The following is a 144,179-nucleotide window of genomic DNA, read 5'->3' as shown; positions in this document are numbered from 1 at the left end:
TTCATTTCTTGCGTACTGCAGAGAGATAGAATATCTGAAACTCAGTGCTTATTTTTCAAAATTAATGTGTGTCTTCTACAATGACATCACAGCCCAATATCAGGCCTTAGCCTCCTGATTACAATACAATATACTTAATTAAATAATATATCTTATGAGTTGATTCCTGCTTGAGTTTGTAATACTGTAGTTCTACCTCTATAAAGTTTATGGTTTTAAGAAATCTGAAAATGAATGTTTGAATGTAGGTAAGTATCATGAAGTTTCTGTATTGTCATAAAGGCAATTTATTCCACTGCAAAGCATTAAATATTATTAAGCACATTTAAGACATAATTTGTTATGTGTAGAGTATGAAATAATACAAACATATTTCATTTTTAATTTAAAACATACTTAATGGACTTTATTATTGTAAATTTGCAAGGACAAAAATCCAAACTATGTTGTACAGATGTCTCAAAATTTATTCCTGTTTGCACACAATGTTATCAGGTTCCCCCTTTTCCCAGTGATAAGTGCTTTCACAGTACATGATACTGTGTTAATCTCTAAAACTTATATTTACACAATAGGCTATTTTGATGTAATTTATCTAATGGTCAAAATAAGTTTCCTTAAATTTCAGGAACCTTTATGCAAATATGCTAATATAATATAAATAAATTCGACAGAAGTTCGACACTAAAGTATTTTGAAGAAATGTCTTATGTTCAATTATTCAGTTTCTTTAACGGTTTTTGTGTAGGTAAGACAGGAAAAACCAGTACAGAGTATATGTATATACTGGTACATAAAATGAGGTTAACACATACAGGTGCTGTACAGGGACAAGACAGTTTTGCATTAATATGCAGGAATGTTATGTGAAACTATTTTTATCTTCTATTCACTAGATGAAATTGTCATTGGAATAATCAGTGCATTATTATTAAATACATGCCATGTAATGACTTCTAGGTAATTACTTATTGTTACCATTTATGTAGTTGTGATTTTTTATTTAGTATTTTCTCTTCAGCAAATACAAATTCTTCATTTTCTGTAACTTCAAGGTTTCCATGGTGCTTGAACTTCGAAGATTATGAACTGGGTGCTAAAATAAACACACTTGAACTCTTCATGTTCTTACCTATGTATTTTATGCATATGTATTTGTTTCAAAATTGTATGCTTCAAATCTTGGTGGTAGAGTTGATTTTCTTTATTTTTCTTTTTCAAAAGACAATTCCGTTTCTGGATAACGAAATTCAGGTGAGTAGCCAATAGCCTATGTTACAGTAAGTGGAACTGTTGCAATTACTGGTGAAGGTGCTTTTAAACTATTCTAAAATGTATACAGTAAGAAGCTTTTTCTGCACTATTTACATCTCTATCACATAATTAGTTTCAACTTCTTCAGTTATGATATTATCAATATCATCCTTAGTAGTAGAATTAATAGTTCTTGATGCATATTTCATTGTTATGTTCTTACTACGAGCAGTGAGATTAACTTTTTTTCTCCAGAACACTAAAAAGTTCGATGAAATCATATGTTATTCATTACTGCGAAGAATAACAAATAAGTGATTATATCAGACTTAAAATAATGTCATTTATTAAACAACTATAAAAAAAACCAAGTTTAAAAGGCACACATTATTAAATAATATACTTACGTTTTGATGAAATGAATGCTTTTCCATTCTTCTGATCATTGTGGTTAATAATAAAAATTATTATTATTATTATTATTATTATTATTATTATTATTATTATTATTATTATTATTATTTTCAAGCATACCACAAAAAAATCTTGTGAACCGTGAGGAGATTGTGAGCCAAAGTTCCTCAATTCCTATTTTATTGAAAGGAGGCGATAATCTTGATGACAAAAAGACACATCATTTAAAAGTGTTTCCAACCTTGTTATCATGAGAGGAGGAGGCAAATTGCATTTGGAATCAGTGACTGTTAGTTTATATGTAAAATCCGATTACAATTTCTTTACAAGTAACACAGGTCATATAACTGTATTCCAGAAATTACTAGTTCCATAACATGGGATAATGGCAATATCCAAAACTATGTAAGCTGTTTCGACTCTTCCTCCTGCAGCAGTTTAAGTAATTAAATAATATTACTTAAGAATATAGTTAATTACAATAACGATTTTCTAGTGTTAATTTCAAAGTTATGTGCGTAGTATTAAGTGGTTTTCATATTAAGACTAGAAAATCATTATTATAATTAGGTATAATCTTAAGTGATACACAGTATTAAAAGTGTGTAATCAAGATGTGTAAAGAATATTACCTGATAATGATGAGCCACTACTGTATTGTCCCTTCAAAAGGCATTTTAATGTTTTTTTCTGTTCAAGTATATGATGACAGACTTTTATTGAATATTCCAGAATTCTTATGCACCACTTGTGAATAGAACTAGTTTTGACTTTACCTTTCACATTATAAACATATTATGTTTCATCAAAATCCACAGTTAATTCCCGATTTACCACGAAAATCGTCTGTAGCTGCATTTAGATTGGCAACAGGTCATGATTGTTTGGCCAAACACCTGCATAGAATTGGAATATATCAGTCCCCTAACTGTCCATTGTGCAACTCAAACCAAGAAATGGATTCGGAACACCTCAAAATCTGTGCTTCAGTGGCTGGTCATGATAATATCTTTGAAAAATATTGGAGTGCAAGAGGTCAAATGACTTTATTGTCAACCGCCTGGCATTAGAAAACAACAACAACATATTATGTTTTGAAAATTATTTTGATAATTTTATGGCCTTAAAATACTGCTTGTTAGACATAAAAGAAATTCATAACTACATTAATTTAATGAAATATTTTTAGATTATTTGTGTGTTTGTAATAACCTTTTGTCTAAACCAATATTTAATTTTGCTATTTATTTGTTTTCCATTGTTCAATCATCAGCAGCGCAGATCATTATGCTATGATTCTAAATTCATGTTTTTTGAAGTACTTTTTTCTCTTCCTTGCATTACTTTAATAAAATTGTAGTCAGAAAATCACTGTATACCTCTGGCAATTGCAGCTCCAATTCGTGTATTCAGATTATTCATTGGGACAAGAAATTGTGTAACAGGGACAGCTTCCTCATAGCTTATAGAAATAATTTATTCCGAAACTTCTCAAAAATCACATGTACGAAATTTTCATTTATGTGAAGGTATTTGCAAATCCAAAAAATTTGAACAAAATTGCAACCACAATCTGAATTAGATAGTTCTACATGTTAAACACATAAATTGTTTTTGAAAAGTCTTGAACATTTGTTCATGTGGAGTGAATTTAAATTGTTTGTTTAGGTCTCTGACTGATCTGTATTCATTTATGACACTGATCACTATCTAATGTAATCTATTCAATATTTTCAAATCTATGTATCATTCAGTGACTGAATAATAATTGTAAATATTTGTGTGAATCTATTGTCCTGTACTATTACTAAAGATGTGGCATGTCTAGCTACAAATCTAGCATCTTTTGTTCCTAGTAGGGCAGTGGAAATTGAACTCGGAGGAACTGGATTCCGTCTTGCCCCACAGATTCTTATTTCTATTGGTATTTAGGCCACCCCATCATACGTGATGGGATCCCCCATCTGCAAATATCCCTCGATGATCTAGTGACTACCATAGTTGTCATTCGATATGAAGCTTCTGAGTTCAGACTTTTTCCAGGATGATGGATATTTAAGGACAATAAATGCTTAGTGTGATTTCCTTCAGGAGGGAAAGCACAGAGATCAGTGTCTTAGATTTTCAGCACTTAAAGGAACTCTATCCCAGAATGAGAGTCTCTACACAAAATTAACTGGCTATTTCTAACCCATCTCAAGATTTGGGGTAGCTAGGTCCTTGCGAATGGCTCTGAGTGCATGTGGGGTTGTTCCACACTGCAAATGTAATTCATATCATACTGTACCCCATACATGGGCATCATGCCTCACTTGAGAATTTGTGCCGCACTGACCTTCACAGAGCTTATCGCTCTGAGTGACATCATCTTCACAGTTCCCGTTCCTCCCTCATGTAGCTCTAGGCGTCGGCAGGTTCTCTATCAGTTTCATAAGCAATATCAGTGGTGGCATAATGGCATTATCAAAGCATTGTGTACGCGTTAGAAAATGATTATTTCTTGAGAAATGGGAGGAAGAGTTTTTTTGCTGTTTAGAAGAGGAGAACATACAATGTATGTTATGCTCGAAAATCCTATTAGGCATTAATAAATTTAATATACAAGACATTACTCCTTATGTCATAAAGAACATGCTGAATTAGAAGGTAAGACAAATTAAATGTTATTTTTCGTACTATTCCGAAGAAAATTTATAATCTTAACATTTGCATAGTATACTAAATACGACATTATGCCTTAAACACACTGCATTAAAAGTTACGAGGAATTAAATGTTGTTTGTACATATTATTTCCAAAAGAAATTTATAAAAAAATATATCAAATGTGCGTAGAAAACGAAATATGATTTTCTGAATCTATTAAGTAATCTTGAGAAACGCCACAATATTCAAGAAAATAAATGTAGACAACGTGATGGAATATTATTGGCTAGTTGCGCAATTTCTCGCCTGTGAATTTAAATCAATTCAATGATGGAGAAATAGTAAAGAAGTTTATGATTGAAGCTGCCGAATTAATTTGCCATATTGAATAAAAGTTTCCGAGTCTCTCACGTTAACCAAATGCTTTCCTAATAATTCGCCACTGACCGCCTTAGCGATTACGATAAGGTGACGCAGGTCACAGCAGTTTATATTTCCCATCCTACTCTGCAGTCTCTTCTCCTAGTAAATAAGCTATTTGAAATAGAGTGCCTCACGTAACCGAAAATTGTGCCCATGTATGCTGCACCCTATCTAAAACCCTAGGGATATGCCCAATATAGGCCTCTACTTCTACATAGGCTGTATTTAAAAATAATACGACATTGTACAAGCAGTTGTAAATCAATAATTATAAAGAGTAATGATATCCACATTGTTTTGTGTTTCTTTTCACCTTAAATTTTATGTTGAGATACGCCTACTACATTGTGAAATCTTTGGACGTGAAGTTCATCTGACATTTTTATCTTGTCTGTGATCATATGTATATAAACATGTCATCATTATCGTGAACAATTCCGTGTTAGGCTATCCAATCTGTTATGTAATTATATAAACATATGCATAGAAAGTGTTACTTTGTATTCTCCCATCTACATTTATCAGAGATTTTAAGACGGCAGAATTCGTCTGCTACAGAAGAAATTTATACCTGAAGTGGATTATATGCAGAAAACTTAACACACACACGAACTCTGTCCGTACTCAGTGTATTTTTATATTCTATCCAGAATGATTAAAACATTTGTTCCCCATTAGTAACAATTATCCATGTTGAATCTTTCGTACACTACTTTTAACACTTGAATATAAATAATTGATTAAATGGCGATCTTACTCGTGTTAATTGTGTAAGCCGCACATGCTTACACAATTAACACGAGTAAGATCGCCATTTAATCAATTATTTATTAACAATTATAATTTAATACCGGTATGTACAGTACCAGAAAAAAAGCAATGGTCCAAGTCTTAATGTCCTCCTGTATGTAGGCAGCAAGTTTCGCAAGACTGTCTACAAGTGGCATATATACAGACGTTCTTGTTTACTGCACATGTGCAATGCGTTGTATCTGGAACTTAGTAAAATTAGGCAACCCATTTCTTTTTTCTGGAACTGTACCTAAAAGTATTCTTTAAATAATAATATAAGCATATTAGATGCAGAGAAATTATAAACACATTGGTTAGAAAAAGACTAAACAGTATTTAACATTCTTACAACTGGTATATTTGAGCAAGAAACTGATTTTATCTAAAAGGAGTGTGCTTTTGATGTCAGATTTCAATTGCTTTCTGTCGATAATAGAAAAGTGATTAAAAATGCAGAATATGTATGTTTCCTTGCATTGTGTTAATTTAAAGGTCATTAATATCTTACCACGTTGTCTTTTACTTATTTTATTTTACCAGTTGAATATGTTGCTTTTTCCATTATTTTAATGTCACTTTTGTGTTAATGTATTGCTCCACATTTCTGGGCTTTCTTCTTCTGTTTGGTTACATTATTAGTTAGAGTAGAAATAAACCTGCAATGATAGTGTATAAATTTATATTCGTTATTAAAGAAGTGTCTGATTTAATTTTGGATGCAGAATTTTAAATTATTTTTTTTATAAAATGAATTTAAGTACATACAAAATGGAGGCTGTAATGATTACCTCTCATGTGGCTGCTTCACGTAGTTACAGTGAATTACTGCCTTAAAAGTTTCTTGCTTACATTTCATGTTGAATGTAAGTAACGGTAATATGCTGTACTAGTGAAACAATATAGACTTTGGAATTAAATATTTCAAGAACGTAAACAAGATAACATCTTTGATATAACCTTGAGTCCCCTTCAAATATGTATGAGGTGTTTGGAGTGTCTTCAGAAACTTTGTACTCTTTTCTTCATATATAGGAAGTTATTGAATATGCTTAAATGGAAATAACATGTTTACAATAATCGTTATTCTTTCATTTTCCCAGTAAAGTTTAAAGTGGATATGCCATACTGTGTCATAACAAGTAATCATTATGAGAGTTGTGGCAGGTCACAATAAACAGTACCCCAACAGTGTGAAATTTTGACAACTTTTTATGCCTCACCATTATTACTACCACCCTCGTGTCCTGTTACTATTTCAGACCATCGATTTTTGGGACATTACGAACTTCTCTTAACTTTCGAAATATATATTAAAAAGTTATTTTGAAATTCTGTCGTTATCCATCCTGTTGACATGAAGTTTCCAATTCAGTCTGTAATTTTGAATAAATTCTAGATCTTTTTATATATATATATAATTCTTCTGGAATACCCAAATTCATTTTATAGTGAATATCTATGAGTCTTTTTCATTTTGTTTCATCTTTGCCACTGCTAGTCTTTCCTGATAAAATTGTCTACATATTGTTTAGGTCTACGAATTATTTTGGGAGAAACAGACTATGTAGAATTTCCTCTTTATTTCTTTCTTTCTTTCTTTCTCGTTATAATATATGATTTTAAGGTTGATCTGTAATGTTTCAGATCAGAGTTTTGTAATATCTCGGTTTATTCCCTAACTCATAAAGAAATTCTTAGCTTCAATATAATCTTATTAAAAATAAGTTATTTTAAATAATTTATAAATTTCATTGGAAATAAATTTAATGTGAATTTCCAAGACGTCTGTAAACTAATTTACTTGTAATATGTTAATGTATAAGACTATGACGATAGTACGTAGTACATATTTGAGCTTGTTTTGCTGGAATGCGAGTAAAATAACAGCATGAAGCTTATATGTTATAAATAGTAACAGCATTTACCTGCTTGAGTTAGAGTTGCTTAGTTTAATATTTCTGTGTTAGAATAAGAGCAGTTTCGAAGAATGGATTAGCATAAGATATGAAAGAGAAATTGTTTTTTGTGAGTGGTATAGCATCTGTTGTGTTTCAGGATGCCTGGAGAGCCTGCAGTGGAAAGAAGGAGCAGACTCGTCAGGCAGTGAAACGGGCAAACCAGAACTGGATGATGAGTTCCCTGCAGAAACTCACAGTGTGAGCAGTAATGTTCACTTTACTGTTGGAGATAGGTATGTTCAACACTCACAAATTATTATGTATAATTAATTTTTGTAACTTAGTCAGCTGATGAAATTCTTGCTGTCGTCCTAATTCCATAATATATTGTTCAATTAATACACAGTCTCACTGACTTTGAGTGGCTAGTGCAGTTCGAAAATCATGAAGTGAATTACCAATATATGAGAAGCACAAAAAAGGGAAAAGGAAATCTTTGGAAGTTAAGGAATATGTTTACTACATTAATAATTTGTTTTCTTGAATTCTTACTATGATCCCATTGATTAGCCTGCAAAATGTGCAAATGTTTAAACAGAAAATAAGTAAATGGAAGCTCAAAATAAACTGATAAAGAATTCAGGCATTGATTCAACAAATTAAGTAAAATAAACTTGTAAATAAAATTCTGTACTCTATTCACCAAAATAAGATTACTTACTTACTTACTTACTTACTGGCTTTTATGGAACCCGGAGGTTCATTGCCGCCCTCACATAAGCCCGCCATTGGTCCCTATCCTGAGCAAGATTAATCCAGTCTCTACCATCATATCCCACCTCCCTCAAATCCATTTTAATATTGTCTTCCCATCTACGTCTCGGCCTCCCCAAAGGTCTTTTTCCCTCTGGCCTCCCAACTAACACTCTATATGCATTTCTGGATTCGCCCATACGTGCTACATGTCCTGCCCATCTCAAACGTCTGGATTTTATGTTCCTAATTATGTCAGGTGAAGAATACAATGCGTGCAGCTCTGCGTTGTGTAACTTTCTCCATTCTCATGTAACTTCATCCCTCTTAGCCCCAAATATTTTCCTAAGAACCTTATTCTCAAACATCCTTAATCTCTGTTCCTCTCTCAAAGTGAGAGTCCAAGTTTCACAACCATACAGAACAACCGGTAATATAACTGTTTTATAAATTCTAACTTTCAGATTTTTTGACAGAAGACTAGATGACAAAATCTTCTCAACTGAATAATAACATGCATTTCCCATATTTATTCTGCGTTTAATTTCCTCCCGAATATCATTTATATTTGTTACTGTTGCTTCAAGATATTTGAATTTTTCCACCTCTTCGAAAGATAAATCTCCAATTTTTATATTTCTATTTCGTACAATATTCTGGTCACGAGACATAATCATATACTTAGTCTTTTCGAGATTTACTTCCAACCCTATCGCTTTACTTGCTTCAACTAGAATTTCTGCGTTTTCCCTAATCGTTTGTGGATTTTCTCCTAGCATATTCACGTCATCCACATAGACAAGAAGCTGATGTAACCCATTCAACTCCAAACCCTGTCTATTATCCTGAACTTTCCTAATGGCATATTCTAGAGCGAAGTTAAAAAGTAAAAGTGATAGTGCATCTCCCTGCTTTAGCCCGCAGTGAATTGGAAAAGCATCAGATAGAAACTGGCCTATACGGACTCTGCTGTAAGTTTCACTAAGACACATTTTAATTAATCGAACTAGTTTCTTGGGAGTACCAAATTCAGTAAGAATATTATATAAAACTTCTTTCTTAACCGAGTCATACGCCTTTTTGAAATCTATGAATAACTGATGTACTGTACCCTTATACTCCCATTTTTTCTCCAATATCTGTCGAATACAAAAAATCTGATCAATAGTCGATCTATTACGGCTAAAACCACACTGATGATCCCCAATAATTTCATCTACATATGGAGTTAATCTTCTCAAAAGGATTCAAAATAAGATTATAATAAAAAAATTATCCGTTTGTACTTATTTGTTCATTCATTCATTTTTATTTTCTCTTTTTGAAACATTTTCTCTATACGAATCTTTTCCGAATTCTGTCTCTTTGTTTTGCTTTATTATATTTCTCTTTGTCTCTTTTAAGCTTTTCCCTGTAAACTCTCATTTTTTCTTTTGGTGTTAGAGGCATTTTTAACATCAATCTTTAAAGAACATGAGCATGAAAGAGACACATAAGTTTCTTTGCATGAAGTTGAAATTATCCTATTCAGGCCTGCAATTTGTTAACTTACCTGTAATTGAAATGATTCTTATATTGCAATGTCTTCACTCAAAGCAAGATCTAAAAATTACACATTTGTTGTAACTATCTGCAAGATACCATCAAGATAATATGTGATCCCATGAGAGACAAGAACTACATTAATAAAGCCTAATGAATTTGAATATTAAGGAATGCTGCCAACTTGGAAAATAAAGAGCATGGTAATCATGTAAGAAAAATGTGTTGTCTATGGATTTGAATAAGGAGAAAGATTTGAGAACCTCATGTAATGTTTTCTCTGTGGATTTGATTCATGAGAAAGTTTTGAGAAGCCTGATGTAATTCTGTTATTATGATTTGTAATTCCGTTACTGTTGACTGTAATTCTGTTACTACCATTAACCTAATAAAAAATAAAAATAAAATTCTAATAAAAATCCTACACGTTTGTCCCATAATATTATTAGAAAATCCTGCAGTTCATTATTCTTACTTTTCTTGTTAAGCTAATAAAGAGAAAAAACATATTTTTGGTAACAGAATTACTTTTCACACAGCATCTTATCGAAAAGTCATAATATAAAATATATGTTCTGCAGTGAAAAAAATACGTTATTCTTTTCTAATCTCTTTAATGTCTAAGGGTGGAATTCATAGTCGTCACTTAAAAAATGAGTGAACCCTTAAGTAATAAGTGTTTGCTTATAATAAGGGAACCCTTAAGTCAATTCCGAATTCATAGACAACACTTATTTTCACGTAATGAGTGCTCACTTACAGCTGCCGGACATGACGTCATAACAAAAGCTGACTCTCATTGAACTAATCGAAAGCAGCTCTACATGTGGAGTTGCTATAATAACGAGTTATCAATATTATTGTACTGAATAAGTTATATACAGCAATAGTTTCATGATGTTTTAAATTCTAATTGCATGTTAGTTATAGTTATAATCAGATATCCTACTAATTGGAACACATGTTCTGTAGTAGTGAATTTCTTAAATAAATTAATTAAGCCTATTAGGCCTACTATATAATACTGTATATTGAATTTATTAACATAGTGTTATATTTACTCTATAATTTGCCAATTATAGCTACATTTTACATTTTTGGCTATGATACCTATACTTAACCCCTTTTAATTTATTTTTATTTAGTATTTTTCATTTATATCTAGATCTGTGTCTTTTATTTAGGTAGTATCTACTTGTTTTTTTTTTTTTTTTAATTTGTAATTACACTTGTATCTGCTTTATCTCTTCCTTTCATGTTAATTGTAATTCTATGTTTTTTTAACAAATATCTATACTGTCTATTTAATTGGGGCTTTGCCCTGTTAAATAAATAAATAAATAAGCAAGCAAGCATGTGAGCAAGCAAGAAAATAAATAAATAACGATCAATTTGGCTAGAGAAACAACTTCGAATTGATCTGAAAACGATATCGCTTCTTAAATTTCAGTTCACTATACATTTCCAGAGGATTCTCCATGTCTCTAATATACCTTTTTGGGACACGTATATTTTCCTCATTTCGTTCAACAGACTCCACAAAATCCTCAAAATCATTCTCAGTATCCATTTTGAAAATGAGCGGTCACTTAAGGGTACAGATCAGCTCACTTAAGTAATCACTCATTATGTGAATGAGGGACAACTATGAATTAGAAATGAGTATAAGTAACCACTTAAGGGTTCACTCATTTATAAGTGACGACTATGAATTCCACCCATAAACAAAAAAATAAACATTTTCTGTCAATTCTTATGTAATGAACATCTATTAAAATGTTGTTTTCTAATGCCAGGTGTTTGACAATAAAGTCATTTGACCTCTTGCACTCCAATATTTTTCAAAGATATTATCATGGCCAGCCATGAAGCACAGATTTTGAGATGTTCATACCTATTAAAATACATATATGTATGCAATGAGGAAACAGGCTACTAGTGACATGGGTGAACATTTTCGTGAAAAATACAAAAAGCTGATAAATAATTGTTAATCCCACCTGTGAACATGTGACTACATACATTTACCTACAATTTGGTATATTTTACATAGAGATTGTATGTATTTTAAATTTTCATGTGCTTATCCACTTTCTCGTGGAATTGCCCACATAAGAAAATTTTGGATATTTATTGTCTAATTATATTGTTTCTGACTTTTGTCCCTTGCAGATTATAATCAGTATCTGTTTAAAAGTATTGAAATATCACTGTCTTACCGAGAGAAATAGTTTTGAATTCTTCATCAGTTACATTGTAGAAAGTACAGGAGAAACATGATGCCTTAAGTAGTTTTGGCAAGATAATATTGAGATGTGTTAGAATATGAAGTGTCTGCTTGCTTCACTATCAAATCTGTATGAGGATAGTGCTGAACCCCACTTTTTTTATAATTCTAGAAACATGTGTAGTTAATAAATAAATAAAATAAATCCGTGGTGCTAGACAACCCTTAGAGCCAAGGCCTACGTCTACACGTCTGAGTAGAAGTGAACGATCATCCAACTAATATGGGAGTATGGTTGGCACAATGATCTACCCAGCCATTGTAGATGGCTTTCAAAACTGGATTCTGGTCTGACTGTAGCACCCTACATTCATCACAATGATAGATGGACACCAGTCCATATGTTGGCCAAAATTTCATAAGGAAATTTCTTCCCTCATAAGGACTCAAACCAGCACTTATTCCGTATTAGTCTAAGGCACGATGAACTAATTCATGCGGCTATAGTGCAAAACCATTAGTTAATAAATGTCACTTAGAAAGTTAGCCATATGTTGAGTGTTCACTTTCGTTAAAATGCACATACATCATTATATATATATATTCTGATTGCTGTGTGACAGAAAGATGTTGTATCAAATAAAATAAGAAAAGAAGAATGAATTATAAATATATTTTTACAGCTGGGGAGAAGAAAATGGACCAAAATCTCAACATCATCCACACCATCAGTCACACTATCAATCACACCAACACCACCAACAACAACAGCAGCAGCAACAACAGTCACAACAGCAGATGGTCCGATCTTACAGTCATGATACTAATATGATGGTCGTCGAGAGAGATGTAAGTGACATTGTGTTGTATTATACGTATATTATTGACTTTATTACGTAAGATATTCTTCCTCATTTCTGCTACTAATCTTCACTGTTGTCTTTTTGTCATTTGCTGTCTCTTCCCCTTTCCATTTTTCCTCTTCCAAGTCTTTTGATCTTTTCTTCCTTTCTTTCTGGGTTTTTAAGTCACATAATTTGTTCGACCTTAGATTTAAGTGTCAGACTCTTTGTTCATGGGAAGGGATAGGGGTTTTTTTTTTTCCTAAAAAATGTTTAATATGTAAAAAAAAAAAAAAAAAAAAAGAATGAAAGAAAAACACGAAAAAATCATATTTATGGTAGAAAATGTGACGGTAATTTCGTGATAATTTTTTTTACCATGTAATGTCAGACACTCATACACAGTCTTAATTAGCAATAATCTTAAACATGACATTACATTTGCAATATTCATGGCACATTAAAGATGCTTCTAAATAATAATAATAATAATAATAATAATAATAATTGTGTCCTTTATAAATCAGTCTCATTCCTACTTAATTCAGTTTTATACTGAAACCCAATTATCTATGGCCCTGTAGACCAGTCTTCCCTAGGACATTGGCCACTACAAGAGGGTTGTGGTGAGCAGAGCAATTTCCGGGTGATGTCGTTGCCTACCCTACGGTTCAGGTTCGATGTAGGCACATACCTACCTATAAAAATAAACTAGTACGAACTATGCCCTTGGGATAGTTACAAATGTTACAATATTCTTACGTTCAATTTATGATATTATACATAAAGTTCAGAACTCTGCACAATAGGTCCATTCATATTTAAATAGATTCACACAAGTGGTTTACTCGAAAACTAATATTATATGCTTATTGTGAAATATCGTAGTAGTTAATTACATAATATATTATTTCTCTCCTCACATAATGAACAACACATTCTAAATCTATACTAATAATAAATCTGTAGCCGAAATTTTTCTGGTAATTTTCGATTTTCCAAAAATAATTGGTCCTAACATATATAATTAACCACCCTGAAACCGAAAATCGCATTTTTGAAATTTTTGTTTGTATGTCTGTCTGTATGTTTGTTACCTTTTCACGCGATAATGGCTGAACTGATTTATATGAAAATTTGAATATAAATTAAGTTCGTTGTAACTTAGATTTTAGGCTATATGGCATTCAAAATACTTTATTTAAAAGGAGGGTTATAAGGGGACCTGAATTAAATAAATCGAAATATCTCGCTTATTATTGATTTTTGTCAAAAATTTACATAACAAAAGTTTCTTTAAAAATGATTTCCGATAAGTTTTATTCTTTACAAAATTTTGATAGGACTGATATTTAATGAGATAAATGAGTTTTAAAATTAAAATAACTGCCATCTAAGGCCGTGTAATGAATTAAAAAACAAATGACTTCGTCTATAAGGGGCCTTGGACAGCAACAATCGAAAGCTATGAAAGATAGCCTACAGATAATGTTTCTGCGTTTCTATGAAGTAATATCGGAAGCTAAATTAACCGATTTGTATATTTAATTATTATTTCACCATTGGAAAGTGTAGTTTCTCTAGATGGACATAATGCTATAATGTTATCACAGTAACTTCTGAGCGAATCGAGGACAGGTAAGATTAAAATAGATTCTTATGCACAGAAAACTTGATAGGCTATTCTGTATATTTGTTTCCTGTATTTCCTAACCTAATTTTTATGACCAAATGAGTGGTCTCTGAATCAAAATGATCGCATTTTAATTTTTTAATTCAATTTAAATTAAGTAACATAATAAACGATTTATCCTTCTATCAAACACGAATGTTCCCTGGATCAAATGTCCTATTTTAATTATGTAATTACTTTATATTTATTTCTAACGGGTGCAGCGGAGCACACGGGTACGGCTAGTTGTTAATATTTTGGTAATTAATTTGAAATATGGAAAATATGTTTATAAATATTCGCTTTTTGAAATCATTAAAATTACATTGATCTTACAATTCAAATGTTGTACAAAAATATATCTATGTTCATAAGTATTGTACAGTACGGAATTATACTTGAAAATTGAAAAAGAAAAAAAAAAAACTTCCAGTATTCGCAAATTATCAGAGTTGTACTTTTTGCTTCCACTGGAAAAACTGTACTATAATATTACTATAATAGCATTTTTAGTTAAAAAAAAAAAAACTTGTGTCTTCTGTGCTGCTCATTCGGTCCTCAAATTTTGTTAATATTACTGTATCTCCTCTTTTATATTGATTGTATTATTTTATTTCTATTTCTATAGTTGTAATTATATTCTGTATTCTGTATATTTAAATTTAAATAAATAATAAATAATAAAGCTAATTAAATACGCTAAATCATAACTAGCCTTAAGTAGGGCCTCCGACATGTTCATTTCACTGCAGTTATGCTCTGTAAAGTTTGATCAGTCTTCCTCGATTGTCTTCACGAGCATTTCCATATTCTCCCATATGCTTAAATTCGTAGTATTTCGAAATATTATAATAGGGCATATATATATATTCCTCTCATTTTCAAAAATTGTGTACAGATTAAATATTGAATATGATCCCCTGCACTTCGGCACAAAAATTCTTTTTCTCAATTTGTGTCAAAATAATGTCTTGAAGATGAAGAGATCAATTCTCCTGCTTTGCACGCAGCCATCACAACCTAGACTCCAAGCTATCTCCCACTTTGAATGTACACTGACATGAGGCAAGCGGTCTTTAATGTCTGTCAATTGTCTGGCCACTGTAGAGAGTCAAACCACGGTTATTGGAGGGAGGGGGGGGAATAACAACAACTCGGCCCTGTTCATGGGCAATCTAGATTTCTCTTTCTTTCATGCCATATATGAGCCATTTAGAGCAGAAGTGGTGTAAGTCAAAATTGGGTAATGAGGTTTAAAGTAAAAATTCTGTAAAATACAGCGCAAAGTAGCAATTAATATGTCCTTCATGCTATTCACTGACTACTAATAGTTTAAATAAATTGAATATTAATTGCTACTTTGCACTGTATTTTACAGAATGTTTACTTTAAGCCTCATTACTCATTTTTTTACTTACAATGCTTCTGCTTTGAATGGCTCATATGTTCTTGTTGCTAACTTTTACTACACAAAGTGAGTTTTATGCAAAAATTTTCCTCAAGTTATGTAGTTCTTGGAAGCAGGAAATATCACTTACTACTCAATGTTTATCGTATGTTCAGGCTTCTCCACCGAAGTTGTCTCAGTCAGAAACCTGTCTAGATACTCCACGCTCACCAGTAGCAAGAACAACCCCAACTAAGAAGATTTCAGTGGCAAGCTCACCACCGCGAGATCAGCCACCAGCGGATGACGAGACTTACTCAACTGACTCAAACTCAACAGTGGATGAAGAGATCCGTCGAAAGAAACGCAAATTGTTTCCAAATTTTCCTCGTAAGCACAAAACCAAGACCTCATGATGACTGCAGTAACCACAGAGGAGGTAAAGGAAACCGAGCAATAGGAAGAAAAGAACATACGACTGGGGTACACAGTTTCACTTCTGGCAAAGGCTTCTTATTGTATTATATTCAGTTTGTTTTTCTCTCCTTTCCATTTCATTGTTTTGCACGCATTGTTTTGTTAGTATAGACAGACCTATCCATACCTGAGTTCTGTTATGTCTTGAAACAGTATATAAAGCTAGGAAACTTCCTTCCCATTTCTTGTTCCTCATTTGGGAGTCAAGGCTGGAAGTGGTGTATAGACTTTGCTAAAAACGATAGTGCTATATATTTATAAAAATTCAGGAGCTTTAAGGTTTTTTTGAAATAGTTATGCTTTACTTGCATGATTTTTTTGGTACTATTGTATGCATAAGCTACCTTTTATGAAGTTCCTTCAATATGCAGTTATTTCCCTTGGCTTCCTGCTCTGCTTCCTGCCTCTCTTCCGTTACTTCCTTTGTGAGTGACTGTCCGTGAAAGAGTGTATCATGATGGCAAAGCTGAGAAAACCCTGGTGGTTTAAACTCATCAAAATGGCATTCTAAATCATCATTCCCATATACATTCTGTAAGCAAGACACCTTTAGTGTAAGATATTAAGGATTATGTCACTCTTGGTGAAAATATAATGTGTTTGTATTTCAGTTATCCCCTTTCTGTGATTCTTTATGTTGGCTTTGTGCATGAATTCATTGTTCAGCACGGTGTAACTGAACCTTGCTTCTGTGCAATCAGAGCTTACGCTTCCCCTGTCCATGCTATGTATGTGAAATTAATCGAAGTGGTACTGTGTGTTCCGTTCTTTCTGGGACAAATTGTACAAACCCTAAGTAGAAGTTATTTTTATTACTATTTTAAAATATTTCTTTTCTCTACTACTGCCACTCATTTCTTCCCTCTGATACTATGTTTTATTTATATAAATAATAAATCTCTGTTTAGTTTGTAATATCCAGATAATTAATTACAATGCAAGAATTAATAGTTAATTAAGTGTTATCAGCCTGTGCAAACTAATGCATTGCGCTATTATCTGGGATCCTGTATTCTGTTTTGTTCTTGTTTGTAGTACTTCATATTGGAGAAAGAATTTCAATGTTCCTTTCTGTTCCTTGTCTTTGATACCAGGGTTTAAACCGATGTTGTTATTGATCGTACCTCAGTTTATATCACAACATTCTGGATTTGCATCGTGGTGAAAGAAATTGTCTAAAATTGTATTTATTGATAAGTAACATAAAAATCGATAATTTAAAATGTTGGTGTTCAAAGCTGAACCATGGAGCGTTGACCTTCCATCCCTACTTAATAGTATGTGTACAAAGTTCAGATCACGCATATTTAGTATCTCTATAATGGCAAATGCATAGAATTTAATGAAAGTATTTATGATTTTAAATGAAAACTAATTAATTATTGCATAAACGTATTCCTGAAACTTTATTTGATGATTGTGGGGTTAAGCCCATGATATTGAAATAAATCAGTATTTTTTCATAAGAAGGGTAAAAACTTTCACGCACCCCTAACTCATCTGCGATATATAATAAATAATTGCAGTGTCTTGATTTTGGGAAAGTTTGGTTTGGCCCTAGTTCTGGATGATGACTAACCCAAAGATATTTTATTTAAATCGTGAGCTCTTACCAGTGTGACCATATCTAGTAAGGTGACAGCTCTCTCATAATCTTATGTTCGGCTTATCCATCACTTAACAATTTAAAATAGGGGCCTTAGATACCTTAATAAGTTACTGAAGTAGGATGACAGCTCGGGATGCATTAATAAAAGGTTATTTCTGCTTCATTTGCTGTCACCCTGCAAGATTCGGTCAGTGTAATAACATACTCTTGTTAAAGCAATCGTGTAAAGTTGATTCTACATGAAATTGTGATAACCTACTGATAGTGCACTTCACTCATGTTTGAAAGTAAATAGAAGTTTAATAAATAATTTGACAACAAGAATGCTTCCATTAAGATGTATAGAGTTTTTTATGATTTATGTGAGTTACTTTTAAAATTGGCTCACATTTTTCACAGGTTTTGTGAGTAAAAATCCAAGAGGATGGCTGTGTTTTTATGATGACTTCTTGGAAGAAAGGAAGCAGATGTACTTAGTTCAAAAATATGATCAGAGTGGGAAACCATTTCTCCACTTTTTTATGTTTGTGGGCAAGATTTTTACTGGATAAACAAGATTAGAATAGGCGTATTGCTTTGTTTTATACCTGAGCATACTATTATTTGTTACAAAGACGTAAATGTTGAAGTAGTATCTTCTTGTCGACTTAAAGGAATGAAAACCATCATTATAGCATCTGTTATTTGGATGCATAGCTTTGGTTCCACAAGTTTATTGTAGTATTACTTGAGAAAGATGTGAGTTATGGATAAAATAATATTGTACAATACTTGTGTTTTAATACCACTATAATATTCCTATAAAGTTATTTTATAAAAGATTCTGGAGCTTAGCTGGAGGGAATCTGAAAGTGATACCTCTATCTTTGTGTTCGTAAAATTAAATGTTTGATATAAAATTTGTCCATTTCCAGAACACCAAATACTAAATTGTGAACTGTTATAGGCCTACATGTAGAACTCTCAAGGAAAATTAAAGTAAGAAGACATTTTATAGCCTAATTATCTAATTTGTGGACAATAAATTAATTTTATTTCATTAAAAGTTTTTAACTTTCGTATGCCCTCATTGTGTGTATGTGTGTGTTTTAAGTGTCTGGAACATAACATGAACAGATGAAGTATTCAGAAAAAATGGTACAGTATCGTCTTATGCAAGTAATATGGTATGAAAGATAAGACTAATTATCATGTTTGATAACACCATGCCTTGGTGGCCGTTGGGTTTATAATAACGAATGTGTTTTATTAATTAGTCTGAATTCATCTCTTCATTGTGTTCTCTGCATTTTAACTAGAGGACTAGATTTTGTAGAAAAGGGTGTCTACATGCAATTCGCTTCTCATTTATTGATTTTTCTTTTTATATCATTATGTATGGACTATGGTGTCACAGATACAGATGATGATGATGACGTTGATATCATGAAATTATTGTTTACTAATGCTCTGGATTTTGGATTTCTTCCATTTTCCATTCAATCAATATTCCCATCATTCCTAGGTGGAACATAGGGCTCTCAGAAAACTTCTCCATCTGACTCTATTCCTGGCCAACGCCTTAATCTCACTCCATGTCTTCCCCATCGTTTTATTTTTGCTTCTGTGAGAACAGTTCGTTTCCATGTTATCTTGAGTCTGCCAATTCCTCTGCTGCCCTGCGGATTCCAATCCAATGCCTTCCTGGCGGGGTCATCTGGAGGTCGGCGAAGTGTATGTCCCAGCCATCCCCACTTCCTATGCCGAATTTCAAGTTCAACTGGTTTTTGTTTAGTTTTTAACCATAGGTTTTCGTTGGATATCTGGACCGGCCAGAATATTTTTAATATGTTTCTCAAACATCTATTAATAAAAACTTGTAGTTGATTGATAATAGTTTTAGTTATTTTCCAGGTTTCACAGCCATGTAATAGCACGGATTTGACATTTGTGTTAAAAATTCTCAGTTTAGTATTTATTGTATAGGCAGCACTCTTCCATATAGGCTTTAGCAACCAAAGGCATATCTTGCCTTCTTTATTCTTACTCTCACATCGCTATCTGTACCACCATTCTGGGAGACTATACTGCCTAGATATGAGAATTCCTTCACATTTTCAATTACGCCGCTGCTTAGAATTAGAAGAGTAGGTTGGTTGGTACCTTGGTTTTATTAATATTGATTTGAAGACCCACCTTCTGTGCTTCCTTTTCCAATTGTTGCAGTTTGGCTTTCATATCTTTAAAGGAATGAGCTAAGAGATAGATATCATCCGCATAGTCTAGATCTTCTAGTCTACCGGAGAGCCCCCAACGGATTCCATTTTCCATTAGCGTCTTAATAGTACTTCATTAGCTGTGTTGTTATATCTCCTTGGATTTTGGTTATTCCTTGACACTATAGTAGATGTTCTCTATTCATTATAGTATCTGTTTGCAGTGGTGCATAGATATCATAAAGTATAACGGAATACTTTAAAACCTTCAGATGTAGGCAGTTTATATACTTATTTTATTTATTTATGCGATTGCTCATGCTTCATCTACAATTACTAACATTAGAATCGTAATTTTTTTTCCTCAGAGGAGGGCCCGCAGGCAAGCACTGCAGCCTTAGGCTTATTGTGCAACCTCCTCATGTTGGAATGATTGTTAAAGTCCATTAGAATCACTCTTCAAGCGCATGATTTACTGCATGGTGTCATCGTATCGATTCAGCCACAGCATCCAGTCCTGACTGGAGACATGATCCTCCGCCTTCCTGTGATGTTATTGAGCAAATGATAATAATAATAATAATAATAATAATAATAATATTAATAATAATAATCCGTGGTGCTACAGCCTGTGAAGGGCCTAGACCGACCAGCCGGCTGCTGACCTCACGCCCACATGTCGAAGCAGAGGTGGACAATCATCCAACCAGAATGGAGGTATCGTGTGGTTAGCACGATGATCCCCCCAGCCGTTATAGCTGGCATTCACAACCGGATTTCGCTACCTATCTTAGCTCCCCAAGTGCATCACGATGCTGGGTGGGCACCGGTCCCATACACTTACCGAAATTTCATGAGAAAATTTCTTCCCGCATGAGGACTCGAACCAGCACGCATTCCGTAACGCAAGTCCTAGACAGGATGCCTTAGACCACGACGCCATGACGCGGACTTCAGCAAATGAATGGAGACAAAATAGAAATTCTCAATTGTCATGTTATAAGAAATATCCTTGGCTATCAGGTGCTCTGAGACAAATAAATTACATTGTTTTACCTGTATTCTGTTTGGGGATGAAAATGAGTGTCATTGTCATCTTGTGGGGTCTTTGTCACAAAAAATGTTGATATAAAAGCTGATAAACATAGATACAAGGTAAGTAGATTTTTTTCAGCCTACCCAGTATTTACACCTTAGCTTTGCCACTGCCAATTAGTGAAACTATGAACAAAAATACCATCATAGAACCCCTTAGAATGTGCTGGGAATTTTCCATCTTTGAAAGAAGAGTCTTGTTATTGTTTCAATTACTCTTGTTTTGCATGTCTTAGTAGCTGTGTGTTGTGGTATTGTACGAGCTATTCTATCTCAAATCGACCGAAATATAGAGAAAATTGACCTTACAATTTCTAAATACAATGAAATTTTTTTTGTACGTAGAGAACTGTGATACAATGCTTTGTGCAAAGTTTGAGGCATCAGAACTTCATAGTATTTAAATTAAAAATATTTAAATTTATCGTATTTTCATAAAATTAGCAACTTTGAACTGTTGTAGCTCCGAAACCCTTTCACCCAATGATCAAAATCATAGTTTATTTTGATGCTGAGAAATTAAAGTTTATATTGACATATAAACAGATTTTCTTACTTTTTATGGAAATGGAGAAATTTAGATTTTTCCTCATTAAGACGGCTTTGCCATCGAAAAAATATTTTAAAAATATATAGTTACAGTAGATTCCGCATTGAAAGTACAAATAAACACGTATTTTTTTACTGATGGTATGTTGATAAGAAAGTATTGAAAATATCAAATAAAGAAAATAAATAGTACGTGCGTGAACTAACCAGCTGACTGTAGGTAGTCGAGACTGGAGCCAGGAGACAAACATGTGATGTTTCGTCTAGTAGGGCATAGCTGGGCTAGCTTTATCACAAGTTTTCATAAACACAGGAGTAAAATGACGCCCAACGCTCGCTTATCTTCAGCTCTCGGCCAGTGCGTGCAGTACTGCGCCATTCAAGTCCAGGTGTGTGAAAATAATCTATTTAATACCCTCGAAACTTATTGCCATACCACTAGGCAAACAATGCCGAATCCCTCTTAATAATGCAAGGTTTTTTCTCAATATTTTTTTTACATTTTTACAAATTAGCAAAAAGCCTAAAAGTAAGTAAAATCAGATTATCTGTCTCTCTGTGTACAATAAAAATAAGGATTACGGTACTTCTTAACATAACCTATGAAATGTCGCTTCAAAATGAGCTCCCATTCAATGTTCTGCAGTAAATGGTTCCAGAGTTCTGAGCGCTGAAAGAGGCTTGTTTTTATAAAATACGCTTAATTTGTCGCTCAACAATACGAAAACCGTTTGACTTTCGATAGTATATTTTTGAAAATGCACTCTCCTCAACACCTTGTATAAATAGGGAAAAAATTAGAGTATAAAAAAATGCGAGGTTTTTTACTGATCGATTTCATATGGAATAGCCCGTACAATGTAGTAGTGAAATTTACAATGTTGAATTTATTTCGGCTATAGATAATAGTGGAGTGCTGGCAAATGCAGTGCTTTCACAGCCACAAAATGACCACAGCTGTGAGTTGTAACAAGATATCGCCTTTAAATGACATGTCAATCTTTGTAAACTTTGTAGAAGCAGTGTGGGAGCAGGCTTCTTTAATCATGGAACTGAGAGTACTGTTATAACAACTTACGAAGTTCAGTAGGCAAATACTGGGTGAACAGTATACAGAGCAGAACAGAAGCCTGCGTGGCCTTGAGTCCCTCACTTTCGCGCGCATAGCCGGCCTGCCAGCTGTGAAACCTGTTCTGCTCTATATTGTTCACCCAATAAAAGAGTAAATAATATACAACTTCCAGAACCCTCAACAATTTAATGGTGATATGTGCTCATTTACAGCCTTCAGCCTTCCTCAGTTTTAAAACAGAGTTGCGATCTGTCCCAACCAACTGTTCACGTAGTCCACATTCAGAATCATTTTCGTCATCTTGGAAAAGCTATGTATTCTTTAGGTGTTTACTGAATAGGCCCATGTCCGGTAATTATTCTGATAACTTTTCAAACTTGCTCTCTCTCTCTCTCTCTCTCTCTCTCTCTCAATAGGATCACGAGTTTAATGAAGAAATTATTAATTCCTTTAACTAGAAACTTGCCTAATTGTAGCCCAAGAAAGTTTCACCACCTTATTTGCTGTTTCTTCTTGGTCTATTTGCTAACTGCAGTTATGTCGGATAGGTTGTGGTCTTACATATATATATATATATATATATACACAAGGTGTTTAAAAAATACGGGGCATAATTTCAGGTATGTATTTCCCACATGTAGACAATCAAAATAGTTCATTACAACATGTGTCCGGAAAAGCTTTATTTCCGAGTTATGGCCTTCACAACATTGAAATTCACTGGAACGTTTTTTTTTTCCGCAGGTCGTTGCCGTCAAAGGAGACATTAAGAGGGCACTCTGACAGTTCATTCCGAGGCAAAGGTTACATTCAGTGTTGTGTAGGTGTTAGACTGTGCGACATGTCTTCAAATCAAGAGCTGGCAGAGATACACTTCATGTACGGTAAGGCGGACGGCAATGCTGCGCTGGCTCTTCGTTTGTACCAGGAGAGGTACCCACAGCGACAATGTCCAGATCGGAAGACATTTGTACATCTCCATTACCGTCTGTGCGAGTATGGAAAATTTAACTCTCCTGGTTTGGGAAGGGGACGACCAAGATCTACAACTCCAGAAGTACAGGAGGAGATTCTGGAGGCTGTGAACATGATTCCTTCTATCAGCACACGAAGGGTAGCGTTGCAAGTCAATGTTCCTCATACGACTGTCTGGAGACTGTTGAAAGAGTATCAATTGTATCCTTATCATTTGCAACGTGTACAGGCCCTGTCACCAGCAGATTACCCTGCACGAGTTAGGTTCTGTCAGTGGTTCTTGCAGCAGTGTGGTGTAAATCCGAACTTTCCTGCCTTAGTATTATTTACAGATGAAGCACAGTTCACACGAGATGACATAACAAATTTCCACAATCAGCATGTATGGGCATATGAAAACCCATGTTCAACTGTTCCATCTCATCACCCAGTGCGCTTCTCCCTCAACATGTGGGCCGGTATCATTGGTGATCGATTAGTTGGACCCCATGTACTTGTAAACAGACTTACGGGGCAGGCGTACACAAACTTCCTGGAAAACACCATACCTCCTCATGTTTTAGAAGACACTCCACTGATCAATCGTCAACACATTCACTTCTTGCATGATGGCGCTCCTGCACACTTCAGTCGTACGGCTCGCCGATACTTGGATCAAAGGTTTCCTGATCGATGGATAGGTAGAGGTGGCCCAATTGCTTGGCCTCCACGCTCACCTGATCTGAACCCTCTCGATTTCTACTTGTGGGGCCATTTAAAATCATTGGTATTTTTGAAACACCCTGTATATATCAACTTCATTGTCTTTTATTTACTGTTGTCCAAACATCCAGTGCAGCTCTGAGCTTTCGAGAGCTTGTGTTGAAACAAGCATGTAGTTAATTAAATTTTTTGGAATTTATGTGCTGCCTGGCTATCTGTAAGAAAGATAATATGCTGATAAGTGCAACTTTTTTCTTACAGTTTTATGCAATTCTCTGTTCTTCAGAAAGGATTTGTTGGTTTAAATCTTCGCCAGTTAAAGCCAGACAATATCTGAGACATGCTGGTTTAATAAATGTTGAAGTTTCTGCAAAATACCTCGACATTTTGATAGCTGCATCCTAATCGAAAAACAACATGAAGTGTACTTCATAGTCTCTATTATATTAAGAGGCAAGGTAAGACGCTTTTTACACTTTAAATTATGCTTTTCATTGTATTTTTTGATGGTTGTAAATTTCTTAAAGTTAAAAATCTCAAAAAAAAACTACGTAATATCACTCTCAAAGGAACTGTTAATGAGCTCATGTTGAAACCTTCTCTCAGTGCGCTCACAGATTTCTACAGTAGATAGACAAATGGAAAAAAATGAGGTGTCTATCAGTGGTGGCGGCTGGATATACAGACTGGCGCATGTGCACACTCTGTAATAAATTGTTTTCACTTTGTTTTGTATTTGTTTCTTACTGCTTAATTTGTCAACATTTTCTTTCTTTAAACCTGTGTTGTTTCACGTGGTCACTTAAGTTTCTGCACACTCTACATCAACTGTCTACTTTGGTTTCTATTCCCAGTATACACCTTTGCATGGTGAGTATCTGCATACGAGTATAGGCGTGTGTACACAAAATAGTCTTACAGAAGCATCATTTCTGAGCTGCTACTGTGCGCACATATTTCATATTTGCTTGTCAACGTCCAGCGAGCTTCCTAATCAATGTTCTCACATAAACAGAGTGCTTCCATCTATTGACTAAGAAACAGTTCAGAACAAAACTCATGCCATTGCTTAAAAACACAATCCAGAAATAAAATATTTAATATTTATACAAATTATGTTCACTTAATTGATTTAAATTTGAGACATTATACAGTATATTGTGTGATTTTATTTATAACATCTTTGCATGTTATTTTTTAAATAAAATTAAAGTTGTCAATCCTGTCCGCTGTTTTGAGAGGGGATGTCAATTTTATTAATTTTGTTATCCTCACACCACACTGGAATATGCAGATTTAGTACAGTAGTTTTTTTTTCTTCTGCAGAAGAGCGAGGAAAGAATGAATAATTGTGTGGTAGTGGTGAAGTGCTTTATAAGTTTCTAAAATGAATACTGTTGTGAAACTGAAAAATGCAAACTTCTCTGTGTTAACTATAGAAGGATAGTTGATTATTACAATAATGGAAGACCTACGCAATCAATAAAAAAAGTACAGAGTAGTAATTTGAATGGAAAGGAAGTGAGTCGAAAATTTAATGTGGGTTTTTATGAAGAAAACTCTTGGATTTGTGGAAGCGAAATGACAGATTATTTTGTACGATGTCTGAGGGTTGCCTTGGTGTGTTGGCCATGCTGTCTATTGAAAAGAAGTTCTTGAGAGACATCCCGATCTTAAACAAAGGCCAAAAAGAAGGAAGGATTGATAAACTTTTCATACAGGCATCTACACTATCAGTTTTTTGCTTTGTGAAATATTTAATACCCAATAATATAGTAATTTTTAGGTATGCTTATTTAAATGTTTAATAATCTATAAAAATTACGACTGCACACTCAAAACAAAATGGCAAGAGTCGCTACTGTCCTATTCTACTGGTAACTATAAGGGTGTGAAAACTTGTTTGCAGAATTACCTTAAAAACGGCAAATCCTGTACATGGAAACAGTAGTTGAATTGCCATTCTATATTAATGCTTACTCAATCATATGACATGTGAGATAAGAGTATGCACTTCCTTTGTCAGTACAATTCAATGATAATTTGTAGAAACAAAAGCCGCCCTAAATAAGGGTTCGATAGATCGGCCTACTAATCAATTCATAAAGAATAATAAGTAAACAAAACAATTTTGTGACACTTGGAAAGAAAAAGAAAAAAAACATTAACATAAGAAAACGTAGGAAATCATTTACATTAAAAATGTTGTTGGGTACAAATGATTACTAATTATAGCTAAGGATGATTTTAACACGTGAGATCCTATGGCATCAATCGTTGCATCAGAAATTTTATATTGTTTAAGGTGATTTAAAGTTTCACGTGGGATCGTGCCACGGGCACCGAACATGAGCCCAAAAACTGTCCAATGTGTAATGTGGTATTGTGCTCCAAGATGCTGACAACAAGGCTCATATATGACTTGTTTTTCACGACACACCTCTTGTGGCTGTTGCTCATGCATCTCAAAACGGATTGTGGGATCAAGAATGACACCCTTATCAATCTGCTGATCAATTATGATGATATCAACCCGTCTAGTAGAGCCATCAGAAGAGACGCAACCAACCTCCTCATAAACCTCATAGGAAGCATTCTGACGGATTGAAGCTGCGATGAGAGAACGAACCGTATTATGTCTGTTGATTAAAATAATTTTGTAGCACTTTCTAATATTTTAGTCTAACCTGTGAACTTTCTTGAACTTATTCTGCTATTATTATTCTTTTTTAGTATTAAGTCTATTTCGCTTAATGTATATTTGTACAATCTATTCCATTAATGTCGTCTCGTTTTGAAGTTTGTTTACAGCCAGGATTTCATATCCCTTCCACTGTTTGGCTAGTAAGTTGCATACAACAGACACAGATAGCCATTCCTCCGAGCAGTGGTGTGCCGCTGCACTTCAGAAATGTTGACATACATCGTAAATCAGTTCTAATTATGTAGCTACTACTGTAACATGAACACCACTGAAAACTGGAATACAAAATACAGATGGGTCACCCTACATACGTACAATAGGGATGGAGGTAGAAGACAAGTTTTCATTGCAGCAAGACTAAACGTGATAAGTTTGTCTTTCTCCCAAAAGATCTGTTTAAAAGCACATAGTGGATTTTAGTTGTGCAGCGACAATATTCTACTTTCTTCATTACATCATATGAATAGAAGTGGCATTTTGAAAAATTGATGGTATCTCGCAGTCTTGCTGAGAACTGAGCTGCAAGAAGATACAGAATCGGCATCTCATATTATATTATCAATTTTGCCTCAAAATTCCTAACTTAATTACACATGTATGCATATGTGTGTGTGTCCATGTGTGCATGCGTGTTATATGTATTAATATGTGTGATATAAAGAAGAGGTAACTTAAAAGATATGGCTGTTAGTGGGAGAGAGGAATTCCAGAATTTTTTATATGCCTCTGATTATAATGCATTAGGCCTAAGTTTGATGTCAGTATAAAAATGACGAGGGGTGATTGGAAGCTCAATTGATTTTTCTTTAATAAAGTTTTTCTATATGAAATCTAGATTTGTGCATGTTAATTTGCACAATTCTGTATGTATTTCATAATTTTATTTTCACAAGCATAATTAAATTAAATGAATTTTTGGTGAGTTTTTTTAGAAGGGTCAAAGATTAACGATAAACCACCAAACAAATGTTAATGCGACCAGTATCTCTATTATCAGGCAGTATTGGTACATCTCACTTGACGTACAGTATGTATCAGAGGAAAAACAATTGTTTGTATGCTTCTGAAGTCTGATAAGTGTAATATGTAGCTAATCGGTGATGTTTGCAATGGAGGGGGAAGGAACTGGCTATCCTACTCCATTATCTCCTGGCCTAGTTTCCTCATAAGTGGTGCCATGTTGGTATCAGTTGAGAGATTCAGACCTGTCTTTGGGCAGTTGACTAAACAACAACAATGAGATTAGGTACCTATTGATGATAAGATGCATTGTGGCTTGGGTATGTTCAGGGAATGGAAGAGGACAGGATACCAAAAGAAGTTACTATCGTATCCACCAGAAAGAAGGAAATGAGACAAGTCTAAAATTACCTGAAAACAAGCGATTATCGAACTGAAGGGAGAAAAGGATTAACAAAGGGAGACTGGGAAAGTAGCAACACCGAGAGAATGAAATAAATTGATAACAAAATAGGCGCAGGGAGATATGAAAACATTGTGCAACCTGCAAATGCTTTCAAAATAAATGGGAAGGAACTTTTTAATGTAAACCTCGAGCACCACGTGATTAGATGAGAGACGTCATAACCATAGACAAATAATTAACTTATCTAGGAAACTTGTGTTAAACTTTTCGCCTCGTGTAGGCCTATAATTTTGTGTTATATTCTCAAACAGTTTCATACAGTACTTTTATTTTCCTAATGCAACGACATAATATTCACAGTCTACTATATAGTCACGAAGCTTGAGTTTTGAGGGTGCTAGAAACAATAGACTGTGCAGGTACTATTTTGCATTGCCTGTAATGAGGCGATGTTAGGATCCTAGTGGTGAGTAACTAGCTAATGTTTGCATATTTACTATGTATTGAACTTCGTGACTATATAGTAGACTGTGATAGTATTTCGGAAAATCTGCTATTTCTATGTTATTTTATAAGGTGTCGAATGAGTGGAGGGAAACTGGTAGCAACAGTTTTATTTTAGCCTTAATTTTCATTACGTACTAAATTCGATCTCATCTGTTGCAGACATAGAATTTATATTTACTTATTGGAAATTAGATGGATTACCCACTTTTATCATTCATACTGTATTGTACCGCATCGATGCTCTGATAGATACGCGTCTGTAATCTCAATTTCCCACGATTTCCCGTAATTTTCCCATTCCTTGGTACATAAAATAAATAGAATCATGATCAAAAATCTATTAACCGAATACAAGAAGCATTGCTATAGATTCATTTTTGTTACCATTTCTATCTATCGGAATTTTTAGTAATATGAATTATGGTAAAACATCAAAAGTTGGTGGTAATGAGACAGCTGCAATATGAATGGTGGTTGGTCCTCTTTTGTAAACTGTTGCTGGGCAGCGAGTGACGTCATTAGAGAATAGTAAATTATATTATTAATTCAACGATATTGTAACCATGGATTTCATCAAAACAATTCATTTAATGAACATTTATTTTATTTTGACAAATCAAAGTTTGTAATATTAGAGAAATAGTTCCTTGATGTTTGATATTTGTTTCCGAAGTACTATTCTACTTGTAAAGTTGGATACACTGACTCCTGTATATTCACCTTCACCCATCTTTTCCGAAAGAGTGTGAGCGGTAAAAAGGTAGGGTAGACAAAGAAGGAGCGTAAATTTAGATTTTGGTTAGAAACTTTCGTCTGTAGTCCATTAATTGTGCTATTCTTGAACGTGAGGTATAACTGTAATAGAGTATTGTGTTCTTTTCTTATACTGTAGAGTAATTTCAGTAGCAGATCGAGATAAAATAGGAATGGTTTCCATGTGCAAGCGAAGACGGCCGACATTCATATTGTTATTTCATTTTGACGTGATAGTGCAGTGTTAGATTCCTATCACATTGTACCTCCGAAGCAAGTGTAATATTCGTTAATATATGCATTTAACATAAATAAATGTTGTAATTTAACAAATCAATAATGCGTTAAGGAATGTTTGAATTTGGAATTGACCGTGACCCTTGAAATAAAGACGTAGTAAAGCCTTTCGAAGTCTATTTTTATTTTGTGTGTATAGTGGAGCATTGGAAGGCATTTCGATGATAAAAACGAATTGTTGTGAACATGTTTTATGTCATAAGTGTATAATTACAAAGATCTGCCTTCCTGTATTTCTAAAAGCACATGCCATTTTGTCGGCTATGTGACATAAGGAGAATCTATTTATGTTCCAGTCCGGTAAGAAAGCATGGCAGATCCAGAACGAGTTGGGGATGCAGCAGATGAAGTAGAGGAAATGGAAGAAGAGGAGGAACAGACAGGAGTGGATGGTTTCACAAACCAAGTTCTACGTCGTCCAGATGTACTGGCTGCTCTTCAAGGGCGGTTGCATGCAGAAATGCTTGAGGTAATGCAGTGTTAGACCTATTTCAGTGGTTTGCTATAGAAATTGGCCAGATTTTGGAAGTGTGACTGCCTGTATGTAACTTGTTATTGAAGCGTTATCATAGGTGTAAACTTTGCAATATAAAACTTTCTATGCCGGCTAGAAGTGTAAATTCTCCACTCATTGCAGGGCCTCATATTGCTTGTATTCTTTTAAAGTAAATGTGTCTCACATAATTAATTTAGTCTTTCAGCCAAAAGCGTTATTACCGGTATTTTTTTCTTACCATAATTGAAATAGGTTCAGTGATAACCTTTTTCAGTCATAGGCCTACATTACATTTCATTCTAGGTCTATAGCCGATCTTGTGGACACTTGTTTTTTTTTTCTTTCCTCCATATTTTTACCAAGTTCGATTTATTTTTTTTTTTTCGATAAGATAATTTGTTCAATTTTTAAAAATTAAATTATCTTTAAGTTGGACTTGGTATCTAAAGAATTGCATCTATTTACGGTGCTGAGGAAACTGGGTATGAACATAATTCACTGCAGCTTGTTGAAGGTAGGCTACTACATAGCGTTAATCTTATACTTTAAGGGCGCTTATGATTGCTGCGAAATCAGCTACGGTGAAATTAGCGCTGAGATAGTTTCGGCGATTTCGAAAGTAGCCGAAAATCGTTTAATTTATAAGCGATTTTGGCGAAATTAGCGCTAAGGTAGTTCCATTGATTTTGGAAGTGAAAATGGTTGAATTTTTTTTTATGGGAGATGCGGTTGATTGCATATTATGCAAGGCATAACAAAAGCCTGAACTAACCAAACCTAACCTTTCACAGATTCGTATATGCAAGGTGTATAAGCGAAGTACGAAGGGAACTATCTCAGCGCTAGTTTAGCTCATTAACAGTATATAATTATAATATTAATCTGTAATTATTTATTTTAGCGATACTGTTTGTATCCCCTATTTCTCTACTTCCTGTGTGATTTCCATTCAACTATACTTTAAACTACCCCTCACTTTCCGGAAGTCAGGTTAGATTAGTTAGGTTATCTTAGAAAGCATGTTGTAAATATTCAGATTGTCAATGTTAATACAGATAATACAATATATATTTGTTTCATTCAGTCTTATGACAAATCAATTATTAAAACAATGACATATATTTCATAACATGTAGTCATTGAGTTTTATACAAAGTAAGTTACGAACGTTTTCGCCTATTCAGGCATCTTCAACCTGAACATTGCAAATAGATGTGTCTTATGATTGAAATGGATAAACTCCAGAACACGGACTGCACCCTTTCCCTCTTACTTCAAAATTCCAACCTTGTGCGCACAAAATAAATTATTGGCACTGAAGAGTGCCTTTTCGTAAATATAATGATGCACATTCGACAAACGCAGACAAATCTGCTCTTTTTAGTATTCTAAGACATAATTTGGTAGGTGCAGTCCGTGTTCTAAAATTTTTCCATTGAAATTTATATATACTTATTCTATTACATTCTTTTCTTCTTTTTCACAATAGCTATAATACTTAAATGCCCATGAAGTCTGAGATTACGCATAACTGCCCACACACACACACACACACACACACACATATATATATATATATATATATATATATAGTGCATGATATACTTACCTATGTTATCGCCATTATTCTTATATGCATGGTAACAGTGAGGACGTAAAACTGTTAAATTAAAAGGGTTTAACATGCACGATGACGAGAAATTACCAATAACTTTGCATGAAAATCTGTCATTCTACTGGATACTTTAATATGCTGTATATTTATCGTTCATTTTACATAATATATTTGATATAAAATTATAGTGGCAAAAATGGTAAAAAGAAAGGAAAGTTTGCCTAAAATTCAATGCAGTTGTAAGTTTTAACTGCATTTGAACATAATTGAATGTGTCATTTCCTACTTCATATCACATTCTTTCTCGACAGTGAGTCTAGACAGAAATTTGTGCATATTTTATGGCACATACAACAGCAGTAGTAGTGTAATGGAGGCTGCAGCCAATAAACTGTGTTACTGTGTATTTGATGCATAAAAAGATAATTCTAAATTGAATTCATTGTTGAATAATAATTGCTGAAGCTTAACTCTTCAGAAGAAAGAGAAAGAATGTGATAAAGAATTACATATGAAAATATTTTAATTGGCCGGTTGATTGGATTGGATTGACATATCCTACATGAAAATCACAAAATACACACCAATTTGTGTCTATGCCCATTGTCAGGAAAGTGCCTTGTTGCTTTGTCCAATAAAACATGTATCATATTTTACAAGTCAGAGATGTGTGTTCAAATTAACATTTAGAATTGAAATTGTACAATTCTTAAGTGATTCCTCACCCCTCCATTCCTTGTAAATCTTCCTTTGATTTGTGCAATTACAGGTTATAAGTTCCAATTTTTTCTTTATGGCGGGTACTTGACTTCATCCAAGGATCCCCTCTAGGATGAACACATCACAATTGTAGATTCTTTGTTGCATAGCATTACCCTTGGTGTACAATGGGAGGTGATTTACAGCCCACCAGTATGATGATTAATGAAGTATGGTAGATTGCTGGTAGGGGAAATGGGATTACCCTGCAAAACTTACCACCACGCACCATCTTTATCCATCACAAATTTCACTTGCACCCATCAGGATTTGTACTTGGATTACCAGCATGGAAAGCCAATGTTCCAGCTGTTGGCTAACAGTGTGCCATAAGTTTCAAATATCGTTATAGTTAGGCCCGTTACACAGTCATCCGTATGCTACGCAGTACGCACTACGGATCCGTAGGCAGTTTGCTTTCACAGTCACGCGTAGCAAATCCGTAGCAGCAGATTAATTATATCAGTCGGCTTGTTTGTTTCAAGATGAGCGAGCTTCAAAGAAAGCTTTTCGCTGCACATTATTTGTATTAAAAACAGTGCATAATAGACAATATTGTGTTCACCCGCTACTAATTCTAAATATTCTGAAGGAATCTTTTATAAATCTACATAGTGACTTGCGCGAGATCGAAAGAAAGTTCCTTTAACTAATTTCGCAAGTTTATTCAATCGTTTGATGAACAATTGGAAAAATTACAATAAATGCAGCTTGAACTGGATCTACATAATTATGTTCTACCGAGTGGTTTGCTGTTAACATAAGATGATAAAAATTACTCAGATGAATAAATTATTTATAATCGACATTTTATTATTTCTTGTTCATTATAACAAATTACAAAACCATCAATTATTTTTTGTTATCTATATAGATCAGAGTTTCTCAACCTTCCTCATTTCCTCACTTTATTTTAGTGCGGGCCTCTAAGTCTAAGGTGTAGATTGTGTAGAATGTACTGTAGTGTTTTTTCTTTCTCTTGTACGGGGGAGGGACCCGAAGGCTTACACTGCAGCCTGAGGCTTATTGTGCTTATCACCCTATTCTTGTGAATGATAGGGTAGCCGAACTGCCGCGCTCTTGTACAAGTACAGCACGCTGCACCGTGTATGGATGATGATGATATGTGAATTAATAATGGCGAAATGAGCCCGAGGTCCAATACTGAAAGTTACCTAGCAATTCTGCTTCAATTAGTTGAGGGAAAATCCCGGAAAAACCCCAAACAGATAACTTGTTCCAACCAGGATTTGAACCCGGGCCCGCTCGTTTCATAGCCAGATGTGCTGACCATTACTCCACAGCGGTGGACTACTGTAGTGTTACTCAACCTTTTTGATTTTGAGGCTCCTTGTTTCCTCACATTACTTCAGTGCGGCTCCCTGGCCTGACGTGTAGAGTAGAATGTAGAACATACAAAGTAGTAATATGAAATTTGGTATCAATTCAAAAAGAAAAAACTTAATTAGCTTGTTTTAATTTAATGTAAAATTGTCAGATAATAAAATTTTCAAAGAAAAACTTTTAAAATTATGTTGTTGTTATTATTATTATTATTAATATTATTATTATTACCACCATTATTTTTTCATTGCACCCCACTACCAGTTGGTCGGTAACCCTCACGGCTGCAGCCCCCCCCCCCCCGTTCCTGTTGAGAATCACTTATTTAGATTAAATCTATTTTAAATACACTGAGGAAATATTTATATTGACTAGGTACACCTAATTAAATATTCCTTTACTTATTTTATAGATAAGAGGTTTTATATATACTATATACCATAGTATGTTGCCCATAATGCTTTGGTAAATCCCTGTGAGTGAAAGAGTATTGTTGGAGGTTGATGTAGATTGGAGAATTGACATCAAGGAAGACTATTGTTCTGTTTGGGAAATGTTTCCAATGTGACAATGTGAACTGATATTTGTGTATTTTGATGTACGATTTTTCTGAATATTAGCCCCCGAAAAATGGCAAATGAACAGACTAAGTAGGCCTAAGTGATGTGAATGGGAAGGACGGAATAAAAGGGGGATGGTTCATGTTTTGTATTCGCAAGACTGTGTTTAGCACTTCCATACAATAATGTAGTTTCTACTTCTGAAAAATGTCCTAACAGCGGGTAATATTGAAATTAGGAAAGAACGAGCCTCATCCTCTTTCATCTCTTTGGTTTTGTTTAGCATAACTAAATTATCCTCAACGGAAGATTTTTTTTTCTGGAACTTCTGCTATGTCTTCTCTCATCTTCATCACTCACCTGCATTTCATTGTGTGTTATTGTCCATTTCTGCAAAATGTTTCAATATAATGTCACACATATCACGCCACAACTTCTACCTGATGCCTCTATTTTTGTATTATTCACAAAAGAATCCCAGAAACATTGTCTTCTATCTAATTGACTGATAACAGCTGCGTATCCAAAATCATAATGCTTTCAAACATGAATTTTACTCCTTATTATGCCGCTACGCTATGCGTAGTACGCATGACTGTGTAAGCCCACATTTGTCCAAGGTATTCAACTCTTCTCCGTAGTCTGTAGCGCATAGCGGGACGTCCGTATGGATCCTACGGATGCGTACAGTACGCAGAACTGTGTAAGCTCCCATATATGTAAGGTATTTTGCTACTGATCTGTAGTCCGTAGCGCGTAGCATACGGATGACTGTGTAACGGGCCTTAGAGACAGAGTATGTAATTCATTATAAACGTTCTTGTGTTTTAATGTAAACTAGCAGCAAATTTGTTTTAGTAATAGTATTATGAAATCTTTTTCATTGGGCTAGTGGTTAACATACTTCCAGTCTGCTGTCAAAAAATCTGAAAGTTAGAATTTGTAAAACAGTTATATTACCAGTGTTTTTTATGATTGTGAAACTTTGGACTCTCACTTTGAGAGAGAAACAGAGGTTAAATGTGTTTGAGAATAAGGTGCTTAAGAAAATATTTGGGACTAAGAGGAATGAAGTTAAAGGAGAATAGAGAAAGTTACACAACACAGAATTGTACGCATTGTATTCTTCACCTGACATAATTAGGAACATTAAATCCAGACGTTTGAGATGGACAGGGCATGTAGCATGTATGGGCGGATCCAGAAATGCATATAGAGTGTTAGTTGGGAGGCCAGAGGGAAAAAGACCTTTAGGGAGGCCGAGACTTAAATGGGAAGATAATATTAAAATGGATTTGAGGGAAGTGGGATATGATGGTAGAGACTGGATTAATCTTGCTCAGGATAGGGACTAATGGCAGGCTTATGTGAAGGCGGCAATGTACCTCCGGGTTCCTTAAAAGCCAGTAAGTAAGTAAGTATATACTCGTTGGTTTATGGCATTTGAAAGAACTCTTGTTCCTGCACGAAGGCAGGGGAGAGGTAAGAGGGGAGGGGGAAGAGCAAGGTGGCTCGTTGGCAAGACATTGTACTCACGTTTGGGAGGTCCCAGGTTCAAACCATGTGGTCAGGGGTTTTTAATGATTTCCTCGATCATATAACAACTAGAAAATGAGTTTAAAAGTATGCCAGATTTGTTCTCACTTTCGCAATGAAAATATAGATACTGTTTTGCAGAATCTTACTGTGGACTTTCTGAAGTCTGATTAGTGTAATATGCAACTAGTCAGCAATGTGTGCAATGGAGAGGGAAAGGAACTGGCAACCCTACCCCATTATCTTCTGGCCCACTTGTCTCATGAGTGATGCCTTGTTGGTGGCACTTGTAGGGTCCAGACCTGTTTTCGGACAGTTGACTAAACAACTGTGGACATGTCTCAGAATGACCATTAGATAGCAATACACAAAATAGAAATTGAATGTGCCATCATTTCCGACAGACAGTCACAGTATGATCTTGGAGTTAGAGAGAGACTAAGTAAAAAAAAATAAAATAAAAAAATAATAATTAATACTGGTCATCGAACTCAATCACGTAAACATAACCAGATAATGCCCTTGAAAATTCCATCCTGGCATCTGCGTATGATTGTTTGTAAAGTAGAGTGCTAATGTCTGTAGTAGAACTTCAGTCCCCAAAACAGAACAAAGGAGCTGCTTTTTCTATTTTTCAATTTTGGTGTGTTTCTGAAGACTTCGAAATAAAGGAATGTTTTTAAAAAGTGAATAGGGGAGATAATTCGTAATTCCATAGCATGTCTGCAAGTGTAAAATAAGTTAATTATACTGGTAAATACTGTGCATAAAATCTACAAGTGTAATATTCTGACGTGGTTTTCATCAGGAAGTGCACCACTTACATTGCAGTATTCATTCAACAGCCTTAGGAAGGGTAAAATGTTTTTCCTATCGTTTATGACTAAAATGTCACAGAACGAAAGACTGATAGTAAAACCATTCTTTAGTTGAGGGAAATGGCGTTGATGGGAATTGTCAGAGTGAAGAAGAGAGAGAGAATGTTAAATACTGTGCATCAGCTTCAGGAGTGCTACTTTCTGACAAAAGGGAGTTGCAACAGGCAACATATTTTAATGATGTCTATACAAAGTTATAGTTTTGAAGAAAAGGTTCCAGTACGTCTAGGAATTCCTATTCCTTTAGGAATAGTCAGAAAGCAATGTGATATAAATTAAAGGATCAATTTCTATATAATATGTCCATGCATATGCATGTACAGTAGTGGCAAAAAAACCGGACCAACCCTTGTAGCTGATTTCAAAGCCTTATTCACTCCAGAGCATGATAGACTGGTAATTAAGACTTTCGTGGTTCGAATCCTGTCTGGGAAGGAAACCTTTTTTTTTTTTTTTTCCTTATTCAAATTTATTCCCAATAGTTTTCGATTGCTGGTAAAATTCATATTCTGGGAATAATAAGTTAATTAAATAGTAAAATATCGCTGCAATCGAAAAGTATTGGAAATAAATTTGAATAAGGAACAAAAAAAATTTCTTTCCCAGGCAGGATTCGAACCACGAAAGTCTTAGTTACCAGTCTATCGTGCTCTGGAGTGAACAAAGCTCTGAAATCACCTCCGGTTTTTTTGCCACTGCTACACATATCTAGCCATATTATTGGAATGAAGGAAATGTTTTAACATATCTGTTTTTACAAGAGTTGAACTCAGAATGGGTCCATGTATCTAAGCTTACATTAACTCATTGTGCGTCCTATTTGCGATTATTGTTCAATCTGACCAGTGACTTGAATGGCATTCGTGAATCTGTTGCTGACAGGTGGGCCACATTACCTCAGCCTTGACCAGTGGCGAAGTGTCAGGGTAGGCAGGGTAAGCTGAGCTTTCCCAAACATTGTTGAAAAAGGGACAAGATCAATTTAGAATTTAGTTAATTAAAAACAGGAGCGTTTCCGCGTTTCGTTTATCTTCTAGCGATGTAAAGCACAGACTAGATCACTATTTCCTAACCCATGCTTACCCAAAAATTGTGTCACGCTTTGCTACTGGCCCTGACAGAACCAGGTGCCATGTCCAGATAAGGAGCAACAACTCCTTCCGATGTCAACATCAAAAACCCATACTACTCCCAAGATTTCATTCCAGTCTATTTTTAACTATTGCAGATAGGTAAACTGGGAGGGAGGTGGAGAGTGAGTGTGTTGATGGTATGCATACAGTAAAACAGATGTAACCTAAGAAAAACCCTGTTACATCTGCTTTGAAGTGGGATCTTGACTTGACCAGGGATTGAAACCAGGTCACCTGGATGAAAAGCCAGCACTGAGTCACAGACATGAAGTTAACATGTCATATGTGTGTGCTATTTCTTTACTATTTTATAAATTTTTAATGTTCAGTCTGGAAGAAATCTTACATATGAAATACCATGAACTTTCCACTCAAAACTAGTTTCTAACGATTGTCTTTATTATTTTACATAAAAAATGTCGAATAGGACACTATACAATTTCCCAAAAATGTTTAGTTTCATAATTATTACCGAAATGTTCCATAAACTGGAAAGTTGTTTACATCAAGTTTGAAGGGATGAAAGATTCTTGAAAATTTGTTATGTTGATGAGAGAAGAATAATCATGATTTTCTTAGTAAACTTTTAATATGTCTATCCAGGTACAACTATACTTCAGTATCCCTCCAAGTAACTTATATATACACAAATGGTTCACTCAGAATGACTAATCATTCCATAGTACTATACCTGGTGACTCATTTTCACTGTCGATTTTAGGGATTATCGATTTTAGGGATTATCATGGTTACTTCCATGACTTGTTCATACGAATTCTGTGGAGTTGGTTTCAGAAGGTGATACAGTGATATTTCAGTTTTCTCACCAGTGGTTATGAATTATGGACAAATTGTCAAATGATGGCAGTACTTTAAGCACACCTCCAATCACTGTCCTTATTGACCATAAAGTTCACTTGGACTCACTAGAGCTCAAACTATTAGCTTCAGTGTGAAAATTAGACGAAGACTACTAAAATACTGTCAGTGTATTAATATGTTGTTATCCAATGCTAGGCTATCTTACCAATGAAGCCATCAGCTGTCTTGCAGTCCAATATTTTTTCATAGAAGTTAGGAGTGGTCGGGAGAGACTTGCAGTTAACTAGACTAGACGTCATTTCGGAAGGCGGTTAGCTTCTATATGCGCTGTAGCATTTCTGGTATGTGACGTCACAAGCTTGTACAGTAGAACCAATCAGAATCAGTCTATAACAAGCACTTCCTGAGTTCGTTTGTTCACGTGTGAGTGTTTCAATACATTGAATAAGTAAAACTAACATTTACTATGTGTATGTAATGTAAATAAATGGAAGAAGAGACTGTAAAAACATAAGTATTACACAAGCAGGCGCGGAAAATAGTGTTTAAGGTGTATAATTATTATAAAAACGTTAACGAGCAGAACGCTGCCGGCCATCTTGATGCTGGCAGCAACGTTGCTAACGTGCAAGAAACGACTGCAGATGCATGTGGTGTGGGATTGGGAACCGTGCAAAGAATATTGTTAGTGAAGGAAAGAGGGTTTGTTTGGTGTCATGCTTACAGTAATCAATGGCTAAGGTCATTATTGTCTTTTGATAATTTAAATTCTCTCCTGCACTATTTGTATTGCATGTGCGTGAAGTACGATGTGGCAATGTTGTACGCTGCCTTGCGCTTTCTCTCTATCTGTCTCTCTCGACGCAAACGCTAGCAGACAACCCGCCTTCCGAATTGCCGTGGACTCCAGAGGTTTCAGTTCATGGCTTCCTCTCTTCCACACAGAACACAATTTGGTGATGAAGTAATGCCAATCTTATGCAGGTGTTATGTCCAGTTAGGAGACGAAAAGCTGCTACAGCAGAATTCTGTGGATTGTCTGAGATTGGGGTATGAGATTGGGGTTAAGTAAAAGTTGTCTCTGTGCATGATCTTTAGATGATTCCTGTGTTGTATCCATAAACCTTTATACAATGAATGTATATTTGATTCTACAAAAATGAAAGGTTGGGATTGTGATATATGTTGTAGCTGGGAACATTATTTCTTGGCAATTATGTAATTTTTATTGTGCCATGTTTCTCAATTTTTTTTAGCATAATTACAGAAATGTTACCATGGGTCCATCTCAAGTTTGTTACTAGATATCAGTCGTGTAATGTCTGTAATGTTGAATGATGTCTGGTACTGAAAAGTCTCTCTACTACAAGTAAATAGAATCCGATATATGTAATCATTGCCAGTTTATTTCGGTGATAAAAAATGGACTTGTATTCTTATTTCACCTGTTTAATTTTCTCTCTTACAGCATTTGCCCGCCTCTGTGAAACGTAGAATTAAAGCTCTTAAAAAAATTCAGCTGGAGGCAACAAACATTGAAGCTAAATTCTATGAAGAAGTTCACCTATTGGAATGCAAGTACCAAAAACTGTATGTGCCCTTGTACGAAAAGGTATGTTCATAGAAAATTGTAGTTACAATACACTTCAATCCTGTTAACTTTTTGTAGAATATTAAAGATAATGGAAAATGTGTCTATATTTTATCACCAGGCTTCGCATATTTGTCACGCTGAATTTATCGAGGAATATAGCTTTGTAAAGTAGGATTTTTCAAAGGATCCCCAGTCGGTCTCTTTTGTTGCTAGAAGAACTTAGCCGCACGGTCCACCCCGGTCATTAAGGGACGCGTGCGGAAATTTCTAGGCGCGCAGTTGTCACGTTTTACATTGACTTCCCCACGTGGGTATGAAACAATCGTGTATTTATTTCTATACAACAAATTGTACTTTAATTCAATCAATCACGAATTAATGAATGGTTAATTTTGAGTTACTGTGTGCATAAATCCGTTATAGAATCATTGTACGGTCAACTTCTTCAAACTAATATATTTTCATACTTAGACTATATCAATAATAATAATAATAATAATAATAATAACACCGAAAGAATATTGTCAATTTGTGTTTCGTGTCTAAATTCACAGCGAAATCTGAAATGTTATGTAATAAACAGACATCGGATTCTAGGGCAAATGCCTATTTTGTTTCTTTAGGAGAAAAGTAAAAATAATTATTAATATTTGTGTTTCATGGAAATTGAAAGGTATTCAAAGAGTTTTATAGTGCCCTAAAATGCCCTAAAACGGTTATTAGAGCCTAATTTGTTAATATTCGCCTAAAAATGCCTAACTCACTGTAAAGTTTCGCATTTTACTCTTACTTTTTATAATTTATACATGCATTCACTGCGAAATTTAAGGCATTTAAAAAGTGGAAAGTTTGCTTCACACCGGCCATGAAACCATTGATAAAGGAAACAAAATGTTTTGAATCTCACGACACTCGCAATAGATTTCACCGAATTTAACATGTTTGGAGGCATAAATGCCGACAAAGAACCAACCTTAGTTTTGAAGCAGGCAACAATCACAACATGTGCTGCTACCGATTCAGAGATATACAATACTATAAAAATGACTGTTTTCTGTCTGAAACCGATTAGCTGTACTGCCCTTCAGAGTGTCATAAAATCACAATTTTTGGAGAAAGAGTGTTTTTGAAATATTTATGAAAAGTCGTAAAACTGCAAATTAGTAGGGTAAACCGTTACAAAATATTTAAAAGAATGGCCCTCCTAGTGTTAACACTACCAGGAAATGCAACAATAAGTGGAACTTTGTATTTTTGTCCAATTGAATCTCAATAACAACGGTTCATTTGAATGCTCGTTAACAGTTGCTCTTTCCCTCACCTTATTTGTGTTGAGAAGTTTTGAGCGGTAGGACGTTTTCCTGTGAAGTTTAACGCGATAATGCCGAAAAATATAAGTGCAAAATCTACATTGATCCGGCAATGGCTAACAGAATATTCAGAATTCACTTATGATGGAAAAATAATATTCTGCAAGATTTGTAGCAAACAGGTATGTAACAATAGTTGAAATATATAAATTCTATTAATTTTAATGAGTAGGCCTATAATATTTATACATTGACTGAGCTATCCTGAGGTATAATTCTTTTTAAGACCACTACACTTTAACCTTTTAAATTTCGATAGGTGATAGAAATACGGCAATACAACAATTAGGATTTTATTTTAATTCAGTTTACTTTACATTTTTATATTTCGCAAGAAAAGAAGTGCCACCTAAAGCAGCATGTGCAAGGAGCGGCTCATAAGGCTAAAGCTCAGCAGAAAAATCAACTGCAACAAACTTTACTAACACAGCCTACTTCATCCAATCTTTACAGCAATTTCTATGCTGATTTAACCAGAGCGTTTGTTGCTGTTAACATTCCCTGGAATGCAATTGAAAATCCGGTTTTAAGACAGTTTTTACAAAAATACTGCAAACAAAATATCCCATCTGAGTCGACCCTAAGAAAAAATTACTTAGACAGAATATACAATGAAACTTTAGCTTCCATTCGGGAGGATATAGGTGATTCTTACATATGGGTCTCTGTGGATGAAACCTCAGATCCTATGAATAGGTATATAGCAAATATGGTAGTAGGAAAACTTAGTCCTGATGGACCTTCGATTCCACACCTCGTATGTGTTAAGGAACTTTCGAAAGTGAATAGCCAAGCCATTGCTTATTTTGTAAATAAAGGCCTACAGTCTTTATACTCAGGTAATATAGACGATTCTAAAGTTCTGTTGTTTTGTACTGATGCTGCCTCATACATGGTTGCTGCAGCTCCACTTCTTAAAACATTTTATCCTAACCTCACGCATGTAACCTGTCTAGCACATGGCCTTCACAGGGTTTCTGAAACAATCCGGAATGAATTTCCTCTTGTCAATTCGTTTATTTCTAACACAAAAAAATGTTTTTGTAAAGCCCCATCCAGGATTTCAATATTCAGAGAGAACTTTCCAGATATCCCACTCCCACCTCAGCCGGTTGTTACACGATGGGGAACCTGGATTCAGTCAGTGGTGTATTATTCTAAGTATTTTAAAGAAGTGGTCACAGTTATTGATAAATTACCTGAAACTGATAGTGCAGCGTGTGTGAAAGCAGTGAAAGATTGTCTGAATGACTCACGAGTGAAAAACGATATTGCCTACATAACATCAAACTTTTCTTTCATACCTGCAAGCTTTGAACAATTAGAACGTGAAAAACAATCTATTTGTAGCCAAATAGCAATAGTAAAGGAAGCTCAAGTGAACATACATTCTGCTTTGGGCGAAGCTGGGAAAAAAAGTTAAAAATAAGTGGGACAACGTATTAAATAAGAATGTAGGATTTTCATTGTTGGAAAAAGTATCAAGAGTGATATCGGGGGAAAGTGTAAATGTTCCAGTAAGTATTGATGTTTCTATTGTACCTAATTTAAAATTTGCGCCTCTCACATCAGTTTCGGTTGAAAGAAGTTTTTCTGCTTTCAAAATGATTCTCAGTGACAAAAGGCAAAGGTTAACTGTGGAGAATTTAGAAAAAATTCTGGTGGTGTACTGTGCAGATAATTATAATAAAGTCTGAGCATGGAACTGAATTTCAATAACTTAAAATGAGTAATCTTGATATCAATAATCATTATTTCATTAGTTTCAATATATTAAATTTGTGCAGCTCTGTTTATAAATATAATACGAGGCCTGTCTAAAAAGTATCCGACCTTAATTTTTCCCGCGTAAAGTTGTGATTCTAAGGCGGCACCACTGTGCATGGTGGAAGGAGGAACTGTAATGCACATGCTTGAATTTTTTCACCGCATTCGCTTGTGCCAGTCACTGGCTGGTGGTCGCCAAGTAAGGTGCTGTTCTAGGTGTTTGTCGGATTTAGTTTTCTCGCAAGATGACTGAACGAATTGAGCAAAGATACTGCATCAAATTTTGTCAAAAGCTTGGTGATTCTCAAAGTCAAACAATTCGTAAGATTCAGCAGGTGTTTGGGGAAGATGCGATGGGTGTAACACAAATTAAGGAGTGGTTCAACCGATTCAAAGATGGCCGCACATCAGCGGAGAGTGAGCAGCGTTGTGGCAGGCCCCAAACTGCTCGGAGTGCAGCTGTTGTTGAGAGGGTGCGAAATTTGGTGATGGCAGATCGTCGTTTGACCGTGCGGGAGATTGCCGAAGAGGTTGGAGTGAGTAAAGATTCTGCACATGCAATTTTGCGTGATGATTTGAACATGAACCGAGTGGCTGCGAAATTCTTGCCCAAGTTGTTGTCCCCGGAACAAAAGGACCTCCGTCGTGACGTTGCACAGGACCTTCTGGACACCGCCAACACTGATCCTGGGTTTCTGAACACCGTGATAACTGGAGATGAGTCATGGGTGTACGGGTACGACCCAGGAACAAAAAGACAGTTGTCGCAATGGAAGCATCCCGAGTCTCCAAGGCCGAAGAAAGCGCGGCAGGTGCGAAGCAAAATCAAGGTGATGCTGACTGTTTTCTTTGATGTCCGTGGAATTGTGCATCACGAATACGCACCGGAAGGACAAATGGTGACAAAGGAGTACTATCACGATGTTCTCCGGCGACTCCGTGATGCAGTTCGGCGCAAAAGACCAGACATGTGGACGGCGAACAACTGGCACTTGCATCACGACAACGCCCCCGCACATTCATCCCTATTGATACACACTTTCTTGGCCGAACATGGAATTACAACCGTTCACCAACCTCCCTACTCTCCAGACCTGGCTCCTTGCGACTTCTGGTTGTTTCCAAAATTGAAGACACCACTGAAAGGATCCCATTTTGAGAGTAGAGAAGAGATAATGCGGAATGCGACGACGGAGCTGAACACCATTCCAAAAGAAGACTTCCAGAGGTGTTTCCGGCAGTGGAAGGATCGGTGGGCTAAGTGTGTGCAAGCACAAGGGGCCTACTTTGAAGGGGATTAGGGTCCCAACCCCGTCAGGTATTTGAAATATTTTTTTCTGGCTAAAGGTCGGATACTTTTTAGACAGACCTCGTATAGTATTCTTTTTTAATGTTTAAACATACTTTTTGTGCGTATTTTAGTGTATAACTAAAAATTTCAGTGAAAGAAATAAGTATGTGCCTAAAATGCCTATTTTCATTAAAATAGAGCCTAATTTTACAAATTTTGAGCTTATTTTAGGCGCCTAAAACTGCAATTTTTAGTGCCTAAAAATCCGATGTCTAGTAATAAAATATGACATTTTTCTTCTCTTACCTCTATTCGTCGTCACTCTCTCCTTAATGAATCACAAATCTCTCTTGGTTATTGTCCCTGTCGTGCTTCATATAATTGCCTTCCGTTTTAATTTCATGTTGAACACAGGAGGACCAATTATGAGTACCAATTGTTGCAGCTCCATCACGCAGAAGTTAACACACTAGACTCAAGTCGCGATAATATTGTTTTTCCTAACATTAGACTTCAGTTGATACCAGATCATTTCCAAAGTTCGACCTGGTTGGCGCAGTTGGTATAGCGCTGACATTCTATGCCCGAGGTTGCGGGTTCGATCCCGGGCTAGGTCGATGGCGTTTGTGTGCTTAAATGCGACAGGCTCATGTTAGTGGATTTACTGGCATGTAAAAGAACTCCTGCGGGATAAAATTCCAGCACACCGGCGACGCTGATATAACCTCGGCAGTTGCGAGCGTCGTTAAATAAAACCTAACATTTAACATTCCCAAAGGATTTAGAACACAGTGGTACGGAGGAAATCGTAACACAACGTGTCCATATGAGGCTGCGAGCTCCTCCACTGCATGTTTCTTTCTGCATGGCTGATTTGATATCCTGCAACATAACTCCCTTGATGGCTATGGGGTTGGGTAGGGTTATATTATTGTCCTAATAAAGTTAATTATGTCTTTAAAATTGCTGTTCATCTATCATTGCTATCTTGGGTTTGTAAACAACTAAGTAATTTACAATAGGCCTATACTCCACGAAATAATAATAATAATAATAATAATAATAATAATAATAATAATAATAAAATTACAGAAGACTTTCAAACAGTGAAGAAAAACACTTGTGAATTGTTTGAACATATTAAGAAAGACTGCAGTTAGTTTTAGCATTCAGGGGAGAATTGGCAACATTTATGTTTGCCTCAGAACGCGGAAACAGAGATTACCCCATCCCCCGAGTGGGTAGAAAAGGTCTTACTTCAAAAGACAACCGCTCAGCGTGCGGTAGCCTCTGTCTTTAACTAGGGATGCATAGAGCGAGCCTACTATACAGAGAGAGTTCAAATGTCTGGCGATCACTGTGTAAATGACATTACAGTAGGCCTACGACGAATGTAAAATATAATGGAGCATATCATGACAACACTGCAATTTAATTTTAATGGTTTGCACAATCAAAAAGTTTCGAACAAATATGTTTGCCACGCCATTGATTACAATTGCATTTCAAAATTAATAATCTGATAGTAAATATACAACAGAAGTTTTATACATATATACAAACAATCTTCCAGTGTTTTGGTACCTGATCCTGAAGAATTAGGCATAATTGTTTCTTTAGCTAAGTCTATTGATCCCAGTATGCTGTTGGGCAATGTAGCAATGTTAAAAATAATCAGAAGTCAGAATACTTCATAAATAATTACTAACACGCAATTGAAGGGATGAGAACATGACAGTCCAAAGCCACAATTTTTACAGGAATAGTTTTTGTGCGAGTTTCTTTCTTACACGTAATTATGAGGTTGCTACTAGTAAAATATTATAAAATTTACTCAACAAACGACTCTTAACTTTATTGATGGAATTTTTAAATGTTGTAGAAATTCAGTGTGAACAGAGTTGAAAACCTAAAATCTTATTCACGTGTTACAGCTGTTTTTCTGTGAATGACTGCATAAATGCGAGTTACTCCTTACATCCAGTAAGTAATATTTCTTTACTCTTTCAGAGAGGAGACGTAATCTCAGGCTTATATGAGCCAACAGACTTGGAATGTGAGTGGGAATCTGATGATGAAAAGGAGGAAGAACTTCGTGCTGATATGAAAAATAAAGTTAAAATTGAAGATGTTGATGCAAAGAAAGAAGACAATGAGTAAGTTTCACACATGATCATGCAATTTATTGTAGACACTCATCATTTGTAATTTATACTGGATTTTTTAATTTTATTTTATTTTTCAGGATAAATAAGAATGACGAAACGAAGGGTATACCAAATTTCTGGTTGACAATCTTCAAAAACGTACAGATGTTGTCAGAAATGGTTCAAGAACATGATGAACCTATCCTCAAACATTTGTATGATATCAAAGTTATATTCCTGGAATCGAATCCTATGGTGAGTTAAGTTCATTCACTCTCTCCGACATTTGAAATACAGGATAAAACAATACTGATTGTGTATGGTGGGATGAAGCATATACATAAAGGTCAGCTGGTCAGAGAATATCGCCAATATTTTGTGATGCCAGTCTTTAACTTCTATTCCATCTTAACTGCGTAATAATTGTAGTCATACTCTGAAGTTAATTGGTTTAGATTGCCAGTGCAGGTTACAGTGTTCCTGGTGAACAAATAGCTACAAACTTAATTTAGTTAGCTTGCGGAAGTGGACAAAATTTCTGTTAAATTGTAAAATGTAAGTGGGAGTACATACTGTGTTGCAAATATTATTTCCTTGTTATTGTATGTCACTTGATAGGAAACTGGAAATACATTATTGCACTATTCTTCGGTGTATTTTATATTCATATATTCGATTGTGTGTGTTTCTTTGGCTTAATCATTACCCGAAATAATTGGAAGTCAACTGTAATATATAAATTCTGTTTAGTTAACAAAGCTCTTCTTCACAGGACCAGAAAATTTATCTTGGAAACACTTTTATTCGGTGGCCGGGTAGCTCAGTTGGTAGAGCAGCTGGCTACGGACTGGAAGGTCTGGGGTTCGATCCCAGGTGGTGACAGGTTTTTTTCTCATTGCCAAACTTCCAGAACGGCCCCGAGGTTCACTCAGCCTCCTATAAAATTGAGTACCAGGTCTTTCCCGGGGGTAAAAGGCGGTAGAGTGTGGTGCCGACCACACCACCTCATTCTAGTGCCGAGGTCATGGAAAGCATGGGGCTCTACCTCTATGCCCCCCAAGTGCCTTCATGGCATGTTACGGGGATACCTTTTACCCTTTTTTTTTACCTTTTAACACTTTTATTCGCGAATTTTTCATGGATAGAAGTATGACTTGTTTTGTATATTAACTTTTGTTATGCACACACAATTTGCGCTGCTGGTTTGGCTTTGTGAATTAGATTATTCATGTTAGGTAAGACGTTCAGTGTTGAACATTTTTTGTGTTGCAGGGTTTTGTTTTGGAGTTCCATTTTTCTCCAAATGAGTACTTTTCAAATTCAGTGCTCACAAAAGAGTATGAAATGAAATGTACACCTGATGAAGGTGATCCTTTTAGTTTCGAGGGACCTGAGATCTACAAGTGCAAAGTAAGTACATTTTAATTAACTTTTGTCTAAAAAAGAACAACTCCACGTGTCACTTCCTCTTTCACCTTCCACAAAATCTAATCTAAACTGTGATTTCGCATTTAAAAGCATATATATATATATATATATATATATATATATATATATATATATATAGTTCCAAACAACACTCATGTTTTTTAGATACCTACTTTGTAGGGTCATGGATCCGACATGTACAGGTTCAAATGAAGGTGATTTATTTTAAAGAATGACATTAAATTCTTAGTAATGTCTTAACTCTGGGAACAAAGTCAAGCTGGGAGATCTGTGTCATACATTATTTATGACTTGTAAAAGATCTCTGTTCCTGACAGATTTGTACAGCATTTCATGTCCATGCTCGCTTCCTTAATGGAGAGCTTCAGGCAAAATTAAATTTCCATACTGCATAACCTCTGCATTTCAAAGCATTGTTCAAATACTACTAATACTAGATCATTGAAAATAAGATTTATTGTAGGCTACAGTCAAGAGAAACTCCAGATTAATGCAATGAAGTTTTCTCATTCTTCATTGACTTACTTACTTACTTACAAATGGCTTTTAAGGAACCCGAAGGTTCATTGCCGCCCTCACATAAGCCTGCCATCAGTCCCTATCCTGTGCAAGATTAATCCAATCTCTATCATCATACCCCACCTCCCTCATCCATTTTAATATCCTCCCATCTACGTCTCGGCCTCCCTAAATGTCTTTTTCCCTCTGGTCTCCCAACTAACACTATATGCATTTCTGGATTCGCCCATACGTGCCACATGCCCTGCCCATCTCAAACGTCTGGATTTTAAGTTCCTAATTATGTCAGGTGAAGAATACAATGCGTGCAGTTCTGTGTTGTGTAACTTTCTCCATTCTCCTGTAACTTCATCCCGCTTAGCCCCAAATATTTTCCTAAGCACCTTATTCTCAAACACCCTTAACCTATGTTCCTCTCTCAGAGTGAGAGTCCAAGTTTCACAACCATACAGAACAACCGGTAATGTAACTGTTTTATAAATTCTAACTTTCAGATTTGTGGACAGCAGACTGGATGATAAGAGCTTCTCATCCGAGTAATAACACGCATTTCCCATATTTATTCTGCGTTTAATTTCCTCCCGAGTGTCATTTATATTTGTTACTGTTGCTCCAAGATATTTGAATTTTTCCACCTCTTCGAAGGATAAATCTCCAATTTTTATATTTCCATTTCGTACAATAATCTGGTCACAAGACATAATCATATACTTTGTCTTTTCGGGATTTACTTCCATACCGATCACTTTACTTGCTTCAAGTAAAATTTCCGTGTTTTCCCTAATCGTTTGTGTATTTTCTCCTAACATATTCACGTCATCTGCATAGACAAGAAGCTGATGTAACCCGTTCAATTCCAAACCCTGCCTGTTATCCTGAACTTTCCTAATGGCATATTCTAGAGCGAAGTTAAAAAGTAAAGGTGATAGTGCATCTCCCTGCTTTAGCCCGCAGTGAATTGGAAAAGCATCAGATAGAAACTGACCTATACGGACTCTGCTGTATGTTTCATTGAGGCACATTTTAATTAATCGAACTAGTTTCTTGGGAATACCAAATTCAATAAGAATATCATATAATACTTCCCTCTTAACCGAGTCATTGACAGCTTTTAAAATTTTAGTGTGCTGTTAGCAATTTGTATGCATAGTAAGAAATTGTGTCGAGAAAGAATAAGAGGGAATAGTAACATGTATTTATTATTATTATTTTTTATTATTATTATTATTATTATTATTATTATTATTATTATTATTATTATTATTATTATTATTATTATTATGCGGGAAAGGGAGAAATGTAATACAGTATGTTCAACTATTTTTTTCTATAATTAACATCTGTTGTTACTATAGTGGACTTTATGTTGTCAGCAAACAGCTGGATACATTAAGAAGATTTATTGAACATCTATTCTTATTATCAAGCACTTAATTCTCCATACCATAATGCACATAGTAAATCAAAATTTTAGAGGCAAATTCAAATGTGTCTGTAAGACTTCTTGCTTGTTCAATGTGGAATGCCTCAGTTCCTGATTCGTTTGTTCATGAAACTGGACACACTGTCAACTGATGGACTAGAGCTATCACATTTCCATAATAGAGACTCTGATTCAAATTCTGATTAGACCAGATGGAAATTATGTTAAACACAAGTTGTTTTGAGACAGTTTATGGTGTAGTACTCCAATTTTTCCTCCTGACATTCCACCAATTGCTTCATTAATGATCATTTTCATAATCTTACCGCTGGTGTAATGTAAATGACCATTTTCATCATCATATTTCTTGTGTAATGTAGACCCATCTTTCTTCCATGGTACATAAGAGGGCATGATGGCAAAATGGAGTATGTTTTAGATGATGAAATTGGTTCTGTTTTCTTACTGTATCATTATTTTGTTATGTTAATATGCATATTATTTCAGGGTTGTATAATTGATTGGAAAAAAGGAAAGAACGTGACTGTTAAAACCATCAAAAAGAAGCAGAAGCATAAGTCGAGGGGCTCTGTTAGAACTGTCACAAAAACTGTTCAGAATGATTCCTTCTTCAATTTCTTCAGTCCACCATGTAGTAAGTATTCTGCAAACATTAAAAAACGTAAACTATTGTCTTAAATTAATTATGAGATGCAGACCAAAAGTAACGCATAAAAATTTATAAAACAATTTCGAATTTATGCATACTAATTTTGTACATATTTCACTTTTCTGCATAGTCTTTCTTTTATCTACATACAGTTGCCATCGCTGAATCCATTTTTGTAGCAAATTTTGTAGGGATTTTGAGACATGTTTGACACTTGTGAAGTGCAGAATCCAAGCTGGATCTCGAGAATTGTTTTTCTCAGAGTGAGACTTTGTGTGTTAGTCATAAATATGAAGGCGTTAGAGATCATTTGAATAGGGAGGATGTCATATAGTTTCGACTTCCTGCTGGATAAGGAATTCGTGCTTTTTGTAGTGGGGCATTATCTTGCTGGAAAATTTTTTGCAAGTCTGGTCGTTTTTCTGCAGTTCCAGGTAGTAAAATTGTCTAGTGGTGATTATATCTTTCGGAATAGGATATGCTAGGATAATTTCTTGCTGGTCCCAGAAAATCACATGTAGAACTTTTTACAAATGCAAGAATTCGGAAAACTTCTTAGTTGTAATGAGTGAATCTTCCCCATATTTCGTTTGTGTTTTTGTTTCAAGATTGAAGCTACGGATTCAGGTCTCATCCATTTTGAACATTCTTTAAAAAAAAATGTGTATCTGAATGGTATCTATCAGTAGTTCTTTGCAGCATATCATTCAAAACACCCCCCCCCCCCCATTCATTGAGCATTCTTGGCATCCAGCAAGCATTCGATTTTGTCATTTTCATATCATTTGTAATGAAGGCTGCTTATTACTGTTTTGTGGTGTAAGTCTTTCTGAATGCAAATATCTTCTGCTGTTAAACGGCGATCATTCATAGTCTGATTTTATACATGTTTTGTGTTGAGATTTGTGCTTGAACAACAGGACAAATCTGGAGTGGGCTGGTGATCATTTTTAAATCTTGTTTTTTATTTATTTTTTTTTTCACATTTCTCTAGTCATTGGATTATTTCCACGAACTGACACTGATTCTCATTGCATATTGACACTATTCCCATCTTTCAAAAACAAAAATTTGATGTAATTGTGCAGTGTTTTTTTGCGCGAAATCTTATAATCAGTACCAAAACAATCTAGGATAAATTCTCACTTCTACACGAACACATTTTCAGAGCTGAGACTTGTAAGCAGTTAACTACAAGGTCATCCTCATCCCTCAGAACCCCCAGACTGGTCATAAAATTCTTTGTACAGTCACAGTATGCATTACTTTGGACTGAAGCTTATAATCTGATTGTTCAGTTAGAATCGTCTTTGTTAGTTCAGTACTTACTAATCTTGTTTCTGAACCCAAATACCGTAGATTCATATCTATTAAAAATGATGAATAGCTTTCTCTCTAGAAAAGACGAGCTTGGAATTCAATTGGAAACTCAGTTTTGGCATGTTAACTTAAGGGAAGTCTGTACTTATCGGATGCAAAATAATGGTGAAAATAGTAGTATCTTCAAGCAGCCATAAATACAATACTATTTATCAGAGCTCTTTTAATTTTTTTTAGTGATATGTGTATACACATGAAGCTTTAAAATAAAAAGAGAATGGTTATTCTGAATTAAATCTTTTCTCTTAAAATAATTTTTTAATTTAAAATAATTTTTTTGTATAAATCCACTACATGCCTGTGATTAGGTGCACTCTATTCACTTAGTATAGCACACATTGAATTGGAATTTTTTTTATGGTGAAGACTGGTCTGGTATAAGCCCTATACCCATAATATTGTAGATATATTAATAATTTTGGTAGGGTGTGTTTTAGTAACTATGAGCAATAAGTGGCTAAAAGTAACAACTCTCCTTAAGACATTTAACTGATTGTCATAGTTTATTATTTTTTGTCATTGGCTTAACATTTAATATAAGGTGTGAACCTTTATATTACATATTTATTTCTTGGGTATTAATTAAGTTATAATATAATAATCTCTTATTTGTGTACACACATATGCTCTTAATGTCAAAAAGTTAAAAGCTTAATCTAAATACATAAAATATGTTGTTGTTTTTTAATGCGAGGCATTTGACAATAAAGTCATTTGACCTCTTGCACTCCAATATTTTTCAAAGATATTGTCATGGTTAGCCACTGACGCACAGATTTTGAGATGTTCTGAATCCATTTCTTGATTTGAGTTGCACGATGGACAGTTAGGAGACTGATATATTCCAATTCTATGCAGATGCTTGGCCAAACAGTCATGGCCTGTTGCCAATCTAAATGCAGCTACAGACTATTTTCGTGATAAATCGGGAATTAACTGTGGATTTTGATGCAGAGAGTTCCATTTTTTCCCTTGGGATTGTGTTACCAAATTTTGTTTGTTGAAGTCTTAAGTATGTAGATTTAATAAATCTTTTCACAGAGTAATACGTAGATTTAGTAACAGGTCTGTAAGTAGCAGTGCTGCCCTTCTTTACTAAAGCATCTGCATTCTCGTTTCCCAGGATTCCACAATGGGATGGTATCCATTGGAATATAATTCTTTTATTGAGTGATATTAATTGAGAGAGCATTTTAGTTATTTCTGCTGTTTGAGATGAAGGTGTGTGTTTAGAGACGATTGATAGAATAGCTGCTTTGGAGTCTGACAATATAACTGCATTCTTAAATTTATTGATGTGGCATAGAAGAGTCCTGAGACTTTCACTTATTGCAATGATTTCTCCATCAAAACTTGTTGTTCCATATCCAAGAGGTCTATAAAGTGAGAAGAGACAGCACGTAACACCTGCACCGGCACAATACAAGTCTTCATGGTTTTAAAATATTTAAATTTGGGGATCATAAAATGTTGAATATGAAGACTTGCTTACATATAAATTAAACTGTTTTATCATATGTTTTAGTACGACGAAAATGTTAATACCCCAGAAATAAATATGTAGTATAAAGATTCACACCTTATATGAAATGTTAAGCCAATGACGGAAAATAATAAATTATTCACTGTATCTCAGAGACTTATCTGAACAAAATCCTCAAAATGAATTGTAACATGATTGTCATAAGCTAAATTATCCATCAATTTTAAAATGTGTTTAAAAGGTTTCTGAGAGTTCAGTGACTAGATAGATACTCACTAAAGATTTTAATAGATTTTGTATGTCTTGTTTGTGGTATTTACAGATTTCTTATATGGTATTTCATTTGTTTTTTTAGTGCCTGAAGACCCAGAAGCAGAAATGGATGAGGAGACTCAGGCGCTATTGACAAGTGATTTTGAAATTGGCCATTACATCAGAGAGAGAATTGTACCACGTGCCATTCTTTATTATACGGGTAGGAAAGATACTGTGGGCTGGCCTTGGATATTTCAGTGATATGCTTACAAATGCTTCTTTGAATAATTTTTGTACTTTAGCAGTTTTAAAGTAATTTCGTCTAGTATACACACATTAGACATGGGAAAACGTAGTTAGCTATATAAGAATATTTCAAGGTGAAGTGCTTGATATCTTTGCTCATGAACTGAGAATTTTATAATTTCATTCTCAAGAGTGACTCATCATTTTCCCTTTAAATTTTCTTGTGTTGACTTCTAAAAATGACTTGACGTTTTCATTTATTTTTCTGTTTCTTATGCTTTCTTCATATCACATACGAGGTGTGTTCAAAAAATATCGAACCTTAATTTTTCCGTGTAAACAAATGAAGAATGGGAGGTGTCCTTCAGTGGAGATGTGTAGGAGACATTCATGAGAATGTGTGGATTTTTCCCGCCCGAGAAAGCGGCAATCGCTGGAAGTTGGCCTGTGAGTAAGGAAGTGTAGTGATTGCCTGTTGGATTGTAAAATGACGAAACTACTTGAGCAGCGATATTTCATCAAATTTTACCAGAAGCTTGACGATACCAAAGTGGAAAGCATTCACATGCAACAGGGTTTTGGGGACAATGTCATGATCGTATCACAGATAAAGGAGTGGTATAATCGCTTCAAAGATGGCCGCACAACAGTGGACAGCAAACCACGTCTCAGTAGGCTCTCAAGAAACTGAAGTGGCAATGTCATTGACCAAGTGCGCACTTTGGACATGCAGGATCGTCATATCACAGTCCGAGAATTTGCAAAGTGGGGGTAAGCATTGGATAGGTACATTCAATTTTGACCAGACTTGTGGGCAGAGACAACTTGACAGCTCCATCACAATAATGCACCCGTCCATTCTTCACATCTGATTCAGACTTTCTTGACCAAACATGGTATTCCAGTGGTTTGTCAGGCTCCCTACTCCCCTGACATGGCTCCGTGTGATTTTTGGTTATTCCCCAAGTTGAAAATGCTGCTGAAAAAGACCCAATTTGAATCAGAAGAAGACATTATGCGGAACATGACAGCCCAGCTGAACACCATTTCAAAATATCCATTCCAGAAATGTTTCCAACATTGGTGGGACAACTGGGAGAAGTGTATGCATTAACAAAGGGACTACTTTCAAGGAGATTGGAGTAAATGTATTGTGTATGAATAAATGTATTTTTGCCGACCAAAGGTTCGATATTTTTTTAACACCTCGTACAATGATATTCTTGTGAGAGTTGTAAAAGGGTAACACATTGGAAGTGGAACAGATTATTGTTGTGTTTTGTTGCCTCAAACATCTCTTACCTCTCCCCCATCCTCAAACGCCATGTGCTTTTGGTTTAACAGGGCTGATTAGCATCAGTTTCACGTGCATTCCATGAAATAATGTGTGGTTTGAATGTGGAACAATATTTTACAATGGCACACCATTAACTGAACAGGTTGAGTGTCAGCTTTGCATGCTAGTAACCTGTATTGCAATTCCGGTGGGTCCATGTGGAATTTGTGATGGATAAAGATGGTACTTGATAGTAAATTTTTTTCGGGGTACTCCCATTTCTCTTATCACTATTCCACCTTGCTGCATTAATCATATGATGCTATGTAGTTAGCCTCCCATGATTAAGTTTTCATGGACTGTACCCAAGCTAATGATTTAAACCATGTTTAATGTTGTATGCTAGATATGTGTTCACAAAAGTGTTTTTTATGGTATATACAATGTAATAATGTTTATAAGACTGAGTACAATGTTTAACCTTTGTTACTGTAGTTTGTAATGTCAAGTTGGGAAACATTAGCAACAGACTTATAATTTCGAAATTTGTGTTCTTGAATATACAGTAATAATACTCTGAATGTCATTCACTATATTTAATACATTTTGCTTGCAAGGTGGGTTATTTGGAAGAGATGAGGCTTGAATTTTTTCCATTGCTAATGATGACTGTAGTAGTTCATGCTCTGGAAACTATTAAACATGCATGCAGATATGCCCTTAAAAAGTGCAAAATATGGTAATGAATATGCATTAATAAATTAAGAAAAATTATGTTCTCTGTAACAGTATGAATACTACTGAGTATGAACTTACATTATTCCTTCGGGTTGAAACAAGAGTGGTTCCATCGTTTAGCAAAGAGTTGCACTTCACAAAAGCAACATGTGGCAGAGATTTTCAGTTGAGAAACTGCTCTGTTATCCATGAAGATCTTTTGTATCATGAAAAGAAGTACATCACGTAATGTTATAGGGTGTATTTAAATGATGTTAATTGTTCCACCAGCAGAGATATAAATCTTTTGGTGTAATTGAGGATTTTCCTCCAAGAATGTCCAGAATATCGTACAACTGTTTGTATCCAGAATATTTTCCTTTATTTCTTGCCCTACACTGCCAGAAATAGAACTCACATTAGATTTATTTTAAGAAGCAACTAGAGTCGACGGCAATTTGGAAGGCAGTTATCTACTAGCATTTGCGTCTAGAGAGACAGATAGAAAGAGCAAGGCAGTGTACAACATTGCCACATCGTACTTCACACACGTGCAATACAAATAGCGCAGGAGAGAATTTAAATTATCAAAAGACAATAATGACCTTAGCCATTGATTACTGTAAGCATGAAACCAAACAAACCCTGTTTCCTTCACTAACAATATTCTTTGCACGGTTCTCAATCCCACACCACATGCTTCTGCAGTCAATTCTTGCATGTTGGTAATGTTGCTGCCATCATCAAGATGGCCGGCAATGTTCTGCTCGTTAACGTTTTTTAAATAATTATACACCTTAAAGACTATTTTCTGCGCCTGCTTGTGTAATACTTGTCTTTTACAGTCTCTTCTTCCATTTATTTACCTTACATACACACAGTAAATATTAGTTTTACTTATTCAATGTATTGAAACACTCGCACGTGAAACGAACTCGGGAAGTGCGTACAAGCTTGTGACGTCACATATAGTAGGATTTTTCGAAGGATCCCCAGTCGGTCTCTTTTGTCGCTAGAAGAACTTAGCCACACGGTCCACCCCGGTCATTAAGGGACGCGTGCGGAAATTTCTAGGTGTGCAGTTGTCACGTTTTACATTGACTTCGCCACGGGGTGGGTATGAAACAATCGTATATTTATTTCTATACAACAAATTGTACTTTCATTCAATCAATCACGAATTAATGAATGGTTAATTTTGAGTTACTGTGTGTATAAAGATTCATTATAGAATCATTGTACGGTCAACTTCTTCAAACTAATATATTTTCATACTTAGACTATATCAATAATAATAGTAATAACACCGAAAGAATATTGTCAATTTGTGTTTCGTGTCTAAATTCGCAGCAAAATCTGAAATGTTATGTAATAAAATATGACATTTTTCTCCTCTTACCTCTATTCGTCGTCACTCTCTCCTAAATGAATCACAAATCTCTCTTGGTTACTGTCCCTGTCGTGCTTCATATAATTCCCTTCCGTTTTAATTGCATGTTGAACACAGGAGGACCAATTATGGGGACCGATTGTTGCAGCTCCATCACACAGAAGTTAACACACTAGACTCAAGTCGGGATAATATTGTTTTTCCTAACATAAGACTTCAGTTGATGCCAGATCATTTCCCATGGTTGACCTGGTTGGCACAATTGGTATAGCGCTGACCTTCTATGCCCGAGGTTGCGGGTTCGATCCCGAGCTAGGTCGATGGCGTTTGTGTGCTTAAATGCGACAGGCTCATGTTAGTGGATTTACTGGCATGTAAAAGAACTCCTGTGGGATAAAATTCTGGCACACTGGCGACGCTGATATAATCTCGGCAGTTGCGAGCGTCGTTAAATAAAACATAACATTTAACATTCCCAAAGGATTTAGAACACAGTGGTACAGAGGAAATCGTAACACAACGTGTCCATATGAGGCTGCGAGCTCCTCCACTGCATGTTTCTTACTGCATGGCTGATTTGATATCCTGCAACATAACCCCCTTGATGGGTATGGAGTTGGGCAGGGTTATATTGTTGTCCTAATAAAGTTAATTATGTCTTTAAAATTGCTGTTCATCTATCATTGCTTTCTTGGGGTTGTAAAAAACTAAATAATTTAGAATATACTCCACGAAATAATAATAATAATAATAATAAAATTACAGAAGACTTTCAAACAGCTAACGAAAACACTTGTGAATTGTTTGAACATATTAAGAAAGACTGCAGTTAGTGTTAGGATTCAGGGGAGAATTGGCAATATTTATGTTTGCCTCAGAAAGCAGAAACAGAGATTACCCCATCCCCCGAGTGGACAGAAAAGTTTGGGGGGACCGTCTTACTTCAAAAGACAACCGCTCAGCGTGCGGTAGCTTCTGTCTTTAACTGGGGATCCAAAGAGCGATCCTACTATACCAGAAATGCTACGGCGCATATAGAAACTAACCACCTTCTGAAGTGCCGTCTAGTCTAGCAACATATATAAGAGAGTGCCAACAGTTTCCAGTGATGTTTGCTTTTTGTAAACCGATAGAAGAGTAGATATAAGGTAAATCTAAGATTCTCTTGTAACACATTGTTTGCGAGTATATTTTGAGGTGCCTTCATAGATGCAGCATCACTAGAGTTCAAAACGAATTGACCACCTCTTTAACTGCTTGTAGATGCTGAGCATAATATAAGACTATGTGGAACCTCATTGCCCAGAGGGTTAATACTGGTGCAGGTGATACTGGGGTCCTATTAGGTCCTATTGATCTAAATAACTGAACTCTTCCATAGGCATTTAACAAAAATGTTCTTTATGGAAGATTGCAAGTCAGAGATGTAGCATGTGATGTTTGAGTGTTCACATTTAATCACAGTGAATCAGACATTGTCTCCCACGCAGCTCCCCACTCTTTGCATTCATGAGGAAAAAATCATGTATAACTTGTAAATATGCTATATAGATATAGGTCTTAAGGTATTGAAAATATTATGCATTTATAAAAATTACGAAAATATACACCTATAAACAACATAAAACCATACTTAATAAACTCTGTAATTGATCATTTGTATAGGTAATGTGTAAGCATATAGTTAGCACTCCCGAAAAAGTTTGCAAATGCACGAACTTCTGTTCCAGACCCTAATCATCAGCAATGGAAAAAATCAAAGTTTCAAATCTTCCACAGTTTTTCAGTATTGACTTGTAAATGGTTTTGTTTTCCAAAATTAATTTTGAAGTATTGTTACTTTGGGTAGTTAAAATTAGTGACAAAAAAAATCGTAATTCTGATGTGTGTTATACTAAAATAGTCAGTTGTGTTGTGTATTTTGGTATTAAAACAAAAGTCTGACATTACAAACTATGTAAATTTCAGATTTCTTCACACAAGTGCACTGTTAGAAGTAGTAATGGGGGAATCTTTCTCCATCTTATGTGAAGGGATGAGTATGAAATATCGTAACTTGAGTGTCTTTATGCTGAAGAATGGAGGAGATACTATTTTGCACAAAAATGTCAATAAATGTATACAGTGCACGCCGCTTATTATGATCACTTTGGAATGATGCTGGTAACATTAACTAATTGATAAAAATGGCCGAAAAAAGTTTTCAGACTTCAAAGTTACTTACTCATACAAACAAGCTTATTCACTAAAATAAAGTACGCTGTGATACAATATATGTTGTTGTTTTCTAATGCCAGGCGTTTGACAATAAAGTCATTTGACCTCTTGCACTCCAATATTTTTCAAAGATATTATCATGGCCAGCCACTGAAGCACAGATTTTGAGGAGTTCCGAATCCATTTCTTGGTTTGAGTTGCATAATGGGCAGTTAGGGGACTGATATATTCCAATTCTATGTAGGTGTTTGGCCAAACAATCATGGCCTGTTGCCAATCTAAATGCAGCTACAATATATAAAAAAAACTATATATATAAAACTGCAAGACAGTAATGTACTATCACCACTTAAATAAATCGTTTATTGTTGTTTGCCTTTCATTAACATCAAGTAGGCTTTCACTGCAAGACAATATTATATTATCATGCTTTCGTTTGTATACAATGTTTTCCAATTTCTTCCATTGATAAACCATTCTTCTGTTCATACAAAATCGCCTTTTGCAATTTTCATAGCAAGTTCCTCCACTTCTTGTCACATGAAAGATCCATCAACAAACATTGGTAAACCATAGTTTTAAAGCTGACTCCACCTGACTGTCACTTTTGCCAAGGTTCTGCTTCCATTTTTCTTTGCCGCTCTTATGATACTGTTATGGTTTTTTTAGCAACTTGCAAAAAGGAGGCTGTGAAATTTGTAACTGTACTGCTATGTTGCATTGACTCATTTTCTACAATTTTTCATATTGTTTAGTAATTGAAAATGGAAAATTTGTCTTTAATGTTCAGGTTTTTACATTTATTTTGCACACTTGCCATAGCTTCACTGCACCAATAGAAACATTAAAAATAAAAAACTGAAGCTATACTGTTCGTATGTTTGGTTTTACAGCTGTTAGCACCCAATTTGAAAAGAAGAAAGGCTGTTGGAGGGAGGGAGTAAATGCGACTGCATTGTGTTTCAATGACCTCTATTACCATCCCTTTCTTGAAGTTTGTGTAACTCAGACAATGTGTGTTTTGTTGCTAGAGAGGGAAAATTACCCTCTTTAACTTGTGATTGTCCTCGACAGCTTATAACACTGACAGAACATCTTACAGTACAGTATTTCCAATGCGTATTCAGGGACGAAATCTATAAAGCGCCAGAAAAGCGATGATATAAACTGAACGATTGATTACAATAAGCACATTTTTTGCAATTTTTCAGTATCTCTCCATACGGAATTTCATAAAAGTGATGACATTTCTGTGATTACAATAAGTGGCGTGCACTGTATATATTTTTTTGTTTGCAAAGGTTTTGCTGAAGATTGACGTCTTAAGCGCAAGTTGTGCTAGTGACAATAGCTTGAAGATCAGCTGATTTCATTCGGTTGTTCTCTTGTTCAGTGCATGTCATTATAAAAAAAAAACCAGTTTGTGTTATAATTTTGAAATTGAGTTTTCTCTAAAGGAATTGGCTTCTTTGCCACTCCTTATGCTACTCTTTGGTTTCTGAAGTTAAATATGAAAATAGACACCATGTAAATTAACATTATTCAAAATACTGTCCCCACCATCATCTACAGTTAAAGGCACACTAATATCTTTAATTCTGCGAATTTTTGCTCAGAATTCTGACTTTTATATCATCAGATAGGACTGATATTTTTACAGTAACCATAAAATGACTGATTTTTTTACATTAGGATCTTTTTATACATGGATATCTTGCACAGTGGCAGCTACTGTAGGTAGTGTGATACCATTTCTCTCTCTCCTTTCTTCACAGTGCATAAGAAAAGAATGACTCTTCATACACTTTACAAATTGTGGATTGTCTCACTATTTCCTGTGTGTTGCTTTTGAGAGAGCTATTAGTGTGGAAAAGAAAGAAATTAGCATGATTCAACTTTTACATATATAGGTTTTGAGATGTCTGCGAAATAATCATCCTGTAAGACTTTCAGTAATGTGACCCAATAAAATAAAATTCCTACACACTTCTTAATTATTAAGAGTATTACTCATGTAGTCTCTTTTTACCGAGAAAGTCTGCTCAGTTGAAAGTGGAAGTTTCCAAAGTATATTTTTCGGTACAATCATATCTAGATTTGACATTAAAGAGAATTTCGATGTGGTAACCTTGTTAGATGGGACTGATTATTGTAGGGACAGAGGATTGTTTTATAATATGCCTTCAGAGCTGTGGAGGAAGGAGAGGTGAGTTAACAGCACATGTTTTGTAGTAGTACAAAGTATAAAATAAAATGTTAGTTTATTTCGATAGGTTATGTATTTCAATTTGATACACTTTCACAAATGTAATTAGAAATTTTCTGTCACTTTCATTTACTAATTTTAGAGTGGAATGTGTGTACTTTGATCACTGAAATTGTGTCCATGTGAATATAATGCTTTATATATACATATTAATGTTATGAACACAGTCATAAGTCATAACAGTACTATCAAACAAAGATTATGCATGTCTGGATTTCCTGCACTTGAGCATGTAAAAAATCAGCTTGGGGTATAATCTAGCTTGGTCATTTAATGGATTGAGCATGTGGACTTGTTCAAAATTGTGTTGTAAGAAAGATTTTAATTTGCCTAAACTTCTTTTAGTGAGTGTCTGATGTAAATTTAGCATCAAGAGATCATAATATAGGACTTTCTTTTTGTATAGTCTTTTCTCCTAAATTATTGGATGAATTAGTTCAGTATTCATTCAACATCCCGAAGGTATGTGCATAAAATTCTTAAACTTACTTTAAAAGTAATACCTTCGTTTGAAACCTGTGGTATTGTACAAAATGGTTGTTTGCTTGCAATCAGCTCTGATGATTTAATTTTTTATTTTTTCGTACATAAAATATTGTGCCAATTAAATTTGCACTATATTTCCAGAATTGTTTCATTTGAAGGTTCCCCCCCTTCCCCCCTCCTGGGAAAATGTTTATTATGTTCACGTCCCTTTTGAAAAATGGTCAACTGATGCAGTCGATGTACTTCTTTGACAGAATATTCATTACACATTCACAGTAATGATATATTTTGTTTGTTGAAAAATACTTCAAACTAATTGTTTATTTCATAAATATGTAGTGAGAAAGTACTGGGTGTTTAATTGCAAGAGTTATTTCTAAAAATGTTAACTTTCTGTGAGCACATTTTTTAAATCATTGAATGACTCCTTACATTCTTTGTATGTTATTGTGTCCATAAATTGATCAGTAAAGTAGTAGCTGAAGGATCATGAGGCTAGATACGACATTAGAAACAAATATAAAATTATAAATGTGATCAAATGGTCAGCAATGTTAACATTAATGTACCCTTTCATTTTTTGCTCATCCAGTGGTTGTTTTAACTATGTAAATGTTTATATTTTTAACAGGAGAAGCTCTGGAGGACGAAGATTTTGAAGAGGAGGAAGAAGGTGAGGAAGGAGAGGAGGAAGAAGATGACGATGATGCGGAGTTTAATCCAGCAAATAACCGTCAAGCAGCTCCCAAGAATATGAACCCAGCCGATTGTAAACAACAGTAACCAAATTGGCCGGACTTACCACCACTCACACTCCTATTTGGCCTGCCTATTGAATTGTTTTGAGTCGTGTTTTGTATAAAAAATTAATGTAAAGTGTAACCAACTGGCTCACATCACTTCGCAAAACAAGATACCACCTGTATTGGGCTCGTTATTTGTTTTCGATTTTTAAGTTAAGAATTTTGCAATAGATACCATATTTGTTGTGTAAAAGAGAAAAGTTCATTGCTTCTTGCAATTTTTGGGTACTGTTAATAAAGATATGCATTTTTACAACTGGAGATTACTTTTACAGGAACCTCAGTGTGTTTAGTGTCATTAAAAAGGGAAATGTGAACACTGCTTGCATGGTAAGATGAATTGTACCATGTTCCGCCATATTTGCAGTCTTATGTTAATATATATATAGTGAGTTTTACTCCCGGTATATCTGTAATGGAGGAAAACTTCACTTGTTTCTATGTTATATTTAAATCTTTGTTATTTTGCTTTTGCAGACCAACGTCCAAAAAGCATTTTATTCAATAGAATCTTGTCTGGTGACACTAGAACATATTGTATGACTTGTAAACCGATCCCTATATAAACTGTTGCAGTGGGCTAAGAGCTTACCATAGACTTTTTTCTTGATCCTTTCAGTGTCGGTTCATACCCGTAGTAATGCTTGGCTTATGTTTACCTTCATGTTGATTGCAAGTAATGAAACGGTATTTATTTACATTTGTTAGAATCCCAGGTTGTTCAGTGCAGTTTTATTTCTTAAAGAGCATTGGAGTCCCAAGAAGTGATATGTATATATTTGCATTTGGTAAAATTACTTTCTTTCGACAAGACATTGAAAGGGTTAAAGTTACATGAACATTCATGGCACATCTCAGCAGACAAAAAGACAGTATACAGACTCTTCACCAGCGAAATGTGTGCATGTTGGATTACAGATCATATGCAGGAGAAATGGGAGATGTGATCTTTGGAAAATATTTCGAGTAAATGTTAAGTGTGGATGCTAAAGCTATAATACATAAGTGGAAGACATGGCATTAGTAATTCGAACTACAAACTTGAGTTTGTGTGCTTGATTTTAGATTTTTTGTTAAAGGGAGAGAAAATGGATATGGAGTAATAAAGGTGGAACTGCAAGACCATTTGTGTACCTTAGCAATAAACATTAAAACTTAGGGTCTACCTCACAAGATAGAATAACCCAACGAGAAAAATCATAATTCGAGTTTTCCAGTGGGCCACAGTAGTAGAGTAGGAGTGAATAACAGCAAGGGTCCTTTCATTGCATCAAAGGTATTACAGTGATGGACAATTTTTGGCGGGTTATATTAAGTGCTTGTGGTTCTGTGTAATATTTCGTGGTTAGAGGCTCGTAGAAATTTTTTTCACTAGTTTTGTTACATTTATTCTGTTTTTTGGGGCTGAAAGTATATATATATATATATATATATATATATAATATGTTAATAGCTTCTTGTTGCGCTAGGGCACAGGTTCAATTCCCACTTGAGCTTATTACCTGGTTGGTTTTTTTTTTCCTATGATTTCCCCACAATAAGGTGAATGTCAGGTAATCTATGGCGAATCTTTGCCTCATCTCGCTATCACTAATCCATCGATGCTAAATAACAGTTGATACAGCGTTGTAGAATAAGCAACTGAAAAAAAAAAAAAACTTCATACACGCATTTCGTGGAACCCTTATTCAGGAAAATAATTCTAGTTTTCAACTTGTTTGTTTAGGTTCTCTAACCCTCCTGATTTGCCATTTTATATGGTGAACTGAAGAAACTTAAAACAAGTTTTGAGAGTGTGAAGGTGGCATTTTCGTGTATGAGACGGTAGAACCATTTTTTGAGAATCTGACCATCTTCGATCCAAAGAACATGTTAGCAGACATTAGCCCTAGGCTTGTGACACAGTTATTAAAGATGAATTACAGGAATGACTTGGACCAAGAGGAATTAATTTCGGCTATTGTGAACTGAAGCAGTGTTCAGGACCTCACCGACAAGCATTGAGGAATGATTGGTAACATAGGAAGGACTTTTTTATTATTATTATTATTATTATTATTATTATCATAAGGAATTATGTACCCGAAAAGTCAGCCTGTAAATTTTTGTGCACAAATGAAATTTAATTTTCCATGCATATTCTGACAATTTGCAGTAGCTTTAAATTCCATGCCCTGTACTTTATTATATATTTTTTTGGCACCTTCATAGTATTGTTCAGGACTTTAACTTAACGTATGAATCATTACACTACTTAGTCAATGCACCCATGCCTTTTCTAAAACTAAGAAGCGCATGACTTCAGTTGAATGTTTTAACTTCAAAGAAAGAAAAAATATTGGAAGACTATAAAAATCAGCAGAAAAGTCGCTAATCCTATTTTACAAAATTTGTCTCGGAGATTGATTCAAAATTCCGTAGATTTAGCGAATTATCCCTAAATATGGTAACACTGACTCTGGATCATAGACACCGCCCGCTGGATATCCATGGATTCTGAAGCTGTTTCTTTGATCACTGCCAGAGGACTTTCAAGAAGGCCTCTTGATCACTGCCTACTTTATACACATTTAACCGTGTTTCAAAGAAAAAAAGTTTTGTGTAGTGTTTACCACGTGGTTTAAATGATTAACGTAACATTTTAGTTATTCAATGCAATGCATATAAATTAAAGTCTTGGAAGTTGGAAGAACAGTTGAAGTTACGCCAGAAGAAATGTTATTACGCTTTTAGCTCGACATAACCTCAAATATGCCACACAGTAAGTAATACTTGCATTATAATTATGTGACGATTTTATTCATGCTTACAGGCCATGTCCCACTACATTCTTTCAAGTTACGGATTATTGATTTGATTTACAAATTAACATTTTCACTATACGATTATTTCTGACAGTCTAACAATTCTAGCTTATTTTTGTCCATTCTGGATTTATGACTTTTTCCAGTCTTTCGTACGTCTGATAATCCATTCGTCTTTCTGATATATCTCTGCAGAATTCTTTATGTAACTGCATCGTGGGTTTACCGTATATTACACATACCGTGGTACCATAGCGGCAAGCCGTGTTGCACTAGCTATGGTTTTTATTTTTTACTTTCCGCCGGCGTGTATTTTCGAAATACTGCGAGTTAAAGGTTAGATAAGGAGATAGGGATATAGATTAGTGGCATGAGGTTGAGGAATGTGACAAGGTTAGATTGGGTTAAACGAAGGGATAGCCGAGTAACATGAGACCGACGAAAGATTAGAATGGGTTAATGTGTAGATAAATGACAGGGGTAAACTATAGTCTGTCATAACAGTCTCGTTTTGATTTTTTTTTCTTAAAAAAATTAGTGGAGATGCAGTTGATAGTATATGCAAGACATAACAAAACCCAAAACTAACCAAACCTAACCTGTTACAGATTCGTATGTGCAAGGTGTATAAACGTAGTACGATGGAAACCACCCCAGCGTTAGATTAGCTAATATTACAAACTCCAAATTTAAAAAATGGCTAAAAATGAATAATTTCTAAGGAAAAAAAAAAAGAGAAGCCAAAATAACTTACCGGTAGTTTTCACAAACTTAGCACAGTTATAGTCTACTCATATCTGTGTACCCATCTACCAAAACGCGCATATACAAGCCGTACTAAAAGCTTTGTACCCACCTAGCTTATGTAAAAAAACCTAACTTGGCACTGGTCCTCGACCTTACCAAAACTCGATTTTTTTTTTTCTGATCAGTAAGGAAAAACACCGAAATGAGATGACATGTGTTGCTCCCAGCGAATAGGGATTATAAAGAATGGACACTGAGCGAATTTTCCAGTGTTTTGTTCGTTGCTTACGACGAGATTACACAAGCTGGCGCATAGCGCTTGAAAAACGAGTCTGAAGTGGTTCCCTCGTAATGCCAATTCCGCCGCTCGGAGCGCTGTTCTGCCCTAAATATTCATAGCAGAAAACTTAAATGACATTGACATTTGGGACATTTAAAGGACTCACCATTGCTTATTAAATGCTTCGTACAAATAGACGTAATTTCCAAACTTCTACTCCTCAATTATTTTACAATAAAAGGCTGTCATTCTTGATATTAAAACATAGTACATATAAACTGAGGGACTGTCTGCTCTGTACTTCAGTTCATACACCAGACATTTCCGGAAATAAATTAACTTGACATCTTACATATACGCACTATAGCCTACCCTTTTCACCTAATATTATTAATAAAGGTAAAGGTATCCCTGTAACATGCCATGAAGGCACTTGGGGGGCATGGAGGTAGAGCCCCATGCTTTCCATGACCTCGGCACTAGGATGAGGTGGTGTGGTCGGCACCACGCTCTGACCGCCTTTTACCCCCGGGAAAGACCCGGTACTCAATTTTATAGGAGGCTGAGTGAACCTCTGTTATTAAATAAGATATTGCAACTAATTAAGATACTGCATTATCTTTAATTTCCTTGAATTCATAATTAAGCATTTGCAAGAAGGCCTAACTTTTCCCTCTTTTTAAAAAAAAATACGAACGTCACAATGACTGAGAAGTATAATTATTGCGCGATTTTTTCTTGCAGTGGCGAAAACATTTCTATAGGCCTACTGATTAATCTATTGAGCATAGTAATAGTAAACTCTGTAGTATTTTAGTGCGTGTAAATATATTTTGAATTAGCATTTACTAAATTAGGAAGTTAGCCTGTAATTTGTGTGATTGAAATGGTTTACTGCCGTGTGCCATTGTGCAAATCGAACCAGAATAAAGAATGTGATTTTTCGTTTCATTGTTTTCCACAAGATGAAAGACTAAGAAAGAAGTGGTGTGTAGCCATTTCTCGCGAAGGGGACAAACCAAGGACTCTTTGGACGCCAAACAAGAAATCGCGTGTCTGCAGGAGACATTTCAAAGAAGCTGATTTTAGCATTAGCACAACATTAAAACGTTTGTTTCTTAATGTGGTACCATCCGTCTTTGATGATTTTCCAAAACATAAACAAAATGTTTCAAACATAAGTAGACGCAACAAAAGAAGGATAACAGAAGTGGTGAATAACATCCATCCTGCTAAGAAAAATAAACCCAATGTTGAACATAGTACATCAGCTTTCAATGAAGCAAATGTTTCAATTGAAGAAATCTATGAGCACATAAAAAACCTATAGCCACACAGTGCTCAATTGAAAGTAAAAAAATTCCCAAAGCCATTACATTACAACGTAAAAAAATTACTAGGACAATTTGGAAACAAAATCAGCTTATTGGAAAACTAAGACAGACAATATATAATTTAAAAAGCAAGCTATAAAGATAGCTGAACAAACTTCAAATAACACTGTAATATGCTTGGCATATTTATAATATTCGTACTCAATCGGTAATGCACAATTAATCGAACTGTTTTCACGATATACAATGCTTTGTAATGGTACTATTCATCATTTCTTAGGGCAGCGAGTAGAACCTAGCGGCAGAAATTGCCATGACTCACAGAGACCTACTCTCGATCGTGCTATGCGCCAGCTTGTGTAATCTCGTAAGCAACGGTTTTGTTTCTCTGTGCGCCAGCGTTTAGTTCTACTTTCAAGCGCTAGAGGTTAGTGTAATCGAGCATAGGCTAAGATAATAATTGAGTATAGAGTTGAGACACAGGATTCAAACATCGCCTACCTTAAAATGCATAATCCAGTAATGCTTTGCTTTAAATAAATTCAAGTTAACAGCTTTTCCTTATTTCTCAGTGACAAACTAGTTGTAATAATAACTTTTTATATTTCAGATATAATAAATGATATTATAAAATAATATAACACATTATAAAATTATGTATCAAATTCGTTTAATATTTGTATATAATATAATATAGGTATATGGTTTTACTTCTCATAAGAGTTTTGTTTTTCCATTTTCAGTGCTATCAAATCATTACATATTTTAATTGTTGTTGGAGTCAACGTCTCAACTCTCATTATAAAGGAACTCTAGAGTCTAGACAGTACAGTTAATGACGGATTTATTATTTTATGGATCCAATTTATTTTATTTGAGTACATAATGTACCTAGATGTATTAATCATATGTGATATATTTCCGCTATGTCGACTGCTAGCTGGTGTGATGTCAGCGACAACTCTAGGAAGAAAGCAGAATCTCACGCTTTAGCTGGCTTGAAGGTCATTGAAATCAGTCCGGCTACATCAAAGGTACTGACGCGAAGTGTCCATTCTTTATAATCCCTATTCGCTGTTGCTCCATCCTGTAGTCTACCCCTTCCACCTCGACGGAGTGATCCAACCTGCCTGCACCTCTCTGCTGGCCCCACTTTTACAGCGACTTTCCACCCTTATTTTGGTGTGAAATTGGTGTCGACTGTCAATTTTTTTTTTTACGGTACATATGACCGACAGAAGCCAAGTTAGGTTGAAAAGAAGCAGAACCATACATTGACAACCATCGCACAAACCACGGAAAGTAACTCTTATACGTACCGTGTATTCTACCACAAAAATCATAGAAACACAAAATTTATTGCTTGATAGCCACTTAACAATAAATAAATACTCTCAAACCAACATTAACTTCGAAAATGTGATTTTTATATTTCATCAGCATTGTCATGACGGGTAACATAATTAATACCATGATGGAAGACCAAGGATTGTGGCAAGATTAGTCGCTGCCTCCCCACATCTGGTCATAGTGCTGCCAAAGGAAACAAATGCCTCTTGTATATATTCTGATTTTAGGTTCTATTTTTAAATATTGTATGATTTAAGCATCAAGATATTCTGAAGCTTTTATTATAAAGGTTGTAAGAAATGACAAGAGGCTTCCATTAGCATGCGCTAGTGTACCCCTTTATCTTGTATTTCTAACTTAGACCGAATTTCAATGTTGTGAAGGCCATAACTCGGAAATAAAGCATTTCCGGACACATGTTGTAATGAACTATTTTGATTGTCTACATGTGGGAAATACATACCTGAAATTATGCTCCGTATTTTTTTAAACACCCTGTATAATTGGTTATGTTGCATCTTTTGTTTCCTCTATTTCCCTGGACTATCCTCCTTAGGAATATAGGTGCAGACATGTAATTAACTAGGGATCTGATTGGTATATTAGTCTTATGCATGTTAGGTTGAACATTGAGTTGTGAAACTTCTGGTTTCATTTGTTTCAAGTAAGTATGTTTTTTTAACTTAAAACTGGAAAAAGTCTAACTGTTGTTTGATCATTGGTGTGATTTTTTATTAACAAACAATGCTTTATTTACTTCAATAAATCCAATTAAAAAGATAAATGAAAAGTTAGTATTTAAGTAAACAAATTTTATTGAAAAAAAAAAATTGATCTAAATAAAAAAAATCACTGATTTTGATTTTAATTAAATCATGATTTTTTTCCATCCTAAATGTAACTCAACCTACCGGTCACAAGGGAGCTTTTTCCAGCAAGACATCAAGAAAATCTTCTCATTGTAAAATAAAAACAGATATGCATTTAGAATTTTGCTTTTCAGAAGGAAAAAAGAGATTCAGGAATAAAGAAACAGTTATCATAAAGATATCAAAAAAGAAGAAGAAGCTGAAGTTGAATGCAGCACAGAATGGAGCAGCTCTCGTTGTCAAAAATCTACCTTTGAAAGTAAGACTTTATGTATATGTAATGTCATTTCTTCATGATTAACTTTTTTACTTTGTTTTTATCTACAAAACTTAATACTTCTAATTGTTATTACATATGGATTGTAATTATGTATGTATTTTTTTATAGTTTGGTACTTCTCCAAAAAAGCTACAGGGTAGGGAGAAATACATATGGTGGGGAGAATGGGAGGTCATATTATGACGAAAACGTAGCAGTAATTCATGTAAGCAGTAGATGACAGCAGTAAAAGTCATAGATAAGTTTTTAACTTGTAGATAGCGCTTCACTTTTCTTACCTCCCTCCACCTCTCTTTCCTCACTTCCATTCTCCTCCACTTAGGCAAGTAAAAAACTATATTTACGTGAAAAGATGTGTGGTTGCAACGTGAAACCACTTGTTTATGCCTAGGCCTACATGTATGTGACACAACCCATTGAAGCAAAAAAAAAAAAGTATAACTTCTTTTGGTGTAGCTTTTCTGGAAAAATACGTATTGTTTTAATAGATATGAGCTCTATACATGATATTAAGAAGCCAAATTGTAGTAAATAGGCTACCCTTACAATTAACCTATTTTGTTTCTGTTTTCTATAGCATTATTTTGTCTTGTGGATGCTGAACATATGTTTTTGTCAGAATCTTACAATATTTAAGTACTTACATATTCATTGTGCTTTTAGAGTCTCAGTAGGTTTAAAATGCTCAAAAACTCCAACAATTGCGTGTTACCTATTTTATAATCCTACATTAACTTTGTTGTGACTTTATTTATGATAACCTACCAATAAATTTATTACTTATTTCTTCTTATTTTATCGTTGTCATTCAGTACTTTTAGTAGTTAATAAAGAATGTGTCTTTGGTGTAAACACTGTCAGCTGGCTGCAATGTTGCCAACACACAAGAAATAACTGCAGAAGCATGTGGTGTGGGTTTGTGAACCGTGCAAGGAAATAAGGTTTGTTTGATTCCATGCTTACAGTAATCAGTCATTATTGTCCTTTGAGAATTTAAATTCTCTCCTGCGCTATTTGTATTGCACGCACATGTGAAGTATGATGTGGCAATGTTGTACGCTGCCTTCCTCTCTTTATCTGTCTCTCTTGACACAAACACTAGCAGACAACTGCCTTCCCGGCTGCCATTAACTTTAATGTAAGAAGAATAAAGACTCTTAATATAATTATGAAGAGAACCATAAAACAATGTTCATTTTATATTATTTCTTGTTTATAATTTCAAATAAAAATAATTAATTCGTAAAAATAGTGCAAGATAAAGATTTGTTCACAAATAGACAACGATGAAAGACTACATTTTGTGTATGAAAAATTCTGATAATTTGTTGTTTTTTTTTTTTAAATATATTTTTCCACATTCCTTTTAATCAATTACTGACCATTTCAGGTGACTGTTTAACATGGTTTCATTCTGTATGTTCTTTCAGGCAACTGAGGAGGGACTGCAAGAATTCTTGAACAAATATGGGGACATCTGTGAAATAAAACTGTTGAAAAAAGCTAATGGCAATTTCATTGGACGTGGTGTAGTTCAGTTTTCTGATAAAGATGATGCAGAAGAAGCTGTGAAATGTTGTAATGGAAAAGATTTCATGGGTAATAAAATGTTAATGAAATGCATGTGTTTCTTATGAAACATTACGTATTTAACTACTAAATACTGTATTGACTAATTAGTATGGAATTAAGAATTGTATTGTTAATCTGCCTTGTGGCTCGTTTAGTCTTCAAGAAAACTGATCTGACCACCTCATTTGCATTCTACCAACAGATTTAAACATCACACTACTAAAAAATAATGCTTTTTACGCAATTTTTTCATCCATATGTTCGTCTCGTACAGAATCGGAGAATTCCCTTTAACTATTAACTTGTATCATTGGATACATTAGATAACTATAAAAGGTTCTTACAGTGAACACTGTATTGCTGTCACACCTATTGCAAACCTACCACATGTTCTTTAGTATATAAAATAAATTTATCAGTGTTGAAATATTATTATTGTTATTATCATCGTTATTACTACTACTAATATTAGGCCTATTATCATTATCATCATCATCATCATCATGTGGCGCCAACCTTTGTAAAACATTGGGATGGGCTCAAACACTTGAGGTATGAGCTAAAACAAATAAATATCTTAAATAATAATAATAATAATAATAATAATAATAATAATAATAATAATAATAATAATAATAATAATAATAACACAACAAATTATTGTGTGGGCTCGGACTCCCTGGGCCCATGTAAGTTGGCGCCACTGATTTCGTGTCATTGCACCCCCGTTATGAAAAAAAGAAACTGGCCACTCAACCATCATTCTCTTTTACTGGAAGAATTTGAGTCTACAGATCAGTAACACTCATTGTCAGCACCAATTCTTTGTACAGTAGTGGCAAAAAAAACCGGACTGACCCTTGTAGCTGATTTCAGAGCCTTGTTCACTCCAGAGCATGATAGACTGGTAACTAAGACTTTCATGGTTCGAATCCTGCCTGGGAGGGAAACTTCATTTTGTTCCTTATTCAAATTTATTCCCAATACTTTTCGATTGCTGGTAAAGTTCATGTTCTGGGAATAATAAATTAATTAATTAGTAAAATATCACTACAGTCGAAAAGTACTGGGAATAAATTTGAATAAGGAACAAAAAAAAGTTTCCTTCCCAGGCAGGATTCGAACCACGAAATTCTTAGTTACCAGTCTATCGTGCTCTGGAGTGAACAAGGCTCTGAAATTAACTACAAGGGTAGGTCCAGTTTTTTTGCCACCACTGTACATAAATTCCACCTAAAACATATTTACTAAAATTAGAATTATTAATTGTTCATTTTATATAAACTCCTAAATTGGATTTTATAAGACTTTCGTGGTTCGAATCCTGCCTGAGAAGAAAACTAAAGTCCTAAATCTCTCGTTTTTAGCACCTAGAAATCCGTTTCCTAGTAATAACCTATTTGAAAGGTTTGCACCTCTGTTCATGTGTGATGTTATAGTTGAATTTTTAGATTGTCATTCATTGCTACATAGATAATAATTAATTTTTCTCCCCTAGGAAAGAAAATTGTTATTGACTGGGCAGTTCCGAAAGTAAAAGTGAAAAAAGAGTCTGAAGAAAAAGAACATGTAACTGCAGATAGTGATGCAACACAGGTTACCAGCAAGGAGCGTAAAAAGATGAAAAATGCCAAGAAAGGCAGACTTATTGTAAGGAATCTCCCTTTCAAGGTAAAAGTGATTTCAGTAGCTCAAAGTATATTGTAATATATTTGGTGTTAACACCTCAAATTTTCACAAAAATTGTTCTTATATTATAATACCTGTAACAGTTCTGAACTAGTAAAAGTGCAAGTGGAATTTGTTGTAGACGAAGACAATGTTGGGGTAGTTTCTAGAGCGGTATTTCATTTACCCTGCCATTATTCCACCATTTCTCAATCAGTCATTGTCCTGGTGCAGTTGCAGATCGACCTCCATGTGGTGCAACACAATGTCCAGGTTAGCAAAGTGTTGTACACCTTTGCTTTACTGTTAAAGAAGGGTTTATGGTCAAGACGAACAATGGAATACTCGATGTTGAAATAGGAAAATTATTGATATATATATATTTGTAATTTTAATAGAATAAACATACAACTATTGCGAAAATATTGATGTGTCTGTAAATCTTCAGTATATAGGAATAAATTAATTTTGAAGTAGGACACACAAATTAGAACAATACAGAATGGAAGGAGAAGGCTCAAAATGACAATGAGCTGTATGTAGGGCTCTCCTGCATTCCATTTTGAACGGAAATGTGCCGTTACAAAATTTCACCCAGATTGTGTTAGTTTGGTTTCAAATCCTATTTTGTTTAATTTTTAAACCACTGTATTTGCACGAAGATGACATCACCATTATGAGAAACACAAAACAGTGCTCGAATACTTCTTAGCTTAGAAGCCAGAAGGAAGAAAGTCCAGAATCTCCATTTTGAGATATGGTGAGATGAGTTTTCCAATTTTACACACAGCTTTATGACTTAGAGTATCGCAAAAATATACGCAACTATCCATCCCTGCAATTTGGGAGTACCAACATCAAAACAAGCATAAACAAACATAACCTAAACATCCATGTGTTGGCACTTCCTTCTGCCTTCTATACAAGACTTGTAGTAATGGTATACATAAGAATGCATATGTTAGCTACTCTGCTGGTATTATTTCTATCTTAATGTAAATAAACATTTTTGCATTCTTCCACAACAAAGAACATTGATTAGATCTTGATGGAAGTATGTCAGCAATTAGCTGAAGTAGTGATTAAAATGTGGAATAGCATACATTTTTAGTCATCGTTAATCAGAATTAATGTCAGTTGGGAGTGGTTAAATTAAAAAAATTGCTATTGTCTTTATGACTCACACTTGTGAATTCTGCATTCGGAATTAGTTTGTTTATTGACAGTTGAAACATTTAGCACAGTTTTCACTTTTTATTTTTTTCCACATGTGTGCTTAATAGTGGGAATGAAGGCTAACAACTGAATACTGAAATTTCGTGGTGATTAGAATAACCTTTCCTTTGTTTACATATCAGTCCTTCTTATGGAGGAGCTAACCTTTATACTTATTTCAAGAAAAAGTGGTCTTACTGATATAATTATCGTATTGTAAAGAAGTGACTTTTTACCTGTTTAGTGTTTTCTGTTTATGCATGAATCTAAATAGTTTTAGCGTAAATGGAGATACATTGAGTGTTTATTTCAAATAATGCGTTCGTAATGGATGAAGAAGATAGTTGCTCAAGTGTCCTAACAATGTGTCACTCCATATACTATTACATTATTTACAAGATTATGTACATTTTAGGTTTCATGAGCTTGTGTGCCCAAGGTTGCGGGTTCGATCCTGGGCCAGGTCGATGGCATTTAAGTGTGCTTAAATGCGACAGGCTCATGTCAGTAGATTTACTGGCATGTAAAAGAACTCCTGCGGAACAAAATTCCGGCACATCCGGCGACGCTGATATAACCTCTGCAGTTGCGAGCATCGTTAAATAAAACATAACATTTTTTTTCATGAGCTTATTTTCTGAAGTGGTTGTTTATTTAAAAAATAATGCGCCAGTAACAATTCTACACATAATTTAATAAATTTTAACTGTATATTACGGAACTCAGAATACATTGGACCTGGAGAGAAGCTGCATTGGCTTTCTTTCATTCATTTAAAAATTCTGTAATTATTTACATAGGATAAGTACTGTTACATTGTTTTACCACTAATATGTACTGTATAATATATATTAAGATATGTCCATTTTGTGTCATTTTACAGGTAACAGAAGAAATTCTCAGAAAACACTTTAAAAAATATGGTGAAATTTCTGAATTGACATTACTTCGAAAAGCTGATGGAAAACTTGTAGGCTGTGGCTTTATACAATTTGTAAAGAAGAATAGTGCTGCTAAGGCTATTATAAATTGCAGTGGGAAACCTTTACTAGGTGAGTTCATTAAGGTTAACTATTTTGGTGTCTAAAGTTACGTTTGCTTAATTTTCAATCAAATTAATAATGAGAACTTAAATTAGAGACTCGTGATATAAAAACTTAGTGGTTGCGTTTTGCAGAGAGGTATAAATTGCGAAATTTTATTGGGAAGATAAACATTTCTGTACTATGCTTTACATCAAGAAGTAAAAAAAAAAAACATTTCTCTATTATGCTTTAGATCAAGAAGTAAGAAAAGCACTAAGTAAGTTAATGAGGTATATGAGATTTAAATTCCTTTAAATAGCAAAGTTAAATGAAATACATATATTATTATTATTATTATTATTATTATTATTATTATTATATTCCACGATATTTTATTTCTAACTTCCGTAATGAAACATATAGTCATCTTTACTGCCATATACAGTACAAGTAAATGCTCCACACAACACTAATCTGACCATACGATGACTTCTGAACACAGCGAGGCATTTGAATTTGAATACTTACGTTAGATTACATTAAAGGCACAATATAATTTTTCTGTGTTCGTGATGTGTAACATTTGTTGGTAGACCAATTTAAATGTGTTTCATGGAATTGTTAAATAATAAATAGTAATTAAATAGTAATTAGGAAAAACACGGAAATTTTACTGGAAGCAAGTAAAGAGATAGGTTTGGAAGTAAATCCCGAAAAGACAAAGTATATGATTATGTCTCGTGACGAGAATATTGTACGAAATGGAAATATAAAAATTGGAAATTTATCTTTTGAAGAGGTGGAGAAGAGAGAGGAACATAGGTTAAGGGTGTGTGAGAATAAGGTGCTTAGGAAAATATTTGGGGCTAAGAGGGATGAAGTTAAAGGAGAATGGAGAAAGTTAACGCATTATATTCTTCACCTGACATAATTAGGAACATTAAATCCAGACGTTTGAGATGGGCAGGGCATGTAGCACGTATGGGCGAATCCAGAAATGCACATAGAGTGTTAGTTAGGAGGCCAGAGGGAAAAAGACCTTTAGGGAGGCCGAGTTGTAGATGGGAAGATAATATTAAAATGGATTTGAGGGAGGTGGGATATGATGATAGAGAATGGATTAATCTTGCTCAGGATAGGGACCAATGGCGGGCTTATGTGAGGGCGGCAATGAACCTCCTGGTTCCTTAAAAGCCAGTAAGTAAGTAATTAAAGGGTATTAACATCATTATGTTGTCAAACAACCTATGTAAGCCTATCTACAAGCCACTACTGTGGTACACAAAGGTAGCATACTGTGTATGCAAGTCATAAAATTGTTTCCATCATTATCTCATGATCACTGCCTCCATTTTCACTGTCACCATCACTATTGTCACTGTCACATCCAACAGTAAAGGAGACGAAAGAATTACACGGTGTATATGAAGACAAATTTTTATTTTTAGGACGAATGATAATTGTGGATTGGGCTGTGCCAAAATCCACATTCAAAGCAAGTGAATCATCAGAGAAAGAAGTGGAAATAAAGAAAGAACCAGATGATGAAGAAGAAATAGATAAGAAAGACTCGAGTACTCAAATGAAGGAAACACATTCTGTAAAATCAAAGGCTGGAGATGATGATGACGACGACGACGACGATGATGATGATGATGATGATGATGATGATGATGATGATGATGATGAAGAAGAAGAAGACAATGACAAAAGCAAAATCAGTGACAGTGAAGATGAGACTGATGAAGAGATTGATGAAAATGAGTATGTATATTTCAGTTATTTAGACATTTAATACATCATCCTGTGTCTTCCTTCATGTTCTCATGACACTTTTGTTTCAATATTAATGTCACAGTATACGAAACCTACTATTACCACAGTCTAGTATATACAGTCACGAAGCTTGGGATGATTTTTTGCATTTCTCGCGATAGTTGTTAGCAGCTTGAAGCGCTGTATTAGGAACAATAGACTGTCCCACTGCCATTGTGATCTAATACAGGCCATAAGGCAGACCATGTAATTCGTTTAATCTAATCATGAAGAGCAGCGTTTCAACATTAGTTGGAATGCATAAAGAGTAACATAGTATATTTGTCTAAAATGTAGTATAATTGCATTAATAAAATTTAAAACAATGATTATGAGACACTTCAGACATAATTCACTTGCGAGTTAAGGTGTAATATTATTTTTTATGTGAAAATTACGTTGTTCGTATGTGTAATACCTGCCTTTATTTCGATTAAATATTGCGAAATTCTTGTACATTCATTTCTGCACGATTCAATAATTTTCAGTTGCACTGCACGGATATTTAGGTATATTGAAATTATAGGTTATATTTACTGTACCACTTGCCCCTTTCTGTCTAATTTTAGTGGTCTCCAATGCCCTGCCATTCATATATAAATTATAGGTTATGTTTTTTATATCTAACTTATATTCCTAAATTCGCAATTATAATTAAGCATAATGTCAAGTATGATACCCTGCACATTCAATTTGTCTATATTTTATTACTACAATTGAGTACTGCATTATTGTGTTTATCTACTACTAAAGAGACGAAGTAACACAATCGTACGTACACTAATTTCATAGGAGTAGTGTGGTAAATTTTCTGTCTACAACTAAGGAAGGTAGATGTACTAAATTAAAATCACAATATAAATTCTTTTTTATTAAACCTCAAAATAGCTTTCATTCTAAACTTAAAATGTTGATGCGAACAGATTATGTTAACATGTAAAATTCTCTTCACATTAAAATAACACAGTTTTGTAATTATTTCTGCAACATATTATGCAACAAGAAGTAAAGGGAACTTATGGACACATTACACTAAATAAAACTTAGCAATGATACGCAATAAAGTTATAATATAATATTTCACTGAGCTCTATACACTGAAATAGAAAACCCGAACGTACATTACGGCCTAGTCTAGATCGAAAAGGCATTGACTGTGCCATATTTCGCATTGTTGTGAAAAGTTGTGTAAACTGTGAAATGTTCGTTATCGGTTGTAATAACTGTAAATGGCTAAAATACAATAATTTGATTAATAATATGGGACAAGGAGACGTTTGTAGTACTATAAGTTGTAAGAAAAAGAGGTCAGATTTATCCTTCTTCCGAAAGATCCAGGAAGGTGAGTTTATAAAATATAATATATACTTTATGAAAATAATATATAAACCTTATGTATTTCATATTTCAATAGTGAAAGGAAGGTTTTAATTTTTTCAAAAGAACACAATATCGAAAGTACAATACATTTTATCGTCTGCTTGGAAAATGGTCTGTGATGAGGCGATAGTAGCGATCCTGGTGGTTAGCAACTATCTATGGATGCATATTTAGTAAGTATTGAGCTTCGTGACTGTATATACTAGACTGTGCATTACTATATTAGTGTAATCTGTATGCAAAGTGTGAGGTGTTTTCTGATTTAATGTAGTGTAGTCATAACTTGATCATGTTCAACAGACCATGGTCTTTATTGCTTTCTTGCATTGGATTAGAAGTTCAACTAGGGGTGTAATAGGCCTAATAAGAAAATATATTTTTTCAGGTCAGAAGGTGAATCTGAAAAGAAGACCAATGTTAAAAGGCCAAGGGTAATTTCAAATGATGTTTCAGAAGGACGTACAGTGTTCATAAAAAATGTTCCATTCTCTTCAACCAATGAAGATCTTAAGACGTGTATGGAGCAGTTTGGTCCAGTGGTTTATGCTCTTATATGCATGGATCCTATAACTGAGCACTCAAAAGGGACAGCATTTGTAAAATTTCAGGTATTATAGTACTCATATTTAAATTAGTATTAATGCAACCTACCAGGAAACAATTGGCATTCATACAGTCCTCTCCGTAGATTAAAAACTCAAAGTTTCATATCCATGGTTCAAGAATTAAAACAGAAAATCAACGTCCCGAATTTAAAAGAAAACTTGCAAATTAAATCAAACCCTGTAACACTATTAAATATAGAGTATAATCTAAATTTAACAGAAGAAATACTGAAATCAGAAATAAACACTGAAATAATGAAACAATTGCCTTTAGAGACAATTAATATTAGGTACCCTCCACAAAATTGGCTTCATTTATACACCGATGGATCCTTGATCTCCAGGAAACAATGTGCAGGTGCGGGTGTTACGTGCTGTCTCTTCTCACTTTATAGATCTCTTGGATATGGAACAACAAGTTTTGATGGAGAAATCACTGCAATAAGTGAAAGTCTCAGGAATCTTCTCTGCCACATCAATATATTTAAAAATGCAGTTATATTGTCAGACACCAAAGCAGCTATTCTATCAATAGTCTCTAGACACACACCTTCATCTCAAATAGCAAAAATAAATAAAATGCTCTCTCAACTAATAACACTCAATAAAAGAATTGTATTCCAATGGATACCATCCCATTGTGGAAGCCTGGGAAACGAGAATGTGGATGCTTTAGCAAAGAAGGGCATCACTGCTACTTACAGACCTGTTACTAAATCTACGTATTCCTCTGTGAAAAGATTTATTAAATCTACATACTTAGACTTCAACAAACAAAATTTGATAACACAATCTCAAGGGAAAAAATGGAACTCTCTGCATCATAATCCACAGTTGATTCCCAATTTACCACGCAAATCGTCTGTAGCTGCATTTAGATTGGCAACATGCCATGACTGTTTGGCCAAGCATCTGCATAGAATTGGAATATATCAGTCTCCTAACTGTCCATTGTGCAAATCAAATCAAGAAATGGATTCAGAACATCTCAAAATCTGTGCGTGAGTGGCTAACCATGACAATATCTTTGAAAAGTATTGGAGTGCAAGAGGTCAAATGACTTTATTGTCAAATGCCTGGCATTAGAAAACAACAACAACATATTAATGCAACCATGAATTTTAAGCAAGAGTATTGTTACAATAAAGAACTTTTAACTCTATTAATTCAGAATTATACCCAATGTCAGATTGTAAGTAGTCTGACTTTGTTGTATATCGACAAAGTCCATGCACTATACTGTTTGGACATATGTCCTTAATTTCCTTCCAAGAAGTAAAACATAGAGATAATATTAAAATTGTTCACTGCTACTTGCAGACCTGTTACTAAATCTACGTATTACTCTGTGAAAAGATTTATTAAATCTACATACTTGGACTTCAACAAACAAAATTTGATAACACAATCTCAAGGGAAAAAATGGAACTCTCTGCATCATAATCCACAGTTAATTCCCGAATTACCACGAAAATCGTCTGTAGCTGCATTTAGATTGGCAACGGGCCATGATTGTTTGGCCAAGCACCTGCATAGAATTGGAATATATCAGTCCCCTAACTGCACTTTGTGCAACTCAAAGCAATAAATGGATTCGGAACACCTCAAAATCTGTGTTTCAGTGGCTGACCATGATAATCTTTGAAAAATATTGGAGTGCAAGAGGTCAAATGACTTTATTGTCAAACGCCTGGCATTAGAAAACAACAACAACAAATTGTTCTGCGACCGGGTATCGAACCCGGGAACTTTGGCTAAGTGCGGCAACGCTCTACCACTGAACTATGTTTGAGAAGTAGTGATATGTCTTTATACATGAAGATTTGGCGATTTCGTGTTTATCTCTTATCAATTTTACGTATGTCACATTACAATGAAATATGGATGTGTACTCGAAAAATATTCCTCTTGTCATGTTTTCAACCTTAACATTTTGTAGCACTTATTTGCTTTTCAGACAGAGTCACTACATTAGAATTTTATTATTTATTTTTAATGTATTCAATTACGAGGGTTGTTCAATAAGTTTTGCCTCCTGGGCTCTAACTCTTTTATTAATTTATGAACATGAAAGATGTTACACTAAAATAAAGTTTGAAATGTCCTCTTTCCGAAGAGTACATCATTTTTCAATAAAGTGCCCACTGGCAATGATGCACTTCTGCCATCGGTGCACTAGTTTCTGCATGCTCTTAGAGAAGAACAAGGCCACCTGTTGACAATACCAACAAGGCACTGCATCAGATGTGAAGTCTGTGACCTTTAGATGTTACTTCACGTTTTCTATAAAGATTTGTAATATCTTTCCCGAAAACTATTTTAAAAAGCAAATAAGCAATTTTGAGCTGTAGTGAGAGATATTTTTATTTTCATACTATGTCAGAGATGTAAAAATATCCAACATTTTATAGGTATGAGGGTCTTTCTGAAAGTAATGCCTCCTATTTATTTTCACGGAAACTACAACAGATACAGAGAGCATAATAACATAGTTAAATAGAGCAAGATTTCAGCTACATACAGTTTTTTCTCTACATAGTCATCACATTTTGTTATGCACTTTTGCGAGCGATGAACAAGAGCCTGTATGCCGTGCTCATAAAAATCTGAACCAGCAGAGGCAAGCCACTTTGTTACAGCTGCGATAACAGCATTCTTGTCTGAAAAATGTTGTCCACGTAGTCCATCTTTCATAGGCTCAAAGAGATGGAAGTCTGAAGGGCTCTGAATCCTGACTATACAGTGGATGTGGTAGGACAATCCAGTCAAATTTGCAACGTGCTCTGTGGTCGCGAAACTGTATGGGGCCTGGCCTTATAATGTTGCAAGTGAAATGTTTTCTTCTCTGGCCTGACTCTGGAAATTCAGGCTTTCAGCTTAGTCATTGTCTACTTGTATCTCTCAGAATTGACAGTTTCTCCAGGCTCCAGAGTATTCATAAGAATCTCACTTAACCTATCCCTAAAGACTGTCTTTTCGCCACTGTTGAAACGCACTACCCACCACCTCACTGTGCTCGCATCCACTATCATCTCCGTACACCTTTAACAAGCGTCAATGGATATTAATGGGTGCAGTTGTTTGACAGTGAGGAATTCAATAACATATCTCTGTTTCTTACACAGGTGCCATTTCGGTAGGCTGCCCTGTTGCCATTATTTGTCGCATGATAACCAAACTAACAGGACATTAAGTGTGATGGTTTAACCTTTACTACAGTGCCACTAACTTGCAGCTAGACATAAGTCAATACAAAAAAGTAGGAGGCATTACTTTCTAAACATTTAGGATCCATCATCAGAAAAATTAGATAATGAATCTAATAAATAGATTCCTCTTCTTTTGCTTCTTGCTGATTTAATTGACATACAACTCTGAATGTTGAATGTTTCTGCATATACTATACAGTGTAAAAACCCAAAAATTCGTAGTGAATTAAATTCCGAGAAAGTCGTAAGTCTTGCTTATTTTTTATATCTTTATTTTTTTAGAGCATTTGAAGCTGAAAATTAAAAAGAAAAAAATATGCTCCAATTATTAATTCTGTTACTGCGTAGTTTTACATATAGCATCTTCTGAAATTTTAAAACTATGTAAATATAGTTATAACACAGTGCGACTTGACCTTGCTCTTGAAATGAAAATCTGTCCTCTTTGCTGTAAAGTTAAATGTGAAAGGTGTATGTTATGTTTGAAAAGTATGTAAGCTTAAGTTTTCAATTTATCTTTCCTCCGTATTACAGAAGAAAGAGAGTGCCGAGCAGTGTTTGTCTGCAGGTACAGAACTTACACTACATGACCAGAATCTGGATGTATATAGAGCTCTAAACAGAGAAGAAATCCAGCAGAAAGCAGAGAACAAAAATGCAGGAGGAAAGAACAAGGATAACAGAAACTTGTATCTTGTTAAAGAAGGAGGTCTGGTTAAGTCTCTCATTTTGTATGAATTTGCTTCTATTTCATATATTTTTAATGTTTTTTCAGTTTTGTTGTGTAGTTCGGTACGCTTTTGTTATAGTAATACCATGAATGTACTCGTAATTTCTATTGTCATAAATTCCTTTTCTTTCTCCTTATTCTTCTCTTTCTTAATTTTTTCCGTATCATTATTGATAAGATCACCATCCTTTTCCTGTCCTCTTCTTCCTTCTCCTTGCCATTGCTGCTGCTGCCATTGCTGCTGCCACCACCACCATCACCACCACCATCACCACCACCATAACCACCACCACCACCACCATAACCACCAACACCACCACCACCACCACCATCACCACCATCACCACCACCAAAACCGAAGTGACATGTTTTGTGTTTCTAGTTGTTTTGCATAACATATATTGGAAGATAATATTGTCCTCACTTTTAACTCTTGACTTCTGAAACAGAAGTTTGAGAAACCTGTTCTTACTCTATTTGTGAAGGAATTCATAGATTTTGTTCTCTATTAAATTAGTATTTGAATTTTTCTTTAAATTTCTTGTAAGGCATTTATTTCTCTTTGGTAATTGAAATTAATAGAAATTTGGTTGATACCTGTTAGGAAAAAAAAATACGAGTAGAATTATTGTACTGACATCGAAATTATTATAATTAAGATATTTTTAGGAGCTGATGTGAATTTCGTAATAGCATTGTTTTTGTGAAAACTTAGGATAGTATGTGTGAGAATAATAATGTACAAGTTTTTATGCAAGAAAAGATTTAGTAAATATTATTAATTAATTTTCTTATATTCTTTTCTTTATGTATTTTGAAGTTATTCAGATTTGTTTTCTAATTCTAGTTTTGTTGTGTTGAAATACAGTCTTCTTTAATGTTATATATCATTATATTTTATAATAATTACATTATTGCTTTGATATAATTTTGTAATTGTATTACCTGTCTGGAACTTAATGTTATAAAGTTTATTTCTGTTTGATTCTTTTATAGTGGTTCTGGCCGGAAGCAGTGCAGCTGTAGGGGTGTCCATGGCAGATATGGCAAAACGCCTACAAATAGAACAATGGAAAAGTCAGATGCTCCGTAATCTAAATATGTTTGTCTCTCGTTACCGCTTGGTAATTCATAATATTCCTCCCTCTTGGGATGACGCGAAATTGCGCCAGCTCTTTATTCGACATGCTGGACCGAAGGCAGTCATAAAGGAGGTCAGCATTTAATTTCCTTTATCATCTTGGCAAATATAATAAATTAAATAAGAATATAAATAGAGACATTTATAATAAAACTGCAGTCCTCTGTGAATTAACGAGAACAAGATATATTTTTATATCATTTTACCCATAGTTCTTTATATTTGGTAACAATGTGCACTGTCTCTGCATTGTTTGCTCTTTGTTTAAATTAGTTATGGTCTAGATGACTGTTGTTTTAGGTTAAATATGCAGTACTTTGGATGTGTTTTTACTTTTGCATTTTCTTTGTGAGATTTGTAATTTTTTTATAGTTTTGGCACATAGGAAGCATAGTGTGATTATGGTATTATCTTTATCTTCTTGTATGAGTAAAGAATAAATATGCAAATTTAGCTTTCAGGTATAGCTCCCTGTAAAGCTGACTTGAATAAATTCAAGAGAAAAAAATTGTTCTGGGACTGGACATCGAAACCGAGACTGTTGGCTGAGTGCCCCAACACTCTACCAACTGAGCTATCCAGACACTCTATCAGACCCTGGCTCAAATATTCCCTTTTATATCCATATACCTGGAACAACAAGTTTTGGTGGAGAAGTCATTGCAATAAGTGAAAGTCTCAGGAATCTTCTATGCCACATCACTAAATTTAAAAATGCAGTTGTATTGTCCGATTCCAAAGCAGCTGTTCTATCAATAGTCTCTAGACACACACCTTCATCTCAAATAGCAGAAATAACTAAAATGCTCTCTCAATTAATAACACTCAATAAAAGAATTGTATTCCAATGGATACCATCCCATTGTGGAATCCTGGGAAACGAGAATGCGGATGCTTTAGCAAAGAAAGGCAGCACTGCTACTTACAGACCTGTTACTAAATCTACGTATTCCTCTGTGAAAAGATTTATTAAATCTACATACATAGACTTCAACAAAGAAAATTTGATAACACAATCTCAAGGGGAAAAAATGGAGCTCTCTGCATCATAATCCACAGTTAATTCCCGATTTACCACGAAAATCATCTGTAGCTGCATTTAGATTGGCAACAGGCCATGATTGTTTGGCCAAACACCTGCATAGAATTGGAATATATCAATCCCCTGACTGTCCTTTGTGCAATTCAAATCAAGAAATGGATTTGGAACACCTCAAAATCTGTGCTTCAGTGGCTGACCGTAACAATATCTTTGAAAAATATTGGAGTGCAAGAGGTCAAATAACTTTATTGTCAAACGCCTGGCATTAAAAAACAACAACAACATATCCTTATACCTCACATGGGTTGACAAAATGTCAAGAGACCCAACATTGAGTGCACACTTTCTGTGACTTAAATTTGTGGTTTTCTGTTAACGAACAGTAACGTGTATTATACAGATCTGACTTTCAGGTATAGTTCCCTGTAATTTCAAGGAAAAAATTGTTCCGAGGCCGGGTATCGAACCCAGGACCTTTGGCTGAATGTGCCAACACTCTACCAACTGAGCTACCCAGAATCTCTACCAGACCCCTGTTCAATTAGTTTCACAATTTGATATAGGTATAGGTATAGTAAATCCAACGCCTGAGAAGCACGAAGAGATTGGCTTAATTGTATCCAGAAAAAGGGAAAGGGGAACTGTGAAAGGGAAAGAAGACCTTGCCAAGTAATAAACACCACCTTCTCGGGAAAAAAAAGCAGTTTAAACTCCTAACTAACTACTTTGGATTTAATTAGTGAGTAATGGGAAAGGAGAGTTACTCTGCAAGTTTCCATTAGTGGTCTCCAACCTTATAGAAGGAAAATCAAAAAAATCTGGAAAAGAACAGCTTTTTAAAGGAGAAATATGGACGAAGTGCCTCTTGTGAGTGGGTGCTCATTGAAATTTGGCAGTAGAAGTTTGGAACAAAAGGTTTTCTTTCTGATGAGAGTTACGTTGAAGTGCATTATTATCACTCAATAAAAGAATTGTATTCCAATGGATACCATCCCATTGTGGAATCCTGGGAAACGAGAATGCGGATGCTTTAGCAAAGAAGGGCAGCACTGCTACTTACAGACCTGTTACTAAATCTATGTATTACTCTGTGAAGAGATTTATTAAATCTACATACTTAGACTTCAACAAACAAAATTTGATAGCTCAATCCCAAGGGAAAAAATGGAACTCTCTGCATCAAAATCCACAGTTAATTCCCGATTTACCACGAAAATCGTCTGTAGCTGTATTTAGATTGGCAACAGGCCATGATTGTTTGGCCAAACACCTGCATAGAATTGGAATATATCAGTCCCCTAACTGCCCATTGTGCAAATCAAACCAAGAAATGGATTCGGAACACCTCAAAATCTGTGCTTCAGTGGCTAGTCATGATAATATCTTTGAAAAATATTGGAGTGCAAGAGGTCAAATGACTTTATTGTCAAATGCCTGGCATTAGAAAACAACAACAACTTTGAAGTGCAAGAGTAGGGGTTCAATGTGTGCACCAGAGAATGAGCCAACAACTTAGCATGTGTGGAATGGATTGTAAAACACCCTGTGATAGAGTTGTTTTGAGAACTGACCAGTACATCAGAATACGGTGTTGGAGAATTGTTCCTGAACTATAGCAGAGGTTTCCAGATTGTGAAGGAATTTTTCACTAAGATCTGGGTCCTTCATTGCATCTCCAAGAAAGTAAAGAAATTCTTTGATGGACACAATATTAGTGTGCTAGGCTGACCAAGAAACTTTCCTACCATCTGTCTCATCGAAAACATGTGAACTACTTGCAAAAGGATAGACATGAATGATTAATGATAATTTCATAAAGTGTAAATAAATATAAAATTCTTAATGTTATTGTCTTTATTGTCTTGTTCTGATTAATTCACATGGGACTGTATATTTAATTTTTTATTTGAGAGGAATATATATGTTTTATGTTTTTAACTGCACAAAATAGTAAATTTAATTAATTTTCAAATACTATATCACATCCACTAGTGAAACTTGAAAGTAACCGGAATCATCTATTGATATGTCTTCATTAATTGTGTTGTAGTTTAAGTTCGCAAACTTTTAATTTTCTTTCAGGCTCGAGTTATGCGCGATATGAGAAATGTTGATGCTCAAGGCATAGGAAAATCCAAAGAATATGGTTTTGTCACATTCACAACTCATGAAAATGCTTTACAAGCTTTGAGAAATATTAACAATAATCCAAATATCTTCACATCAGCTAAAGTGAGTATTATTAGAGGAGTTTTTAATTCATATATAGTAATGTAGAGATGATGTTTTACTAACTGATACAAACTTATAAGTTTAATAGAATAGAAAAATTATTTTAATTTCAGTCCCTAACTATTGCTGAGTGGTTTTATTGCCAAGAAAGACGTAAATCATTCTATGTCAATGATTTATTGATATGTACATCTATTATCAGGCATTACATCTCACTTGATGATGTGTGTTAGAGGAAGAACAATTGTTTGTATGCATCTGAAGTTTGATTAGTGTAATATGTAGCTAGTCGGGAATGTATGCAATGGAGAGGGAAAGGAACTGGCCACCCTACCCCATTATCTCCTGATCTAGTTGCCTCATAAATGGTGCCTTCTTGATATCACTTGTGAGGTTGAGACCTGTTTTCGGACAGTTGACTAAGCAACACTCAAAAAAGATAAATAAAAGTATATGATATGACATGATATGATATGATATATACGTGGTACAGTCATTAAGTTCTAATACTGAGCGCATAGTGGCATTGTGGTGCACTATAGCGCATAGGTGGCGCCATGGTATGATACCTTGTCAGTTAGTCTCTCGACCCAACAAGAGACAGTTGAGTGCATGCACTGTAAGCAGAACTACGGTCTTTGTTGTGACGGTGATTTGAATGCGCACGTCGGAACCCGAGATGTCACAGTTTGAGCAACGGGAAAACATCAAGTTCTGCCAGAAATTAGGCAAAACTGCTGCCGAAACATTTCAAATGATGCAGCAAGTTTACGGTGAGGACGCAGTGAGTCGTAGTGTTGTGTTTAGGTGGCACCGACGTTTTTTTGCAAGGAAGAGACAGTTTGGAAGATGATGTGCGTACTGGTCGGCCACAAACAATTCGAACTGAACGCAAGATCCAAGAAGTTGCAACGTTGGTGTGGGCTAACCACTCCCAATCGGTAGACATATCGCAGCAACAGTAGGGGTCAGCCATGGTACTAGTTACAAAATTCTGTCTGATGACCTGAACATGTCTCGTGTTATCCAGCACAGTGTGCCACAAATCTTGTCGCAAGACGAACGTGATGATCGCATGACGATTTGTGGTGACCTCATCAGTAGTGCTGACGATGAACTGACATTTCTCAACCGGATAATAACTGGATGCGAAACTTGGTGTTTCCTTTACGATCCGCAACAGAAACGACAATCCGCCACCTGGAAAACGCCGTTATCACCACGACAGAAAAAACCGCGACAAGACAGGTCAAAAGGCAAGGTGATGCTTGAACTGTTTTTTTATTCAAATGGAATTGTCCACATGGAATTCATCCCAGAAGGTGCAACTGTGAACAAAACCCGCTACAAAGAGATCCTTGGCCGTTCACGAGATTCAATTTGCCGTAAGCGACCTGAGCTATGGCGTACAAAGAATTGGCTGTTGCTACATGACAACGCCCCTGCACATCGCTCTGTCCTTTTCCAAGAGGAACTTGCAAGACAACAGGTGACAGTTCTTCCACACCCTCCGTACTCACCTGATCTCGCACCATGCAATTTTTTTTCTCTTTCCTCACATGAAAGCAACCCTACGTGGGCGTAGATTTCATTCTTCCGAAGAGGTCATGACTGCCACAAGAAAAGCCATACGGGACCTTCCTGCCAACATCTTTCAACGGTGCTTCCAGCAGCTATACCAACGTTGGCAAACGTGCATAACGGCCAACGGAGACTATTTTGAGGGAGGATGTGGTTCTGTTTAAATGTACGCCGTGATATGTGCCATCTTGTGATACATCCAGATTCTTGTGGGAGCCTACCCTCCAGGCATCAAGTCTTAGAACTTAATGACTGTACCACGTATTTGTTGTTAAGCACTTACTTCCGGTGAGATGGCACTTCACATATAAATAAAAGTATATGTTAATTCAATCATCAACTTAACTGTTGTTAATCTTTTCGAATCCCTTTCTGCATTGCGGATTTCTGAAGTACAGTCATCTGGTTAGTGTTTATATTGTACAAAAAACCAACTTCAGTGACTTTTAAAAATATAATTTTTTTCAGCTAGATTGAGATTCTGGCCGTTGTGAATTTCTGACATGTAACGGCGCTAATAGGTGCTAGAGAGTTAATAACGAATTGAAAAAAAAACACACAATTGTGCTTAACTTAAAGAATTGTCACATGATTTTCTTTGTGATTTTTTGTATTACACAGAATAGACTGGTAAATGAGATGAGTCAAGTCATTTAGTAGTGAAAAAAAAAAAAAAATGTTTGGCTAATATACAGTTTGTTCATTTTGTGATTCCCTTCCAAAAAATGTATCTAATGCTCGCGATTTGCTTCCCAATGTTTCGTTGCAATGTGTGAATGCATCTTTAAAGCTTGGCACTCCTAAGAAATAAAATATGCAAAAAGTCCGGCTTCTAATTATTATAAATAGTATACAATAGTCTGTATAGGCCACAATATTGAAAGAGACTGAAAAGACAACCATCACTATCAATCAATCTTCTTAATGTATCCAGCTCTTTGCCGACAACATAAAGTCCACTATAGTATTTTCAGTTGTTGTTTTTCACGAGAAATGAGGGGTATTTTGATCGGTGTTCATTATAGATGCCTGTTGCTAGTAGCCAGAGTTGGGGTGTAGTCAATATATACTGCAGGGCTGTGAAATTACATAGATTTAGATTTCTCTGAAATAATTTTAACTGAAAGTTTTCAATATTTTTCCTTCTGTTTTCTTTTCCAGAGACCAGTTGTGAATTTTTCTATAGAAAATAAAGCCATTATGAATATAAAACAAAAGCGATTGGAAAAAAGTAGGGCCAGAAATCCATTGTTCTCAGATGACCGTGTTGTTAAACAGGGAAGTAAAAAAAGAAAGCAATTAACGAAAGTTGAAGACTCGGCTCAGCAGAGATTGCAAAGTGATGGCACAGCAGAGGAAGGAAAGGAATTCGTGGGCATGGCAGCGAAGCCAGGAAACAGGAAACTTCGGGCTCGTTTTAAGCTCAGATCACAAGCTGACATTCATAACAAATCAGTGCGGAAAGCAAAGCATGCACAGAAAATGAAACACAAATTTGAAGAACAGAAAAAGATTAGGATAGAAAAACTGAAAGAATCCCAGGTAAATATTTTGAAAATGAGTTTCAAATATATGTGTCTCTCTCTCTCTGTAACAGATTACAGCATGAAGGCTTATTGTGCATGTTGATAAAATTGGTATTATTGAGATGAGTCGAAGAATTTGCTTGACATTCACCACTTTCACCTCACATTTTGGGAAGATCTCGGAAAAGAACCTAACCAGATAATCAGCCGAAGCAGGTTTCGAACCCGGACATAACTTCAGATGTCAAGTCCAACCTGTTACCGTCTAGCTACACCAATTGCTAATGTAATAATATGTTGTTGTTGTTGTTGTTTTCTAATGCCAGGCATTTGACAATAAAGTCATTTGACCTCTTGCACTCAATATTTTTCAAAGATATTGTCATGGCCAGCCACTGAAGCACAGATTTTGAGGTGTTCCGAATCCATTCCTTGGTTTGAGTTGCACAATGGGCAGTTAAGGGATAGATATATTCCAATTCTATGTAGGTGTTTGGCCAAACAATCATGGCCTGTTGCCAATCTAAATATAATAATATTAAGGCTATTATGTATCTGTGAAATTTCTAACTTCTACATTTTTATACCACTTAATCTGAAACTTTTTTCCACATCTTCCTTACAATGTGGACATGCAGTACACAAATTTTCACTTTGGTATTCTAATTAGTTTACATATAATTAATTTTTGTTGTTTTTTTAATACTGAATTATAATTATCCCAATTTTCAAAGTTTACGTAATTTTTCTTTAAATTTATATTTAATTTAATTCTGACATATGTATGTAAAATATAACACATGTTTTTCATATTTTTCCAATTACTTTTTGAGAAAAAAAATTACCCCTTTAGTTGTTATTTTTCAATTTTTAAAACTTACAACATTCTCAACACATGGTGATTTGAATACCTTTAATAGAAGAAGAAAACACATGTGTCAGTTTACTTCACATGCTTTTGTGGACTTGCAAAATTTGACTGAGATTGAAGAAAGACTGCATTCATTAGAACATTTTGAATGTTACAAAATGTTGAAAATTGGAAAATCGAGAAAACAAGTATCACAATACAGCATGTATGATATATATATATATATATATATATATATATATATATTTTTTATCGATATCCTTCCTTCTTATACAGGTTTACGACACACATTTTTCTCAGACATATCAGCGCGAAATATGAGCTGAATGAAAAGTAAAATTAGTTAGAATGAAGAACAAAGTCTGTCAGAACGACAGCTGAGTTTCAGTTTAAAGGGCTACAGCTCCACATACGTGCTGGTCACTTTAAATTCGTCCTAAGGGCTGTAAATTGTCGTGGGGCCAAAATAAGTACAGATTTAGAAAACTGAAACATTATTTTATTTTTTAGAGTTAAAATAAAATTTCCATTTTGTAATGGTTTTTTCGTTATTTTCATCAATCCATAGCCTTAATATCAAGGAGAAATATATTGAATATTTTCGTAATTTTAAACTCATGTGGTAGAGTCTGTTTTGTACTATCAGAACATAGTTTTGGCACTTCAACTCCATTGCTTTTGGCTAACTCCATCATCATCATCATCAATCATCCAGGCTCAAAATTTTATGTATGCATTCTGGATGCTAGTATGAAGATTTAGTCTTTACTACTATAACACACTTCACCTACTTTTGTGTGTGTGTGTGTGTGTGTGTGTGTGTGTGTGTGTGTGTGTGTGTGTGTGTGTGTGTGTGTGTGTGTGTGTATGTGTATGTATATGTATGTGTGCACCCGCGTGTGTGCGTGCATGTGTCACTTTCCTCCTTATTTCTTCTGTTAGGCATGTATGTGTTTTTTTTTTTTTGCGAGGGCCATGCACTGCAATTGTGCACACCCCCAGTGGCAGAGTATACTTCCGGTGGGTATTAAACTAATTTTATTCATACAATTATACATGTACACTAATTGCTTTTCATTGATAAACAGCATGCATATGTAGAAGATAGGTGATATTACTTGTATGAATACATCAGTGATTACTGCTTTCCAAAGTTTTTACCGTGCTTTGTGCTAATTCAATTCATACATATGAAGAAGCTGTGTAAGAGAACCCACCTATACTGATAGTCACTAATATAAGCTTATTAAAATTGCTACTTCTTATTTTCAGCCGAAGAAAGGAGTTAAAAGAAAACATAACGAAGAAGAAGATAATGTATTCAACAAATTAGTGAACAGGTACAAAGACAAGTTGATGTCTGTTCCTTTGAAAAAGTGGTATGAGTGAAAATGTAAGAAAGTTGTATATATTTTATTAAATATATTGACTTGTATTATTTATCTCTTCTGACTTTGGTTTATTTGTTGTATATAATATTGCAATGCTGTTCCTGGTGTTGTTTACACCCCCATTACAATTTTCAGTGCATTACTTTGTAGTTTCTAATCTTTTGATTTGGTGGTTTGGAGTGACTTCTGTAAGTTATAATTGGCTTGATGTATAGTCCGGATCAGTTTACGAGTGAATCCTAATCATTTTTCCCCTATTACTACCGGTACATATGCTAGTGGATTATAGTGATTCTCTAGATGTCAGATTGAATTTTCTTTTACCAACTTTGTTACGAATTTCGAGCAATGACAAATACAATAACTGACAGTTATCTTATAACTGTTATGTTGGCAGCAATAATTTTGTTTTACATTAAAGGAATCTGATGAAATGGAAGTAATTAAGCTTGTGAAATTTGAATGTAGTTAATAATTAATTAGTAATACTGGTATTAATATTAATATCAATACAAGATTCAGTTGTGTTGTGTTGTTGGATTCCAATTCAACAATATATTCAGGTAAGTGCAATTAGATAAGATATAACTTACAGACCTACTTCGTATGGAATATGTACGTGACTAATGGACAAATATATTTCTTAGTGTTCAGATTTTTATTAAAATGTCCAAGAGAGGAAATAGCAAGTTAGCGACTTGAGAGTGAGTATTTTATGTAGGATATACATTTTGAAGTGGATTTCTGTTTTCGGAATTCGTACTAATCGTTTCACATGATCAAACGAAATACATTTTTAGGTCTCGTGAATCATAAACTGTTCAGTGAAAGCAATGAATTCCATGTTGTCAGACAATAGTACATTATGCAACGAGTCTATAATGGTAGTAATTAAGATGCGAGTATGTTTATGAAATGAGCGCTTGCGCTCGTTTCATAATTTTCATACGAGCGTCTTAATTACCATTATAGGCAAGTTTCATGCGACTTTTTGTGCTCGACCATATTTCTAACTTGAAATTATTCATAAGTATTCATGTTATGGTATGTAAGTGAGGAGTGGAACTGACCTGAATTGTGAGGTGTGCGCAGACGCGAAAGTACTGATATTTTCCGAGGAACAAATGTGATTGACCTTGATATAATCTAGACAATAACATGAACATTAGTCTTGATATAACCTGGAAATTGATTTAGAATTGAAAAACGAGATGACAAATTGAATTTATTTGAATATTATTTACAATTAACGCTAATTATTATAGTAACAGAACATAACCTTCTGCAACAGTATTAGATTTCCAGCCTCCGTGACTTTTCGCTAATTGTCTTTCGATTGTATATCCGAGAATAATCAATACTTGCGGTTTTATAATGGTACAATGATGATTTCTCATTGGCTGAACAACTGAATTATAATGAATAGGTGTACTTTAATGAAGTGCATTAAAGGGCTACTACCAAGTGTATAATCACTACATTTCGGCAGGGTCGAGCATAAAATACATTTTAATATTAAATCATACTAATCTACTAATTACCAACATATTGTGCAAGAGGCCCAGGAGAAAAATATATTCTTTCACAAATTATTTATTGAACCATTTAAAAAACAGTTTCCAACATAAAGATGAGATGTGGTAAATAAGCAAGACATTGTTATTGTTAATATTAAAATAACAATATTATTATTATTATTATTATTATTATTATTATTCCTGTTATTATTCAGTTGAGAAGCTTTTGTCATTCGGTCTGCTATCAAAAACACTGAAAGTTGGAATTTATAAAACAGTTTTATTACCAGTTATTCTATATGGTTGTGAAACTTGGACTATCACTTTGAGGAACAGAGATTAAGAGTGTTCGAGAATAATGTGCTTAGAAAAATATTTGGGGCTAAGATGGTTGAAGTTACAGAAGAATGGAGAAAGTTACACAACACAGAACTGCACTCATTGTATTGTTCACCTAACATAATTAGGAACATTAAATTCAGATGTTTGAGATGAGCAGGGCAAATCCAGAAATGCATATAGAGTGTTAATTGGGAGACCAGAGTGAAAAAGATCTTAGGGAAGGCTGAGACGTAGATGGGAGGATAATTTTAAAATGGATTTCATGGAGGTGGGAATGATGATAGAGACTGGATTAATCTTGCTCAGGATAGGGACCGATGGCGGGCTTATGTGAGGGCAGCAGTGAATCTCTGGGCTCTCTAAAAGCCGTAAGTATAATAATAATAATAATAATAATAATAATAATAATAATTATTATTATTATTATTATTATTATTATTATTATTATTATTATTTCAGTACATGGCATTATGACTTTACCCTCTTTGGTGATATCTAGTATTGGCAACACTGAAGAGACAGCCAAATTAGCATTTTAGGAACTACTCTTACGTGATCTTCACTATATGTATTGCATTGTATTGTATGCTTTGTCAAGGGTGTCTTGTGTTCTTCCCCATTTTTCTGAAACCACAATTCAAGTCACACAGAGTTTGTATGCTCTCAAAGTTGGGTTTCTGGCACTTTGTCAGCCCAGTTGAGTTGTGTGGATATAAAGGGAAAAATTGAGACAGTGTCGTGTAATTCCTGGGTAGCTCAGTCGGTAGAGCATTTGTGTGCTAAGTGAAGAGTCCCGGAACAATTTTTCATGTTGCATGATAGTTTGGAAACTCCTGTTAAGTTGTATTTATTTGTGTGTCTTATCTGTCTTCAAGTTAAGTTCCTCTTGTTCCCAATAGTAGTGGTAGTGGTAGCAATGGCAGCAGCAACCTTTGTAAACCAACCTTGTTGTTACTTAACTCAGTTCTATACAGAAACCCAGTTATCGAGAATAACAGAATTCCCAATTAGTTTGTCTTTCTACTCTTTTGCGGTTAACATCTTCAGAACTAATACACTGTATTGATCTCTCTAAAATACGTGTCTTTTAAAAATGCCCCTGTTTTTGTTTTTATCGCAGAAATAATTTTTAGCAGAAACAGCCAATTTTAGGCATAATTCGCGACAAATGTACCCTTATAAGTCAGTCACAATTATGATAAAACCAGCATATACTTCTTAGTACATCTGTCTGTCACATGTGGCGTTTGTGCTAATAACAAAACAAATACATCCGATTGAGGTTCTGGCTGATGTGTATATCTATTATCAGGCAGTACATCTCACTTGATATATGTCAGAGGAAGAACATAGTTTGTACAGTAGTGGCAAAAGAAACCATACTGACTCTTGTAGCTGATTTCAGAGCCTTGTTCACTCCAGAGCATGATAGACTGGTAACTAAGACTTTCGTGGTTCGAATCCTGGCTGGGAAGGAAACTTTATTTTGTTCCTTATTCAAATTTATTCCCAATACTTTTCGATTGCTGGTAAAATTCATGTTCTGGGAATAATAAATTAATTAAGTAGTAAAATATCGCTGCAATCGAAAAGTATTGGAAATAAATTTGAATAAGGAACAAAAAAAAGTTTTCTTCCCAGGTAGGATTCGAACCACGAAAGTCTTAGTTATCAGTCTATCGTGCTCTGGAGTGAACAAGGCTGTGAAATCAGATACAAGGGTTGGTCCGGTTTTTTTTGCCACTACTGTACATATCTGAAGTCTGATTAGTGTAATATATATCTAGGCAGCGATGTCTGCAATGGAGGAGAAAAGGAACTGGCCACCCTACCCCATTTTCTCCTGGCCTAATTGCCTCATGAGTGATGCCTTGTTGGTGTCACTTGTAGGGTCCAGATCTGTCTTCGGACAGTTGACTGAACGACAATAAAACAAAACACCCGCCCTGTTTATATGCAGTGTTTATTCACATAATTATGTAACAATACATTGTATCTGGATAAAAAGTTTCACTTGACCATTGTAAAAAATTACCTACTGGGAACTGTGCAGCAAACTGAATCTGATATATTTACTGTGCATTTGGACAAGATAGCTACAATGTTTATTCTGGAGAAATGTGTCAAATATGTTAAGACAAGAGAAGAGTTCGTAACTAGCTGATATATGTTTATAAATTAGCAACACAAGAGATGTCACAGTCTTTGCTTGTACAGGATACTGTTGACTTTTCCTATGTGCTGTTTCTATTAGCTGAGGTGAAATTCTTTCCAAGAATATCTTGGATTTTTTTATCTTACTTATGCTTGTATGTGTTTTACTAGTGAATCACAAATTTAGAAAGCAATCTGCTGACAAGATACAAATAGTGTAGTTAAATATTTTTACTATTTTAGAAAGTGTTTTTACAGGTATGAGTGTACAAGACGAGGTGTCCAAATGATGGTAAGTTTAATGACAAATCAGTCTTAAACTTATTTGGGAATAATGCATTTAATATTTAATTAGAGGAATTGAGGAAACTGTAGCCAATATTGAAATAGCTACAAGTTCCATATGTGGAAAAGAAAGTCAAGTGTGAGTTTTTTAAAATTTTTAGTGTTTGCATCATCTCTTGATGCAGTGTTTTAGAAGTACGTAACAGTTACATTATCAGGAAAGGCAGAAAAGGAGGAACTTATCTGCTCTTGGTAATGGACTTTGTGTCTGTTGAAACCTTTACCAAGGCGAAAGAATAGCTCTTGGTAACATCCCATATTTGTTGAAACTTTTACCTAAAAGGAAGAACACCTCTTGGTAATTATTCCCATATTTGTTGAAACCTTGACCAAAACTAGAGAATAGCTATTTTTTCTTTCTTTCTTTCTTTTTTTTTTTTTTTTTAGGTAACTGCCAGCAAAAGTGGTCTTTGTTGACGCATAAAGAGTGAATGAATTAATACTTTAGAAGAAAAAAACTCTTCAGAATCATTATCTGAGTATGTTTTGACTAGATTGTAAATATGTGTTTACAGAGTGTTTTTAAAGGAATTAAGAAATCATTTGTTATTTTAGGAATGATTTTGAGAAAAAAATAGAAGTTGTGTGGGGTGTAAAAAGGTTTCTGGCAAAATATTCGGAATGGTTGATGGCTGAAATGAAATATTTTTTTGTCGACCTGGTTGGCAAGTTGGTATAGCACTGGCGTTCTATGCCCAAGGTTGCGGGTTCGATCCCGGGCCAGGTCAATGGCATTTAAGTGTGCTTAATTGCGACAGGCTCATGTCAGTAGATTTACTGGCATGTAAAAGAACTCCTGCAGGACAAAATTCTGGCACATCTGGCGTCACTGATATAACCTCTGCAGTTGCAAGTGTCGTTAAATAAAACATAACATTTTTTTTTTTTAAATCTTTTCAATAGGAACCCAGTGGTGTAACATTATGAGTTTCATTGCGATTAGTTTCGGGTGTTGAGCGGCCAAAAAAATCTTTTCATGAAGCAGGACGCAAAACTAAACAAATTATTGTTCCTTTGCTTACAGAGGAATTTTCTGAAAAAGAACTTATGCTTGCAATTGAAATGTTTCTTCATTCCTTTTGTAAACGAGAACCAAGGTTATTTAGCTGTACCTTATGGTTTCTATTGAGGAAAGTAAAATTCACTTCAGCCTTCAACCATTCCGAATATTTCTCTAGAAAATTGTCTTTTTTCATTCTGCACGACTTTCATCTTTTCTTAAAATCATTCACAAAATAACAGATTTCTTAATTCCTTTAATAATGCTTTGTGAACACACTCCTATTTGTAATATAGTCCTAACATACTCAGATAATGATTCTGAAGAGCTTTTCTTCTCGAGCATTAGTTCAAATACCGTAACTCTTAAATAATAAACACAATTATTTTGAAAAAAGGCTCGCATTTTCAGTTAAATCACAATTTGAGATTTAAAGCCCAAATTTTGTTTTGTACAGTATTTTGATCACAAAATTTCCATGTGAGTGAGTGCCGATTTTTTTTTTAATCTCAGTATAAAAATGAACTTCATGACCGTAAAATTTAATTTTCAATTCAGTAATTTCGAATATTATTATTATTATTATTATGGTATTAACATAGAATAAATTAATTAAACCTTATATAAACCAAAGTACATACTTTTGAGCAAACTTTCCATATGGAATTTAAAAAAATATTTTGCTTGAGCACAACGCAAAACAATCTCCCCTTGTACCGGTATCACTCCAACTCCCAGACAGCCCGGGTGTTTATCAATCCTCAACTTCCTCTATGTATTTACTATTGTTAATCTTTACGAATCCCTTTCAATGTTGCGGATTTCTGAAGTGCAGATAACTGGTTAGTGTTTACAGTGTAGAAACACTAACTTCATTGATTTCGAAAAGAATATAATTTTTTCCATCTAGATTGAGATTCTGCCCACTTGCGTCGGTACCAAAACATTATGGATTTGTATTTCCGAGTTCTCCGAACATAATACTGACGATTAAAATGACGTTTAACTGATGGTATGCGTATAAATTTTTCAAACAACATCCATTTCGCCAGTTGCCTTACACTAAACGGCGTTTTGTTTATTCAGTCGTTGTGATGGTAAAATTCCTTTTGTTCGTGAAAATTGATACAAAGCTTTGTGTGAAGCACAAATTAATTTTTTATGTTTTTCATATCGTGGATCATACCAAAGCTTCAATCAATTTTTTTTCAACATTTTAACTCTGCACACAATTTCAAAACACAGATGGCACCTCTATGTATATTCAAGAGGTGGTTCCTTGGTGGAATATCAGTGCCTTAAAATTTTGAAAGAAAGAAAATGGTGGTTCTTCTGAATAACCACTATGCTTGAAAGGGTTAACGTGATATTAGAAATAGACATAGAATAACCTTTGTGTCACTCCTGATGTAATTTTTATAGTGACTTTATTTTGTCTTCCCAAACGAATCAAACTGTAGTGTATATCCCTACTTAGAGACTGATTGAACAGAAAACAAAATATTTTTTACTAGATGATGACTGAAACGAAAGTCGAAACTAGTCAACTAGATATTATACCACCTAGTTTTTTATATTAACACTAGGAAAACGTTATTATAATGAACTACCTTCTTACGTAATAGCACGTTGCGAATGTTATTATTATTATTATTATTATTATTATTATTATTATTATTATTATTGTTATTATTAATATTATTATTATTCTGAAAGTTAGAATTTATAAAACAGTTATATTACCGGTTGTTCTGTTTGATTGTGAAACTTGGACTCTATTTTGAGAGAGGAACAGAGATTAAGGGTGTTTGAGAATAAGGTTCTTAGGAAAATATTTGGGGCTAAGAGGGATGAAGTTACAGGAGAATGGAGAAAGTTACACAACGCAGAGCTGCACGCATTATATTCTTCACCTGACATAATTAGGAACATAAAATCCAGACGTTTGAGATGGGCAGGACATGTAGCACGTATGGGCGAATCTAGAAATGCATATAGAGTGTTAGATGGGAGGCCGGAGAGAAAAAGACCTTTGGGGAGGCCGAGACGTAGATGGGAAGATAATATTAAAATGGATTTGAGGGAGGTGGGATATGATGGTAGAGACTGGATTAATCTTGCTCAGGATAGGGACCAATGGCGGGCTTATGTGAGGGCGGCAATGAACATTCGGGTTCCTTAAAAACCAGTAAGTAAGTATTATTATTATTATTATTATTATTATTATTATTATTATTATTATTATTATTATTATAAGAGTCTGCATGATGTTGATTAGAGAGAAAAGGAAAAATGTGTGCGCAATATTAGACATTTCAAAATTACTTTTAGAAACGACTATGACATCTAGCTTTAGGGCTATGAGCGGTCGTAACATTGTAACGCAGTTTCGTTTCGCAATAGCGAATCCACCGTCCTTGCGGACCGGTGCGAAGCAACCGGTTTCACATCCGTGTCTATATAACTTCTTTAGGGTGTGAGCAGTTTGGCTACAAAGGCAACTCTTGTGACCCAGATACTCGAGGCTTCTTCCGTATGGGAATTCCTCCTGTTCATTCCAGGAACAAGTCTGTCGTGTGCAAGCCGATCTTGACCACATGACAAAGTGTCGTAGTAACTCTAAACTAGCGAAAGTCTTGGAGAAAATAATACTTAACGCATTCCGTGTAGGCCTAAGGGTCAATGATCGGTAATAAATTTTAATATCATTTCATGAAATGGTCTTCGTTGTCTGCGTAATAGTCGTCATCATAATCATCATTAGTTATTGGTCATTAACGCATTATGATACTCATCGTCGTGATAGTCGTTAGTCAATATAATGGTTGTCGCTATCTTCGTGATCTTCACCGTCGTCACTATAGTTGTCTGGATCACTGGTCTAATTATGACAATCGCCGTCCTTGTCGACATAGAACTCGCATACAGCATCATAGTATTCGTCCACATTGCCCTAGTATTAATTCACATTGTATATTTATTGATATCGTCATAGTTCTTCTCGTTGTAGTCATAATCTTCGTCCTCGTTACAGTCGCCCTTGTCAAAGTAGGCCTATTCGTTCACACTGACATAGTATTCGTCCACATTGTCATAGTAGTCTTCCATATTATCATAGTATTCATCCATATTATCATAGTATTCCTTCACATTGTCATAGAATTCACCTACACAGTAGTATTTGTCAACATTGTCATAGAATTCATCCACATTGTCATACTATTCCTCCATATTGTCATAGAATTCATCTACATTGTAGTATTCGTCTACACTGTCATAGAATTCATCCACATTGTCATAGAATTAATCTACATTGTAGTATTCGTCTACATTGTCATAGAATTCATCCACATTTTCGTAGTCCATATTGCCATAGTATTCGTCCAAATTTTCATAGTATTCGTTCACATTTCATAGTATTCCTCCAAATTGTCATAGTATTCATCCACATTGTCATGGTATTCATACACATTATCATAGTATTCGTCTACAATCTACATTGTCATAGCATTCGTCCACATTGTCATAATATTAGTCTACATTGTCTTAATATTCATCCACATTGTCATAGCATTCATCCACATCGTCATAGTATTCCACATAATCTTTCACATTTCATGGTATTCGTCCACATTTTCATAGTATTCATTCACATTTTCATAGTATTCGTCCACATTGTAGTAGTGTTCATTTACATTTTCGCAGTGTTCTTATATTGTGACAGTAGGCCTATTCATCCACATTGTCACAATATTCGTCCACACCGTCATAGTATTCGTCCACATCGTCATAGTATTCATCCACATTGGCATAGTATTCGTCCACATCGTCATAGTATTCATGCACATTGGCATAGTATTCGTCCACATAGTCATAGTATTCATTCACATCGTCATAGTATTCATCTACATTGGCATAGTATTCGTCCACATTGGCATAGTATTCGTCCAGATCATCATAGTATTCATTCACATCGTCATAGTATTCGTCCACATTGTCACAGTATTCGTCCACATCGTCATAGTATTTATCCACATTGGCATAGTATACGTCCACATCGTCATAGTATTCATCCACATTGGCATAGTATTCGTCCACATCGCCATAGTATTCATTCACATCGTCATAGTATTCATCTACATTGGCATAGTATTCGTCCACATTGGCATAGTATTCGTCCACATCATCATAGTATTCATTCACATCGTCATAGTATTCGTCCACATTGTCACAGTATTCGTCCACATCGTCATAGTATTCATCCACATTGGCATAGTATTCGTCCACATCATCATAGTATTCATTCACATCGTATTAGTATTCGTCCACATTGTCACATTATTCGTCCCCATCGTCATAGTATTCATCCACATTGGCATAGTATTCGTCCACATCATCATAGTATTCATTCACATCGTATTAGTATTCGTCCACATTGTCACATTATTCGTCCCCATCGTCATAGTATTCATCCACATTGGCATAGTATTCGTCCACATCGTCATAGTATTCATCCACATTGGCATAGTATTCGTCCACATCATCATAGTATTCATTCACATCGTCATAGTATTCGTCCACATTGTCACAGTAATCGTCCACATCGTCATAGTATTCATCCACATTGGCATAGTATTCGTCCACATCGTCATAGTATTCATCCACATTGGCATAGTATTCGTCCACATCGTCATAGTATTCATCCAAATTGGCATAGTATTCGTCCATATCGTCATAGTATTTATTCACATCGTCATAGTATTCATCCACATTGGCATAGTATTCGTCCACATCATCATAGTATTCATTCACATCGTCATAGTATTCGTCCACATTGTCACAGTAATCGTCCACATCGTCATAGTATTCATCCACATTGGCATAGTATTCGTCCACATCGTCATAGTATTCATCCACATTGGCATAGTATTAGTCCACATTGTCATAGTATTCATCCACATTGGCATAGTATTCGTCCACATCGTCATAGTATTCATCTACATTGGCATAGTATTCGTCCACATCGTCATAGTATTCATTCACATTGGCATAGTATTCATTCACATCGTCATAGTATTCATCCACATTGGCATAGTATTCGTCCACATCGTCATAGTATTCATTCACATCGTCATAGTATTCATCCACATTGGCATAGTATTCGTCCACATCGTCATAGTATTCATCCACATTTGCATAGTATTCGTCCACATCGTCATAGTATTCATTCACATCGTCATAGTATTCAACCACATTGGCATAATATTCGTCCACATCATCATAGTATTCATTCACATCGTCATAGTATTCGTTCACATTGTCACAGTATTCATCCACATCGTCATAGTATTCATCCACATTGGCATAGTATTCGTCCACATTGTCATAGTATTCATCCACTTGGCATAGTATTCGTCCACATCGTCATAGTGTTCATCCACATTGGCACAGTATTCGTCCACATCATCATAGTATTCATTCACATCGTCATAGTATTCGTCCACATTGTCACAGTATTCGTCCACATCGTCATAGTATTCATCCACATTGGCATAGTATTCGTCCACATCATCATAGTATTCATTCACATCGTCATAGTATTCGTCCATATTGTCACAGTATTCGTCCACATCTTCATAGTATTCGTCCACATTGTCATAGTATTCATTCACATCGTCATAGTATTAATCCACATTGGCATAGTATTCGTCCACATCGTCATAGTATTCATCCACATTGGCACAGTATTCATTCACATCGTCATAGTATTCGTCCACATTGTCACAGTATTCGTCCACATCGTCATAGTATTCGTCCACATTTTCATAGTATTCATTCACATCGTCATAGTATTCGTTCACATTGTCATAGTATTCGTCCACATCGTCATAGTATTCAATCACATTGGCACAGTATTCGTCCACATCATCATAGTATTCTTTCACATCGTCATAGTATTCGTCCACATTGTCACAGTATTCGTCCACATCGTCATAGTATTCGTCCACATCATCATAGTATTCATTCACATCGTCATAGTATTCATCCACATTGTCACAGTATTCGTCCACATCGTCATAGTATTCATCCACATTGGCATAGTATTCGTCCACATCGTCATAATATTCATTCACATCGTCATAGTATTCATCCACATTGGCATAGTATTCGTCCACATCATCATAGTAATCATTCACATCGTCATAGTATTCGTCCACGTCACAGTATTCGTCCACATCGTCATAGTATTCATCCACATTGGCATAGTATTCGTCCACATCATAGTATTCATTCACATCGCCATAGTATTCATCCACATTGGCATAGTATTCGTCCACATTGTCATAGTATTCATCCACATTGGCATAGTATTCGTCCACATCGTCATAGTATTCATTCACATCGTCATAGTATTCATCCACATTGGCATAGTATTCGTCCACATTGTCACAGTATTCGTCCACATCATCATAGTATTCATTCACATCGTCATAGTATTCGTCCACATTGTCACAGTATTCGTCCACATCGTCATAGTATTCATCAACATTGGCATAATATTCGTCCACATCGTCATAGTATTCATTCACATCGTCATAGCATTCATCCACATTGGCATAGTATTCGTCCACATCATAGTATTCATTCACATCGTCATAGTATTCGTCCACATTGTCACAGTATTCGTCCACATCGTCATAGTATTCATCCACATTGGCATAGTATTCGTCCACATCGTCATAGTATTCATCCACATTGGCATAGTATTCGTCCACATCATCGTATTATTCATTCACATCGTCATAGTATTCGTCCACATTTCACAGTATTCGTCCACATCGTCATAGTATTCATCCACATTGGCATAGTATTCGTCCACATCATCATAGTATTCATTCACATCGTCATAGTATTCGTCCACATTGTCACAGTATTCGTCCACATCGTCATAGTATTCGTCCACATTGTCATAGTATTCATTCACATCGTCATAGTATTCATCCACATTGGCATAGTATTCGTCCACATCGTCATAGTATTCATCCACATTGGCATAGTATTCGTCCACATCGTCATAGTATTCATCCACATTGGCATAGTATTCGCCACATCGTCATAGTATTCATCCACATAGGCATAGTATTCGTCCACATCATCATAGTATTCATTCACATCGTCATAGTATTCATCCACATGGGCATAGTATTCATCCACATTGGCATAGTATTCGTCCACATCATCATAGTATTCATTCACATCGTCATAGTATTCGTCCACATTGTCACAGTATTCGTCCACATCGCCATAGTATTCGTGTACATTGTCATAGTATTCATTTACATCGTCATAGTATTCATCCACATTGGCATAGTAGTCGTCCACATCATCATAGTATTCATTCACATCGTCATAGTATTCGTCCACATTGTCACAGTATTCGTTCACATCGTCATAGTATTCATCCACATTGGCATAGTATTCGTCCACATCGTCATAGTATTCATCCACATTGGCATAGTATTCGTCCACATCGTCATAGTAGTCATTTACATCGTCATAGTATTCATCCACTTCGTCACAGTATTCGTTCACATCGTCATAGTATTTGCCAACATAATATTCATCCACATTGTCATAGAATTCCGTCCACATTGTCATAGTAGTCCACACATGTGGAGTAACGGTTAGCGCGTCTGGCCGCGAAGCCTGGTGGCCCGGGTTCGATTCCCGGTCGGGACAAGTTACCTGGTTGGGGGTTTTCCGGGGTTTTCCCTCAACCCTATATGAGAAAATGCTGAGTAACTATCGGTGCTGGAACCCGAACTCGTTTCACTGGTATTATCACCATCTCACTCAGACGCTAAATAACCTAAGATGATAAAGCGTCGTAAAATAACGTACTAAAATAAAATTGAATTCTTCCACGTTGTTATAGTAGTCTTCCACATTTTCATAGTATTCGTTCACATTTTCATATTATGATACATTTCTGTTGCCAATAACTGGTACATTATATAAATCTCGACCATTTTTTCCTAATGTTTTTATGAAACTGTTGGCAACAAATCGTTTAACCATTTTGTTATTTATAAAATAAAAAAAAAAAACAAATAAAAACAAAATTCCGTAAAATAAGCAACACAACAACAATTTTACATAATTACGTAGCTGTAAGTTTGTTTTTCCCATAATGTTTACCATGGACAGCATTGAAATGAGTCTTATATTATAATGCCTTATAGGGCTGTAACAAAATTGAACGGAACATAAAAGGCAGTTAGCTTCGTTATCTCCTTCAACAACAAAGCAACCATATTACCATTGTTCAATAAAGCTGTATCTTGGTACTGTAGACAGTGCCATTTCAAATATTCTGTAAACTGCTCGCCACTGAAGGTTTACATGATGAAAACAAAGTCGCGGACTGGAGGTGGAGGAAGTAGGGATAGTAATGTTTGCGCTCTATGCCTCTAGGGAGAGCAATTTTGGTATCTCTGACCTAGGCCCTAATAATTCTTAATCATTTCATCTCCATTGCCTTTAGCTGCTTTCGTTTCTGTTCATTGTTCAGGCTTCACTTAGGAAAAGAAAACTGCAATCACATCAGATATTCAAATAAAAAAAAATTCACCCAGAGAAGTGGCGTCTGGAAAGGTTCCCAAAATGCTGGCTGCGTTTCCACGTTGGATGGCTATTCCTATTCGTTGCCGTAGATAATTGGTGCAGTGAGGGTCTCCAGTAACAGTCACCAAACTTTTACCAATTTCGGAAACCAGGTCTTTTGCTTCTTTACAGCAGGAGCCTATTGTTTCGACAGCAAAGACGATGAAGATGTAATTGTCTACTAGATGTTCATATTTACGACGTTTACTGCGTAAGGCAGATTCTGCAGCAGAGCTTGCGATTTTAGAAGTTGATGGCAAGTGAGATGGAGCTTACCCACGCATGTGTATCCCACATTAGCGATTTTCCTCTGCTCCACGGGACCAAGGTTAATCCATTAGGGCGCTCTCCATCCGTGCGACTAATCCCAGTGGGTTCTAAAATAGCAGGGATACCAGAAGATGTTAATGCTCTCTTGATTATGTCATTAATTGTTGAATGTTTAAAAAACGTCCCTTATTCTTGAAACAACTCAGAGCGTGATGATAACTTCCCCACATGCACATTCATGTGGTTGGCAGATTTTGCATCCAAGACGTAGAGCGTCTGCAATCTTAAAAGATTTGTTATCCATCAGCGTTCCAATATATGGGGAAGGTAGAGCTTGTTCAGTTTAATACATTTAGACATTTTATGAAACTGTAACTTTTTTTTTCCTTCTTCGGAGTTCTTTTAACAGGTCCACAAAGATGTTTAAATTATTTATGTTCTATATAATTTTCTCCTAAGTATAATAGAAAGTTAACTGTATTAACTTGTTCCGTTGCTTGATTTTCGGGTATAACCTCGTTCTAATTGGTAAGTTTCCTTTAAAAGGCATAGATTTACGTAGTTTTCTCTTGTGAAATTTGTGGCTTACGTCCTTCTTTCAATAATGTTCAACTCATAATAGAGCCATTCCAGTTGCCACGGATGTTACATTTTTACTATTTTTAAACTGTATTTACTGAAAATGAAATAACTTTAGTCAATTTTTATTATTAGTATCAATTTAGAAGATCAGTATCATTTTACAGAAAAAAGTTGCGGAACAAAATACAGGGACAACATTTTATTTTTACTTCAATTTTTATTGTACCTGAGTTTTTGAATGTACTTCACTCCCACCCCTTCTACTAGTAAACTTCCAATCTTCCTCCACACAGAACCAAGGCCGCGTATGCAGACAATTTCGCCTTACAGTCATAATAAACAATACTGAGTTAGTGAGTATAGTACGTTCCAGAAATATATTCGCGTTTTCCAGTGACGAAAGAGCTTTCAATATTGAATTATATTTTCGCACAAGTACTGTCGTCCGCTTGCCTATGTCGCATTCAGGTTTCCCCCCAACCGCTTCTGCTCGACCTTCTGTAAAGACTAGTAAGTGGCTGGGCTGTCTTAGCTCTTTTCTGAAAACATTAATTTCTGTTAGAAATAGGATGTTTATGTAATATTATACAACTATTTAAAATAACTTAAATAAAAGGGCCTTGTTAAGTAATTGTCATGTGATTTCCCCCTTTCTACGACCCTGCGATAAAACCACTTGGATGGACCAAGTCTGATTAGTGAAGATTGAATTTACAGTACGTAAGGTACTCTTTTATAGAGAATTACAGAATTATTTCAACATGAGTTACTAGTACGAAGGACGAAACTGCTAATTGGAATTAGGTACTATAGTCTATAGTGAGATAATATGCAAAAAGGAACTGAAGCCTCTATCGAAATGAACGGCCACCATTTTCAAAAATGTGTTTAAGTATCCATATTATGATTAGTTTTCAATTTAACTTCATTCTCTAAATTGTACGCTAATGTGCTGTAGACAGTATAATATACATTGCATAATGAATACGTCGAAATGGATAGCTCAGATCGTGAGTAAAAACACTTATTGTTAATACTGTACTGTATTTTGATTAAATAAAAACCTAATGAAAATTATCAAACTTAAAATCGCGATATTTCCTAGTTTACGTAAATGGATGAACTACTTTTCTTCCCTTCTGTACCTAGTAAAGTGATTTTTTTGTATTTTACGCCAGTATCATCGAACTCCAGTCGTGGAAGGGGGTAGCACACGGTTCTGAACCGTTAATCCAAAGGTATAGCCAGGTTAATATGAGAAATGTCAGTAAAAATAAAATGATGTCCCTGTACATATTATTGCATAAAATAAAGAAAAGATTCCGTCACGGATGTTACAAGATTTGTGAACTTACGTTACACCTTATTAACAAAAAGTATCTGTCTCAAGCAAAAAGAGATTCTTTCTCATAATGTCCAGTGAAACGTACCTAAAACTAAATAAGTGTAGTAGTCTAAGAAGAAATGTCCACCTGGGAGAAAAGATAAATTTATAAGACAGTGTTTAACGCAGTGCAAACAAAACAAAATGACATGTAGGGAGTTCGTTAAGGAAGTCTGTTTTAAATCATTACCTGCAGCTATCCAACCACACCTATGATACATACGCAGGGGCAGGTATTTATGGAGATTAATTTTATCATTTGTGTTTTTTAATATTGGTGTCGGCGGAGATTGTTGGAGATTGATTTCTACTTTTGGCGGAGATTAATGGAAATTTTGGAAAGTACAATTATTTTGAAATTTGAATATTAACCCAGTATGAATATTATTTTCCAAATAATTAACATTAAACGTTCGTTTGATTCTGGTAAAGGTGCGGTATGGCCAATAGACAATATTTGTTGGATTGAGACTGTATTTAACACACATTCATTAAAAACGGAAAAAAACTTGCAGCCCTCAAATTAACATTTTCAGATTATTAGTGAAATGTTGAATTCTCCGTATTTTGAGTTCACTAATGTAATAAGAACACCTGGAACACCATGTAATGTAGCTTGTTTGGATATATAACAAATTCAAATAAAAAAATCCGGAAATTCGCTATAAATCGACGCAATAGTAATAATAATTCGCGAATGTGTTCAAATTTCGCTATTAGAACTCTATTTCGCGATTTGTCGCTATTGTTTTATCCGCATATTATTAATCAGAACCACTTAATTCGTAAAGATTAGTAAAAATCTATTGTATATCTATCATAGCGTGATTTTCGTGATCTCCATAATTACCCGGCTCTGTACTGTACATACAGTATATCGCAGCCAGGTCTAAAGTCTGGTGAAGCGGGAAGGAAATTGGTGTGCGCTTTTGACTTGTTTACGTCTGCGCATTGAATTGATTTCAGTGAGTGCCTGGTGTGCATTTGAAATTGTATTACATAAAGAGTAGGATGTGCGCCTATGATGTTCACGGGCACGACAGAACAGCAACAGAGCAGGATCGCCGAAGACGTTAGTTAGCCTGAGCAGCGAGTGGGCGAGGGGGCGAGGGGGCGAGGGGGCGCCGTAGTCCTAGCAAGAGAACGAACTTCAGGGGAGAAGTCTGATTAAAGTGTAATGGCCGCGAGAGTAGTGCCTCTACTACTCCGTGCTGATTTGGAATCAGTGCAATCATTGGAACCAGGTATATACGTACCCAGCTATGAAGCCGTAAGACCTGTGGTCTTGCAATTTATTTAATTCCCATTATTTTACATCATCATCATCATCATCATCATCATCATCATCATCATCATCATCATCATCATCATCATCAGCAGCAGCAGCAGCAGCAGCCATGGTTTAAGCCTTGTTTGGCTCGTTCCGGTCTCATGAAGTATATAAATTTTAAAATTGTTGAAGCCATCTTTTCCTGGATCTACCTATGTTTCGTTTACCAGTTGGTCTGTAGTCGAATATTAATTTAGGAATACGGTCTTCAGTCATTCTTTCAACGTGTTGCTTCCATTTATTCCTATATTCTATGAGTTTTATTTTTACATTAACTTTAAATTTTCGATAAAAAAAAGCAGTTTTCTATAATACTGGCTGTTCAACTACGCACATGCAGAACAGCCCACCATTTTAATGTATTACCATTAATCAAGTTACTATGACATTTATAACTAGCCATCCACATCAATGCTCTTGGCCGCACTTGTTACTAATATCTTTTTTTCCTCAGAATCGCTCAGTAACTTATGGCACGAAAGTGATTAAGTATTTTGTATAAAACTTATTTGAATTTCTATTAAAATACAAAGTATTACGCAATTGCCGGTGTTTCAAGAAATCTTAAAGAAAAAAGCGTTTGTGGCAAGATTATTTATTTAATTATCGGTTGGTATATTTATTTGATTTAAAACTTTTTCTTATTTCTCCCTAAAACTTCTGTGATACCTTAATATTCTTATTTATTTTCTTTCTTTAATTCTTGTCATGTTTTAGGTATTTCACAGACTGTATCTTTATGATCTCTCATATTATGCATCTGTTCTTGTATAGCCCCTGAATACGAGTTTTACTCTTTCGGGGATACTTAATAAGTTAAAAAAAGAGTGTTGAATGAATATCTTACGCTTGTTCTACAAGACCACTTTAAATAATCGCAGAGTCATTTGTTTTCGTTTTATTATATCAGCCTGATTGAGGTGGCACGGATACAAAACTTATATATCGTTAAATACCTGTCTTATAAACATTTTAATTTGAATAAAATTTCTTCGAAACATTTTTAAAACAACTTTTATCGTGTAATATTATAAAAAAAAAAAATCAGCAACGAGTGAGATATTTGGATTTATTTACTTCGGTCCCCTTTATACGAGTCTCAGACTGCAGTGAAAGAAAGCATTTTGAATGCTATATAGCCTAAAGTCACAGTCTACTATATACAGTCACGAAGCTTGTGTTTTGAGGGTGCTAGAAACAATAGACTGTGACGGTACTATTTTGCATTGCCTGTAATGAGGCGATATTAGCGATCCTAGTGGTGAGCAACTATCTAATGTTTGCATATTTACTACGTATTGAGCTTCGCGACTGTATATACTAGACTGTGCTAAAATCTAAGTGGGACCTAATTTATTTTACATACCAATTTTCGTAGAAATCGGTTCAGCCAATATCGCGTGAAAAGGTAACAAACATACATAGGCTACAAACAAAATTTTCAAAAATGCGATTTCCGATCTCAGGACAGTTCATTATATATTTTAACACCAATTATTATTTTTGTAAAAGGCGAAAATAACCAGAAAAATTTAGGTTCTCTCCCTCTCTCTCTCTCTCTCTCTCTCTCTCTCTCTCTCTCATACGGAGGAGGGACCCGAAGGCTTGCACTGTAGTCTGAGGCTTACTGTGCTTACCACTTCAATTCTGTGAAAGATTGGATAGCCGAACGGCCGCGCCTTGTACAAGTACAGCATACTGCACCGTGAACTTAACCCAGGCTATTGTATGGATGATGATGATGATGATATGTGAATTAATGATGGCGAAATGAGTCAGAGATCAAACGCCGAAAGTTTCCCAGCAATTCTGCTTCAATTGGTTGAGGGAAAACCCCGGAAAAAATCCCAACTAGGTAACTTATCTCAACCAGAATTTTAACTCGGATCCGCTCATTTCATGGTCAGACGTGCTAATCATTACTCCACAGCACAGTAGAATTGGTAATGTTCACCCGCGGAATTACGAAGGATCTCTCTGTGTAAGAATATTTGCTCGATGTCATTGCACTTAAAGGAAATACAAAAGGAGAGAAGTTACTCCAAGCATGAAGAAAATATATAGAAGAAATGAATCTGAACATAAAGCAACTTGTATCTATAGTAACAAAAGGGGCTCGAAATACGACTTTAAAAATTCTACTATGTGGAGTAGCGTGTTATTAAGAGAGCTGGAAATCAGTGAAGACATAAAACGTTGCCATTGTATAACACACCAGACTGGCTTAGATTTATTTAAAATGCTCTCCATAGAAAATACAGCATGTGTAGTCTTATCATAGATCTCTGTCGCTACCCTACATAGCTGCTATGTTCGGCTCTATATTCAATGCATTTCGGAACACATGTTTTCTGAACGAAAACTTATAATATCTAAACAAAGATCGTGACTAGCAGACAAAAATTTACGAGTTGTATTAAGAATGGCAATATTTTCCTAGGTTGTTGTAACACAGTAAAAATAAAGGTGAAATAAAATATAATCTGTCCATCTATAGGCCTAAATAAATATTGTGTAAACTACGTCAGGTGCTTGTATTGAGAGTCCGCCACTGGGTCCGAACGGAGTGCTCTACTGGGTGTTCATTTCAAAGTGTGTCATGACGTCACTGTTGTGAGTCAGCGATTTGAAGCGAGTTTCAGATTTTATGTGAGAGAAGTTGCCTATTAATCAAGGCGTTCACTCTGAACTTAAGAACGTGTACGGTATAACTTGAATGTCGTAGCAACAGATGGCGGTCTGTAAAGTCTGTGTGCTACCATAACCTCTTTCGAACTGTGTTTTGCGCGGGCAAGTCGTACGCAGGGTATTTGTTATCATCGGTTGCGTACGGCAACATTCCACAATACAAATCAAATGCTCCGTGTCCATGTTGACCGTCCAAGTTAATGTCAACAAGTACGGAAGTAATCTTCTTAACCCTCTCCACATATCCCGACAGTAAGAAAAAAAAACTCACTTCATTACGTATTTCCAAACAGTTCACATTCTTGCCACTACTGGCGTTACCGTACGTATCGGTAAGTAATCTTCAGAATGAACGCCGTACTTGCTAGGCAACTTCTTTCGCATTTAGGTAATACGCCTTTGCGGAAGTGTAGGAAGATTGAATTCTCTAGGCTCATCGGATAGCCACATGACGACATACAGCGAGCCATGACACATTTTGAACTGAACACCCAGTATACTCCTCGATTGATATTACATCTTGTGTATTGCGGCTTGCGTCCAGTGATGTCATCATGAGTACAAATTTGCCGACAGCTGTTTACGTCTTGTCTAGAATTCGCGTTATGGAACGCGCTGGTTCGGGTCCTCATAGGGGAACAAATTTTCTCATCAAATTTCGGCTAGTGTATGGGACCGGTGCCCACCCAGTATCCACTTGGGGAGCTACTATGAGTAGCGAAATCCGGTTACGAAAACCAGCTTAACGGGTGGGGGAATCATCGTGCTAACCATACTATACCTCCATTATGACTGGATGATCGTCTACCTCTCCTTCGGTATGTGGACGTGAGGCTGGTCGGTCTGGGCTTTGAAAGGCTGTAGCGCCACGGATGATGATGATGATGATGATGATTATTATTATTATTATTATTATTATTATTATTATTATTATTATTATTATTATTATTATTATTATACTTTCGGTTCGCGAGGTCGCAAAATAAATTTCTCCTGTTACGCGTTGTTTTATGACATATTATGGACGTGATAGGCTATGGATGTGAACCTCTAACATGGAAAAGCGTTCGTTTGTGGGACAAACTCAGAAGCACATGAAGTCTGTATTTTTGTCTCGGATACCTTTCATCTGAACATTCCGCATGTAATTTCAAGATGATAGACTCGTACATACTAACCATGAGCAAAATCCAATATTTCGGATGAATTGCTATATACAGACAAGATGATGTACCGGAAACCATTCTTTCGTCGTTAGAAATGTCGTAAACGCGTATATCCGTAATATATATATATATATATATATATATATATATATATATATATATATATATATATATATATATATATATTTTGCAGAATCGCAGTAGGCCCTACTATATTCTCTCCATACTTCATATAAATGAGAAAGCAAAAAACGCTTTTTTACTATTACTATCAGCTATTATTGTCATTATTTTGTTCCTACTTGCTGTTGGTTAAACTTTTAAGGATTACATGCACGTTCGGAAATAAAATAAATACATAAAGTAATGCATTATTACAAGTGGCGGAATATTTATTTATTTTAATTTATTAATTAATTTATTTATCTAATTATGTATTTGTTTACTTAGGCTATGTGCCTATTTATTTATTTATTTGTATTTTTATTTTTTATTTTTGTTTTTATTTATGTATTATGTATTTATTTATTTGTGTGGTCCCTATGTATTTATTTATTTACTTTTGCATTGCGGAATATTTATTTATTTGTGTATTTATTTTTGTTTTTATTTATGTATTAGCCTATGTATTTTTCATTTGTGTAGTCCTTATGTACTTATTTATTCATTTTTGCATTGCGGAATATTTGTTTATTTCTTTTAATTTATTATTTTCTTTATTTATCTAATTATGTATTTGTTTACTTAGGCTATGTGCCTATTTATTTATTCATTTATTTGTGTATTTATTTATTTTTGCATTTATTTATGTGTTATGTATTTATTCATTTGTGTATGTATTTATTTATTTTTGCATTTTTTCATGTATGTATGCATTTATGTATTTATTTCTTTGTTTTTAAATTTATTTATGTATGTATGCATTTATTTATCTATCTGTTTGTTTATTTATTCATGTATTCATTCATTTAGTGTTCTGCCCAAGGGCAGGTCTTTCACTGCGAACCCAGCTTTCTCCAGTCTTTCCTATTTTCTGCCTTCCTCTTTGTTTCCTCATCTTAATGTCGTCTATCATCTGATATTTTTTTACTTGGTTATTTAACGACGCTGTATCAACTACGAGGTTATTTATCGTCGATGGGATTGGTGATAGCGAGATGATATTTGGTGAGATGAGGCCGAGGATTCGCCATAGATTACCTGACATTTGCCTTATGGTTGGGGAAAATTTCGGAAAAAACCCAACCAGGTGAACCCGCGTCCGAACGCAACTCCGGATCGATTATCTGATATCTTCTTATACTCTGAACTCTTCTCTCGTTCACCATTCTTTCCAGTGCATCCTTCAGTAGCCATATTCTTCTCAGCCAGTGACCCAACCAATTCCTTTTCCTCTTCCTGCTCAGTTTCAGCATCATTCTTTCTTCATTCACTCTTTCCAACATAGCTTCATTTCTTATTCTGTCTGTCCACTTCACACGTTCCATTCTTCTCCATATCCACATTTCAAATGCTTCTATTCGCTTCTCTTCACTTCGTCGTAACGTCCATGTTTCTGCCCATACAATGCCAGATTCGATACAAAGCACTTCACTAGTCTCTTCCTTAGTTCTTTTTCCAGAGATATTCATGTATATATATATATATATATATATATATATATATATATATGCGTTAATTTCTTGTATTTATTCGTTTGTTCATTCATCCATCCATCTGTTTGAAAATAAATAATAATAATAATAATAATAATAATAATAATAATAATAATAATAATAATAATAATAACAATAATAAAACCCAACCAAGTGAACCCACGCCCAAACGCAACTCCGGATCGATCATCTGATACCTTTTTCTTCTACTCTGAACTCTTCTCCCGTTCACCATTCTTTCCAGTGCATCCTTCAGTAGCCAGTTTCTTCTCAGCCAGTGACCCAACCAATTCCTTTTCCTCTTCCTGATCAGTTTCAGCATCATTCTTTCTTCACTCACTCTTTCCAACACAACTTCATTTCTTATTCTGTCTACTTCACACGTTCCATTCTTCTCCGTAGCTACATTTTAGATGCTTCTATTCGCTTCTCTTGACTTCGTCGTAACGTCAATGTTTCTGTCCCATACAATGCCACACTCGATACTAATCAATAGTCTCTTCCTTAGTTCTTTTTCCAGAGGTATTCTTGTATGTAGGCCCTATGTATTTATTTAAGCGTTAATTTCTTGTAATTATTTATTCTTTTGTTAATCCATCCATCCATCCATCCATCCATCCATCCATCCATCCATCCATCCATCCATCCATCCATCCATCCATCCATTTGTTTGAAAATAATAATCCAAAGACAAATTGAGAGCACTAATTTATCGCAGTATTTTGCTTTGAAGCTGTAAATAGAATGTATGAATTGAGTAGAGCGATCGTGACGTCACAAACTCTTTCGCTTTCCTCGTGTGCTCCCCACTCCAGCCACTCTCGGCACTCAGCTGGTAAACTCCGCCGAGAGCGGTAAGTACAAACGCGGTCTGCATGATTCGGCATGTGCTGTCCACACGATCCGAGCCGAGTGCTACTTGACAACTGATGTGCTTAGTGAGTCAAGTTTAATCTGCTAAATCCCGCATTGTGAGAGTCGATCGTGTCATCTGTGGCTTGCTGACTGATACGTCACTTCTTATAAATTCAGTGTTCAAGCTTATGCATGAAGATACTGAAGATTTTGTGCTCTGTGGGAAAGTGACAAGGTGTGATGAGTTAACTCAGTTTTAAGTCGATTTTTCATTTTTGTCCAAATCACGATTATACTTAATCTTCTGATTTAATCTCGGTGAGTAGCAAATATGCTATCTAGAAACATACTTATCGTTATAGAACGAAACTGACCGTTTGCTGTACACTGCCTGTATATAACGCAGAAGTAAGAATGCGCTTGTGTTTTTTAAGTATAATATGATACACACAAATTTACAATAGTAACGTGATGTGTAGTGTTACATTTTCAGGATGAACCGTAAGCGGTGTCAGTAATTTCAGGGAGCTATTCTTTGAGATATTTTAAACAAAAAAATTTAATACATTTTTCTCGTTTTTGCTTTCTTTTCGAGACGAAAATGGTTTTATAGCTTATGAAATATTTCATAGGTGTTTTGGCAAAGCTGTTGATTGAATTCCCAATATGCTCAGTTAATTTAAGAGAGCAGTGTATTATGATAATAAATGATTGAAATAAAATTGATCTAAACAAATATAACTTTTCGTTCTGAAAAAAAAAAAAATGTTACATTTGTTCGGATCAAATTTCTGAATATTTAAAGGACAAAATTGAGATTCTTTCAATCATTTATTATCATAATACACCGCTCTCTTAAATTGACTGAGCATATTGGGAATTAAATCAATGGCTTTCCGAAATCACGCTATGAAATATTTCATATAAAACAATTTTTATGTCGGAAAGGAAGCAAAAACGAGCAAAATTTTATTAAACTTTTTTGTTTCAAATATCTCAAAGAATAACTCCCTGAAATTAATGACATTACTTATGGTTCATTGTATACACGAAATAATGTACTATTTTTTAAGCGTTAGATCACTTTAAGGGTGTACTGAAGTGAAATAATGATTTTTTTTACGAAAACTACCGAATTTATGTTTTTACTTTAAAAATGTCTCAATGATTACAGATTTCCTTCCAAAAATTTCAGAGACTTGCCCCGTTAAAACACTATTTTCGCATCCATTTTTAAAGGTGTGCGCACTTATTTAAATCCCCTGCAGTGTCTGCTGTTTGACTCCATTTTTCTTGGTTTTTAGTTTTTGTATTTTGCCCATGTTCAAAACTGATCTCCTTCCACAAATTTTAAGCCAGCTGCATGAAATTTCCCAACACCTCCCTCAGTCCATACTGTATGAAATTTCGCATGGATATCTCAGTAGTATTTCGAAAGGATAAAAAGTAATAGTAATAATAATAATAATAATAATAATAATAATAATAATAATAATAATAATAATAATAATAATTTGTACAGTCGTGACAATTTTTCTTCGCATTTGAGCTGCAACAATGCAAATACTGTATTTTTTTTAAACAAAACTAATAGGCACATTTAAAATTCCGATATCAGTTATTATTGACAGTATGTTGAACACAATAGTAAAATTTCAGAGGAGACGAAAAAAAAGGAAATTAATTATTTTTTATGAAACACGTTAAAATGTAGAAAATATTTACTAATTGAACTGAAAATTTATGTGTTTACTATGCATATGGCAAGTAATGTGTGTGCAGAAAATTAGAAATATAGGTCCAGTATTTAAAAATTTTAATTTCACTTCCGTGTACCCTTAATTGTTATTAAAATACTGGCCATAACGAAAACAGCCCGAAACTCTTAAATTATAATCCATGTTTGTCTGTATTTTAGATAGTAGAAATGTATCGCGCAAGTTTGTAATAAACACACATTCGATATTTAGAAACAAAATAAGTTTTCAGATTCGAGATTTCTGCCATAATTCAGCGATAATAGAAAAACATGAATGAATCATACAGATTTCTTAGTAAATTTAAACTGCAAAAGGGCATATATCGGTATTTTTACAGCAATGGCTACTAATAAGTGAAGAAAAAGCGATAAGTACTTTAGGCTTACATACATTTTGCAAGACTACTTTCTCGTTTCCGTAATGTAGAAAGAACATTCCCACTGTGCTAACTCTAGGGACAGACGTACAAGTTTCACCACCGAAAATAGCATTCACTACATAGACGTAGGCCTACTGCAACAGCAGGGAATAAGAATTCCTTTGATATGACATACATACTAATACTGAAAATGTGTATTTCTGTGAAAATCTAGAAATCCATTTTTATTAAACACGAATGTGTACAGTTTTCAGCCATTATTTGTTCTGGGGTGCTGATACGGGACCTAACAGAGTGAGGGTGAGTGTGGAGTACGGTGGAATTACGTTGATAATGGTGAGGGGAAATGGGAGATCCTTGAGAAAAACCCCTCGAGCCTGCTTTGTCAGTCACAAATTCGTTCATGACCCACACGAAAATCGAACCCGGGTGACCATGGGTGGAAGACAGAGAGGCTAACCACTCGGCCACAGGCGAAACAAATCGATTTCTTATGCATTACAATAATTTCTCCTAATGTTTTAGAAAACTAGTACCGGTTTACTAAGAAACGAAAACTTGAATAAAGGGACATTGCTAAGTCGATATTATTTATAGCTTTGGATGAGTTAATCATTAATGTAAATAACCGAAATCAGTTAATAAAATTAAAAATAGCATGTCGCTCTATGTCGTATAAAAATATTAAGCTCTGTAATATACAGATTATCGCAATTATTTTGTGTCTTATTGAAGACAAGTTCAGTTACTTTGTAATAGGATAACTTAATTCAGTCTGTAATTCAAAAGTTTGTATCCTGCTGTACTTAACAGTTTTATTACTGACGATTACGCCAAAGAAAAGAGATCTCGTCCGATGTTAATTAAGGTATCAGCTGACACACGCAAGAGCGTTGCGTTGCGGTATTGTTGGTCCAGCAGTCATGTGAGAAGTGGAGCGTCCTTCTACTTTCTAATTTAATGTTACTTTTGGGGGCGTCTACCAGTTAACTGGACCGGTAACTCCGAAGAAGAATTAGTGTGCGGTGTAGTAGGACAAGAGAGGCAGATAGGTTGAAACCTGAATAATATTACCTTACGTATCGATGAATAAAACTCAATCTGTACGTGACATTGGAACTTGTTAAATTGTTTTGTTAGTTGTGAACATAACTGATTTATTCAACAGTTTTCATTACTGATCCGTATTTAACTGTAATTTATGTCCTTCATACTGTCATCATCATCATCATCATCATCATCATCATCATCATCATCATCATCATCATCATCATCATAGCATGTATTGGGCCTAGTGGCCCGTTACTGTCTCTTGCCAACGCTTGAACGGTCTGCCCAAGGATCTCTTGTCCACAGGATGGTAATTTAAAATTTGGCGTGGAATTTTAGAACGAGGCATTCTGATGACATGTGATTTCCAGTTTTGTTTGTATTTCTGTAAGTATTCCGTAATCGGTTCAATCTGCAGTTCTTTCATAATGTCAACATTTTTAATGTGATCCATTCTCGTGTATCCCGCTGTACGACGCATAAATCTCATTTCTGCCGCCGTTAATCTTTGTGAATCAATATTACGAATCGTCCAAGCTTCACTACCAAAACAGAGTATAGCTCTGGCCAATGTTTTATTCTGGTAATTCTGGTGCGCGTGTGTTTTTGTGCTAAGGTTGGTTTGAATATCTGATTCATTATCCCCCATTGCTCTGTTGAATTTAATAATTTTTCTCATTCAAATCCTTTTCTTCTTCATATGAAATTTGGTAACCGAGATAACTAAAATTTTTGACTTGTTCGATGATCTTATTATTGATGCAAATTTTGCTACGGACTGGTTCCCTTCCTAAAAAAGCCATCACTTTAGATTTGTCAGTTGAAATTTCCGTATTGAAACTTTCTGCCATTTGATTAAAGTTGTAAACCAAACGTTGTAAATTATCTTCTGAAGTTGTCATAAACACAATATCATCAGTAAATAATAAGGTATCTATTTGGGACAAATCATACTATCATTCCTCGAAATATAGTCTTTTTTTCCTTAATGACCCTGTAGGCCTATACTAATGTATGCAAGACATCATCCCTTCTAGTAACATTATTATTATTATTATTATTATTATTATTATTATTATTATTATTATTATTATTATTATTATTATTATTATGTAGATCATACAGGTCCCACGCCGTCGAGTCGTGGTCTAAAGGCTCGCTCCCACTTTGCGGAATCGAACCGAAACGTCTGCCGCCCGCATCGAGTGGAATCGAATCGAGCCGAATCGTGCCGCAGTTTAAAATGGATCGCATAATAGCTTTAGCACAGTTAGACCTACGTGAAGATACGGAAAAAGGAGAAATAAATATTCGAACAAGAAAAGGAAATGATGGATTCACGATATTTTAACTATAAAAAAAATAGACACATGGAGAATTTTACATTTTATTTGATTATATTCTGAGAGACGAAACAAAATTTCGTTCTATAGCGCTGTTTTGGATTTTAATTTTTATCTTATGTTTCCGTTAATGTATCTGTTTCGCTTCAAGCATTATTATGGAAATAATTATTACAGTAGTACAGCGGTCATCAGCACAGTGCACCCTCGAGCTAGCGTCTCTTACTCGCGGATAAGAGACTGCACTATGGTACATCCGTGACTGCTGGCGGGTATCCTCTCTCCCTCTTCCTACTGCACGACGGGCATATTACAATGCACTGCTTATCCGTTACCCATTTCAGCTGACGACCACTGCAGTAGGACTTTCGTGTTTTATCATATACAGTAATAGCGGATAATTCTGAACAAGATTTATTATTTTTCTTCGTTCTTGTAATTTTTTGTATACGTACTATTTCAGCAATAAATTTCAATAAACAATTTGCGCTATCAAAAGTGGAAGTCCACACCTGTGGAGTAACGGTCAGCGCGTCTGGCTGCGAAACCAGGTGGCCCGGGTTCGAATCCCGGTTGGGGCAAGTTACCTGGTTGAGGTTTTTTCCCGGGGTTTTCCCTCAACCCAATACGAGCAAATGCTGGGTAACTTTCGGTGCTGGACCCCGGATTCATTTCACCGGCATTATCACCTTCATTTCATTCAGACGCTAAATAACCTAGATGTTGATAAAGCGTCGTAAAATAACCTAATAAAATAAAAATAAAAATCAAAAGTGGATGTGGCTTTTTTTTTCACGAAGGCTTCACGAGAACATACGATCATATCCGAAACAAGAAGTTCTGTTCCGGCAGTGGAATAAATATTCCCAATGATTAATTACATTACTTCCTGTCAATAAGTAATTTTACTTCATTATATATAGATACTATTGTTAATGTTATATCCTATTTTAACAGTTTTAACCAATGACATTTACTCGTATATGCACCTTTGTTGTCAATTATGTTTTCCATTCCACTTCATATAAACTTCACTGTTTGTTCGTAACAGAATGTACTTAATAATAATCCGTGGCGCTAGAGCCCGTGAAGGGCCTAGACCGACCAGCCGGCTGCTGGCCTCACGCCCACATGCCGAAGCAGAGGTGGACGATCATTCAACCAGAATGGAGGTATCGTGTGGTTAGCACGATGATCCCCCCAGCCGTTATAGCTGGTATTCGCAACCGGATTTCGCTACCTATCGTAGCTCCCCAAGTGCATCACGATGATGGGTGGGCACCGGTCCCATACACTGGCCGAAATTTCATGAGAAAATTTCTTCCGCCATGAGGACTCGAACCAGCGCGCATTCCGTAACGCGAGTCCTAGGCGGGATGCCTTAGACCGCGACGCCACGGCGCGGGACGAATGTACTCTATAGCTCTATTAATTGATATGAAGATGTTCCTTTGAATCGAAAACGTTTAGGCAATAGTTATCTTTTAATATGTAAAAATAGCATCTGTGTGTTCAATCACATTTGTATACTGATAAGTTTGACTGTTGTTACAATAAATTTGGAATATTATGTCAGTGTGTCTTTTTTGAAAACTCTATATTTCTGCGACTGCTTACTCCATGAAATGTTCGTCATAGGAATGCCTGATGTTGAAGATGGTGTCATGGAAAGGTTTCGTGTAGTGTATGAAGGCAAGCTGTGCTTCCTTTAATGATACATGCAATAAGCTGTAGAAGTTACCTTGTTGCTTATTGCTAGATGAATAGTGCGATGTTAATGAAGCAATGTTATTGTGACGTTGGAGTGGATCCAGGAAGCTCTCTCGTACAAGGATAACTGCTAAAGAAATGTACTACACTTAAAAAGTCGCATTAGAGTATGTTAGATTTGTTACATGCAGATGAATCCTTTAGGAAGAAAATTTTATTTTATTCTTACGTAATCCCTATTACTAGGCAGCCTTGTCAGAACCTTCATTTCTGAATCATTATTTCTCAGTTGCCACAAAAGAACCTTCATTCTTAATCTTTGATTCATGGTCGCAGTCTTTGGGTATATCAAATACAGACTCATATTAGGACTATGAGATGGGGTGTGAAATCACTTTTAAGAGACACTAAGACAGTTTTTCGTTTTTTTGTACGAAAATGGTACTCGGCCACTTAGGAAGTTGACAGTAAGAGGTTATTTTGCCTCTACGTCTTATTTCAGTTGCAGGAGCGATTTTTATATAGGCCTGCTCCGTGCGTTAGTATTGCAGCCTCTTTCACAGATTTGCCGTTTTTCGAGACTACAGCCTTAGATGTTCAAAATGCTCCATGCGCATGCAGTTTTCACCAAATTCAATTAAAATATTAGTTTGTGTTTAATCTAACGTTGATAAATCTTAAATAACTTGAAAATTAAGAGCTACTGTAAAAATATTATGTAAATAAAAAAAGTCTTATTTTCAAAAATGTATTATGTATAAAATAACCTAGATGTTGTGAATTTCTCAACGTTAAAATAGTGCCGTGAATCTGGGGCCATAACAATTATGACCTTGCTGTATTTAAATCTAATACGAATGGAACATTTTTGTTACTGCATATCACTCATTTGCGTAATTAAATAAAATTAACTTCGAAACTAGCAATCCAATTAAGCTGAAAATCTGCACATACCTCATTCTTAATGAGCTGAATAAACAGTTAAAATATGAAAGTAATCTGATTAAAATTGTAAACTTTTCAAAACTCAGTCCTAGAGTCCCAATTAATTTTGTAACCGCCTTCACTAACAGAAGGAATTTTTATTTATTAATGTAGTCAAGAACAACGAAAAATCTATGAATTTTTTTTTTCAGAAACTCTCATAAATTTGAAGATAAATTATGGTCCCTTTTGGCTTGGTGTTCACAAGTGGAAGTTATTCTGGGTTTCAGAAAATTGTTCTCATGGTCCTTCCTGCTAAAGATGCAGATTTGAATTTCTTTGAACAATTCACATGTCATTTCATTTGTTCTGAATGAGTAATGATACCATAAACGCGAACAGAATTTTTTTTAGCGTGATGACTGTCTTGTAGATTGTGTGAAAGATTAATTCTAAGTTAAATCATGTGGACATACGAACATAAGCCCTTTTCCCTAAGAGTTGTGAACTACTAGAAAAATACGACTAATATTTTGTTTCTAAAGAATGCATTAACACCACTTCAATTGCCTCTTCTCACTAAACATCTCTTCGTCGGACTTAAAGGGTGCTATTCATAGACATTTCGCTAGCCCGCGCTACGAGCGTTCTAAACTAGCCCCGGCTATCGACTGATTACTTGTACGGGATTCATATAATATCATATCATATCATATCATATCATATCATATCATATCATATCATATCATATCATATATCATATCATATATCATATCATATCATATATCATATCATATATCATATCATATCATATATCATATCATATCATATCATATCATATCATATCATATCGCTAACACTGGTTTATGAATACGAAAAGCGTTAGTTCGCTCATCATCCACCGGAAGCCAGCGCTATGAATGTCTATGAATACGGCCCAAAATAATTTGTATTTAGATCGTTGGATGTTAAAGTCGTGTGTTTGTGACCATGTCTGGGCATTTGGATAATCCCATACATGACTGTTGTGACTGTTGAAAATCCTTTCTCTTGAGAATAGGACCTCATCGTCATCAGTATATAAAAGAACTGTTGGAAAGTCAGAGATAGCTGAAGTTCGCTGGAGAAACCATTGGGGAAATTGTATGAGATAGAGAAAGTCTTCAGCATCTTGGATGGGTGCATCCCTTCGTATTGTAAACATAACTGACTATCCAGATGTACAGTAAAGGCACAATTAACAATACGTATTGTACTGAACAAAATGCAGTTTTACCTTCCATTGCAATAGTGTCACGCACTTTGTCAAACACAAGACTTTTTTCGTCTTCAAAGTGAAATAGATCAAAACTACGACTTCGACATTCATTGATCTAAAGATAAATTGAAGGTTATATCAGGGAGGTTGAGCGATCCTAAGCGATCCACTGTATCAGCGTCCCTAGCTGGGAAACAGCAAATCTAAAATATTTTTGATACCTAAAAATGTTCTTCTTTACATCCACTATCATCCCTGAGCCATTGTAAACGACCCTTTGACACATCCTGTATATGCAAGATGCAACTATGTCTGATTTTAATAAAAAAGTTTCGATCTCGCGCTTCCTGTTAACAATCGAATCGTTTATTTGTTCTCTTAATAAACGGAAAATCACATTAACGTTACCATTACTCTCTCTCCTGCTACTGGGTCACATATTGAAATCAGTTAAGGCATCGGTAAATATACTCTATAATATACCAATAACATTTAAAAGTATCGTCTTCCTTTCACTACTAAGAAAATCTACTTAAGATAATTTGTGGAACAGGATAATACAAATGTTATATGAACGGGTAATTATGGAGTATTAAAATGCAATTGAGACAGGGAGATCAAAAACCCAGTAACTCCAATTTTTGACAAAATTGAGTTATGGGCTGGATGATGCTTTTTAGTTTGTCCCGCATGCGTGGAAGCCAAGAATACACTAATATCGACATTCATCTGCATCTGGGGGCTGTTTTAAAACTCGTGGAAGTCAGAACTCCACTTACTCCATGGAATAAGAGAGTTCTTGCATTCCAAGCTTAATTCCCGGTAGGTGGCAACACTATCGCTCAACCAGCTGAGTAAAGTAATACGATACCGTAATCAGAATGTCACAAAAATCTATGAAATCCATGTAAGTAAGACTATTAAAGACACAATATCGAGTCGATTAACTTCCAGAAACACAATACAGATGCATCATTCCCCAGTCAACTGAAGTACAATTCAGCATTGCCATTGAAAGAAGAAAGCAAAAGGACTTGCAAAATTTAATGCAGTTTATTTCTGAGGAAAGTAGGATGAATTACCAAACTCTGTTTGCGGACAGTAATAATCTGGAATCTAGATGCACAGGAAGAACATGAGAGTGAGAGAAAAACATGAATGAGACTGTGTTAACATTTTAATATTGTTTGTGGTTTTATTTGTGTATTTTGATGTGCTTTATGGTAATTTGTGGTTTTCTCTGTCTTATATTTGAAATTTAAAAAAAATTTAGCAATGTTAATCTTGATAATAAACTTCCATTTTCTTTCTATTTCAATATTTCATAAGGGAATTATGATATATTTATCTTTTTTTTCTTCACATGGCTCATATTTTTGTTCACTTTTCTTAATTCATACACTGTGGAAGTCAAAAAACCACTAACTCCAGCAGTGTTTATTTCAAATTGTAGCGTAAGATAATGTAAAAATTTAGGTTTTGAAGTATTTAATTGATAAAGAATGTAATTTACACTATATTAATAGATAAATGTATAATATTTAAAGTTAGTAAGAGAAATAATAAGTTTTTCTCTCTCCTGTAAAATTTGGTTTATTGGAGTTAGGGCGTTTTTGATTTCCGTGTCTCAATTATAAAAAAAGATGTTGTGGAACATAATTTTTCTGACTTTATTAAAGAGAAATTTACTTATAAAATATTCTTTATTTTCTTGTGGAAAGGGAACCAGAAATGGTTACAGTACAAAATCTAAACCGAAGTGTTTTCTAACGTAGTAGTTTACAAGTTACGAATATATTTCCTACAAAATATGAAGCTGCTCTATTAAGTAGGCCTACTCAGAAATTATATACAAGTCTTGTTTATAACTGCGTAGTATCAGTACGGACAGACTACCATGTCTTTAGAGAGTTCCTCCGGAATAGGTTAAGAATGTGGTAGTGCCATTCTTAAAAAGTGAGTTTAATGCACTGTTTATGTTTTGCGGATAGAAACTAGAAGTTAAACCCGTGTCAGGAACTAGACCGGTTGTTTTCTATTCCCTGTCTCCCCTCTCCTGTTATGTAGGTCATGTTTCTTGTACGGAACGTAAAACGTACGATGTTTGCAATTATGACAATTAGATGTGAAATTGCTCTCTGTCCATCCCACTGCGCCCAGCCCACAGGACGCGTGTGATTGGTATGTCACTTTCGAGACCATCTGTAACAGGTCTGCACATTCCTCTTACTTTCTAATAAGTAAAATATATAACATTGTAAAGCGAAATGAGGAAACATTTTAGGAGAAATACTTGAGTCTTAAAGTAGGGCAGGCATGTCACCTTAAGAAAGATTTAATAAAGTCATGATTTCTTTTCAGATTTTTAGTCAGTTTTGATATTGTACTGAAGATAGTGGATGCATTTACATATTAGACAATGGTCTATAGTTCTATTGTTTGTTTTCAGTAACTCTGAAGTCACATTTGAAAAAGCTGCATTAGATATTAATTACTATTTCTTCCCTATCCCTTCACTACTACTGTTATCAAGACCATAATTTCCTTCAAAGCCATAATTATTTCTATCAAACATATAATCTAGAAGACCCACAATTATCATATGTTCTTATTAGTTATTGTTATTACATATGTCCACTCAGGGGCATATTTTGCGGACTACCGGGGCTACCGGCGGTAGCCCAACGAAATTACAAAATAAAAAGTTTATAATATAACATAATGTAATAACTTTGTATTATTAGTTTTACCATAGTAATTAAAATTAAAGTAATTGTTAGATTTATATGCGCTCTCTGCTCTCGAAAAGAAACAAGTTGTCAAGGCGGGATCGCTGGAGAAACCGCTTGCTACGTGAGGTAGCCTGTGACCGTTTCGCTCACGCTGTCCTTCGCACAACTGCCCGTCCCCCCCCCGCTCCCTTATGTTTCCATCGTGCACTGGAGGCCGGGCGAGTTGCCGCTCTCGTGATCGGTTTCTTCGCAGGCGCGAAGCAGCAATACGCCTAGTACGCTAGCAATTGAATGTGATTGTGTTCTTGCAGTGCATTATTTTAAATCTGTGATTTCTTCGAGTGTCTAAGAGTTATATTAATTGTGAATTATTAAGTTTTTAATTTCCCAATTAAGTGATATTGTGAAAAATATGGCAGAACAAGTTTCTGGAGAGGTTTGTGTTGAAAATGACTGTGTAATAGAAGGTTTATTAAAAGTGCCTTTTAACCGTCGTACATAACAACGAGAAAGTTGAAATTGTGAAAATGGAAAGACCAACTCCTGAGTTAAATTTGTCCATGGACGTAAAAGAAAAACAGCGAGAGTACACACGCCATTTCACTTCAACATCATATGGTAAGTGGAATTGGTTGTGTGGTACTTCTGAACTGTCTAAACTATTTTGCTGGCCATGTTTGTTATTTAGCCGCGAAACTAATGTGTGGTCAAAAGAGGGGTTTTCTAATATGAACTCCCTTCGAACGGCAGTCCTAGAATACGACAAATCAAAAGCTCATATTTGTAGTAGCATGGACTTTGCAAACTTTGGGAAGACAAGAATTGATTTACAGCTAGATAAGCGAAAAGCTCTACACATCAACCAACACAATGCTCTTGTGAAAAAAAAAATCGGGAGATTTTACTGCATCTTATTAACGCAGTCTGCTTTCTAGGAAAACAAGAATTGGCTTTTCGGGGTCACAACGAGAGTGTGGAATCAGACAATATAGGAAATTATATTGAATATTTAAGTTCCTTAAGTGAATTTGACTATTTACTGGCCAATCAACAGTATTTCGTGGTACTTCTCTCGCAATTCAGAATGACTTAATATTTGCTATAAGTGGGGTTATGATAAAGAACATAAAACCTTTTGTGGCCATTGTTGTTGATGAAATAAGTTACTGCTCTAATCAGAGTCAATTGTCCACTGTTTTAAGAAACGTCGACAGTACTGCCAATGTTCAAGAACGGTTTATAGGATTCACAAATGTCAGTTTGGACAAAACTGCTGCTGCTTGTTTCAGTATGTGGAAGGTGTTATAGCAGAATACAATGTCGGCAATAAGTTAATTGCACAGACATACGATGGTGCTTCAGTTAAGGCGGGAAATATTAATGGCTTAAAAACAAAAGTTCAAGAAAAGTATCCTCAAGCACTATTTGTCCATTGTTAGAGCCATGTTCTCAATTTAGTTTTGCAACAAACTACTTCATCCATTCCAGAATGCCGCATTTTTTTCACAACACTCTCGGGTTTAGCTGCATTTTTCTCATCATCTCCTAAAAGATCAGAAAACTCAAGGAATTTATGAACAAGAAACTCCCAAAAGTAGCACCAACTAGTTTGAATTTTACATCTCGGCTTGTAAATACAGAGCCACCGGCGTGGCTCAGTCGGTTAAGGCGCTTGCCTGCCGGTCTGAAGTTGCGTTCGGGCACGGGTTCGATCCCCGTTTGGGCTGATTACCTGGTTGGGTTTTTTCCGAGGTTTTCCCCAACCGTAATGTAAATGCAAGGTAGTCTATGGCGAATCCTCGGCCTCATCTCGCCAAATATCATCTCGCTATCACCAATCTCATCGACGCTGAATAACCTAGTAGTTGATACAGCGTCGTTAAATAACCAACTAAAATAAAAAAATAAATTGTAAATATAGTAAAGGAATACAGAGAAAAACGGACTGCTTTCTTTAAAAATATCATTTGTAATGACTCTGAAGAAAACTGGGATGATGCTATAAATGTGCAGGCTCAAGGATATTTTAATTTTTTCACACTGTTTCAGAATATATTTCTTCTTGAAGTCTATGCTAGAGTGTTCGCACATACAGATGTGCTCTAAAATATTCTTCAGACAAAAAGTCTAGACATAGCATACTACTTGCAAGAGGTATCAAAGTTAAAAAAAAAAAAAAAAAAAAAAAAAAAAAAATACTATATCCGAGTTCAGACGTAGTGGGTTTCCGTCCATATGGAGTAATATGGAAAATGAAAATTCTTCAGCCAATACAATGGAACCACCATTAAAGCGAAGAAAAGGAGATGATGAATTGAAATACAGGCAGCTGTACTACAGCATGCTAGATCGTATGCACAAGAAAATTACTGACAGATTTTCTGATTATGGAAAGTTTCAGTTCACATATCTTCTAGATTCTCAAAAATTTTATGCTTATAGAGAAAACTTCCCGAATGAGGCACTAAACAAATTATTTCAGTCCTATAACAGTCACTTTGATCAAGTACGTTTGAAAAATGAATTAAGTGTAATATATTCAGCAGAAGTCTTTGATTTTTCGAACAAACCTATCCATGAAATTTTATCTGCCATATATGAAAACCAGCTGAACCAAGTTATTCCTGAAGTCCTTAAATTGGCAACATTAATTGTGACAATACCAGCTACGTCAGCATCGGTAGAAAGAACATTTTCTGCGTTGAAGAGAATAAAATCCTACTGTAGATCAACTCATACACAATAACGTTTATCCGGCTTGGCACTAATATCCATTGAAAAGTCATTTCTACAGAAACTTCGCAAGTGGTCCAACTGTAATTTCAAGGACGAAGTCATCAACGTATTTTCGTCCCAATCAAGACGTCTGGAATTCACATAAATATGTAAGGAATTTTATTATAGGGATTTTAAAATATATTTTGTGTAATAATAGGGTCAGTGGTAGCCCAAACCCTTTAACCAGTATACGCCACTGTGTCCACTATAGATTTCACAATAATCATTATAATGACTATATTACTATACATAGTTATTGCAATCATCTTGAGAGTTTCGATCACGGTCTTCACGGAACTATTAGGATTACGGTCTTCACAGAGATTATCTGGATCACGGTCTTCACGCGAGGTTACCAGGATTACTATCTTTACCGAAATTATCGGAATAACGGTCTTCACTGAGATTATCAGGGTCAAGTCTTCACCGAGATTATCAGTATCACATCTGCACCGATATTATCAGGATAACGTCTTCACCGAGATAATTTGGGACATGTTCTTCACGGAGATTATCAAGATCATGGTATTCACGGAGATTATCTACATCACGGTCTTTACCAAGATTATCTGATTCACAGTACTAACCGAGTTTATCTGGATCACGATCTTTACCGAGATTACTTGGATCATGTTCTTCACCGAGATTATCAGCATCGCGATATTCACTCAGTTTATCTGAATCAAGATCTTCACAGTGATTGTTTGATTCACGGTCTTCACTGAGTTTATCTGGATCACGGTCTTCACCGAGTTTATCTGGATCACGGTCTTCATCGAGAATATCTGGATCGCGTTCTTCGCCGATACTATCTGGATCACGGTCTTCACCGAGATTATATGGATCACATTCTTCATCAAGATTATAGGGATCACATTCTTCACCGAGGTTATTTGGATCACGTTCTTCACTGAGATTATCTGGATCACCGTCTTCACTGAGATTATCTGGATCACCATCTTCACCGACTTTTCTGGATCACGGTCTTCATCGAGTTTATCCGGATCACGGCCTTCACAGAGTTTATCTGGATCACGGCCTTCACCGAGTTTATCTGATCACTGTCTTCACCGAGTTTATCTGGATCACGACCTTCACCGAGTTTATCTGGATCACGGTCTTCACCGAGTTTATCTGGATCTCGGCCTTCACAGAGTTTATCCGGATCACGGCCTTCACAGAGTTTATCCGGATCACGGCCTTCACCGAGTTTATCTGATCACGGTCTTCAAAGAGTTTATCTGGATCTCGGGCTTCACAGAGTTTATCTGGATCATGGCCTTCACCGAGTTTATCTGATCAGTCTTCACCCAGTTTATCTGGATCACGGTCTTCACCGAGATTATCTGGATCACGGTCTTAACCGAGATTATCTGGATCCCGGTCTTCACCGAGATTATCTGGATCACGGTCTTCACCGAGTTTATCTGATCACTGTCTTCACCGAGTTTATCTGGATCACGGTCTGCATCGAGTTTATCTGGATCACTGTCGTTACAAAATTGTTTTCTCTGTAATTACCTAGATTATCTTAATCATTTTGCAGTTGCAATTTTATCAATTCAGAATAACAATCTTCGTTGTTATTTTACAACCACGGCGAAGTAGCCATATACAATATTATTAGCAATAATGTAAGTCAGCGGTCATCAGCACAGATCACCCTGGGGCTAGCGTCTGTTACCCGCGGATAACACACTGTACTATGGTGCATTCGTAGATGCTAGCGGATATGCTCTCTACCTCTTCCTGCTGCACGACAGGGCACACGGGACGGCTCCGCGTACCCTTTACTCATTTCAGCGAGTGCTGACGACCACTGATCTAAGTCGTTGACATATGATGACCATAGTTGTAATAATGATGATGATGATGATGATGATGATGATAATAATAATAAATTAAAGTTTTGAGGAGAAATAGAAGAGGAAGACCACTAAGTATTTGGGACCACAACGTACAATTGGAAATGGAACAGTTAGGGGTGGCAGATGCAGATGAAGAAGGCAGGTGAAAATGAATATATTTATTCCAAGGACACGTTTGATTTAATTGTAATATATTGGGGTCATATAGTGCGGGAGGTCATTGTGGAAGAAGAAATGTATGCAATATTTGGTTGGGAAGAAACTGAAGAACTGAGATATATAATAATAATAATCATAATCATAATCATAATAATAATAATAATAATAATAATAATCATCATCATCATCATCAAGATTAATATATGCCAATTACCTGTTACTATAATCAAAATTGTCAAATGTCGCGATTTCCAGCTGGGGCTAAAACATCATTTTTCATATTGAACGTAGATTTCAGAACTAGATTGGTAACAGACAATCATGTTGGGGAGGAAAGTGTCTGGCTCTTTTTCTTTTCACCCACCATATTCCAGCTTCAACGTTGCGGAACCAAGAGAGTGAGATATTCTTGTTCCTCTTGCAGCCACAACGCTTGTAGCATTTTTACATTTTATACTAACTAATCGAAATACAAAATTAAGCTTCCCAGATTATCAAATTTGTATTTAAAAATATATAGGCTATAACAAAATTATGCTAGTGACAATTTACCTTTAGGAGGCAATTCTTTTCTTTCACCAAAAGCTCCTAAGAGTGGCTTGTTCCGTTGGAAAAGTTTTAATTTACACTTTTCAATATGTTAGCCTCTTACTTTTGACAAGATACTCTATCGTACACACAGCAAACTTCGCATCACTCAATTGATAAGACGATAGCAAAGACTTCCCTTGAAATGTTACATTAGTAGGTCACCTCGTCATCTGTATATGAGAGTATTCAATCGAAAGAATAAGGCTTCTTATAAGGCACAATCTCTTTGTATTGTATGTTAGAATGTTTGGATCTCTCTTTCTCTCTGTCTCATTATGAACTCCGCTGTCCATTTCACCTCGCAGCCGTTATACAACTACAGTATATGCCACTTTCAAATTTAAGCGAAATATAATTATAAAAGTTATGGTCGTTCGCATTCATATACTTCAAGAAATGGCGTAATGCAGGGTAAAGAATGTACCATTTTAAATAAATCTTTTGTTTCCTATTGATAACGTTTTGCCAATGCTCATAAATTCACAATGCATAGGCGCCACTACAAGAGTATTTCGGGGCTCAAGTATCCGACAGATATATTTAATAGATGCTACATGCCAACAACTGCTAACCTGGATGCGGTGTGATGACATGGAAGAATTAGTTAATGGGCATAAGTGAACCTACAATTAAACATAAATATGGAAGTTATAGAATAAATTTACATGTTTAAAGTAAAAAGAAGAAAAGAAGAAGAAGAAGAAAAATTAATTTAAAAATGTTCATGGTAGAAAATTGTGAAAAGAAGCAGATAAATAAGTTTTAAAGGCTTAATAGTTATCACGATTGGTTTAAACATGCACTAAAACTAGAAATAGTGCAAGTTTGAACAATTAATTACTGAGATGTGCAATAAATTAATTTGTTTAGGAAATTGTATATTTATTATGTATAACTACTTTTGTATATAGATCATTTTTTTAAATTATTAAGTTTGTACTTTTGTGAGCTAATATCAATAAATCTATCAAAATCTATCAATTTACACGACGCAATTTAAAAAAATTTGCGTTAGCTATCGATCGACCCACAGCCAATCCAGCGTTGTGGAGACACCTCATTGAGGTACTCACGAACGAAAATGGTATAATGGGCATAATGGGTCACCAATCTTACAATCTCTTCTCTACTGGCCACCTCGCAGCCCTCACCTCACAACCTGTGACAATGAATGCGCTGTGGGGTTCCATCAAAAGCATAGTCACACAGGAACGGTACGACACCAATGACGAATTGAAGGACGTTGTGCGACGCGCTTTCCAGCAGATTACACCAGCAATGCTGAGGCGAACGTTACACCGAATCTGACGACGCAATATTTTGTGAGGAGAATGATGGGGACATACTGACTCTTTGGATACTTAAGACCAGGGGCGGCTTTTATTAAGGGGCACATGGGCACGTGCCCTCCCAGTGATTTTTATTATCGTATTATGACTATATTATAATACAATTTAATTGCATTATGAAATAATAACTTAAAGAGTTTCACATTTTCATTGCTACTAATGTTTTCAGAATCTGTAGTAGTCTACGAAACCCAAGTTTTCTGAACAGGTAATAAAATGGGCTCTCTCTTCTCGTGCCCAGCGATGGACAAGGAAGGGATGGGGGTGTGAGTTGTAGGAAGGCGGAGCTCTTTGCCTCAGACCGTGTGCTTTGGGCACTGTATTTGCCGTGCCCACCAAGCCTCTTTAGTTTAGGAACAGTCCAATTAGCTGCGTGCGATTTTTAGGGGTGTTGATACTTGCTGTGTAGCAGACGACATTTTACAGCTAAACTTGACATGAAAAATGTTAAATGTAAGTTTACTAATTTAGAAGCTCGACTCATTGTATAAATCACGTGTGTATGTGTGTGTGTGTATGTCACAGTTATGTTGTTAAATTTCCCTGTAAACTTTTATGCTTCCATCATATCCAAAAAAAAAAAAAAAGAAAGTTTACATTAGAATACATGAAGTTTGCAGTTCTCAAAAAGCTTTGTCACTGACAATAGAGAATCTTGGCGGGCGTTTTGCCGCCTTCAGTGCACACTACAGTTTTCAACTGAGTTTCCCCAAGTCTAGTGCTGCGGTAGTAAGAAGGCAGGCAGTTGCGTGATCTGCGAGTACGAACGAGTGAGAATCAGCGCATTTCTGTGAATTACACTTAGAATTCCATTTAACTTTCCTCTGGGCGTAGCAATGCTCTCAATTGAGAGAAAGATGGTACATTCTATTCCGAACTTCAACCATAGTTATAGAGGATTTTGCTCGCAGAAAGAACCGAAAAATGGAGCTCATCTACAAAAATTAGAAAGGTTAGTGCACATAAATTGGTTTTATATGTTTTTAATTTTCAGGGTTCATCATTCAGGTTGTGCCCCACTTGACAGAATGGCCTTCGGCCGCCACTGCTTAAGACACATAGTTAGTGTAAAGTGGATGTATGTCTGCATTATGACCGGAATTAGGCTATATACTGTAAATAGTGTATTTGAGATATTTATAGGGAGTAACTGGACTTTGTGCTCACCCTGTACATTGAAAACATTGTGTCTGCAAGAGAGAGGAGCTGTGACAATGCGATCGAGGATAATTTTGCAAAAAGTCGCGTAATATTTTGATTGTTTATAAATGCAGTCCAGTATGATGATGCTGAGAGACTACCGTTCAATGATGCAGTTTGTAATGTATGATTAGACCTATAAGATGTATTTGGAGAGATCCAAAGTGTAGTATAATATACGTGCATTTGTACTCTGTGACCTGCAGAATGTTTTCAGCATTTTTCCTTATGTCGGTGTAGAATTATATTGAGCTTTAAAAATAAAACAAAACATGTCTCAGGACTCAGGAGAATATATTATTTATACATTTCATTGCCTAAAAACTAATTTTAATAGAAGACATTGTTTTGATAAAAGCAGAGCTTGAGATTTCTTTAGTCTTGAACTCAAATATTTTTGGCGTAGGAACTGCTCCTTTTCCATTGTACGCTTTTTAGTCCCTGCACTTATTGATAAAATGTGCATACTAGATTGAATTTCTTTCAATATTTCAACAATTTTTTTATTAGAGTTTTGTTATAAAATGAGCCATTCAACCTTGAATGAAATGATTCGCAACTGTTGGTAGTGCGATTTGTTGTTGCTGCTGTGAATTCAGTCTAAATAATGGGAGGAAATGCTGATTTGGCGAAATGTAGGCATCGAATACATAGTCGGTAAATATTATTGAACATTCTCATCTGTGAGTAGAACAGACATCGAGTCTTCGATGAAACGGTCTTCGACTTCTTCTGGATTCAAGAAAGAAAGTCCAAAAAAAATTATGATAATGCTTAGATTCGGCAAGTATAATAATACTTTTCAAGTTACAGCCAGGTATAACGCGCGGATCCATTTTACGTATCCATTTAAAAATATTGGGGGTCCATTTACATAACCATTTCAAAGAAATGGAACCCATTTTACGTATTGGTGAAGGAGTTGGGACCCAATTTATCTAGCCCCTCACTTTTAGCCTACATAGTAGGCCTACCTTGAAATAGAGACTATTATTGATATATATGTAATTTCGACTTGTACGAGTATATGATACAACTTTCTTAGATATTAATTTGTTAGTTATAATTGATATACATGTAATTCATTTTAATTGTCAAGTTTCTCAGTTAGGCCTATTTTAAGCTTGTAAGATTATATTAGAATACTAGCCGTACCCGTGCGCACCGCTGCACCCGTTAGAAATAAACATAAAGTAATTACATAATTAAAATAGGACGTTTGATCCAGGGAACAACTTTTACAACAGCGCAAGATAATCTGCTTCGCTCATTACCCAATTTTTTTGCATTGCATTTATTGCATATCTATTTTATGTATTTTAACACGATTCAATTGAGCATAGTTAAAATTTGAATTATAAAATAATGGATTGCTAAGCTAACGTACTATTACTGCATACTAAATCAATACACTCTCGTTGTTCGTTAATTCTCTGAGATTAAAATGAGTGTACATAAATATTATTTTAAGAAATACAGAAAACGAATGTACAAAATAGCCTATCAAATTTTCTGTGCATAAGAAGCTATTTTAATCTTACCTGTCCTCGATTTACTCAGACGTTACTGTAATAACATTATAGCATTATGTCCATCTGCAGAAACTACACTTTCCAATGGTGAAATAATAATTAATTATACAAATCGGTTAATTTAGCTTCTGATATTACTTCATACAAACACAGAAACATTCTCTGTAGGCTATGTTTAATAGCTTTCGATTATTGATGTCCAAGGCCCCTGTTTCGATTGTTGTTGTCCAGGGCCCCTTATAGACGAAGTCATTTGTTCTTAATTAATTGCACCGTCTTAGATGGCGTTATTTTAATTTTAAAACTCATTTATCTCATTAAATATCAGTGCTATCAAAATTTTGTAAAGAATAAAACTTATCGGAAATAATTTTTAAAGAAACTTTTGTTATGTAACATTTTTCACAAGAATCAATAATAAGCGAGATATTTCGATTTATTTCATTCAGGCCCCCTTATAGCCCCCCTTTTAAATAAAGTATTTTGAATGCCATATAGCCTAAAATCTAAGTTACAACGAACTTCATTTATATTCCAATTTTCATATAAATCGGTTCAGCCATTATCGCGTGAAAAGGTAACAAACATACAGACAGACATACAAACAAAAATTTCAAAAATGCGATTTTCGGTTTCAGGGTGGTTAATTATATATGTTAGGACCAATTATTTTTGGAAAATCGAAAATTACCAGAAAAATTTCGGCTACAGATTTATTATTAGTATAGATTGTACACAGAATCATAAAACACGTACGGGTGAAATGCGATTACAAATGGATAATAATAATAATAATAATAATAATAATAATAATAATAATAATAATACAGTGATTGAATAGAACCTCCTCTGAAACTGCTTTTCGTAACGAACCTCAAAGAATATGCTGGCTGTCGAGTCTGTTTACTGAGAAGCCGTAAACAGAGCTACTGCTGGAACTTATAAAAACATATCAGAATTTTAACTCAATGGCATCTTGTAGTTATAACCAGAGATAGGAAGTTGGTACCAAAACTGTTGCGTGAGGTTGAACTATATCTCTACCGAATGAAAAGCAGTATTGTAGCTGTCAATGTCAGTGAACCAGAAAAACTATCATATACAGCCGAGTGGTAACCAAACATGTGCTCCAACCGTCCACGGCCTTAGAACAAGAAAAAATAAACGAATAATATAAAAAAAACTCTGATTTGTAATTATAAACTTCGTAACTCCCAATCTAAAATAATTTACCCATACACATAAAAATAACATACAAAGTATACAATTATGATTCTATCATCATTATAACAAATAACAATGAACATTTTCATTTTATCAAAAGAAATACTCCTTTCATGTTCAGAAAAAAATAAAAACAATATTTGTAGTACCCTAAAAATATTCGTTCTACGTCACAAGACGTTACTGGAGCAAATCTGAAATATGATACAGTGTTTCTTACTATCATCAGGTGAACAACAACTTTGTGAATCTAATAGTGTATCTCGTATTTGACATATAATATTAAATCCATAATTGTTTTCAAGAAAGTTTTTCGTTTCTATTGTAATGACAGCTAGGAAGTTCGTATTGTAATTCCGATGTTGAACTTGGACTGTAACGCAACTGAATGCATAGCAGCTAGAGACATTCAACGAAAGATATATATATATATATATATATATATATATATATATATATATATATATATATATATATATTTTAATAAGTTATTTTACTACGCTTTATCAACAGCTTTGGTTATTTAGCGTCTGAATGAGATGAAGGTGATAATGCCGGTGAAATGAGTCCGGGGTCCAGCACCGAAAGTTACCCAGCATTTGCTCATATTGGGTCGAGGGAAAACCCCGGAAAAAACCTCAACCAGGTTACTTGTCCCGACCGGGAATCGAACCCGGGCCACCTGGTTTCGCGGCTAGACGTGCTAACCGTTACTCCACAGGCGTGGACTCAACGAAAGATAATACTGGAAACAAATAATACATAAATAATAACAGAATAGCTCACTTTTTTCGGAACTTAAAATATTAATATAAATTAACAATATTCTTCAAACTATTCACGACTGTACATAGTTCCACAGAATGATAATATGCGTTGTTTGTGAACTTGTGTATCGTCTGTAGCGAGCGGGAACAGGGCAAGGAGTGGGTGACAACATATTGTATACTCGTCGCTGTACTCAACTGGAATCTACTTTTTGATACGAACTTCCTACCTGTGCTTATAACTAGAGGCGAAAATTTCCTGCACTATAAAATCCCAAAATATGCATGCAGTCATGCACTATCAAACTATGAAACATACACGATCAAACGAAAAATATATTAAAATATGCACTTCCATTTTTGTTCCAAATTCACGTGACTTTTCTTTTTTGCGCAGTTAACAACTAAGGTTCCTGTTCTTGTCAGTCAATATGTTTTTGTAGGCAGAGAATGACCTCTCTACATCGCAAGAAGTTATGAGTGCAAACTTAAATGAACCTTTTTCTGTTACTTAGTTTTTTTTTTTCTTTTCCTTTTTCATTGCTGATTCCTGAAGCTAAAATGAGGCTCATAAAAATCGAGAAACTTAGGTGTCCACTCAAATCCATTAAAACATGCATTTAAACTGAATATAATGTATATTATATGCATTATTAAACTAAAAATTTCTTAAATATGCATTATGCATGTTTTTATCCCCAAAAGGCCAAAACATGCAAACATGCACGGAAAAAGTACACATATTTGAAACCGGAAAGTAATGAAATGGATAAGTACTAAGTTTGAGCTACGTCTATGTTCCTATAAAAACATGCATTTGCATGGAATTCTCGTCTGTACTTATAACATATAACACGTCTACCGAGAATGTACCAGAAAACCCTTTTAACTCGTGATGCTCGTCTCCTTTATTGCAACTCAAGAATAAATGCATACATTACAGATAGAGTGTGACTTCATAATAACTTCCTGGTCTGCTTATATTTATTCATTTATTGAGATAAAAGAATTCAATATGCGTTGGAAGTAACGGCACACAGACGACTATGTCGAAGTGTAAATGGCAAAGGTATGTAAGCTGCAGAGATGCCATCATAAACAAAGTCCATAACGAAAGTAAAGTGACAATTTGATGAAAAATGCAAAGTTAAATGTCGTAATATCATTTATTCTCTTAAAGCCAACCAATAAAAATATCTACTTCTGCATTAAACTATATGAACATCCACGGAAAGTGATTGAATTATTGCAGTCACTTTGTATGTTGTAGCGTCACTTAACAATTAATACCAACAAGGGGAAGAGAGAGAAGAAGGAGAGGAAGAACTTGGTAGATGGAATTGAGAGGTTTGTTGGAGATGAGAGTGAGATGTTTGTGGGGGACGGGAATGAGAAGTTCTTGGTAACAGGAGTAAGAGGTTCGCGGTGAGAGAGGGTGGAGTTTTGTGAGACGAGAGTGAGAGGTTTCTGGGAATGAGAGTTAGAGGATCTGTACTACAGATCCTCTAACTCTCATTCCCAGAAACCTCTCACACTACAGATTCTGTAGGAACGAGAATTAGAATTCTGGAGAGACGAGAGTGACAGTTCCGCGTTGGAGGAGACGAGAGTGTGAATTTTTGGGAATAGACACTGAGAGTTCTTGGGAACGAGAGTGAGAGGTTCTCGAAGGACGAGAGTGACAGGTCCGCGATGGACGAGACGAGAATGGGATTTTGGGACTAGACACTGAGAGATTCGTGGAAAAGAAAGTGAGAGGTTCTTGGAAAAGAGTGAGAGATTCTTGAGGGATGAGAATGAGAGATTGACAAGAGATGAGAGTGAAAGACTAGAGAAGAGAATGAGAGGCCCGCGATGTACGGGACCAGAGTGTGTGGACTTTTGTTAGACGAAAGTCAAATTTTCTTGAGAACGAGGCGAAAGTGAAAGTGAAAGATTGTCGATGGATGAGAGTGAGAGGTCCGCGGTGGAAGAGTGTGTGGATTTTCGGAAAATAAAGTGAAAAGTTCTTGGGATTGAGAGTGAGAGGTTCTCGAGGGACGAGAGAGAGAGAGGTTCTCGATGAACAGGAGTGAATCTCGATAGAAGAGAGTGAGAAGTTTTTGAGGGACAAGGATGAGAGTTTCTCGAGAGACGAGAGTGATGGTTCACCATGGACGAGACGAGAGTGAGATGTTCTGGAAGAAAGAGAGTGAGTGTTTGACGAGAGTGAAAGTTTCTTGAGTGACGAGAGTGAGAGGTCCGTGGTAGAGAAGAGAGTGGATTTTTTGGAAACGAGAGTGAGAGGTCCTCAACAACCGAGAATAATGGTCCGCTATGGACGAGACGAGAGTGAAAGTTTATCGAGAGATGAGAGTGAGAGTTTCTCGAGTAACAAGAGTGAGAGATCCGCGGTGGAAAATAGTGTGGATTTTTGGAAACGAGAGTCAGAGGTTCTTGGAAATGAGAGTGAGAAGTTCCCGAGGGACGAGAGTGAGAAGTTCCCGAGGAACGAGAGTGAGAAGTTCCCGAGGGACGAGAGTGAGAAGTTCCCGAGGGACGAGAGTGAGAAGTTCCCGAGGGACGAGAGTGAGAAGTTCTCAACAGACGAGAGTAATAGTCCGGCATGGACGAGATGAGAGTGAAAGTTTATCGAGAGATGAGAATGAGAGTTTCTCGAGTAACAAGAGTGAAAATGAGTGTGGGTTTTTTGGAAACGAGAGTGAGAGGTTCTTGGAAATGAGAGTGAGAAGTTCTCGAAGGACGAGAAGTTCTTGGGAATGATAATGAGAGGTTCTCAACAGACGAGAGTAATGGTCCGCCATGGACGAGACGAGAGTGAAAGTTTATCGAGAGATGAGAGTGAGAGTTTCTCGAGTAACAAGAGTGAGAGATCTGTGGTGGAAAAGAGTGTG

The 144,179-nt window shown here is 35.3% G+C and overlaps 4 protein-coding genes and 1 long non-coding RNA gene across 13 annotated transcripts in view; 4 read left to right on the top strand and 1 right to left on the bottom strand.

Annotated features, from left to right (window-relative positions):
- The window catches only part of Stim (stromal interaction molecule), an 80,533-nt gene extending 61,553 nt beyond the window's left edge, over positions 1-18,980 (top strand). For 2 of the 3 annotated variants that reach the window (XM_069823329.1, XM_069823327.1), the window contains 3 exons: positions 7,584-7,719; positions 12,632-12,797; positions 16,026-18,980. In XM_069823329.1, coding sequence (XP_069679430.1) covers positions 7,584-7,719; positions 12,632-12,797; positions 16,026-16,265 — 542 coding nt within the window. In that variant the 3' untranslated portion in view covers positions 16,266-18,980. The remainder of the gene's footprint in view (positions 1-7,583; positions 7,720-12,631; positions 12,798-16,025) is intronic. The other variant, XM_069823328.1, reaches the window with a different exon arrangement.
- On the bottom strand, positions 5,350-6,445 carry LOC138697809 (uncharacterized). The gene is made up of 2 exons (XR_011331618.1): positions 6,317-6,445; positions 5,350-6,184 (listed from the first exon to the last, which is right to left on the bottom strand). It is a non-coding gene; the product is annotated as an uncharacterized lncRNA (long non-coding RNA).
- A 10,579-nt stretch (positions 18,981-29,559) lies between the features above and the next one.
- Nap1 (Nucleosome assembly protein 1) lies at positions 29,560-65,167 on the top strand. 2 transcript variants are annotated; one of them, XM_069823325.1, is made up of 9 exons: positions 29,560-29,860; positions 30,447-30,619; positions 40,762-40,905; positions 47,326-47,471; positions 47,561-47,717; positions 48,735-48,872; positions 51,361-51,508; positions 54,742-54,861; positions 63,871-65,167. In XM_069823325.1, the coding sequence occupies exons 2-9, from the start codon at positions 30,461-30,463 to the stop codon at positions 64,020-64,022; spliced, it is 1,164 nt and encodes a 387-aa protein (XP_069679426.1). In that variant the 5' UTR covers positions 29,560-29,860; positions 30,447-30,460; the 3' UTR covers positions 64,023-65,167. The 2 variants fall into 2 exon arrangements, with proteins under 2 accessions (XP_069679426.1, XP_069679427.1); XM_069823326.1 differs by lacking the exon at positions 29,560-29,860 and adding an exon at positions 29,929-29,949.
- A 1,495-nt stretch (positions 65,168-66,662) lies between these two features.
- LOC138697805 (RNA-binding protein 28-like) lies at positions 66,663-94,760 on the top strand. The gene is made up of 12 exons (XM_069823324.1): positions 66,663-66,803; positions 71,561-71,685; positions 73,137-73,305; positions 74,777-74,949; positions 77,045-77,213; positions 78,635-78,950; positions 80,767-80,989; positions 84,730-84,904; positions 85,922-86,139; positions 89,191-89,340; positions 92,083-92,463; positions 94,591-94,760. The coding sequence occupies exons 1-12, from the start codon at positions 66,794-66,796 to the stop codon at positions 94,705-94,707; spliced, it is 2,226 nt and encodes a 741-aa protein (XP_069679425.1). The 5' UTR covers positions 66,663-66,793; the 3' UTR covers positions 94,708-94,760.
- Positions 94,761-118,568: 23,808 nt separating this feature from the next.
- LOC138697804 (probable cytochrome P450 301a1, mitochondrial) overlaps positions 118,569-144,179 on the top strand; it is a 74,275-nt gene continuing 48,664 nt past the window's right edge. For 2 of the 6 annotated variants that reach the window (XM_069823323.1, XM_069823322.1), the window contains exon 1: positions 118,667-118,979. The gene's annotated coding sequence lies outside the window, so the exon portion shown is untranslated. The other 4 variants (XM_069823319.1, XM_069823318.1, XM_069823320.1 and 1 more) reach the window with 3 other exon arrangements.

Source organism: Periplaneta americana, chromosome 4 (genome assembly GCF_040183065.1).
Source record: "Periplaneta americana isolate PAMFEO1 chromosome 4, P.americana_PAMFEO1_priV1, whole genome shotgun sequence".
In the NCBI taxonomy this organism is placed as follows: Eukaryota; Metazoa; Arthropoda; class Insecta; order Blattodea; family Blattidae; genus Periplaneta; species Periplaneta americana.
The sequence above is the reverse complement of the archived record's forward strand: the minus strand, read 5'-3'. Positions and strand labels throughout refer to the sequence as shown.

Coding starts and splice junctions, on each gene's coding strand:
- Nap1 (XM_069823325.1), top strand. CDS start 30,461: ATGGCAGATCCAGAACGAGTTGGGGATGCAGCAGATGAAGTAGAGGAA. Junction 30,620..40,761: donor TGCATGCAGAAATGCTTGAG/GTAATGCAGTGT, acceptor TCTCTCTTACAG/CATTTGCCCGCCTCTGTGAA. Junction 47,472..47,560: donor GCAAAGAAAGAAGACAATGA/GTAAGTTTCACA, acceptor TTTATTTTTCAG/GATAAATAAGAATGACGAAA.
- LOC138697805 (XM_069823324.1), top strand. Junction 77,214..78,634: donor CAGTGGGAAACCTTTACTAG/GTGAGTTCATTA, acceptor TTTTATTTTTAG/GACGAATGATAATTGTGGAT. Junction 89,341..92,082: donor ATATCTTCACATCAGCTAAA/GTGAGTATTATT, acceptor TTTCTTTTCCAG/AGACCAGTTGTGAATTTTTC.